Below are 144,179 nucleotides of genomic sequence, written 5' to 3'. Positions count from 1 at the left end.
AACTTATGAGTGGTGGCATGATTTTTATGCATCAACACCGGGAGATGCAACCTTTTTTTCTTCTCATCGTTATGCTGCTGTGCTTACGATTGCGGTGCCCTGCTCCAGATGCTTGCAAGCAGGCAAAGGCACTCCGAAAGGTTATTCTTTACCGTGTTCTGAGAAGCTGACCGCGGCATCAAGGATCGGTTCGGATGCTGGTTTGGGATCCTGGGAACGAACAAACTGAGCGCTTTTAGGATTGGGTACTGTGTGGTTTTTCCTGAATCTCTTATTTCTTTCAAAAAACAGTTCCATGATCTGGCTGGCAGACTTCTGGTCGGTGTTGGTGTTGTATGCTTCATTTGGCAAACATAAGTTTGCAGATAAATTGCGAGTGGAAAGTCCGGCTAAGCTGTAATGCTCATTGATGATGCTGCAGGAAGAACAAAGTAAACAAATAAATAAAATGATTTTTAATGTCCGTGAACGGTCTTGGTGTACCGGTTGGAGGTTTGCCAACCATGCGAACCATGATTGTACAATGTGACTGATCATACTTTTGTGAAATATTAATCATATTTTGAGGTTTGTTTTTCTTAAACGGCTTTGTTAGATATTCAATAACAGTTATGTTTATTTTACTTTTTTAAAGACTTATTTTTTTAATTTTTTATCATTATTCAATTTTATGGATTTCTCTAATTTTTGTTTGCATTTATCGCTTTTCATATGATGTGATGCTTGATTGATTTTTTGCTTTTAAATTGCTCTCTTACTACTTACTTAAATTATCTTTTAATTTAATCTTCTTCTTGTGTTAATATGGATTCTCACAGTTTAATTCGTTTACTTTATCGTTAACTTTTTCGTTTAGAAGCTATTACTTTCACCATTCCATTCATTCGCTTTATTTCATTGAATCGTTGAAATTAAGGACATTGAAAAAGAAGCACATAGAAGGAAACATTGTTACACGTTGTTCTGCTCGCTGTATTGCAATCACAATTTGCTTTCATTTGCGTAATATCAAGGAAATGGTATAATTTCTAATTCTGTTGCTTCCTAGAACTCATGCTTCAAATGATGTTCTGCCGTTTGTTCTTGGTCATAAAACATCGTAAAGTGCCTGTTTGTCTAGGAACGCTTACCAACCAAACAAAAACAACCGCAGCGAATAGAGCAAACCGGAACTAACCGGTGGATCGTTTGATGTTCATCAAGTACTGGTCAAGTGTGCTGCAATTTCGTACTCAAAAATACGTGCAACAAATTCCACTTTTGTACAAAATTGTACGTTCTGCATGCAGCCACCACAAAGGTTGTATACTTTTTCGGTATATTTCTAGGAAGGAAAAAAACGGGCAAATTTACCAGTAGCCTAAGTGGCCGAACCTTTCCACGAAGTGTAGCAGAAAATTATACAACCTTAGTGGCAAAGTACGGGTATCCATCTCATTAGTGTGTTCAAACATTTGCGTACCACCTGTTGACGCTGCGGCTGCCGTTTACAGAGGATGTTACAACGCGAGTATACACGTCACGAAGGTCAGGACAACTCCTCCCCAGTGAATGGTAAGGAAAAGTCAAGAAGATGGTCATCGTGTATCGTGTCATGAGGAAGCAAAAAAACTCACACACAGAAAACGCAAACATACCTAAACCCACATTTACGCACACATGCCTATGGAAGCAAAAATAGTCTCCGTGTGGACTGTAGCATGGACGACCTATAGTCGAGCAAATGATGTGGCGTTATCGTCGCTGTATCATTATCGAGCGGGAGGATGGGGAAAAAAACTTCCCGCCTAGTAGTAGCGTTCTGGCGACCGCTTTATCATCCAGTGGCGCAATGAAGTAATGCAAGCAGCCCCTAACGCATCAGTGAAACCAGTGGAAGAGAGTCAGCAAAAACTACAACGCGACAACAGGCACCAGCAAGCAGCAGCAGCAGCAAAAAAAACCCCTCCTCCAAACGCACAGATGAATCTATGATTAAGATGATGTCATACGAAATGGATGGCGTCTGGGTAATGTTTACGTCTCTTTTGGCTTCCAAATCGCGACGCAAATCGCTTCAATGCGGCTCGGTATGGGTATAACTAAAAAAAGAGCACGTTCAGTAGCACGAGCTGCAGAAAAAAAAACAAACATCGAACAGAAGAGGAGGAAGAAGTAATAACAAAAAAAAAAACTACGCCGATAGATCCACTTACAGGGCCGTAAAAGGAATTAACATTCCATGCTGCTGCTGCTGCTGCTCTGAGTGATGTTTGCGATGCTTTGCGCAAAATGCCATTATCGCACACAGAACGGAACCAAGTTCAGTGAGAGGGAGTGCGTTTAAAAATAAATACAAAGTGGGCTCGTACTTTGTAACGGGTTTTAAAGTAGATTGAAATTGAAAAAATGAATTTGCGTTACAAAACCTGACAAAATGAATGCAAAATAATCTTAATGATATTGTTCGTAATATTTAATAAAACATTAATTATGTTTTTCTGTTTGCTCATTTAAAAATATTATTTTAGTATTGTTTTTCAGTAAAGCTTTGATAAAATTGATTTTTGTCCATACCATTTTCTGAGTTTCGATTGTTAAAATGATATAAAATGATACTTTCTTTGGAAGTCTAGTGTATCTCTTGATCATTTTCATTATCTGTTTGTCGTTACCTGTATATTTGGTCGTAGTTTACTTCCATAATGTAATTTAATTATAAATTTTTATCATTTTTATTGTTTACCTCATCATTAATTATTTTGTAATTTTCTTTGCATTACGATTCGTTTTTACTTTATTAGCTATCTGTAGGTCACCTAAAACATCCTGATACTTATCCAACATTCGTGACTAAACTAAACCTATGTTTAATATTGATGACATATTGAAGCTCTACATTGAAGCATACGTACATTACTTTTCTTGGTTTTGCACACACACTTCAATTGCATGAATCATTCTGTATAGCGAAAACACTGTCTCTTTAAAAAGCATCCATATGTTTCGTTATTTATTGTATTCTCAATATTTTGATAGTCAAAAATGTACAACTATTTTACCGCAGGCTCGTTTTATTGGATTCTAATCATTGTATGGACTTTTTAAATCCTTTTTTCCACGGTCTGCTGAATCTTGATTTCAAATGTAATCAATGTCTGTGGATGTTTTCACATGAAAAAAATGTTATTCTTCTTGCTGAACGGGATTTATAGCACCGAAAACAAATTAAAAAACTATTATTCTATCATGCTATTCCTTTCGCAGAAGCTTGCGAACATAAATAGTAAATCATCTCGTTATCCTGCCTGATTGCATGAATACGCTTTATCCGATCGATGGCGAATTATGAAGGTCAAGAGTCGCGTCCTTTTACCCGGTATCATGTTGTTATTAGACTGTTCAATGGTTAGTAGAAAGGGGGTAAAACGATGTAGCAAAACCGGCTAAGCTAACTACCATTATGAGAATATCTCGATGCAAACTTTCGGTCCGTTGTATGGGCTAGCGGAAATAATGGAAAAAATGGAAACGAAATGCCCCGTTTTCATGATCATTTAGAGTGTGTGTTACTGTGGTTCAGTGTGTGTGTGGGGTTTTTATTTCCTTTTTGCAACGATCGCTGAAATACGGCAAGTAATTTCCTTCTCTCCGTAGCGGGATAAGCGAGCTTCACATTGGACGGTGCACAAGCATCCATATCCATTCTTCCATTGTTCGAAATTCGTTCGACCAATGATATGATTCCCTGACCAAAGGTCAATGCAATGCAATTCGATGGGACAGTGATCGATCGGAACCGGGAATAGTGGGAATTAAATAGGCGGAATTACAATATAACACTGATTACAGGGAAATGGAGAATGGGCCACATACTTTGTCACATGTTTGCGGGCTTGAGATGAGCATTATGAGACATTTATTGTGTTTCAAGAAAGTTTTCTGGTGAATATTCACTTCTCAGCTTCACATTACGTGTTATAGACATTATTAATATTGTGTTTTTTATTCGTTGGTTTTATTTGATATTCTTACCTTATCATTTAATTACTTACTTACTTACTTCTTCCTTTTCTTCTTTCAGTTTTTTTTCACTGAGCTAATATTTCTGCTCTGCTTTATTATGTCTTATTAATTTGAACTAATTTTATTTCATATTTAAGACCAGTTTTATCTTTTTTTCTATTTTTGTTTTATTGCGGATGTTTTACATTTATTGTGCAATTTTGTTTCAATTTTGTTTTTAATGGGTATTTTATATTAATTTTTACATGAACCTTTCTTTATGTTACAATTTTTTGTGCTGCGTGATTTGTTACCTATTTTGTCTTGTTATTTCTTACTTAGTTGTTACTATTATTTGCAACCATTATATTTTAAAATCATCTTCCCTCTGCAATAATCGATCGGCAATGGTGTCTGTTTGCGGTGCAGATTCGATGCGCCGCTGTTCGTTTAGGACACTTTTGCAGCCTCCCAAGAGCCTGGCATGGGTAATGCTTAAGAAAAGGCTTGCAACATTGTAACAAGCGAAGCGAAATTCGTCCTCACTAACACACGGACGCTTCCTATCGCCGGCCGGCTGCTGTGGAGCAAAAATTCGTTTCGCACCGCCTCTTGGTCGTAATCTTGGACGACATTCGCGTTTGCAATAAACGCGTCATTTTTTTTCTTCTTCTTGCTCTCGCTCTCATTGTGCCCTTTTGTCGCACAAGGGTAAGCATTCCGGCGGCAACCAATTTCCCAGCGCGGTAGTTAGCGTGGTTTGCGCTTACGCCCCTGGCTCCGTACGTAATGCGGTCGCAAACGGGGGTCAACAGGGATCGAAGAATACGTACAACTTGCTCTCTCATATTAAAAATCTACCAGCCGCGCTGGATGAGGAAAAAGGGGAAGCTAAAGACCCCCCAAAAGAAGCAAAGTGGGACCACAAGTTGCCAGCGAGCGATGCGCTCTTGTCGTCCAAAATATGGACACGATCAGGGACACGCTGCGGATGGTGAGATGGCGCAATGTCCGCTCCCGCGCGCAGCGAAAAAACAGCGGGAAGAATGCTGTGCGAGTTAAAAGCGCCGAATGGAATGAGATTCTTTTCGTGTTTTGCTTTTTTGTTGTTGTTGTGGTGGTTGTCGGTCCCTGATGGCCCTTCTTATGGGTCGTATTTGACGGCTTTGCATTACATCTCCGTCGATGATGTGCCGGAACACTGAAGAACACGTCGCTCCCCGGCCGGACTTCAAGACGAAGCATCTTTCTTCGCCGTCGTCTCCGTCACCGCAAATGAAAAGTGGAAGTGAACGGGTTAAACCCCGACGAGGAGCGATTGAGATTGGGTCAAACGAAAGGGAGAAAGGGATGAGCATGTTGGTTTTTTTTCGTCTCAGAGTTTGGGGAGAAATACATTTAAAAACACCCGAAACCCGAGCCTCCCGCTCTACTGAAAAGGGATGTCTGCCGATGATGGTGGGCAAGAGACAAAAAACTGGACCCTTTTTTTTGTCGAAATATTTTAGCCCCGTTTTTTCTGGGTTTGGTACTATGATAGAACACAAAACTCTTCCGCGAGTAGGCGTGTGGAATGGTGGATTCCATTCTTGGAGACGAGGAAGCTGGTCTCAGGGCTGAGAAATTCTTCCCCCAAAACCAACTCACACCGCACATGCTGCAAGACGAAGATGAAACTTTTACCCACAGCCAGTGCATTCGATCCAATTATGGGGCAGCGTTCATACCGAAGGGACGCAAGAGCGTCTGTGTTTCTGGTTGACAAAGTTTATGTACGTTCGTCGTGATGCGATAGAGTTGACGATGCGGCTGCGGTGCCTGTTCCCCAAGCCTGTGGAGTAAAATCGATCACCCCACGCTGGGCGGCTTTCGGGTTGATTATGAGTTTCAATGCCGTCTGGATGTGGTGCTTCGGTGCAGACGGGAAGTTTTTTTTTGTCGAGGAATATGCAATCAATCAAAAGAGAAAATCGAAATCGAAAATGAAACAGAACAGACTTTTTCCAGCTCATTTGGAGTGTTCATTGATTGAAGAAAATAAAATTTCATACGTGATGCGTGAGTTAGTAGCAGTCTGGTAGTAATGTTGAAGTAAGTTCGAAAGGAAGTGGTCAGCTGTCTGGGATATATTGAGATTAGGATATGAAGGATCAATCATTTGCTTCTGAATTGTGTGATGGTAGTGATTTAGCCAATAAATCCTTCAGTATTACATTGGTTTGTGCCAATGTATGCAAGGTTTTCCTAGGTTTGCCGTGAAAAGCTGGATTGAAGACACATTAAGGCATTTACTACATTTATTATAGCAATTATAATCCTGCATGTCCTGCATATGTTTTTGTTTTATTGTTAATTTTGACAGAGCTTCACAACAAAACTGCCTTTATTTCACTTGGTTAACTGCCTTAACAAATACGAGGATTTGACATAAAATGACCAAACCGAGTTGACGGCGGAACTCGAGCCAGCCCACGCAAAGGAAAGGCCTTCAGTGTCCTAGGTTCCAACCTAAAACAAATTTATTGGAAAAGATGGGCTTCTGTCCGAAAGGAGTTATTATAATAAATTGTGCATTAAACTTTCCGCTAGTATTCACGGTTCGTGGGAATCTATGCTGCAAAAGTGGCTCAAGGCCAAGACGTTCAAAGAAAATCGAGACGTTCTCCGTTCAGGTTCTGAAATAGATCTAACGTTTATTTAACAAAAATTGGTTCTTATATACTAACATGGTTGATGGTGTTGAAATGTGTCCGTACACGTTGTTTGAATGTATTGGTGCCAGTGCGTGTGAAAATATTGTGCCTTTTTTCGGAAATCCATGTTCCTTATTCCATCTTATATTCCTTATGTTTTCGTATGCAGCTATGCTTATGCTTCAGTTCCACGCATTCTAGATTGATCCTAAACTAACTTGAAATGTTAGGACCTCCTCGCTTTGGATTGGTAACTGAAAGGATTCACCTGGTGCATATGCACGTTTCGTCCCGCATGCATTTTTTCCTAATTTCGTTCCACCCGCCGGATGTACCAGCTCTAAAAACATTTTTTATTACCCTACGCCTTGTCCGTGTTGCTTACGCTTATCGAAGAACTCAAGAACGGGCCGTTCCCAAAAATGTATGTTTATTTAGGCCAGCGATCTTGTTCTCATACGATAAGTTACAATAGTTTCAAATTCTACCCAAACTTAACCGTGGCAAATGAAACTTTTCGTTGCAATTTAAAATCGCCTCAAACCTACCCGTTGCTACCGCAACAGTAAGATAAGACAAAGGCATATACTATCTGAGGCATACGCTTTTGTTAGGCATAACAGTTGTTAGAATTCTCAGGAATCTCAGGAATACATCATACTTTGATAAAACAAATATTTCCATTTTAAGATAGAAACAACCTCTTCAAAGACTAAACTGATGAGGCAGCATATTTGCAGATGAATAAAATACCTATAAAAATCCATGTTACTCATGTGCTACTGCTTCCCAATCCAATCAGCCCAATCAGTAGGACAAACGTAAGAGGCATACGCTGCCACATAATCCAGCCCTTCTGTTCATCGATACGCTTGCATCAGCATCTGCACGGAACGAAAGCGAAAGATGCCGGAGCCTATCAAATTTGTAAAGAAACCGGTATTATTATTACATCCGTCCGACTAAAACCAAACCGGGAGTTACCTACCGGTGAGAGTGTGTGTGTAGGCCGAGAAACCAAACCAAGCGATTCGCATTCCTTTACCCTGATCGAATAATTCGTGCGAAATCAGGTCCGATCCGATGTGGTGCTGCTGCTTCTGCTGCCTATGGGAAGCAAATCAGTCCCCGTTATCGTTTGCCACCGGAGAGCGTTCTACGAATAGGATTGCACGCTCTTGCCCCACTAGGGCACATTGTTCCATGGTGTGAATGGGAACGTCCTTCGATGGGTAGTGTCTTAAATTGGCATTGGTTTTACGCTGGGGCTGGCTCGGGCGTTCGGGGTTTCGGGCGGACGTACTCTGTGGCAAACCGCAGCCATCTTCCGCAGCAACGTACAGAGGGCAGATAGTCAGATTCCCAGAGAGTAGTACGGGAACATGTCCTGATGTGCAGGTAGGAAAGCGAATGGGAATGAAGTTGGAGGTGTCGAAATTGAGATGTCGCTCGGAACAGGTTTCATTCTCGATACGAAAGCATTCCTCTCCTTTGCCGATCCTCAAAATATATGCCGGTGCATTTACGGTGAGTGATCGAGAATGGGAACAGGTAGGTGCTATTTAAATTGTTGCATCCATTTTACATGAAGGTGTGTTTTATTGCCGAACCAGAACGTATTAAACCCGAGTCCAGGCACGTCTTCAACCCTGGAGGTCAGGGGTTTATCGAACATCGATAACGAAGGTGAGTTTCATTGCCTGGTAGAACCACTTTTTTGTAGGTGTTTTCGAATAGTTTAACTTTGGGGATGGTGCAATGGTTCTCCCTTCCAACTCCTGTTTCCCTCTTCATCCAAACACCAAACACCCACCGATGGGTCGAGCTGTTCTTTAACTGCCTGTTTTTTGCTGGCTCAGGTGAATAAACACGTGCATCGAAAAACGTTTGGGTTGGTGCTCCAAACCGGTGGTGGGCGAAAGCAATGGGAAGCCAGGTATTGGCAATTGGTCAGTTTTTATAGCCAACGGTTGCAAAAATGTGCATCAACCGGTCGACTACTCTGACCCAGGGCGAAGGGAATGCGATAATGTGCATCCATCACTGTGTGTTGTTGCTGCTGCTGTGTATGTGTATGTTTGGTGTGGTTTTATTCACTGCATCAACTACACCGACTGCCCCAGCCCATATGTGTGGTCATGTTGGGGAATGTTTCGTTTTGCCAGCTTTTTCTCTTCCTGCCCAGCTCTGGGTAAAATGAGGTTACTTTTGATGGGATAGCTTTTTGGCATTTTGATGTTTTTTTTTCTACTGCCACTGGCTGATAAATGTTTCAACAGTGAGATGCATCGAATTTAATTCAATTGATTTTTGTATTGCTTTTACTTTTTGGTTTTTTAACAAATGCACGAGATAGTGGCGTAGCTGGAGCCGAGTTAAAATGCAGTATGATGCGTTGTGGAATAAATTTAGAATTGAATCATTATTTAATAATAACTATGTTGTAATTCAATGTTTTCTTCAATGATGTACTAAAACATGGTTCATATTTCCTATAAATAAATCTTAAGTCCTATAAGTTCCTATAAAGAAAATCATTTATAGAATGTAAAAATTATTTAAAAACTGTTTCAATATTTAAAGCAAATGATATCAGTTTTTTATAAAGGTTTTTTTTTAACTTTTGAAAGAAATAAATATCGTTGAGCAAATGATTTTGAAAAGTCTTAGTGCGAATATTGAAAAAAAAATCAAATTAATCAGTCTATTTTAGACGGAATGATAACAGACTATTTTATGGAAAATTATAAATACCAGCAAATATGAAGATAATTCGACTTTTATTTTTTGTTTATTAAAAAAAGATCCAAAAATTAACAATCTGTTTTTCATTGATACTCTTCTAGTTGCTGCATTTTTTCGCATTGAGGCATAAAACATTAATTAAAACTAAATCTTCTCCTCGTTCGAGCTATTTTGTTTGGTATCTAAAAGGATCCCTGCAAGGCATGTCTCTAAGGTACCAAGTTTTTACAGTGTGTCAATTTTTTTTGCCTCTAAGGCATTATTTTTTCTGTAAGACAATTGTTTTGTTTAAATAATTTAAGCTAATGTTTGAAGCGTTAATTTAAGCGTTCTAGAATTATTGATTTTAAGATATGTGGTTAATAATTTAATTGACATATTTTTTAATTTAACAATTTTTATGCCATTGAGTGAAAAAAGTTGGCGAATTGTAATTGCAATTTCAGGCATAATCAAGGTCTTGATATTATGCTAAGTATCTTTATTGAAAAAAAAAAACTAACAATTCACAAAATTTTTGAAGTTTTTTGTAAAATTACTTTGTAAATAATTAAAATTATAAATTACAAATAGTTGTCATAAAACTCCTCAAATACCTTGCAAATTAATTTCTGTAAGAGTAAGAAATTATTACCTTACAGATAAAAATGTCGTTGAGTCAAAACTTGATGCGCACTGTAAAAATGTGATGCTTAAGAGCCAACATTTAGTGGCAAAATCAATACGTCGATAGGCATGAATATAGATCCAGTTCACCAAATCCTGCGTGTATGCTGCATATACTTTAAAACCCACATCACAACTTAAATTGAGCTATTGTCATTCGATTTTCGCCCCCGTACGCCCGTTCACCATAGCTTGCTGGTGGGTGGAACACGAACCATCACGAATCCTCCGCGCTGGTGCGATATCATACATGATAAAGCGCACGTTCCCACACCCGAGATAGATTCACTTGGCGCCAGTGGTGGATGATTTCATCAACCAGTCGGCGAATAAAGTGAACCTCTAAACCCACGCCGAAAGCCGTCAAAATTGCGCCGTTGGTGCCAAGCCGCAACAAAAGAGCAAACGAAACGAAACATAAACAACATTCGCCGCACACACTAGCGTGCACCGGGGGAGATACAAACACCAGCCAAACGTTTGACAATGCCGTCGGACACATTAAAATTGAAAATTGACGACAAACAAAGCGGGAACCGCGTCAGCAGCGGCGAAGTGAACATATAATTACCGCCGAAATGGCAAATGGTGCAAACGACCGTCAGCAGTTTGGCACCCAGTTTTGCTTGGAAGGAAGGGAGTCAGATCATAAGAAACAAAAATAAAGCAACACCACACCCGAATCCTAACCGTCTTAAACTGGGCAAAACTAAAGCATACAAACAAGCCGACAAAAAGAACAACCCTGTTGGTGTGTCGAAAAATGTTTCCATCCATCAGCAAATCTCACGCCAAACCCGATCGGCTCTGTCTTCGGGCATCGGGTTAGATTGCAAACGGCAGCATAAAGCATGCCTCGCTCGACGATCGGTTAACTGTAGCACGGAACGATGGGAGGGCGTTTGACAAGTCAGCACGTTTGACACCTTCCGTCGCGTGGTAGCTTCCTGGGTGTGTCCGTGTTTACTGTGGCGGAGCTCCCGCCGTCGAAACAACCCACGTGCGATGACCCGTCCCGAGCCCGATTAGCATAACCGATGGGTTCATCATAAAAGTCCATCAGAGGGCCGAGGGCGTGCTGTCGGCCCATTCCAGCCACCCACCACGAGCCACAGGCAGGCGTAACTAATCGTCGATTATGAGCTACACAGGCAGTAGATTAAAGTCGAATGCGAACGGCTGAAATATGTCAGCCAAGCTTTGGCGATGAGCTTTCAATAAGCAATCTCGGTGTGCAGCGTGAGTTTTCCTTAGCTTGCTCTCCTGTCCCGGCCGTTGCGATGCGATTTGTCATGGGAAGGAGCATCTTTATGGCCATTATCAACGCATCGTCATCCGGCTGTGGCTATGCTGTGGGTGGAACCGATTAGCTTTTAGACCTACTGGAATGGTTTCGTTCGTACGGTACGGGACGGGTTGATGAGCTTCCCGCGTTCGATTGGGACGGCGATGAGATGAAATAATTTTATTACCAATACCATAAATTACCATACAAGTCGGGGCAGCACTGTTACGTGTCGTTCACAGTGTTATTGCCACTCGGTTCCGTATTTATGGAGCTTTTACAGTGGGACTTGTGGGCTGGTTTAAGGCGGGTGAGATTTACGAACGGTTGGTTTTAACGATAAGAATAAAGCTTTTCTGGGGAATTTATTCTCGATTGATTGCAAATAAAATGGAAATGCCTTAAGCCTTGTTAATTAATTCCCGTGTTTACCAATGTTGTGGTGCCTTTACAACAAATCAATTGTTAGTTGTTAATTGAAATAAATTTCGTCTTTTTCAATTTGCTCCATTTTTCTTTTTTTTTTATAGCAATTTTGCATACTTCAAAACTAATCTATAATTTTTAACGTTTTTTTTTATTTTTCCACTTTTATAATTCTTAAATCGAAAACAAATTCCATAAGATGAACTTGCAATCATAACAAAAAATGTCAACACATCCTTAATAACGTAATAAATTACTAATATCGGCAAAATGTGTATCTTTCTAACTTGTGTAAATGATTATTTTGCAAATATAAAACATATTGGAAAAAGGTTTTCTGTAAATGATACTAAAACTACCATTTTTTTAAGGTATTTTGAATAGTATGGCAATGTTTCTCAACATTGGTTTTAACTCTAAAAAGTCGTGAAATCGACCAAACAAGCTAAGGACAATAATAATAATGTTCTGTGTTGGTCAAAGATTTCAAATTGGTATATAATTGTATGAATTAGTTAAAAAAAATAAAAATCCAGCTAGAGAATGCTTTTGATATTCTTCAAATGCTTTAGTGTATTCTATATTTAAAGTCAATAATAGTTAAAGTGGAACTGTATCACGTCTGAAAGCCATTTTAAAAAGATCCAAGATTGTAAGATTATAATCAAAGTCTCTTACTTATTTAGATTCACCAAAACCCTTCACCTTAAATCACATGTCCTGCTGATCGCATTGAAAACATGTCCCAACATGCAAACACATGCTGACCATGCAAAGCCTAACACCTTTCGGAAGATTTACTCTCCCAAAATGATGGAGATTTCCGTTTCATAATCCAAACCAACCACCCACCCAGCCAATGCATCCCGGGGGCGAGAACGGGGTCAGTACATCGTCCTACGCCGACCTTGGAGCTTAGAGCAGGCGAGCCCACATGTGCCTGCGCGGGCGGACGTGGGAGATGAAGACAGATGTGCCCACGGTGATGTTGCCCTGTGCTGTTGTTTTCATCATTCGCACCACACCGGAACGGGGCTAGACAACGGCGACGACAACGACGACATTTTCGGCGTGGGCTTTAATTACTCTATCCGCCTGCCTACGCGCCCAATAGTCCGGTGGGCTTGGTCACGTGCTCAGTCACAAGCGAGTACGATCCATTCGGATCCATTGCGGGCCGGAACTGCAGTTCCGCACCTTGCAACTGGATAAACCTGAAGCAGGAGGAATATTATTAGCTTGGTCTTATCTTACACTGGGGGATTGTTCTTTGTGTTGAAGCAAGCGAAGCAGGGAAATCCCTTCGGGACATGCTCCTCTTTCGAACACGCTTCCTAACACTGCACACACTCACAGGGAAAACCCGTGCGATGGCACGTGAAGCATGAAATACGAATCCAGCTCCAAAACCACGCTCGAACGGGAGCGTCCCGGAAAATGGAAAAACACACAAACGCAAACCAATTCCTCTAATGGGTGTGTGTGCGATTGGAGGGGTAAATATCCCGGGTAGGTTTATGTATTCCCACTGTGGGGGGAGGAAATTAAAGGCCCTCCCCTATCTGTACCAAGGGCGTGCCAGTGAATTGAGAAGTGGCAAAACAAAGGCGAAAACGTTCGGCAAACGCAAACGTTGAAAGTGAAGGAAAACCATTTTCCAACGAAGCAAACAAACAAAAAGGGGGAAGATCGCGACTTTAATAAACAAAATGCTGCAGAGAGAGATAAGGGAAGCTTAATTTGACTAATTGCATTACTGCAACCTGAAAGGGAAGGGAAAGAAATTACGTTAGAGGAGAACATTAAATTGACGATATTTTGTCAATAAAAAATCATTTTTACCTCCAAATACCTCTCTAACAGGTTGTTTAAATGATAAATCTATATGTATGTCCCAACAGCTGTGATGGGGTTCGTGCGTCTGCCAAAACACACCCGTAACATCAACTCTCTTGGCGGAACAGTGGGTGAAGTTTATTTGTTTTCCTTCTCCATGCACACGATAATCCGATTTTGATTATAATAAGCCCTGGGCTGGACCTGGTCAGCGCGCATTCAGCGTTTAATGGTTGCGCGTTCATGGTGCAAGATCTTCGATACGTAAATCCTGCGGCTCGCTCCGCGCATCTGCCATAAGCTGGAAGTTAATTTTTATGAGCTTTTTTTGGAGGCTGGCGAGCTGAGTTGTTGTTTGATAGATAAGCGGATAGGATGGCCATTTAAGTAAGCCCAATTTTATAAACGGGTCTTTTATTGATAACGTTGTAGCGCTTTTGTACATAAAAAAGCTGTGTTTGTGTGCGATTGAATATAGCTAAAGCAGCACAGTTAACTAATGGTTCCCATTCGGAATGCTCATAATGCTTTCCGATTAGCTTGTAAGCTGTTCTTCCCAAATCTTCCCGCTTTGATTACTACTTTCCCCTCCCCTGCCCAGGCCTTATAAAGCTACTCCGCCACGCTGCCCTATAAAGCACCGAAATTGGCTCATTTTGTCCGATTTTGCAACACCGACCGGAGGGGGGAAACAATTTGCACGAAAATCGCCGCACACCGGCTCCAGCCGATGGTGCGCTGGAGTGAATCGGACGCACAGTGACGCACCGAAAAGCGCAAAAGATGATTGGCAATCATCAGGCGGTGTGGCGTGGTCCGGGTGAAATTGTTTTGCGGTAGTTCATGCGCCATTAATCCAGCGTCAATCTAAATTGGAACATTATGTCAAAGGCATGCGAACGGTGCGATGCGTTGCTCTGCTTGCTGCTTGGTGGTTCCCTTCATCGCATGCCATCGGTGCCCGGAACGGCCCAGGCAGTTAATGCGTGGCAGTGACATCGTTTCATGTTTTTGTTGTCATTTTTATGTTGCTTCTCTTCTCTGTCCATTGCCTTTCTTTCTGCACGCAAAGATCAGAGCAGCAGCAGCCGGTTTCGGCGATGATGTGATGAGGGAGTTGCCAGTGCGGCCAAGTGCAGCGAGCTGCGCTGCTTATGCACATGCGACGGGGGTGACTGCACATATGCGCACTTGTTGTGGAAAGATGTTTTATAATATGCCACGCAATGCACGTCGCCGTGTGTTGGTGTGTTGGTTTGTTACTGCCTTCCCTGTCTGTTTATCCCCAACGGGCTTCTATCGGTCGGGTAGAATGGCTTCTAGAATGATGGTATATGAGCTTCAACGCACACATACACACAGACGCATATGTGCACCATACCCGGTTTAGAGAAAACATAAATACCACAGCACACTCGGGAGACCCGGTATTTTCCACGCCGTTTACGCACGCAACCATCTCAAACAGAGGTGGATAGTGGGAAGGAAAAGAAAGAGAGAGACAATTTTTATTTCTGTCCCCGCTCTGTTGTCATCGTCGTCGTCGTCAGACGAATCGGACAGAAACCGGAAACACCGGTGGATAAATTTGTTGAACGCAGTAGAGCACACGATGAAGCCGGCATCATTATAAACTTATCATGAAAATCTGTCCAGCCCGGCTGATGGGATCATATTTTCATTGCAATACACAGCGGCAAAGTCAAGCCCGGCATATGAAGCAGCTACGAGCGAATAATAATTTTCAATTTAAAATAATTACGAGCGAAGTTGAATGTGAAAGCCGGTTTGATTCGTAAAGCTCGGTGAATTATCAAAAGCATTGGAAAAAGTGTTCAATTGTTCATATAAATCAACAAAAACGTAAGCTTAAGATGATTGTAACATTATTTAAAGGCTGTGTAAAAACTGTGTAAATCCCATTTACCAATACCAAAAGAGAAGAACAAACTGTTAAACAAAAGCAAATAATCAAAAAATAAAATAGAGAAAACAGTGTTGAAAAGAGTCTCGTCTTGTGTAAATAAAAAGAATTTTTTTTGAAAATTATGAAAGCCAATTAAAGTGAATGAACTATAAGACAAATCTATCAGACATTAAATTAAATTCGATTCATTCAAAACAAAAAAACAATAACTGCAATAATTTCATAAAAAAAAGAAAACGAAACTGAGAAAAGTGGACAAAGTAAAACTAAAATAAGTTAAAAATCTGCTGATTATTTTGGAATGAATAAAGGAATTCAAGAAATAATACTCTTAACCAAGTTTTTCAAGGTTTTTTTTAATCTGACTGACAACAAAGCTGCTCTAATTTTAATTCTAATTCTAATTCTAATTCTAATAACCTTCAAAAACACATTTCTTGTCCTATTGATGTTTAAGTAATTTTATAAGTGCAAAAAAAAGATGAAAACAAAACACAACAGACTAATAAAACAACAATCAAATTGCTTGAGTTTTTTTAGAAAAATTCACTCCAAAAAGTCATATGGAAAATATGTCCTGTACACGAAGCATAGTGCACCCCATATTCCAAAATCGATGAAACCGCACGCATGTTAGTCTGCCCGGTACAGACAGAGAGCGAGAGAGGGAGAGAAGCAATTAAACAATAAAAAATCGATGAAGAGAGAAGTGAAGAGCTGAGCAGTTTCTCTTGCACTCTTTCAGGTTCCCTTTGCATTCAACGCCTGCCCGTAAACGATCCATGCTCGGTAGCATATTTTTATGTTTAAGCCAGCAATGGAGAGAACGAGAAAGAGCGGAGAAGCAACATACAAACATTCCACAACGCTACGGCTACCGTAGCAAGCCTGCTGAGTCGAGGTGTGTGAGCGAAGAGCGAGCTCTTACTCGACAGAGAGAGCCGACTCGCAGGCGAGCAGCCGGGCCGGGGCTAAGCCTGCTTTTCCAGCTAAGCCATCCTCATTCCTCTTAAGTCGATCGAAGCGCGCTAACGTGCCCGCGTAGAGTCCGTGTATATGTGCGCGCGCGCGTTCAACTAAACGAACGATTTCAACGAGCAGCGACTACAAAAACCGTTTGTTTTGCTATTGAAACATTCTCGATTCTCGTGCGCGTTTGGTGTACAGTGCTGTGGATCATGTTTTGCTGCGGAAGTGTGCTGAATGGAGTGCTTTAATTGCATGCAAAGAAATAAGCAACACTATCAAGTCGCACCGCATTCGCGTTCCATTCTGATAGTAACGCGATAGTGACAGTGGGTGGCGCCTCCCTCTAAGTGTGTGCAACAATTGCACTGTATCGTCTGTGCCGGGCGCGCGCTGCACACTTTATCAGTTGCAGTTTATTTTCGCTCTGACCTTCCCGGTCGACTCCCGGAGCAATTGTGTGTCCAGTGTAAGGTTGTGCGGGGTGCAAGTTCTGCCGGTGGTTATTGAAAACGGAAAATAAAAGCCAACCAGTGTCCAAGAGCGATAAGGGTGAGCGAGCAACGGTGCTGCTGAGGCTGGCCCTTCGTTTCGGTGGCTGGTGTTTGCTGATGATCGGCGTTGTGCTCACCGATTCGGCGCCGGTCGCAGACCGGTCGAAAGCAAACTGACCACAAAAGGCAAGAAAACAGTGCAACATAGTGAGTGAAAATAAAAGTAGAAGGCACCAAAGCTCTATAACAGTTTGTTTTGCAGAGCTGTGCTCCGAAAACAAAGAAGGCAACGATTGTTGCGGTGACATCGCAGCAGAGTGAACAAGTGAAGTTACAAAAACGAATGGAAAGAATAAAAAAAAACATAGAAGTAAAACAAAAAGCACTGTTTGTACAGCAGATGTTGGTGAAAATCGGTATCGCCCCGCTAGTGGTTGGCTAGAAATAATAACATATTTGAAAGGAGCGTCCCTTTCGGGTGATGTGAGTGTTTGTGCATTTGTGCATTGTTTGTCCAAAACCAAAATCAAAGTGAAACATAACAATCAAACAGCAAGGGAGAGTTGGCAAACAGTTGGTTAAAAAAATCATTCCTCTAAAAAGAGAATCTAAAAAAAGCAATTGTGTCCAATCAACTCTAATCTAGCGATGTGTAGAAAGAAAGAAATCATATTACAACAATACACACACAGTAATACAAAAGTAACCATCCCAAAGTGAAGGTTATCAAAACGGATGTGCAAAATTTCCCTAATGTGAGTTACAGTTTGATTGTGGTGTGAAAAGTGTACAATAACATCAGCAAAGTGTTCTAAATTTGTGCTGATAAGAGAAGCAAAAGTGCACCACAACAAAAAAAGCCCAACATTCGCGATTTAAGTGCGCAAATTCAGTTCCAAATTGAAAAGAGAACAAATTGTTGAAAAATTACTTTCGTCGTGCGGCCACAGCTGTGTGCTATCAAAAAGCCGCAGTTTGTGATCCATCCGAAACATCCAGCAAAGCGAAGCGTAAAGTGGCTTTGAACGAAGCCGCCAATTAAACGGTTTCTATCACCAGACCCGAAGGAGCAGCACCAGCAGCAACACAACACACAAAGGTGAGTCATGCTGCCACGAACGATTGGCTGTTATGTTATTTGCGCCTTATTGGGACGGAAGCTGCGCGGAAGCTGAATCATGTCGCTATTTGCTGTCCGGCCGTGTCTGTCTGTCTGTCTGGCCTCTGTGAGTCTCGCACGCGCCACCGTGCAAAGTATGACGACACCTGCACATAGACGAGCCGCGAAGCAGACCCTGCCGATGGGTTGAGGCGCGAAGTTATGACATCGTGCGCCGGCTGCGGTTTTCGTGGTGGAATCTGTTTCTGTTAGTTCTGTTTTTCATTTTCTTACTCTTCTGAGACGCCCCGTCGCGTTGGTACCGCGTGAGCCGTGGTGGTTTCTTTCTCGATTGAAGACGCGAGCGTGGCAGCGGGTAGAGCACAAGCACCGAGAACTTAAGACAATGGACACACCATGGTCGGTGGTCGGTTGGAGGTGAACCTTTCCGCTCCGAAGGAATGTGTGTCCATGTCGTGTTTGGTGCGTAATTTATGGGTAATTTATGCGGGGCCAAAATTCCATCCCAGGCCCACAAGAACGCCGAGGTTCGTGTGCTCGAGGTTAGTGAGAGCGCGTAGAACTCACCTGCGGATGAGGTTTTTTTCGATGGTGCTGGGCAGTTTTCATTAGAAAATGAACGAACAAGTGGCCTCACCGGATGCAACGCGTGCTGTCTCACTCTTTTGGACACACACTCGCCCAGTGTGCGTCCCAGCCACCCGGTTGAAGTTGGTGAACCGTGGACGGAATGCAATAAAACACACGCCAATCTCTCCATCTGGATGGCGTGGCCTCTTTACGCCCGTTTGCGCGTGGTTCTAGTGCTCCAGGGCCGGGGAGGGGAGCGTTATGTGCTGGAGCATGTCGTGAAGAAAGACGCCGAAAAGTTGTCCGAAGGTGTCCGAGAGCCGTGGGCCCCACGAGCGCGTGGTGATTGAATAAATTACGGAACGTTATGGTCCAGTTTCGGACGCAAAGGAGGCCGCCCCCAAAGCCCTTCTTGATTGCTGTCGGCAGTACGACCCTGCTCATAATGGTCCTCAAAAACTTTTCTTCCCGACGAACGGACATTGAGATTGTTTAAAGAAAAAGTTGTTGGTAAATTGTTATTTAAACAGTGTCTTTGGTGTTTTCGCCCCCTGTTTTGGGCAATGTTTGTAAATCTTACCTCATATTTCAAAGACGCGGCCACTTCCCAGCGAACAAAAGAAAAGGAAGATCCATCAATCTATCCATTGCTCGAGGATCGGTAGCGTGGAAAATGGACGCCCGCAGCGTTCGCTGCTTCCAACATTCTCAAACATTCGGGGTGTAAATAAAGCCGTGGCCGTCTTTAATTGGGAGCTCGGGCAGAGTGTTGAGTGGTCGAGCGTTCACGCAACCCTTTGATCGGTACCCTTACGCTCAACTCCAGGTGTTACACATCCGTTCGAATTCTGAACAAACACGCACCGCCGTTCGTTCTCGATCTTGCCCTTCGACCGACAATGCGCTCGACCGGAGTGACGCAAGCAATCGAATGCAATCGACATTCGAGTTGACCTTCAACCTTTGTTTGTTGGTTTCCATTGAAGATCGCTCAGTGATGGCCACCCTTAGATGGTGGGCAAATTTTCGGAGGTCACTGGCACTGGAACTGCGGCAGTGCGTCGTTTGGACGTCGGAGATTCGGAGTTAAAGAGTGCACAAAACCGGTGATCTGCCGCCGAACGCACACCGCAAATGGACGCGAGCGCGCACAGTGGAATGTTGAAATTGGCCGCTGCGCGATCACCGTGTGCGAGTGTAATTACCAGCCTGCCTGCCTGCGGATCATTGAAAGGGGATGTGATGATCCGCATATATGTGCATATACGATTCACCAGAATTCTCTTCCGTACTCGCGCTCCACTCGCTTAATGGTTCGTCGGCCCGGCTAAACGATTCCATCGGTTACGATTTCTAATTTACATCTCTCAACATTTTGAAGATGTTTAAGGTTCTTCTTTTTCTGGGATCATTTTCTTTCGGATTGCTGGTAGGGTGGTTGCCCAAACGATCGATCGTCCGATCGGTCGGACCTCCTTTCCGGTCATTTGTTTTAACTTCTGACCTGGCGCTATTCTTTCTCTCCCTCTCTAGTGGCGCTGATGAGGCCTTCATGAGCTTCATGTAGTTGCTGCTGATGATGGTGATGATGATGATGGGTCAAAATGGGCATTGGAATGTGTTTTGTTGGGTAGAGGAGGCGAAGAAGCCGCCGACACAACTGTGCCGGCGATTTGATATATTGGATGCTGTACCCAGAGCCAGTCCTGGTGCAGGCTGTAAACCCAAAAGATCCCAAAACGCGCTGTTCGGTTCGCTTCAATTATCGATTCCAATTCCGGGGTTTTGTTGTGTTTTCCCTTCTTCTTCTTATTTTCTTTCAAGAACACTTTTGTTTCTTTCCGTGCTCTTCGGTTCTTCGTTTGCTTGGGAGAAAATTCGAAGGTAATTATTAAAAAATTCCTTCCCTTTAAGTGGCATGACTTTTCCAATCCTAGCGGCGTCTATGTTACGGTCGAGACGCTCGAGAGTCTTTAGGATTTAGGAGTCTTAGGATTTTAGAGCTCAGCAAGAGTCGAGGAAAATTGCGTACGAAGAAAAGTCACGGCCGGGAAGGGACTTGCCTTTTTCCCAATCCATCTTCCGGGATATGCACGTGTGCATATTTTTAGAATACGAAAAGCAGCCCCGTAATGACAACGATAAACGATCGTTAGATTTTACGGGAAAAGAAGGCAATCGTTCCGCTTCATTACGACGTCTTGTCGGGCGAAAGTGTTTGTGGTTGGAATGGCTCCATTGAGCAGCCTTCTTCTTGGGTGGCTAATGCTTACCCTACCTGGAAGTCTGAGTGTGAGTGGGCACATTTGGTTTTTTTTTTTTCTACAGCAATTATCATTACAAAAAGGGCAAATCACTTGCATTTTACCGATCTAAATGGAGCTCCGGCCGCTCTCCAAGCGCCGGACAATCGAAAGGAACAAAAACACTTGTCAGCAGGAGTGTCGGATTGCGAGCTTTTCCAGCCAATCGATTGTGCCATCCGGGTCCGCTTCCGGACAACCAGACAGCTCACGAGAACGCCCTGGGGTACTCGGGGTGACAAATAAAACAGCAAGAATGTGAAAATAAAAGAGTCCAACGAGACTGGAACGCCACCAGCGCACGGAAAGTCGTACGCGATGCGGCGAATGTCGCCTGCCCCGCCGGACGGTGCAGAGTGTAGAAATGTAAATTATAAATTGGAACTTCCTGTCAACCGTTCTTTCTTTCCTTCTTTTTTTATTATACGGATTTTCGTGTCACTCGTTCCATTCCGTTCCGTTGGCAAGGGCTCCGAAGCGACGACTTTGGTGACGATTGGGACAGAATTTCGACAAGGTTTTACCGTGAAATGCTCCCGGGCGCACGGACTTTCCCACCTTCTCGGGGCGGTCAGCAAGAAAAGGGTGGAATGACTGTTTTCGGGGGGTTTTCGTGTCCCCTCTGGGTTGAGTTTGAGATAGACGGGAAGGGGGAGTTTGCTGGAATTTCTTCCCAAAACCACACGAAAACGCGCCCCGTGCGTTTGCCTCGAGCGTTCCGGCGGGGTTATTGGAAATTTATCGATTTCGTTTCCGTCCCGCAGGAACGCGCGATCGACCTCATAAGACAATGAGAGAAAGAGTAGAAGAGAACAGAACAGAGAGAGAGAGAGAGCGAGAGTGAGAGAGATAGGGCGAACATTGGGTGGAATTTTGATATTAAACATCTTTACGATCATTCCCGGGGCCCGTTTTCCAATTTCTCATCCAAAGCGAGAAGCGCTTTTCGGGGCTCCTCCGTGTTCGTTTCGTTTCGGACTAGTGCTAGGCGGAAGTCGCAATAGAAAAACACTGTAGCTGAGTGAGGGCCTTTTAAAGCGAGTGAAAGAAAGAGCTAGAAGAACGGGGCACTGGAGATCACACAGACACACGCGCACTGCTGGAATGCTGGACAGAACGCACACACACATCACACAACAAAACCAGCCAAGAATCAGCTGCGGGAGGAAGCGGACAATTCCACTTGATTATGATCGCGAAGCACGGTAGAAAGCCGATGAAGATGACGATAATAATGATTGCCCCGCTCTCTCTCTCTCTCGCGTTGGTTCTCTTGGGGGAGGGAGGCGCTGGTACTTGCCATGGTCTGTATCCCACCGGCCAAATGAAGCCCGAATTTCTTCGTCCGCGATGGTGGATTATTAGAGCAAACGTTTCGGGCTTCACGGCGGAACGTTTTCGAACCAACACCGGGTAGAGAGTAGGGAATTATTCTAATGATCGGCTCCGTGATTTTGGTGCGTAAAGTTTTCATGTCCATATTCCACCTTGAGCCAAACCCTGCGAGAGGTCAAGGAACGAACTCGACGGGCGCCTTTTTGTGCCTGTGTGTGTATAAAGGGTACCCATTTTCCTCCCATTAGGCCAAGAAGCAGAAGTCCCGTTTTCAGGGGGGCCAAATTTAGCAACCGAATCCCAAAAATCTTCCACGCGATCAAGCCCCGTGAGAGGAAAATTAGCTTTCCTTCGTTAGTACGGTCCCTCGTCGTCTTCTGCACTGGGGTTAGATTTTTGAATTCATCTCGAGTGCGACAGGGAATACATGTGTGTGTGTGTTGATTTATGATCACTTCCCACGTGCCGCGCCTAATTTTGGCACCCTCTTTTCTTTACCTTCCCTCCCGAAAGTGACGCTCATTAGAAACAACTTCCAAAAGGGAGATAAATTTTGCAGTGCATCGCGCTTTTTCCCTTTCAAGGTTGATGGTTGGTTAGTTGGTTTGGTGTGGATTTTTCCACAATTCTTCTTTTTTTTCGCGATCAACTCATTTGGGCTGCAAACTTTCCACCACACTAAACGGTTTTGCAAACAAAGATTGGAAGTGCGCACAAAAGGGAAAATCGTTCCACTGCAAATGGAAAAACAAGAGTAGCGCACACACACTCATGCCACTTGCCGGATGGACGTGTGTCTCATTAAGGTCTGCACATTAATCACAATGTGGCAAGGGGAGGGGGGGGTGGAGGGGTGCGAATTTCAAGTGGCCAGTTGCTGCTAGACCATCAAAGCTCTCTCCGTAGGCCGTGGTGCTCTACTTGTGTTCTCAAGGTGTACGCTTTTTTGTCTATGTGTGTGTGTTTGGGCTCGCTTGGATGACTCTGACTACAGCTGTTTTCGCACATGCCAACATACACCAGAAAGAGCCGCCTGTGACGACGATTTATATTATGCTGAGGAACACAGTGGAGTTTGGTCTTCCTTTCTCTCCCCCTTAAACACACACATGATCACACAATTTCCCATAGCGTATGCTTTCCGGGGCGGGTCTTTTTTTTTGGTATCTTTCGGTATTTGCAGCATTGGCTCAAAAAAATGGCATAAAAGATAATCAGTGAGCAGCATTGTGGAAAGCGAGTAAAAAAAAGCACCCAAGAGCAACGTTACAAATGAGATGATGAAGGTACCATTTCCCCATTTTTGCTTCCCTCTCGTGACACACACCCAAGCTGGCTGGGGGGGTAATGTGTGCCGGAAATGTGTGGACAGCTAGTGCTGGCTGGCAGGGATTTATGTAGATGAACCAATACGAGAACGAGCGTGGAAGAGGAGCGTGTGTTTTTGGCCTGCAAAGAGAAATCAGGTATCGCACACACCCATAGAGACGCACCGCCGGAACCTTAATGGTTTTAATCCCGGACACATTTGTCGTGGCGCTGACTTGGGAGATGCCAACCAGTGCGCGAGTAACTTCCGTTCTGTGGACCAGCATTTTTTTGGTACCAAACCGTTGTGAGGCAGGAAGCGAGAGGGTCCCATTTCCGTCCCAGCTATTATCTGGAACTGAATGTGACACTCTCCAGTCCGGGGTTTACTGGGTGCCCTCTAGCAATCGGATCGGTGTCCTCATCATCATCATCATTATGATGATCTTCTTCGTGCGGTCTTTCACACCCTGTTCGAAGCGTCCCGGGACCTCCCGGGACTTCGGGCTAAAAGGAAACGCTTTGTTCCGAATCACCCTCTCCACGCCTCTACCTGTAACATGAAACCTTCCAAAACTGTATACAGCCACACAAATCCTGTAATTAACCGGAGGAACCAGTAGTGAAACCACCCGCAGGTTGCGCTCGCCTTCTGGGAGGTACGAGTCCCGCTTTTTCGGTTCCATTTTCTGTCACACGTCTGAGGGTATTTCTCAAAATTTAATCCTTTATTTTTGGCTCCTTTACTCCCAATGCTGGCATATGTTGCTCGGGTGTACATATGGCGTGTATTCTGTGCAATGTTCTAAATTTAACGCCCGCATTTGCATCCCGGGATGTTTGCTGAGCCACTCACATCACCCACAAGCCACCCAACAGACCACGTAAAGACAGGAAGTGTGAACAATTTAATTCCCTTTTCGGTGTGTGTACTTAAGGAGCGACAACAAAGCAAGCAGAGCAACAATACACCACCGATACACGTGCAAAACGGCTTTCCATGTTCCGTGTAGCATGCAAAAAGGCGCTCACCTCACATTGACTGACAGCTGATTGGGTTTTTGCATTGGCACTTGTCGCGGCGTCGCAGCACGGCTGCCGAAATGACGATAACGATCGATAAGCTCAACACAATGCCAGAGAAGCCGGGAAAGCGACAGCCGAAGTTAATTTGCGTCCCTTTCACCCTTTCCGTATTCGGGCGGGGACGGAGGAATGGTGCTATTTTTACATCGTTAATGTGTGATGGAGTAAATACTCTGTGCGTTTTTTTGGTTCCTTCGTTCCTTTTACAGCACCGTATGGTGTGCTTGTTGGGGAAGGCCCCCTAAAAGCCTTCCCGGTGGAACTTGGTGAATGGATCATTTCCATCGGGTGTGTGTGTGTGCGCCGTACAAAAGCTACGCGCCCGCGTGCACGCTTGTTGATCGATGTCATTTTCCGCCCATTTTCCTCGCATTTGTGGGGATTTTTTTTGGTGTTTGCGAATACAAGAGTACGCAAACACATACGCCACGAGGTTTTTGGAGTGCGTTGAAGCTCCATTTTTCCGCACATTTTCTCCAATTCTTTCCTTTTTTGCTTCCGATTCGGGAACGTAATTTGAATGGCATTTGTAACGCCGGGATCGGTCGCAAAAAGGAGTGTGTAAATGTGTATGTTGTGGAGGCTGAAAAGAGGCTACTTAATCTCGTGGAAGGTGAAAATTCGAACCTCAGCTCGTAGGGGCTTTGTTGGATGTCAGACGACATTCAATTCGCGGGTGTGTACTTTGGCGTAGTTTGAATTGAGGATGATTGGGCAGAAAAACGGGCAGACCAGACAGAGGCGAAATGTTTGTTCGTGGACTAAACTCAAGCAGCTTACTTTCACTCCAAGCTTTGATTAAAGTTAGAGAAAAGAAAGAAAAAAAGACGCACAAAGCGTCGATTCGCAATACACACCACGGGGCTAGTTTTGTCGTAATCAATTCACTTTGTTATTGTAACATTTTCATTTCATCCCCACCTTCAGACGCTGGCTAGCTTTGTGTTGCTTTCGCCATTCTCGCCAGCGACACCTTTAATTGAATGTATTTAGTTTTGCTGAATAAACATAACAATCTGTTATCTAAACAGTTCCAAAACCCCACACGGTTGCTGTTGCGTGATCAAAAAAATTAATGAAAATTAAATCATTTTCTTTAATACGTTTTCGACCTCTGACTTTGGCTTCGGTAAGTCGATGCAAACGAAGGCAACAAGCAGACGGATTGTCTGCTTTCTTCCTTTGCTTGCGCGATTGTCTCCATCCCAAGGTGCAGCTTCTTGATTATTTATACATGCCCTACCCCCATACAACTTAATTGTCGCTCAAACCGATGGAGATGTTGTACATCGCAGTGTCACTCCAATCAAGCTCACCAAAACCCTTCCCTGCCTTTCTTACCTTTTACATCCTTTTCGAGCTTCCCTGCAAAAAGGGGCTCGGGTTGATGGCACTCCCACCGTACGCTGTGTGCTTTGTGCCCGGCCAAATGCGTGTGTAGGTGCGTTGTTTTTGCCCTCCTGCTGCCGCCTTTGGCTTCCATCGTTTCTAGCGAGCAATACACCAAATCCTAACCCACCTCGAGCCCCGAGTGTGTGCAGTTGAGCGTGTAGAAATTACTTAAGAAAACAATAAGAAGCGGCTCAATAAGAGAAAAAAAAACCCAGCAGCGACAGCGTGCGCATATGCTTAGCATACCATTTGCATAGCATTCGGTGCAACATCACCACCACACGAGCACGGGGAGTTGGGTTACCGGATTGCGGATTGGGTCGATCGGTGGAGCCCTTTTTGCGAGTGTTGCACTCCCAAGCAGGGGCAGAAGAACCGGCACAAACACACACACTCAGCTGTGTGGATGGGGCAGGGTCATAAATCAAATCAATCGCCATAACGGCCCTCCACGGATGAACGTGTTTGTACAATGGGTGGTGCCCTCACTGGGCTCCCCGTCAACCCCTTGCCAATTGGACAGAGGAGCACGCGTTCAAGCCTGCAGGGGCAAAGAGTTTGTGAGTCCCTCTGTATGTGTGTATGGAAGGGCGATTTTTTTTTTCGTGTCCATCCATCCCCATTCTACGATGTTTGCATTCCCAAGCGAACTTTGTTTGCGCATGAAAAAACGCCACCTCGCGGTTGCATTCTAGGAAGGTTTCCACCGGTCAACAAGGAATTATGGTTTTCTTTTGCTTCCTCCTTAACCAATGGCATGTTTTAATTTTTTCACTGTTGCGCGGTTATGTTACGTCCCCGTGTGTTTGGCTAACGATCCCTCTCTGCTAAGCCCTTCCCGAAAATCGTACGGGCCGCCGCAAGGGAGGCATCGGATGACGGCGCGTTGCTTCTGTGGCCACTTTTGCGCAAAAGTATCAACTTTCGGTTTGTGTGTGTGTGTTTTTTTTTCTTCTTTCTTCTCGGTACGCTGCAGAAAAGGGAAGCAAAACTGGCGTGCAAATTGTGAGGGCCCAGAAACATTGTGCAAGAATTTAATGTTAAAAAAAGCGCTGGACGGCGTTAGTGGGTAGTCACCGCCGAAACGGTTTCGGGTTTTCGCGGTGACCTGCTTGATTTCAAATCTTGAACAACGTTCACCAGTACCCATAGGATACGCTCTGCTTGACGAGATGGGTTTTTTTTTGTTGCTGTTGTTAAAGTCATTCGTCTTTGATTGGGCACTTAAAAGCTGGGGGAACCCGCCAGACAGAACGGGTTGAGAAGGCTGTAAACGTATAAATCACCTCACCCAAACTTGCACCGATTTTAGGTTGAGCACAAACTCAACAGTTGAAGTAGCAATTTCAATGAGATCCCTCGGAAAGTTGTTTATCATTTTTTTTATCGTTTTTCTTGCTTGGTCGGCAACTCTCCAAGGAATAATGCATCCCAAGGTTGGCTGCCCGGTACACCTTCGAAAGCTGGTAAGACGGTGTAGCAGCTAAGATTTGGGTTAGCGGACTTAATCGTTTTGCAAACTCACCCGAGTGTGAATTGATTCGGTATTCCTTCGAGGTGCGTTTTGGAAGGATGAACCTCGGACAACGAACTTCCAACGCAAAGCGCATTGGATTGATGAACCTGCTGGAAGCAGAAAGGGAGGCCATTCGCATTATGGAGCAAGGTCGATGAGTTTTGAACGTTTCGAGAAGGTAGCACGCCTTAATGCCTTAATGTCTTTCTTATCGTTTACTGGAATGGTTTTGCACGGCGCAACTCCCTTGCGAATTCAATTCCAGCATTGGAGATCATTTATGTCTCCCAATTGCACGCAAAGAGCACACACATCGGGTGAACAAACATCAGGCTGCTTGCGTTTGTTGTGTGCAAAAGCCGGCGCAGGCTAAAAAGCAACAATGGCTTCTCAACACCTGCATTAATTTAAATTCTTTACTTGGTTCACCTACCTCTACCGCGTTGAGGTGATGCAATTTTCACCTTCCACCCTGCTGTCAAACAGCAAACCCTGAACCCTCCGTACCGTCCGTCCGTCCAGCCAACCGAAACCGGAGCTGAGCTCTAGCCCGACCACATTCCAAACCCGCTCTTTTGGCACTGTTAACATGAACTTCTTTTGTACGTGTATGCTCACCAATGCACTCTGACCCTTCCCCGTGGACCGTGTAGAGCATACGCATGGGAATTTCGTTTTTTTATGCTTGAATTTGTTTGTTTCTTTGCAAAAAAACGAAGCACTTTGCCGTGAGAGGGTGCGATGCACCAGCTGACACCCAAGCGCAGCCAGTTGGCGATGGCGAACTGTGAACAGGACACTTCAATTCGGAGCGTTTGGGACAACAGAAAGGGAACGGATGTGAAAGAGCATCCGGGACAGTGGAAAGACAGTTCTTTGGAATGTAATTTAAAATAGCTTTCCTATGTTTTGTTTCTTCTCTTTCTTACCGGTTGTACGGTTCAAGATGTCTCCTGAAGCTGCTTCTCGGTGGCATGTGTTTTTGGTGCTGACAGCATTGGAATTGCATGCTCAGCTTCTCCTTCAAGGCAGGCTCCAGATTCAGAATATCGATTGCATGTTAATTTGATCATTCCTATAGACACACACATACACGCTCCCGAGAGCTCCAGAACATCCAGAGTTCCTGGTCGATTCCATGGAGAGGCTTAAAGCCAAACCGTGCCTACGTCCACTATCGAACGAGCTATTCAAACTCCGTCAAGCGCAAATCCTCCCGTGCGAGAGGAAGTCCCAATCTAGCACCGATAGGGCGCCGGGCACCGGCAATGCCTTCGTAGGAGATTTAAAATACGATACTTCCGGCTTTTCAGGCTTTTGTTTAACGGGTACTTCCTCTCCCCAAATTCCGGTAGTGTTCTGAAGAACGAACACTATGGACTGAGCGACCGGCTCACTGTTTTACGCTTCTGTGCGTTTCAGCTTCTCAGTGCGTCCGGGCTGGTACGCTGGAAGCGCCCCGAAACATAAACAATGGCCTCATCAAAACGGTGTCTCGCGGTGGTGTGGCCTTCCGCCATTTCTGGACACAAACACGGACGCATCTGGCTTATGGATGAGTGGACGCCTTTTTTGGGGGTTTGGTGCAGTATCATAATTTCAATAAATCCCAAACAGTCGGGTTGGGCGCGTTCTATGTTCCTCGGCAAACCCATTCGGGCATGAAACTCGCCACCAACAACCACAACCAGGCAATGTTCCGTTCAGAACGTGCATGACGTTGATGATGAAAGTTCTATTGCCGTATCCGGTGTTGAGTTGCGAGCAGCCACAGTCTCGGCAGCAGCAACACTGCCCGAAAAGAACTTTGCAACGCCCCGGTACGGCTCTAACTGTGGCTGTGTAATGTTTCCGGTACGAGGGATGGCTTTCTTTTGGGACGGAAAGAAAGGGTAGAGAGGGAGAGAGAGAGAGAATGTATGGGGTGCGCATTACATTTTTATGTTAATTTAATTGTAAACAATCGCGTTCCATCAGTTCCGCTCAGTTCCGCAAAACACGCGCTGAAAGGGGACGCATTCCTTTGTGGCGTTTTGTTTCGCTTTAAATCCGCCCCAAACGCACGCATGTGTTTGTGTGTGTGTGGATGAAATGGAACTTTATTTCCAGCATGGAAAAGCGGGAGCTGTCCATCGGTTGTAAAGGGGGTAAAGCAACAGGAAGCATCAGAATTATGGCGAGGAAATCATAATTTTAAACCGGAAAGCCCTTTCCCTGTCCCAGTGAACGGAGTGAGCCGAAACGAGTTGTTGAAACAATCGCGCTTCTGAACGCAACCGGAGGATCAATGAAGCTCCTGAACCTGAACCGGAAGCTGTAATGTTGTCGTCGTACCACCCAACCCAGCCTACAGAGAGCTACACTCCGTCAATGGGCACTGTTGTACACTGAGAGCACTCCATTTCGTTGTCACCGTGTAGAACGGTAGCCGTGGTTGGTCGTCAATTCTGACTGCTACAAAGGGAGTGGTGCGCCCTCTTGGCACAAAGGCAAGCTGGCTCTTGATAGGCTCCGGAAGCTCTAGCAGCCTGCCTTTTTTATGAAGTGTTCAATGTGTTGGTCTGCTTATGACGTGAGCTAATTAAAAGAGGAAGAAGAGCAAAACAAAACAAAAAACACAACCCACGAGGCGGGAGTTTTCATGCCAGGCGGCAAACAACCCGAGGTTGTCATCTTTCGCTGATGGCATCCTTCCGGTTCTGCAAGGGCCTCAGTTCTGTATTCGCTGGAAGTGACACACACACACTCGATTGAGCGGCAATTATTTGCCGAGGGGTGCCGTATTACAAGCCGCCGGAGGAAGCTTTGGGACGTGGGCAACAAGTCGCAGCAAGAGTTCAAAAGTAAGGTCCCGTGAGGCCTACTCCTCGACTCGTTTAGCATGTGAGCTGTGTGATGTTTTTTTTTGCTTATTGCGAAACAAACACGACCTCTCTTTGCTTGGTGTACTCCAAGCAACGCTCACAGTAGCAACAGAGCCTGCGGAACGGATGCAAGCGATCGGTTTCATCCGCCCATCGACAAATCCGAACCCAACGGAGACGGGATTTTGAGTGCTACAATCCCAAGCTCATCATCATCATCATCATTGTCAGCCCTCAAGATCTTCGTCTGTGCAAGGTCGAACCCCTTTGGTAGGAATGTTCGCACCATAAAATCGGGATCTTTTCTTATTTGCGTCTTTGCGCAAAAAAAAAAACTTCATGCATCCGTGGAATTCTATCTCACCCTCGAGCTCGCTCACGATCTCCAGCGATCTTGTGAGGGTCGCAGAAAACGGGTTTATAAATTTATACATCCCATCCACACACATCCCTCGGCATTCTTCCATTCACTCTCCTCCAGTGGGACAGGAAGATGCACACTGGGGTGCCCTCTGCCATATCCCCCTTTCCATTCTTTGGTTGGAGTGAGAATGCATAATGCGAAGGGACAGTTAGCACGCACCTGATCGTCCGAGTGCGTCCGAGCGCGTTGAGATCTTCATTGGAGATTGGCTGGAAAGTAGGTTAACCAGCTTCCGCTCGTCGGAGAATGTGTGTATGTGTGTCTGTTGTGGTGTTTGTCGGTGTGTGTATGCGTGATTAGCGTTTGCATGAGTTATGCATCCTCCTGCCTCGGGTCAAATCGACGGCAGAAGGAACATTCCCCCGAGAGGGGGTTCATCGGTTCAAATAGTAGGTCTCCCTTGGCTCATTAAGCAGCCATTTGTCAAACATTCGTTGCATTGTGCCTTTTGGGATATTTTTAACGATTAAAAATATAACTCTTAGCTTCACCAATTCTTCGGTTCGGTATCTGTTCCGTTTAGCTGTCAGTTGCAATCCCATAGCGCATCTGCCAACTGTAATGAGCTTTCAGTAAAGAAGAGAAGAGTTTTATCATCAAAAAAAAAAAAAAAACTCAATCTATAGTCCACTATTCGCCTGTTCCTATTTACTCGTAAGGCAATTATTTTTCCACCATTTTTCATCATGTGACAAATTGTGTCCTTTTTACTGGGTCGTAAAACGCCCGATACAATGGCAATTATTCGATCGTCCGTGACCTCGACTTCCTGCCCCAAACGTTTCTCAAAGCCTTCCGTACCGATGGGACAAACAAATTGATTTGAAAGCAGTTGTAAAAAAATGAGAATGCAACCTGCATTGAATTGAACTGGATCGTGTTTTTTCCTTCTTCTCTGGGTATGAGGATCTACTATTGCAACATTCGCTTTTTATAGCTTTCCATTTGTTCCGTCTTCTTGTCTGCTGTTGTTGCTGTTGTCGTTGCTCCCTACGTTTATGCTTCGTTTTCGGTGTCTGTTGACGGGAAGGTAAACGGAAAGCGGATCACAGGGAAGCTGCACCAGCCATAATAGGAAGCGTATAAATTCGGTAAGGACACATTCACCGCCGGAAGTGCATAGGGCACCATTGTCCCGGGACGACAAAGAATGTCCGAGGAAGGGACCGCTTTCTGAGGGTGAACCAAGAAAACAAGCTGTGCAAACGTTGCAGCAAAGTACATACCCACGTTTCGGGTCATTCTGCCCTGTAAAGCTCGCTCATGCTCGAGCCGGGCGTGTGTGAGTGTTGGATTTGGATATAAAATATTTCCTCTTCCTGCTTCGTCTGTGCGGGTGCGGGCAGCATCATCTTGGCGAAGCATAAAAATCAATAGCAAACATTTGTTCGGAAGCGAAATTCGGCCCTCTATTGCCCACAGACGGGGTACGGCTAAAGCTATCATTTTGGAGTAGACGTAAGCGAGCTGAGTGGCGAGCGATGCATTTGCAAACGAATTGGCGCATAGCGCGGATGTTTGCTGAGAAGCATCAGAGGCAGAGCAGAGAGGCAGACAGATTGTAAAGCATATAACCCCGGAATTGGGCTATGATTGGAAGGCGCTGTGATGTGATGCCGATTGTGATGCTGGAGAAGCCGCGCCGAGCCGAACCGAGATGCGCACATCCGCATCAATATTGGACCTGGACCGTTCATTAGCCCGTTGCTGGAATGGTGGGTGACGTGGTCACTTTTCCTTTCTTGGGCGGTTTGCTTCTCACCATCGTCGCCACCATCCGGTCCCAGAAGCTTTTGTTTTGATGCATTGTTTAATTAGCCATCGCCGTTGCCCGGTAAAAGTGAGGCAGAGCGCGTTTTGCTTTTAAGATGCGTGGGAAAGCGTGTGATGTTTTGTCGGTGGAGGTGTTTAAAGTCCAGCCTGAAGATTTAATAGAAAGCTCGATTGGTGCGAATGATTGTTGGAATTCCACTACAAAGAAGGTTGTAATTAAATTATGTGAAATTGTTAATGAGTCAGGGAATGATAAAGTAAGGTGATTCAAATTTTACGACTTATTGAAGAATCTAATACAAGGCTGAGACGGCTTTTGGTTGTGGTTATTAAAAAGATATTTGTGTCCAATTTTTGCCTCGATCATTCTGGATGGATACGAAAAACAAAACGCTCCTTACACAGAACCATTCGAGAAATGATTAAAAATGTGCATCCATTCTTGCTGCCAGCTGTGTGCCCGCATCGGTAACGACCTCCGAAACATACAACCACCTAGATTACTGACTTCCATACAACAGCACCGTACAAAGATGCAGTTTTAATTGAAACGAACCTCGCCGTGCTGCGCAATCAAAAATGCATCATTTCCGGATGCACCGGAGATGAGCAACCAAACGAACGAACGAAGATCTCCGCACATGGTTCAAACGTGGTTGCATAAATGCGCAATCTACCTGTATGTGTACCGTATGAGTTTGGTTGGATGAGGAAGTAAAGCAATACTACTTACCCGGCATCACCATCCAGCGCCCATGGAGGGGGCCCCACGAAATGAGATCGTGGTGAAATTATTCTGTTTTCACTTTCACCCACAGCTTTCCAGCTTCCACTGCTAACGATCCACACTTGCACTGCAATTGAAGGCTCCCCCTGCATGCCACGGGGGGGCGCTGCTCTCTAATGAGAACCTGACCCCGCACAGGGCAGTAGTACATCACCGGCGGGCATGAATGATGGTTTCGCATTTTGCTGCGAAGAGGAAATTGGACACTAATTTCAATTCATCAGCAGCTCACTGGGGAGGGGGGTCATTTTGTGGCAGGGGAGGACACGCGATTTCGGGATGAAGTTATCAAGCGCAGTGGATTACCTTTTATGCTTCCGTTTTTGTGTGATTCGGTGAGAAAACGAGCCTGCGTCAATGCCGCGGACGGCCATTGGAAGACAATGTGACTTACCTGGGTTTGCATCATCATCAGCGGCTTCTCCGACGGCCGTGGCTTCCCAGGGAGCTGTCACCCCCGCAGGCAGAGAGGCGGCTGACGATGAAACAATAGCGTACAACCGTCGTCTTCGTCGTCCGCTTCCTCGATGAGCGCACCGCGTGAGCACTCCAAGGTTTTGCGTCCATCCGACGCGCCTGGTGACATAGCGGCACTGCCAAACAACGAAGCGCAACGATTGTGTGTATGCCCACCCAGTCGTGTTGGTTGGTTTGTCTTGCACATTTCTTGGCCGCAGTCTCCCACCCGTTTGGAGTTGTGGCCATTGTGTTGTACTCCGCTGTACGACAGCGGCTGCTGCGTGTTGCGTGTGCACGGTGTGTTGCGCGTTTCGGGAACCGGACAAAGGCAAATGGCAAAATCCGCCCGGCCCCAGTTTTCTCAGCGCTTCAGCTGTGATGGTGGCCTCCCTTTCCCCGGATGGCCTCCAAGGGGCCTCCACCGCTCACTGTTCTTTTGCAGAGGAAAAACCAGGCACACGGGATATTAATAAATGAGAAATAAGTTTAAAAAGGCGCACAATAAGCAATGAAGGGGCCCAAGCTTTGATGCCTTTATTTTCCCAGCGAACTGAGCAGGGAAACTGTACAGATTGCGTGTGTGTGAGTGTGTGTGTGGTGGGGTGGTAGGTGCTTTTGTTTATTTGTCACCATTCGGTGCACGCCTGGGAGAGCTGACGGTCCCGTCAGCCCCGGTGGCAGCCAAAAAGCAACTATAAAGCAATTTCTGTATTGTGAAAATGAGCATTGTGTGTGCGATCTAGAATGGGGTTGGTGTATGTGTTGAGTGGAGCTTTTTTGCTACCAGAGTACGTTTATAGCACTCGGCTACAGAGTTCAGTCGCACTAGCAACGCCGAACGAAATGCGAAATGAAATGAAATGCAATTTCAACTACCTGATGGTTGACAAATTTGTTCTTTTTTTTTTTTGTATGAGCATCGAAACGGCGAGCTGGATTTACCCCCCACGAGTGCCTGAGTGGGAGAAATGGCAATGTCAACGAAAGTGTCAGTTTCGATTTCGCCGTGTAGTGCATGCGGGAGCAGTGCTTTTGACAGTTGTATTTAATAGCCTCGTGCTAGCCTGACGCTTTCTGACAGCTAGTCGACGTTTGAGCGACCTTTGATGCCGCCCGGGAAAGGTTAATGCACATGAAAACGTATTCAATTTCTCACCTTAAGCCACCCATTACTAAAGTAACAAATCCTACTTCATCCCTTGAAACGTTAGCCGTTTTTTGTTATCAAAGATCCTAATTTTTAATCTCAAGCACGATGTTATCGCTGCCCATTAAAAGAGCCATCTTAGCGCTCTGCTGCAATGGTCGCAAGCTTTAGTGGGAGGGGGTTTTGTGTGTGTGTGTGTGTTGAGCTTATGAAGTGAAGCTCCTCCAATCCAATTCACGCTTCAGTGGCTCTCGAGCACGCGTTTGCAGGGCAGGCATCCCAAACAACGGAGGCAGAACTTCACACGATTGGGCTTCACACAAAACTCACGACGAAGAGAAAGAGAAGGAAAAGCAGTGACGAGTGGCTGAGCTGAAGGGTCTGAGGACGTTGAATGAATAATTATTGCCTGCTTAACAAGTCTCCCCATTGACCGAACCCCTTCGAAGGCTCTCGTTCTCTCTCTCTCCCTAGAACAAGTGGCCGGCAAAGAACACAAAAGCGGCAAGAATCATCCCAACATCTTCAAAAACTATTCTATTCGTAAAACACACATACACAAACCCTCACAGAACGGCGAATACTTCACCGCGAGAGCATTGGAGCAAAGGTTCTCCGTTGAAGGGTGGGTTGTTTTTTTTGTGTTCTTCTGTAGAATGACCGTAAATTAATTTAATTAAGTGAGATGCCTCTCCCCTTTGCGCCAGCAGCCCTTAGAACACAGCGCAACATTCCATTGTTAGAATTTCGCCCCCTTTTCGGCTAGACCTAAGCATGAACCTGGAGTTGATGATTCTGGCCCGAAACCGTTTGGAGAAGGCCTCTCTATCCGGTAATGGTACAGGCGTCCCCCGAGTTACGACCCCCTCGAGATACGACGATTCGCAGATACGACGATTTTGATTTTGACAGTTAATAGTTGTCATTGACAAGAAATTGATGTATTTTTTTGAATTTCTGGGCTGATAACCGTTATACACACATTTCCAAAGATTCCACAACTACCCTTTATTGAATATCTATGTTTTATACGGCTTTTAAAATATAATTATTGCATTATCGAACATTATTTTAAATAAAATACACGATATCATAGATTCCAACTTTTCAACTTCGGTTATAAACTTTATATTCATAGATATTCGACGTACGACTTTTTCGACTTACGCCTTGCTTTGGGACATTTTTTCGGTCCCAAATACAGTCGTATCTCGGGGGACACCTGTACATCCAATCCCTCCCAAACACACACAAATCGATTCCTTCTCGGCATTAGCCAAAACCGAAACGCCCGAACCTCCGTTCCCATGAAGCGATGGTTGGCGCGATCGTACCGCAAAACACGGCTTCCTGCTTTTTCGTTGCTTTCCCGTTCCGGATTCCTGGCATTCTCATTCTAGCTCCCACTCCCCACACACAACCGGAAAAACACAACAGCTTCCGTCCCGTGCGCCGTGTTCTATGCTTCCCGTTCCGCGTGGTCCATTCTTCCGGACGGTTCCGGCTGTTAATCAACCGATAACGCATCCGGTGTTCTATTGGAAAAGGTTTAATTTCACGATTTTCACCGCCCGCAGACTTCGAGGTCTGACGGCCTTTTAAGCTGGCATTGTTGTGAAATCCCGAAGCCCTCCCGAAGCCCACAAGTGGCCCCCGTTTTGTACCGGGGAGAGGGAGGGCAAACAAAACAAAAAACCGCACGCCGTTGTGGTTAGTTTGTTTGCCGTTGGGTTGTCCCTTTCTTCCTTCCCTCGATGTTTTGCGATCGATGCCGGCACGCATATTTACATATTTGTAAATTTTGGGAACCGAATATCCGAATAAGGTTCTGAAGGTTTCTGCGCTGTCGTCGGTGGGAAGTGGTCAGGTCCAAGGGTACAGTTGAAAGAGAGGGATCGGTTTTAAGTCAACCGGAAACCGGGTGAGCTGAGGGACGCAAAGCCACATTCTAGCCGGACGTGGTTGTATGACGTTGGGGAACGCAGCGTAGCAGGCAAAGCCTGCCACATTAAAGTAATTGAAACCGTGAACTGAATTCTGGACAAGTTGTTTCACAACAAAGAGGAAGTTCTGCGTTGTTGGAGTTCGGCCGAAGGTCAAAGGAAACCTTCTTTCAGCAACCCAGCTAGTAACTGGGTCATGTGGGATCGATTCCCCTGCATACACGGGACGCTGATAAACAAAATTCACCTGACCTGTTCGCTCGCCCAAAAGAGCCGAGAAAGCTGTCCGACATCCGTTCGCAAATCTGGCGAAATTTGCTGCCCGGAAATCTTAGCCAGATGATAGTGTGCGTCCCTTATGCGATGTTAAGTGTGATCCGAAAGACTTAAAAAAAACTTCGACTAAACTCAAGGGAGGATGAGAAAACTAAACACACGCACACGGGCGCAACAAAATCATCCCAAACGGTTGGACGATCCAATTCCTGGAATGCGTGTAAGGTCCACCGGCTGTGAACCATCGCAAGAATGTCGTAATCATGTAGAGCAGCGACGGACACACAACGGGATCGTTTCCCGTGCGCCATCCATGATCTTTCTCTTTGCTCGATCTCTCTTTCTCTCTCTCTCTCATTCACTACCACACGAACTACGGTCTCTGCTAGGCCCCTAATGAGGATTCCAGTGGTCCGAGATCGACGCATTCTTTCTAAGGTCGTTTCGTGGAGAGCCGCCATCGAGCTTGGGATCCACAAGACGCCAGTTTTTTTTGTTGGAAGACACGAAACGAAATCACCGAGGATCATCATCCGCCGAGAAAGATCATGTTATACTCCTATCGCTTGACTCTATTATTTTGTTTCCTCTTTTTGGGGGTCTCAGCCCGTCCTCTGCTATCTCTTGAACACTGGCATATCTATTTCCCTTGTGTCTCCTCGCTTTTTCAGACGTGCGTTGGACAGAGTTTATCTTTCTCTTTTTTTGCCTACATCTTTAGAGCCTCTGTTGGGGCTTGTCTAATTTGGTTGTTGCTGTTGGTGCTGCTGCTCGATGCTCGTCACCAAAACTGAGGAGGGAAGGCAAAAAAGGAAGCATTTTAATTAACGTAAATCGTCACGTAATGGGTGCCCGTGCGAGTTGCGCAACTAGCCCGGGAATAGGAAGTGTTGTACAGGCCGCAGACATGGTGGATTGTCCGGCCAGACCCACCACAGTGCCCTATTCGGGAGCGACGACTCGAGAGCGGTGATGATCTTCCGATGCCGATGATATCCCACACTCGGTGCTAACGGTGGCAACAAAGTTGTCAGTCGTCAGCCGTGTGAGAAGTGAAATTCTTGCGCGATTCGTCTCGGGATGGGACTTGGGTCTTTAATGTCTGTTTAACTTCCGCGCCCGCTATCAATCGATCGAAACGAACGATCGATCGATCGAGCTGTCTATGTGTGTGCTGCTTTCTATTGCGTACGGTTCTTCTGAATGATCTTGCATAACTCCTGCATCGGAGCTGCTCCGCTCGTCTATATTACTCTAACGGACAAAGAACGGGACACCGGGAGCTATCAGGCCACACAGTTTCTGCGATCTTTGTGTCTTGGATATTCGCACTCCAGAAGAAGTGTGCAGCACTAAAAACTCACAAACCGGGCCAAACGGTGAATGAACGTCGGAAACTGAGCGCACGCAGTGTCTCTTCGGTGACGTCCAATAATTGATCAATTAGCTTCCGACTCAAGCACACGCGGCCGCAGCTGTGTCCGGCCGGGTGCCCGGGTGCCTCAAAACGCACACACACCTGGCTGGATCGGTTTCGATCACGCATCACAGTACCTTGAGCGAAAATTATCCATCATTACCGCCGCACCAGTGTTCCAGTTCTTCCACAGCAGCCCACTAATCGCAAATCGAACGGCTTCCTTCTCTCTTCCACTCTTGCAGATGCTGAAGCACGTGCAGATCTCGCCGATGCGCAGCCGGGCCGACTCACTGTCCATGCGGTCGTCGACGTCCTGTGCGTCGTCGCTGTGCGGCAGCCCGGAGCCACCCGGGGGCGATCCGCTTCGCAGCCATTCGCGAGCGTCCAGCTACTCCAGCCTGAACGAAACCATTCCCCAGGTAAGTGGTCACTTCATTTATGCTACCGCCGCTCAAACTGTAATTCAATTAATCCCAATCGGACTCTCCGCTCACTTGACATGTTTGCGGGCCTGTGTACGACACGAAAAGCAAAAAAAAAACACTATGCGCGAACAGCATCTAATTGCGACAGCATAAAATGGCGCAAATACTTTCAACAATAGTGTGCCTGATTTGGGGCGCACACAAAAACACCCGCGCGAGCGAGCGAAATTTGCCGAAAACTTCATTATTTGCTCTTCTCATTCCCTGTCCCTTTGCCAATCTTTCAATAAGTTTAACGGGCAACGGGCGATGGCTGAGGGCGGTCTGCTACTACTGCTGATAATGATGAGGTGCTCATTAAGATGAAGTGGTTCGACACCCAATTTTTCGGGAGGCTTTGTCGACTGTTTGACGAAACCACGGCGCAAAGCTGCCGTTTCCGTGCACTTGTGGGAGAGCGTGTTTTTTGAGGGGGGAGTGGGAGAGTGGGACCATAATTATTGTCATTACTCCCTCCCTTCTCACAGAGCCGCGTGGTTGTAACATACTGCGTCCCAGCGCTAAGGTGGGTGGATGGGAAATATTCTGAACCACAAACAAACCACCCGCCGTGGGTGAAGGCGATGGTGGTTAGCAAATCATCTTCATTTTAATGAAGTATTGTGTTTGGGCTTATGCTAGCGGGCATACCGTGTGTACCGAACGCGTGTGCTGGAAGATTTCACTTGCTGTGGTGATGTCTCTTTCTCTCTCTCTCTATTTCATTCTATCTCTTTCCTAAGATTGTTCACACACTTCCCCCTCATACGAGCAGCGGTGTTGCACATGCTTTTCTCCCATAAGTCGCACGGTACCGTACGGTTGCTGCCTGTGTTATTTGTTGCAGCATCTGTTGGTGGGCCAGATATTCCGCGATACATATACAACGCAACGCAACCGCGAAACCGAAACTGCAACTAACGCCGTATTGGAGGTGAATTTTGCATGGTTTGTTTTAAAGGAGAGCGAAAAACAACGAAACCAAACAACGGGAACGCAAGGAACACCCTGATAGGAACGCACGCTGTTTGCAACCGGGCGGCGGGCTTGCAAAACCGTTCTAACTGTGTAGCGTTGTGTAGCGTTACGCCCCCGTAGGTGCAGGGCAAGCCACGGGCACGGGTTTAATTAAATTCTGTAACGCCACAACGCGGCGCCAACAACCTGCCGGGTTGAACCGTACCGTTGCTGCTGTTGGTATGCAAAACCCCCAGCCGCCGAGCCGTTTGTTGTGGGAGAGCAGAACTCGACTTGCACGTTGCGTGTGTTGCCGATGTGTGCACTATTGGGAATCACACAGTATACACGCATGCAGCAGCTGATGTGCTGGATTGGCATGCAATAGAGCACAGACGGTGATGGTGGGCAATTAAAGCTTCGACCTTTTTTTAAAGGTTGTAATGCATCAAGCACGGCGCTGACTGTTATGGATGCGATGATGTGATTTCCCTGCGAATATGTGTCATGGTTTGAGATGTTACTGTGAGCAGATTGGTGTGAAGGGCTTCAGTTCATTTTAGAAATTGAAAGTTTTTCCCTTTCGGGGGATGTAAAAGAACATTTTTCTTCCATTTAATCATAGAGAAGATTGATGTTTGATGTTGTTACCAGGAGACTGTTATGCTGAAGTGAACAACAATTTGAGGCTTTAGAGGCTTAATTTTGCTCCAAAAAAGCACGCAACGAAACGACTCATTGCTTCCCGAGCATACATTCTACCTATTTCTGGAAACATTTCATCGGAAGTCATTGTGCCCCTTATTCCTCCAGAGCCCCAGGCCGTCCTTTTTCGGAATTACTTCCTTTCGAGTGCGTCGCCGGGACCGGGTAACCCGAAACCCACCACCATATGACTCGCGTGCCCCGGAAGTACGCCCTTTGCCCAGCACACAGACACCTAAAATCTGCTTATGAGTCCACACACCCCACATGGAAACCTTCTAAGTGGCTTTTGCTCGGTGCCGGCGGAGCGAACTTTACGTTTGCTTCCGTTTTAATGCTGATTTCGCCCCCTTATTTCGCATGCTCCTTTTTTTTGGCTGGCAAAGGAGAGAGTGTTTCCAGTGGTGACGTAGAGCGATTACGCGGTTTTCTTGAATGGAAAATGTTTAACAAGCTTAAGATGCTCGGGCACAAAACCTCACTCGTGTGAACGGAAAGAGGTCCTACCGTGCGGGATAAGGTGAACTTGTTCTTTACCTTTCGCTCCGGTTGCTTACAGAAACAGTTTAAGGAGTGTTCTAGGTGATCTGGGTGCTTGTTGTTTCTTTCCGTTTTTGGCGTTGATTTTAGTGTGATTTTCCTTCTTTGTTCGAAAAAGGATGCGCCCCGAAAAGCAGAAGGTCCGCTCCGCTGCTCATTAAGCATTCTGAAGTGAGAAAGGAATGTCCCTCCACCGGACAGCACCGAAACCGAAAAGTGTACCGGTGGTCACCCAACAAAAAAAGGGACACAATACGATTTGCCACGGGATAAACATTACTTGTGGTTCATTATTTGCTCACTTGTGTTGCTTTTTTTTAGTTCTTTTAGCGGACGGTTTTAGTACCTTAATACAACCGTATTAGAGGCACACGCGGCTGCAGGATATGCTCAGCCTCTCCGGGTCAGACCGGTGTGGTTGGGCTCATTGCCGGGGTTTTATGTGTGCGCCCAGGAGAATTGTATTTAATTCCGACTTTTATCATAAACAGTTCCTTACAGCAGGAGCTACTTTCGGGAGGATGTAAAAGCGCTCTGCAATGCAAACAGAGCTTCATTAGACAACTATTTTAATCAACGCTTTACGTGGCCCAGCAGCCCACTTCATTTCGAGCGGGTAATTAGGGGCAAGAATAAAAAGCGAAAGGTGTCTTTTAACCACAAAATTGGTTCGAGGTTGTTTTTTTCTATGTAAAGCATTTTATTAACAAGACAGAGCAGGCCAAAAGAAGATGCTGTTTGTGTTTTACTAATTTTTGTACAAAAAACGCATGGTTGAAAGTTGCTTTAGGCGAGAGAAAAACGTTTGCCAATGTGCAGAGTCAGCTTGTTCTGTTTGTCCAAATGATGAGTTGCATGGTTTACCTGCCTTTTGTAGCCATTTATCATAGAGTTGGATTACTCCTAGAGAGTGATTTTTGCTGCTTTTTTATCTCAAATAGCAAGATAAAGCCTATTGACAACCCTTTTTTTTAATAAATATCGCTTTTACAGCAGTTTGTAACACATTTTATTCTGCATGTTTTCCATACCCTATTTACTCGCATAAAATGATTCCAAACTGTTGAAAAGAGAGTGACAACACAGCTCCCCTTTTTATTCCAACTTCAACAAATATCCCGCTTTTTTGGGGAAAGAAATTCGAAAGGCCTGGTAGCCCCACAAAAACCCCAATCGTCGCTATTTAAATTAGTTCGGAAATGTGCATTTTTTCGCATTCCATCGAGACAAAACGGTACCGATACCGGTATCCGCCCTTCGCGGGCCCGATCGACCCATCGTTGCTTTCCTCTCCGGTTCCTCGCGTTTGTTTTGATGCCGAGCTTCAGTTTCAATTTTCGATTTCGAGTGTATAGTGCCGGTTCACAAAATATGACCACCGGTGCTCATTAATTTTTTGGACCAGAGCTCGGGGCATGTGCGATGAACTCCTCTCCATCTAAAGCTTAAGCTTAGCACCGGAAATCGAACTGTTTTCTCTTCGTGCATCCGGCCCAAACGGGGCGGGCCCCGATCATCATCACTCTCACTATCACACACCCCTTTTCGGGGCCTTTTTGTTTAGGGTTTCTTGTGCCGGCGGCCATACCATCACCCCCAGAGCTCTGTTTCTAAAAATATTAATTTTGAAAGTTTTTAGTTTGATTTATATTAATTTCATTTTGCGCTTCATCATCAGATCAGCAACGATCCCGTTGCATTGTAAATGTCTTTAATGTTTTAAATCAACGTACCTGTTAATGTTACAAATAGTGCTAAAAAAGCTTCAAATCCACAACTTCAAAAGCTTCCATTTTTTCCACGTTTTGATACAATTGCAGTAGCTAAACATCCTGTGCTTGTGTCTGTGTGTGTTCACTTGTCAACTGTGCATAAAAGCGGGAAAAAACAGTGGCAAAGACAAACATAGATAACTGGACACGAAATGCGTGAAACTGAACTTACCCAACACCCAAAAAAGTGAAAAGCACTGCAAACAGAGAGACGCAACAGCAGCAGCAGCAGCTACAAAAACAGAAGCACGACGGTGCTTCCGAAAGCAAAAGAAAAACATCCTCCCCAACTGGGCGATTCAAATAAATTGCTGTTTGATAACAGGCGTTGTTTTAAGTTTAACTTTACTCGTTTTTCTCTCGCTCTCTCTCTGTCTGTGTGTTTTCTCTTTTTAGAGTCCAGTTGGTGGGGATGAGTGTATTGCAAAAAATAAAATAAAATGTAGGAAGTAAAAACATTTAAAAGCTGAATGAAGTATCTCAAAAAGTAGGTTCATTTCTATACAAAAGCTCAACTCTCTCACCCCCGTCGAACTCCCGAATTGACAGCTAGCATGGGGAGAAAACCGGTGGCACACGGTTACAGATTAGTTTTGTGACTTTGGGCACTTTTTCATTTGTCATCGTCCTTCGAATTGATCCTTTGGGTGTTGGGGAAAGCGTTTTCCACACACTATGTTCAGCGTTTTGTGTTACAGCGTACTGTTTGGCTCTATGTTACAGTTTCGTTTTGTCTAAAAAATGCTCCAAATTCAACTGGGAATTGCTGTTTGTTTTAATCATTCAAAGAAACTTTGCAAATAACAATTGGACAGTAAAACAATAAAACAGAAAAAAAAAATTACTTCACTCTCATTTTTTGTCATTTCAAAAAGGCAAAAGATCGAACACAATATTGGGCACCGCTTGACGTACCTTAAACGTGTCGTTTGTTTTTGCGCGCTTCGAAGCTTTTACAACTTTCCATCCCAGACAGCGATTTATTTTCATGCCGTTAGTGGGCTTAAATTTACGACGCAATATGTCTGCGCGTGGCGCGCGCAGAAGAGGAATCAAAACAAAAAGGTATAAACTTACAGCCACACCCGGGCAGGAGATTTATTTTTAACACCTTTAACCGTGCTGTGGTGACGGTTTGAAGAGACCTAAAACCAATCAATCAGATAGCTTCCAGACTCCAGAGGTTTTTGTTGTAGTTGCTGTTGAGCTTAAAGTACATCCTTGAACTTGCCACCACCGGGTTCGAAATGCTTTAAACGAGCTTTGGGCTGCGTGGAGGGTGCGAACGCCGATGATTGCATTGTGAGGTTTCAGCTTACCGCGACACGATGTCCTTTTTGCCAGACACATTCGTTTTGATAGGACGGGATTTTCCTGTAGCGGTTGGTGTGTATGTGTGTGTGTGTGCGTGGTTTGATAAGAGTTTATGTGGCTTATGGTTGCCTTCCCGAAGTACACACCGTGATGATTACAGGAGGAAAGTCACAACCAGTGGGTAAGGGTCGTTACGTTTTACTGCTTACACTGTAGTGTACTTGCTGGCACACTGTTTGACTGTTTTAGAAACAATTTCACCAATTTCATACAAAACGTACCGATTGCGACTGTCGTAAACGTAACTTCGAATCAGGTTTGAATTGCTTTCCACCAGTACGCGGGTTATCGCTATTACAGTACAGCGAAAAAACGGAAGACCATGAAACGGTTACAGGCACGCGATTCGCACTTTAAGAGCGTTCTGGTCGATGAGCTGACGGTACAGCATCTCCAAGACACATAAAGAATGAGCTCCCCCCAGAAAAAAACACATTTTCCTTCACCACAACACCTTCCTACAAACCTTGACAGACGATGATGCGCACCAGCTTGGAAAATGGAAATTAAATCGAAAAGGATGCGTGAACCATTTCCCTTGCCCATTTTTGACACCCAACACTCCTCCCCGAGAAGGTGCTTTGTTGTGGCTGTTTTTACCGCGTACTCCCCCTCTCTCTCTCTCCTCTTCCACCGACCAACCTGTTGCCTGGTCTGGATATTTTTGGAAATGGAAAATGCTCATTTTGTGTGTAGGAAAAGCGTTATCAGCAGCGCGACAGCAGCACGACGAACGGCAAAGATAGCAGCTTTTAGCGAGATTCGTTGTCAAAACTGGAAGCGAGAAATGGCTTTCAACCGTACGCAGCAAACCGTGTGGAAAATCATTTTCCACCGAAAAACGAACCACCGCGTTTCGCGCCGGTTTTGTGTGGCCAACAGTCAGGAGGGTTGGGCATATCGGTCTGTTGTCTGGCTGTCGGTTGCCGCCATCCTAATTGACGAGCCTCTTCGTCCCCACAACGGAACAACGGCACACGTTTGTGCCGACTTTAAGATTCGTGGAAAGGGGAGGGAACGTGCCTGCCTTCTTTGAACCACGCGCGGTACGCGTCCTGATGCATTGCTTCAGTTGATTTGGGCGACGGGTTGCGGGCGAGAAAAAAGCCTCCGCACGCGCTCTTCCAGTCGAACGATTAAGCGCGTTAGCGGGAGTGTGTTTTTGTTCCTGCGAGCGTACGCACCATCTGGAACGTATTCCCATGGTGTAGTACGCGGTGTGGCGATGGGTGCGAAAATTGAACGTAAGTGATGACGACTTCAGCCAACTCCATCCCCCATCTTAGCCGGAGTTGGGTTTGAGTGGATTTACAGCGACTGGGGAATGGGGTGACAGTTTTTATCTCCCCCCAAGTTGGCCTTGGAAGGGTGAAAGTGTTGAGTGTCGAGTATGTGACTCTTCGAGTAAAGGTCTCCAATGGCAACCAAAAGCTGGCTCGAAGCGTTGGAGACAATTATCTCATTCCATCCATCTGTCTCTCTCTCTATTTCTCTCCCGTTTGCTCATCCGATCTTAGCCACCGGGGAAATGTGTCTAATTAAGTTCGAGCATTTTCCCTTGCGGGCTCAGTCAACCTTCCATTTCCCAGTTGCTGCCTTTGGCTGCGGTTTTCTTCTATTGTTTTTCTTCTATATCACACGCAAACTTCGCTCGGTGGAACGCGCGTGGAATGTTTGACGGCACAGGGTGGGGTGCGATTATTGCGACAATAAATTACGGAATTGCATCCGACTCGACCCGACCGATGGGCAAAAATTCAAGGCACACAACCTTCCCTTTACCCCCGGTTTGGGTTTGGGAGCAAAATAGGAAAGAAACAAAAGGCTCTCTCACAGTCACAACAGTGCAGTGGGCGCATCACACAATCGCCTCCGCTTGCGCATGATCACGCGTACAGTTTGCGGCACGCGATTCCTTTCAGGTCGACGATCGTTCGTGTGCTGGTGGATTCGTTTCCCGCGCTTTCTCTTGGGGTCTGACAAGACGCACACCGGTCGATCATGATCGCGCTTCATCTTCGTCTCGCCGAGCGCCCCGGAACGGGCAATAAATGTGTGAAGATTTACGGGAGCGTGCAAGGCGTGTAACGCCTGGCCGCCCGGAACTGGCCAGCTTTCCGGGGCTTATCGGGCGGGCGTATAATTCACGCACCGCACCGTGGAAAGTTAAACTCGTGGTTTCAGTGCAAACAGTCGCTTGTTTTATTGTCTCCCCTTTTGTGTTTTGTTTGTCTGGGAGCTTCTCCGATAAGGCTCAGGTTGCAGTGTTATGGGAACCGCTTTCGCTGATTAGCCAGCTTGAACCTTAGCCAGGATATCATTTGAATGTGCGAGGAAAACATGGGAAATTCGTTTCATGGAAAAAACTGTGCGCCCAAGTTGAATGCATCATAAAACATTGGAGGTGGAAAATAAACAATCACTTAATATGTCTCTCAGCGACTGCCTGTTCAAAGGGAGACTTAACACTTCAACTTCCTATAAAAGCGAAGGTTCATGGCTGGAATGTTTTAATTAACAACATCCAATGAATGCAGAACTTTGTTAAGTGTCTTTTTTACTAACATCTGTCTGCAGTAATTCAGATTTGAAGAGGACATAACTCTTAAAAATCGAATAAATCTCAACATTTTAAATTTTATAGCAAACTCGCGTTTATAGCACTAACTTTGCTTACAATTGTATCGTCTTATCGACGGCTTCTTCTCTTCCACTCCACGACTACCTCCCCGGCTAACGATTTATTACAACGTTCCTTGGAAAAGGCCCGGCCCGGGGGAAAAAGGTTATCCTGTGCAAATTAAATCCATTCGGAACCCTCCAATCCCCCGAACCAATAATCGGATCGGAATTGTCTCGGAGCCGAATGTCGTAATGAAGGTGTACACGGCCGCACTAAAATACCCTAAGCTTGCCCCACTTTGATGTTACCCTTTTTTGCCCTTTTTGTGAACAGTTATTTGGTTGGCAGTGGGCGATGGGATTAGAGGTTCAGCGGGACAAAGGGGACTCCCTATCCAGCCTGAGCGTTACCTGCAAAAATCGAGATTAATGTCCTTTTCGGATTGGTCGCCCTTTTTACCCCAAAAAACCCGCCGGCAATAAACTGCTCTAAGCTGTCGATAACGGTACAGAAAATGGGGAAGCGAAGAGGTTCATTAGAACTGGGATGGGCTTACAAATTTTGGAGCGAAAAAACATACTGTGGTGGGAATTTGTTGCTTTGTTTTCAAAACATCTGTTTTGTTCGGGTGTGTTGGACGCACTTGAGCTGGTTTGTTTGATTCCTTTATCTGATCTGTTTTTTCTCTCGCTTTTGTCCTATCATCTCCAGACGACAATCAAAATCTACACGGCCTGTTTGCGGCAGGACATCGAGTACAAAACGTTGGGGATTTCGTATGATGCCACCAGCAAGAGCGTCGTCCAGCAGGTTCTGCGAAGGTAAGCATCGTACTGCCAGCGGGAGACAGCTTCAGGTTGTTGGAGGTCCTTCGGACTTATATTGATTTCGGACTCTCTTCTTCTCAGGTGCAAGATGCGCCATCGTGACCCGAGGCTCTTCTATCTCACGATGGAAGTCACCGTCCGTCGGCCGGGTGTCAAGTCCGTGCTGGAGCTCGATGACGAGGCACGGCCAGCGCTCCTACAAGCCTGCCACCCGAAAGGTGACTCCAGGTAAGTGTCACAAAGCGTTGGTGCAACAAATTAAGCACACTACTAAATGTCTCGTCCACTCCCACCCCTGTTCAGGTTTTGTCTTCAGCAAAAGCCCGGCGGTCTGATACGGGTTCACACGTCCGCGCTCCAGCCCAACTCCCAGTACAAGTCGCTGCTCATCTCCGAGGAAACAACGTCCGACGAGCTGCTGTCGCTGCTGCTCTCCTGCTACAACTCCATCGAGCCGGTGGAACAGTTCTCCCTCTACGAGGTCTGCCCCGGCCAGGAGTACCAGCGCAAACTGCACCCGGACGACCTGCCGCTCAAGACGCAACTCCAGCGCCAGCAGAAGGGCGAGATTATGCACTTTCTCGTACGGCGCAATCCCAACTACCCCCGGCGCCGGCAACTGCTAGCCACCATTGCCGAATCGAAACACTTTATCCTGAACACATCGCTCGACTCGTCGAACGCTTCCCACCCGGCCGCTCACCACCATCTGCATCTTCAGCAGCAGCAACAACAACATCACCATCATCACCTCCATCATCATCGGTTGTCGCTTCATTCGGGCAGCTTCTCGCTCGGACCGTCCGGTACGCCCACCAACACCTTCATCTCGGACATTGTCGATGGGCTCAGCTCGCTGAATGATCTGCCCGCCGAGGCGAAAAGCTTGCGGCTAAAGGAGACCAGCACCTTCTGCCCGGTCTCGCTGGACGATTCGGCCGCCTCGACCGACTCGAACGACTCGACCGAATCATCCTCGTCCTGCTCCTCCTTTTCCTCCCTCTCGTCCGACTCTTCCTTTGAGGAGCCGGAAAAGTCGAGCACGGCTGGCGTGAACGACACGCCCGTGCTGCCCCCACCGCCCGAGGTGAAGAGCAAAAACAGTGCCCAACATCAGCAGCCTCCGCCGCGGCCAGCCAAATCGTCGACCATGCTGGCGGCACTCGCACGTCCCACCTCGCTCCTGCCCGCCTCAACGCTGGCGGCCCCCTCGTACAATCCCGTGTACAACATACGGGAAATTCGCTCCATCAGTCAGTCGTTCGCGGCGCTCGCCATCGACAAGAAGCTGGCCGACAACATTCGGAGCAGTGCCGGCGGGGTGAAAGCGCCCAACACTGCCGAGAGTGGTCTCACGCGGGGCAGCAGCAGCAACGGCAGCAGCAGTAACAGTGCACTGCTGAAGGAGATCGTCAACACCGACCCGGCGAAAGGTGTCGGTAACTTTGTCTACATTTAGGCGCTTTGGCGTGTTGGCAATGTGGGGGGTGCAAACGAGTTAGTTTTTATTGCCGGCGCGTGTTTGCACGAGTGGGGTTTTGTTTTGTTTTTAAATGTTGCTATCATCCTAGTCTTAGCTGTAATCGTAAACAAACGAGCATCATCCGCACGGAATGGCTTCCCCGGACTCGGTTGAATGGAAGCATTAAAAGTGCGCCCGTTTCGTGCAAGCAATTGTATTGTATCTAGAAGCTGGCACAGGGCCGGAATCGAAACACCACTGTACAGAACTTACCACAGGTTGCGATAGGATAGGAAGAGAAGCTATAGGAAGCCAAATCAGGAGAAAAAAAAAGACAGAAAGGCGAACGCACGGTTCACGAAACAGGAGAAAGGTAAAGGGTTTTGTTGGGAAATGCGAGAAAGGCAGAAACAATCAATACAACCCAGGCAGGATGGTGAACCGGCGTGTTGTGCTGCATGCCAAAGAGTTTTTAACACTGTAAATGTATAAGAAATTATTGTAGGACACGACAGAGCCCACGTACGTACGTTTAGTTTTACAAATCATATGTGCACCATTAGCCAAAGCCAACGAAATCAAACGACGTGCGCACGGCACGGAACACAAAGCTGCGACCTATGCAGAGCGCCGGCACTGGACCGGGTTTCCGTTCGCCAGCCAGCAAAACTATAGAAATACCAAATGAATGTGTCCTGCGGCGAACGAACTCACAGTTTGCCTTCTATACGATTTTCTATTGTTTTTCTCCGCACACATCCACACTGTCCCTTTAATGCTGTCTCATGGAAAGTGCATGAAATTATTGTTTATTTTTTAATATACCCACTTGGTCAAAAGATCCCACTATGTATGGAGCTGTATTCGAGGAATTGTATTTGTTACATCTAGAACATTTAAAAAAAAACACTCTATCGCTTATCTCGTTCGAATGTATTTTATAAACACTTTGTCTCTATCTTTCCCTATGCAATGGAAGTGTCTATCAGATGTATTTTATTAACTCGTAAGTAAGTTATCAAACCTCAAATATAAAGTAAAGATATTATGAAAATGAAGCATTATTTTGGTTTCTACGTTTATTGTGTATTAGAAATGAAGGAAAGAAAATGCCACAGTTTGTCTAGTTTAAATGTTTGAAAATGATGGTTGAACACAATCCGTTTTTAAACAGTTCAGATGCATTTTTCAGTCTCTTGTGTTAAATGTTTTTGACTTTTATTTTTTTATGTTTGAGTTGCCTAGGGATGTACAACTCGTCAACAGGGGTTCTTAGACATTCATAAAAAATCATACAAATGTAATACTCAAACAAAGAAGGCCCCCATCACACGGATTATCGGGTCCGGCCGACTAAAACTAATTCTATAATACGACTCGATGATTCTTCAGCTGGGCCTACAATTCCTTAACGAAGTAGAAGCCCTGAGTAAGCTTGGCTCATCAATCTGTCTCCTGATCAAACCTGCCACATAGTAATGGTGGGAGTTTTTCGTCTTGTTGAGAGTTAGATCTCAGATTTAACAATAGTCATCGTCTGGAGTAATCCGGTATCATGGCACGGCATCACCAGGTCTTCATGGAATAATGAAAACCAATACAAAATCACGTTGCTTTAGAATGAAGGTGTCTGAAGAGCTTCAATATCCTGATGCTAAGTGACTCATAAATGTATTAGCGACTCTAAAAAGGATACAATTTGCTTGAAATATTAAGCCTGTCATGCGCGGCCAATCATGTTGCGATCAATGTTATTCTTTCGACTCTTCATTTAGGATTTCAAAGATGGCATATTACAGGCCTTGTACTGATTCTGCTATCAGTTGACGATTTTTTTTTATTATTGATGGGTAAAGGTTCACAGAAACTCTTGTTTGTAGCTTGAAATCTCTACGGTAACAATTATGTATTCAATCTAGTTCATATCTTTATTGCTGATCACCTTGAACTCCAGCAACACTAAAGCAACTTCTACCACTGGTGTATCCAAGACCATCTTAAGCTGTGTATCGACAAATGTCAGGTGATATCATTCAGCTCGATCTCGCGATGCCATTCACTACAACTATTACATTGACGGTATCTGTATTGAACGTGCAAACTATATTAAGGATCTTGGTGTTGTGTTGGATACAAAGCTAACCGTCACGCCGAAGAAGTCATCAACGCGGAAACCTACATCTTGGATTTGTTCTCCGTATGGCCAAAGACTTTAAGGACCCCATGTGTCTTAAGACTATCTACTGCAGCATCGTAAGACCAGTGCTCGAGTGTGCCAGCGTGGTCTGGAAGCCATAGACCCAGCGCCTATCAGACTCAGAATCTATGCAACGTAAACTCTCCCGTTAAGCAGCTTCACTACCACCATGGGAACCAGGCAGTCAGCATCCACCATATGAGGATCGTCTCATGCTCCTTTGCCTTCACCAGCTGAAGGATAGGCGCCAAATTGCAACTCAGAAACTATTCGTAGCAGGTCTGCTAGCTGGTAACATTGACAGTCCTATACTGCTTCAGCAACTCGACCTATATGCCCCAACAGTTCTACTACGCCCACGTCCACTGCTCGCGATCCCCCGTCGTCGCTCCAATTATGGATCAGGCGATCCTTTAACAGCCATGAGCAGATCGTTCATCCAGTTCCAGTATTATTGTTCTAGTTTGTAGTTTGTAGCTAGCACTAAAACTAGTTAATAATTGATTGAATCGCTTAGTCTGAAACTTTCCCAAAACTCTCAGAAATGAGCAATGTAAAAGCAAGTCGATAATAAGATAGTACAGCCGGCCAAAATGACTGGAACCAGATATTCCATTCTCGTCGCCAACTTCAACGTACAACGACCATTTGGGTTAACTTTTCAAATTCAAATGAATTGATTCAAACAACCGAAACCCACTCGACAAAAACATGTCACATTTCAAAGCGATGTTCAATATCAGTTGCTGCTATTTATCATCCTAATAGCTAAATAACAACAAACAACACATCCTTCCATCAGTCAGTGAAAAGTGTGCGGGTGACTGTTTCTAAAAACATGCACACAACCCCAAAAACCGCTGCGGCAACATGTGGCCAGACCGGGCGCAAAAAGGGTTCGGGTTGTTTCACTTTTCCGGCGACACTTGTCTCAATTTATGTCGATGAAAGCAAGGCAAACCGTTTGCGACCGTTTTCAAGTGGTGTAGCCATCCCGTGGCTACCAATTAGTCTACCCGGGCGTCTAACCAGAACAAGGGTTTCCGATCGTTACCGTTCGTACCCGTGCCAGTGTAGTTACCTCTTCAAACTAACAAACGATGGCGGAATTTCCCCGTGCTCGGGAAATCTCAAGAGCGCACGGGACCGCACTGGATGGAAAAAGGAATAATTATATTCAAATTTACACCATCCAACCGTGAAAGAAAACCTTCGAGTTTGGTGTTGGCCGGAGCTCCTTCGCGTCGGCTCCCCCAGCTTGTGCTGCAGTTGCTGCAAACATGTTAAGTTGCACAACCCACACCGCGGTACACCGCGGGTTGTTGACGCGATTGACGATCGCGTGTTGTGTGCCGCTGAACTCGGCTCCAAACTTTCGTCCGAGGCAGGATTTTGTCCACGAGCTTACGAACTTTGGTCCGGTGCATTCGCGCTTTGCTCATGGTAGCAGCTTAGCGAACTACGATCCTTCGATGGAAAGTGGAAACAGGCTTTTGGACATTGAATTTGCATTTGCACCCAACAACGGCTAGTGAGCATGGGGGGAGGAGAAACCATTGCCATAAGGCAGTTGAAACTTTTCCCATCCAATCCACAGTGTGGCGCAAAGTTCCCTGTACCGTTTTAATGCTCGGTGAAGGGGATACTGTTTAATGCAGCACAAGGAAGCCGGTATCGGCGTCTGTCGAGAGTGAATGTTTGTTTCTCGCTCGGTCGAAGCGTACCGATGCATGGAAGTTCCAACAGACGGAAAGGAAGTTCTCTAGTGGTCTGAGATTGTTCTGAGCTCGTGTTAAAGTAAATAATGAAATAAGGACGGTTGGTTGGAATCCTTGACGAACCCATGTGCACATGGGCTGCCTTGGGAATTGACGAGAGCCTTACGAATGTTTGCTTGCATATTGCTAGTATTGCCAGTTCTACGAAACATGGTAAATTCAATTACAAATATTATTAAAAGCACACTACAGAGACAAAAGATTTCATTTGAAAGTAGATTAAATAGTGATTAAAAGATGATTGATAGTTTCCTCGTATCTATTACTAATAACTTTACTGTCCTAAACCACGAACCGACGATACCGACGATATTAATATATTCTACAATTGTTAGGTGCTGGTTTTGGTATATGTTCTTTACAGGGAGCGGTCTAAGGACTAACTATCCGGTTGCGTTGTATTTAAGAAGTCTCGAAGGCCTGTAGTATAGACCGGTATGTCCGCTAGGACGTTAGGAGTTCTTTTCAGATCAATTGTGAATATTTCTTATAAGATCATTGTTAAAGTATCACATACAGATCATTCAGACGACAATGGCTTAGGAATATTTTAAAAAGTTTAGTAATATACTTCATTTGAATTATGTTTGTAACCTAGTCCAGGTGGGACTGAAGCATTTTTTGCGACTAATCGCCGTAATACCCCACCTGGATGAGGCTCGAAGAATTGTATGATACAACTGGTACTAAACCTCTAACTGCAATCGCCACTAATTGAAACTGAAACCTCTAACTGAAATGACCGAACGGTTCAAAGAATAAACCCAACAATCTGAGTTCCTTCTTCTAAGTTAACAAACGGCAAAGGCCCTACTATGTTTAAACCTAAAGGTAAAAGCTGAGCTGTCTCTTGACAAATTTGAACATAACGGTGAAAAGTGATGACACTAAATCTCGCAAACTCTTATCTATATATATAAATATATCTCTTATCTCTTATTTAAAAATTAAAATAAACAAATGTATTATTTATAATTATGTTTTTAACTTTTAGTTCTTGCAGTACTTTTTTTATTTTGGGTAAGATTGTTAGTGTATTTTGTTTGCTGTTTTTACAGTTAGTTCGTTTCATCAAATAAGTGTTCAAAAATAAATTACAAAAATACAACATTGTACTCAGTGTTATCACCAACTATGTTGCCTTTTATGGCATTCACAACACATTGTGATCTATTTACGATAGAAAAACTTAAAGGAATTTATATCTTAGGATTGAATTTCTTTTTAAACACACACTTCTTTGTGAGACATTTTTGAAATTTGAGTTGATTAATTCGTGATTTTTCACATACAGCATTTTTTTAATGAATGCTCCCTTGTCTTTAAAAGAATATGCGTATCTTTTCCTTGTGGAAATGTGGAAAAGCATATAAAAAGGTACAGATACATTGGATCAATGTTTGAATGTATATTAAATGTTTATTTTGTCAAATTACACAGACATTGATTAAACCTTATTGGGTTCTCTTAGCAACATTAATTAACGTTGTTTGTGTCATGAAATTCATTTTCATTCTGCTTTGAACGTTATTGAAACTTATTACGGGTATGGCATATTAAACCACACATTTACTAGTTAAATTTCTTAGCCAAAATTACCATTCCATTAACTGATATAGAACATGAACATATATGTGTTGCACAGATAATCTTTGGGGGATTTATTAAAGATTAATTCACTGACTACGTTTCTCTCGCACTACCTTTATCATAAATTCCTGACATTTCAGCAGAAAATGTAAAAAAACACACAACCACACTCATCCACAATGCTCATGTCCCGCAATAACGCTCACAATCGTCCATTGTAACGGCAGGCATCGCAGCATTAAAAATACAACGTTCTGTTGATTTCAAACAAACAACCAAACGTGCAGACCGCTCGCTCCTTACGCGTTCGTGTGTATGTAAACAAACAAATGCGCCGGTGATCCTTCCGAAGGTCGAGACCACCCGTGAAAGGATGCATTCGTGCGCGGGTCCGTGGTGGTACCGTGCCGGGACTTCATAAACACGATAATTTAATAACAAAACATTGAAATGTAAATCCTCCCCGTTGGTGCTGTGCATTCCGCGTTTGGAAATGAATGGAAGCGTAGGAAAAAAAGCGGAAAGGACGGAAACATAAAATCGTACAAACCACGCTCCGTCCACCCCATCGGGAGATAAACGCTTCCCAAACCGGAAATGGAAAATAAGGATTAAAAATGTATCACCTACACCGCCCGGTTCGGTGCTGTGTGCGCTCCTCGCAGTGAACTGGCTGCATTTCACGCCATGTTTGTAAGCAAAACGGGAGAATTATGTAAATCGGTCCCATAAAAGCAAATATAATTCCCGGCTTCCCGGGTGCACAATGCAGCCGCTCTGGTTCGCATACTGCACACAGCACTGTCGACCGTTTACCGCCGGCCGCTTAACTCCCGACTGTGAGCTTGGGAGTTTTGTTTGGTAATTAATTTTCCTCCAGCCCACCGACCAGGCCTGTACGATGCTGTACCGCCGGTTTGCGATGGATGGCAGCGTTTATCAGCGCTGACGGATGAGTCAGCCGATTTTTGTTGATACGATTGCTAGTTGTGGGAGATAGTGTGGAGCTAAATTTAGCTATCAATCTGTTTTTGGAACATCTCCTTTTATGGCAAGTTTCACCAGTTTCGCCAATATCTATCGATTGCAGCTTGTTAGGAAAGTTGGGACTGTAATTGCACAACATTATTCCGTCGAACACACCCCCTCTATTGGAGTCGGTGTGAGAGAGCTTAACAAATGTTGGAGAGTACATGTTCAATTGCGGATGTTTGTTTAGGGTGTTATGAATTGTTTCTATCGTGATTGTGATTCTTTTCAGTAATTGAGTATGTCCTTAAATCAACCAGCGTTGCAAATATAGTACAACTGTTTAACAGTAAGTGGTACATCACATTTTTTATTTGGGTCAACACAATTGCTGTAATGAAAAATGTCGGTCGACACTCCATGAAAAATAAAATAATGAGCAATTAAATAATCATTAGATAAGATAAACGTATAGTTATTGGAATAACAACGTGATCAAGAAATACAAAAATAACATGAATATAGATAAAAAAGTAGATTAATCAATAATAATAATGATACATAAACTCATAATTATTAAACTAAAAATTCGAGCAAGAAAACAAAATATGACACAAAAGATGAGAACATAAATATAAATTAGAAAGTGAGTTAATCAATACAGAAATAGATAGATAAATGAATAAATGTTGAAATATATGATGAAAGAAACAGGTAACTGTATTTCTCGATTTTTGATCTGTTTGGTTTGATCTGTATTATTTACATTTTGTTTTCAGTGATCTTCTTTTATTGTACTGTGCATTTTTTAATTATAAATTAGTAAGCTTAATTACCACTTCGGCGAATAAAATCTCGTCAACATAAAGCTCTTTAACTTTTCCATCAACCCATGCGTCAAACGCACCGATCGACCGCTGGTGTGGACCGAACACGCAGCGCTGAGATAAGATAAACCCAGACGCTCACATACGGGAATCTGAAGCTCTCAGCAACTCTCCCCCCAAAAATTCTCTCCCTATTTGCTCCCTTTCAACGCTCTCCAGTGCCAATACCATTACACTACCACATTCATCCCCTTATAAGGGGGAGAATTGGCGCTGGAACGCATACTCCAACCCGGCCTATTTAAGACCATTCACACGGCTGCTGATTGTGTCAATTCAATCATTAGCAGTGTCTCAAGTGCGTCAGTGCGGTTTGGTCTCCAGTGTAGCAGAACCCAGCAGCGATGGTCGACCGTAAGATAACGCCCATGTTCAACGACTACGTGTACGAGGCGATCCGCCGGATCGCGGTCGAGCAGGGCTTTACGCCGGATCTGTTTTCGGTCGACTTCGACGAGGAGACGCGCCTGGAGTGCGACGGGTACGTGAGCTTCGTCTTCAAGGCCATCATCAACGGGGACGATCGGGAGTTTACGCTGTGGTGTAAGGTGCCGCCGAACGGTGACGAACGTTCGCTCGAGCTGTTCAAGCGCGAGTGCTTCTTCTACCGCGAAACGCTGCACGGGTTCTACGAGTTCCAGGCGGAGAAGGGTCTGTCGGAGGAGTCGGGCGACGGGTTCTATGCGACGCCCAAGTGCTATCTGGCACACTGCAACACGGACGCGCCGGAGCCGGAAGCACTGATCATGCTGGAGTACAACGAAGCGTTCGAGAAGTGGGACTGGGACAAGCTGGAACCGATCAACGTGGAGCATACGCGGCTGGTGATGGAGCAGCTGGGCCGTCTGCATGCGCTCTCGTTTGCGATGAAGGAGCAGCAGCCGGAGCTGTTCGAGCAGTACAAGCGGGCCGGACAGCCGGACTCGGCGTTGATCACGCTGATGAAGGAATCGTTCGATCGAGCGTTGATCACGATGAGGACGCGCTTCGAGTCGGAACAGGAGCGTATCGTCGCCGTGAAGGATGCAGTGTTTGAGAGTTTGAAGAAGTGTTGCGATCCGACCACGGCAGAACCGTACTGTGTCGTCACGCACGGTGACTGCTGGATCAACAATCTCATCTACTCGCATAATGAGGTAAGTCACATCGGGAGAGCCCCGCTATGATTACCTTTCCTCTAATACGATAAAGTATCGTTCGCAGAACAACGTGGCAACGAGGGTTATCTTGACGGACTGGCAATCGTCCCGGTACGCTTCGCCCATCCTCGACCTGTGCTACTTCTTCTTCATCTCGGCCGGAGAACAGTTCCGGCGCGACAATATGGACAGCCTGCTGCACCACTACCACGGTGCGCTGGCGGACTTTCTGGCCAAACTTGGTGGAGATGCGGCGCGTCAGTTCCCGCTCACCACTCTGCTGAGGCTGATGAAGCCGTACCGTGATCTGCTCGGGAGCTAGTCGCATGCGTTTCCCGCGCATCGCGCACAGTGTCTGTGAAACGCGTTGTTTGCAACTGTGACCGCATCCGGAAGTGATCTTGGACCCCTTTGGTCGATCTGATGCGTGATGCGCGGGATTCCATCGTTAGGAAACAGTACGGTTCGATGGTGTGCTGCTGGCGTGGAGCACTTTACATGGTCTCTACGTACGAGACATACCCCCAAAAGGGGGTTCTCTGAGGGGTTGAATGCCCATAAATAAAGATCCAGAGATAAGATACTCGAGGCGTTGAATGATTGTTGTAGCACGTTGGACTGCTCACGATGACAAGCTGAAAACGTCGGGTTCTTCTTCAGCACAGTTGCGCGAAACACACAGTGCCAATCAATCTTGGGAATGATATGACTCTTGATTCATGATATCGAGGTGTCTCAGTTAGCAATAATATCGGGATCCATGGTTAAGTTTGAAAATATTGGAGATGCTGTGTAAAAATGTACAAAAACAAAGCAATGCACCTAAATCTTCTTCGGACTTATCTACACTTACTTTTGAAGATATTTGTGGGTCACTATTATTTTAAGTCACAACAGCGGTTACACAACAGGAGGATTAGCATGTATAGGCCCTAAACGGTCAGACTAATGTAGGGTTAGCTGAATTGTCCAATGGAAAGGTTGATTTAGCGATTCTCAACCGAATTGGTATGCAGATGAAAATTGTTTGTGAGATGGGGAAATAGGTTGTATTTTCAAGGGTCAAGGGTCGCCACCTCGAGGCCCTCAGACAGCGCTTAAAGTTGCGTACAGGTTGATGTTTGTGTCACTCAAATAATTTGGAAGTCGTTTTCACGGGTACTTTACGGCTCCCATTAAGGAAATAGATACTCTTTGGAAACATTCGATGAAGACCAATTCATCTTAATATTCTTACAATTCGTATTGTAAATAAGTGGTTTTGTAACTGATGAAAGCTGAGCTCAATGTCATCTGATGTAGCTGTCCATTAATTTGCAGAAATGTTACTTAATGGAATCCATTCCTTGATTAAGGACCTTTTACAACTATATATTTTAAACTGTCTTTCATCTGGTCAGTTCCAGAGTACAGTCGTTCAATCGTACGACCTAATATCATTCTCGCCATGCATCCAAATGTTGTTTGAACATTCCTTAAGTGTTATTTTTAATTATCAATCAATCCGGATATTACTCCGATAACTCACCAGACCAATAAGAGATCTATAGCTGAGTGGACAAGTCGTTGAATTAATTTCAATAATATGAAATGGCTGAAGACTTCGCCAAGTTAAGCCTGAATTGAGCAGTAAATACACTGAAATCATCAATTGTATATGGAATTCATGTAATGTAGAACATTACTTCCTCCATTCACGCCTCTGACAATGGTTCAATTTTGTGAGCTTTTTCTATCACAGTGTCCCGTGTGACACAAGCGAGACCTTAAAGACACGCTTTCCTCATTGGATAATGTTTCCTTTCTCAGACGATTCAAGCGATTGAAGCCTTTAAATGCAATACAAAAAAAAACTCTTGATGAGATGCACTGGCAGACACCCGATCTTTTTATATGAAAAAAGGAAGACATCTTTATTATCCTTGGTGTCGGATGAACACCACGAACGATTAAGCAGCAAATCGATGCCAACACGCGAGTGGGGAAAAAAAACTGTCGCAAACTACTTGGACAAGGACCTGAACAACTAGAAACATATCCGACAAAGCGCTTCCAAAAGAGCGTATGCAAAACCATTCCCTCAGTAGTGTTTTTGTGCACTAAATAACTACTTTCCAGACAAAACAAACCTTCCGTTTGCAATAGTCGGGCTGTTTTTCTTTTTCTACCGACGCTTCACGTCGCTGCAGTGATTTGTTGTTCAGCGTGAAGGATGAGCTCACAAGCTAGCTTCGTTGTGAGGCATGTTTTTGCCCTTCTGAAACACCTTCCAGAGTTCACTTGTTCTTCATTACAGACAATGCTTAACATTTTTTTAGCCTGCTGCCCCACCTGCCCAGCCCAGCGCCGTGCAGCATGTCGTGTTTTTGTAAAAGTGTTTTCTTGTTGCTTACAACTCGGATCCAGCCCCTCCCGGCTTCAACTACACAGCCCTTTGGTCCTAGTTTTTTACACCACCAATTCGAAAAGTTGAATGCAACAGCACAAATATGCAGATTAAGCATCCGGACCACTGCCATGCCCAGGTTGTTTGGGTTTCCCTCGCTTTAGTGCCCCTGGCCGGCTGCATAGTTTCCATAATCGTCGATTAAGTGCCAGACTCTGTTGTGTTTTTCAACTTGTGTGCGCTTGAGTTTGGAAGGAAGGAAACAAGAGGCAAGAGAAGCGGACGGATCCTTACTTCACTTGGAGGTATTCCAGGAACCGATTCCGTAACACGATGCTACTCGGTGCGTGAGCTGAGTTTTTACCCTTCGCTCGCTCTCTCCCTTTTTTCTCTCCTTCGCTTCCATGCTGTTATACAATCCTTCGCTTTATCCTTAGTTCTTTGGGACTTTCTTACATCGCACCACCGTGCCTTCGCTACGAGCACGTGCTCAGATGTCAGTATGCGTCTCGGTGCCATTTCGTTGGAACACTTCCTGTGCCAGCCCTGTCATGTGTTCTATGCTTTTGGACTCAGATTCAGAACGGGGTTGTGTTTTTTTCCTCTGTCTCTATCCTTTGCCAGCCCCATAATGTTAGTTTGATGTATTTAAGAAGCCGCCTTTCGGTGTCCCTGCGCCTGTCACTGTGCTGACAGGAAACGGCGTCACCGACAAAACCAAGAACAGTGCACTTTCTTTGTCTGTAATCTCGCTGACATCGTAGATGTTTTGAAAAGATCACAAGAGGATATCAAGCTCCAGATGGAAAGGAAAGGCTTCCTTATGGAAAGCAAACATTCAAGAACGGACCTCCAATCAAAACGTAAGCTCTCTTCTGGGTTGAAAGTAGAATTTTGGGTCAACAAACCGACCCGACTCGCCGATCGATTTCGTGTCAAGTGTCTATGGAACTGAAGACACGCAGGATGGGTCGAGATTATTATTCAGTAGCCGGCATTCCAGCCGGAAGCCACAGCATGCCGACCTCGAATAATAATGCCCGACCTTTGGCACATGTGTTGAATGTTGCTTTAAAGGGTAGAGGAAGAAAGGAAGAAAGGGTTCCAGTGCGAGATTTGATAGCTCGAATCCATTTCTCCGTCTTCGGAATCAAACATGAAAGGCAGTTTTGCTCTCTAAAAACTATTCCAAAACATGTTGTGGGCAGTTCTTTTGATGTGGATACGCTTGATTTGATTGCAGAAATGCCATCCTTTTGCATTAGCAAAACCACTCACCAAAACCACTCCGGTTCAGTTGACTACGATTTGTCATGAAAGTGTAATAACCCGTAAAGATTCTCTCTAATTTACATATTGATAAACTTGGCACCGGACAAAGCGGATCGTTGTAAGGGAACGCTACTCGCAGTTAGTTAAACTAATTAATTAAAACATATGTTTAGGCAAGGGACATTTAGGAACAGGGAAAGGTATCTTGGTATTCGAGTTTTTGTTGTTACGTTTTGATTAAACCTTCAACCAGCCCACCACAGCCCAACGAGTATTCCCTTGCTGTTGCTGTCTGTTTGCATCCTAACTATCAGCCAAACGTTTTGCAAACCTATTACCATGTTTAATGATGCATAGTCTCATATTACGCCCAAGCTGCAGAATGATGATGATGATGATGATCGACACGAGGCAAATTAATTTCATTTGTCAGCTGTTGGGGAACAGCGCACCGAGGATTAGATTGACTGTGCGGTATGAGTTATACACTGTGTGCTTTTCCTCTGCATGTAATGCGGTTTGCATACTGTTAGGCGGTGTTCAAGCTAAAGCGGATTAGAACGTTTACGCTTACAAAACCGGTTAACGTCGTGAAGTGAAAAAAGGAACAGTTGGAGTCTCTCTCGTTCTTTTCCTAAATGAACTCCAAAAGTGTATTCATAGATTCTTTTTTCTTTCCTTTCTTCGTCGTATTGTGATAGAAGCATACATTTAACTTCAGGCACCCTGGTTAAGAACATATCAATCATGCATACGGAAGTAAAAACTCAACCAAATGATTATACGAAGAGAAAATTCCCCTGCTTTAGACGTCACACACGTCACATAGCTTTCAAAACTGTCACACTTACTCAACACCAGGCGGCAGGAAAACAGTTTGACAAAATTAAACACCGGCAAAGGTGACACTCACAACTTCATTCACCTCATCTTCTGTGGCGACGGTTCAAGGCCCGAGACACCGCAGCCATGGCGGTTAGCTGAACCACTCACACGCAGTACGTGCTACATTAACCGGGAATTCCAGAGACACAATCAAGCGTCACCGATTCATCCACCTCACTCAAGCTAAATCGAGCAGAAGTTTGATTATTTTTAGCTTTGAGAAACAACACACTCTGCCACGAATTGTTAGCTTTTGGGTCGGATCTCTTCGCCTGCTTTGCTCGAGGAGGGTGCGCACCAAACTCTTTTCGTACCTACTTTCCACAAGTGTCTGCTTTTTGTTAGCTTTTGCTCTTCCTTCTATCGCCCGTTTACGCGCGAAAGGAAAATAAACGCTAAAATAGCTGAATTGGCCGAGACGGGGAGAAAATAACATCTTCCAACTTTGATCAAACTTCCTGCCCGCGTTGGAATCGGTTTGACGCGGTGCAAAAATATCTTTACCGAAAGCGGAGATTTTCTTTCAGCAAGATTTTTTGCTACCCACGGACGGAAGAACGGGGAACAGAATAAACCGAATAAATGAAAAAGATACACTCGCTATTCATCAATACCGCAAGGAAGGGGTGGTCTATGGGTTGAGGCGAAAGGGCGAAGCCAAATTTGATAAATTATAACGCAAGGTAACTTCAACTGAACGGTACGCGCGTATTGAAGTGCAACCCGGGGGTACTGTGTTGCGTGTTGTGTTGAAGTTTGGTACTCAATTTTCGCGCTTGACTCATCGCTTTATAACTTTTTCGCAATGGTAGGAAAGGATACAATAAACTACGCAGCTAGCGTGCCAATTAGGTGCTTGTTGTTTCAGCTTAAATGGGCTTTTTTAAAGGGTTGGCTTTTGTGCAGTGTGTTGATTGAGTTTTCTGAGCAATTAGCGAGGAAAGAGAATAAAAATCTATAAGGTTAGTTATTTATTGACAACGCCTAAAAGTATGCAATTTGTGTTATGTCTGTTATACTAAAGTTCTAAGACAGTTTTAAAAATGTTCTAAAATAAGTGCTCCACATAATTCACGATCGAGAGCGATTGAATTGAAATTAATAATAATTTCCTCTCAAGGATTGCACTATAAAAACAAATTGAAGTTTCAACAATCAGTAAAATTTAAAACCACGATTAAAACTGACAAGGATTATGATGTAATCGTACGAAACATTTCTGTCTTCACATTCCCAGGCATTGTGCCCCAACCTTGTTAACCGCAAGGGCAAACATCAACACTGCGCTAATCCGAACCCGAAAAGGTTAAACGAACGTCTAGACACCGTACCATCCTCAGGCCAACACGACCAACACGAACGCTAACCGCACCGTACACCAGCGAAGGCGATCTTAATTTTTCGCCCCAATGAACTCATCATTTATTACCAGCGGACCAGATCGCGCTGGTGCGTAGTGAAACGGCCTACCCGAGCATGCTGGCCCACCGCCGTGTCTCGCTTAATCGGTTACCCGGCGCATCCTTCCGACCAAGATCCCCATCGGCTATCGGCGGTGGCGTTGCTTGATCGATGAGACCATTATTCAGGGTGACATAGACGAACAACAGCGTAGCGCTGGTACCCGCAAAACCGCATCCACGCACTGGTTGGGAGGATTTTCCGCGTTTACTAGGTGAAAAGTGCGCGCGTGGTGGAACGAAGGTAAGAAAGAAATCGTTCTATAAATCACCTTCCGTGTGTTGGCAGGGGCCGACTATTTTGGGGCAGAGCTGTGCTAGCATAAGTCATACGCTGAAGCAACGGTTTGTATCCTTTTATGTTTTTTTTTATTTTTTTTAGGAAAAAAACTGTACAGTGCTAGGATCATGAACGGTTGGTTTCATTTGATGGGAAAAACTAATTCCAATTTCTTGTTATTGTTTTCTTTTATTCTCCTCAAAAAGCAATGTTTTTATTAATGGTATTACTTCATAAGCGACAACTCAATGCGACCAAAAATAGAATTGTAGTAAAATCATATACTGTTTTTCAAAACAAACTACACTGTATGCACTCATGTTATATTTACTACGAAATAAATTAAATTAAATAATGAAAAATGCTAGCAAATAATTAACGAAACAAAATATTTTAGTCGGAAAAATGTTGAAATGAATACTGAAAATTATACCTTAACATTCTATAGCTATACTACACGTTAGTTTAATCAGACTCCAAGTCTCAAATGTTCATGTTTTTTCATGATTTCAAATTTTCAGTTTCATGGCTCCTAGTCTCAAAGACTCATGTTTGAGCTTTCTATGATGTTTTATAGTGCATAGAATACAACATTGTTTTTGAAAGCTCCAACCATGGAAAATTATACTACAAATGATGTGATTTAGCAAAGATATCTGTTTCATTATTGACAAAGAGGATGCGTCCCGCCAAAAGCCAATCGTAGTCAAACTACGACGAGGATATTTAGATGTTTAAAATAAAAAGTTCATAATTTTATTGTATACAAATATTCATTTAATATATTCTTATCAAAACGAAATTTAAACATTTATCCTTTAGCTAAAGCTTAAGTCAAAATGACCCTCAACAACGTTATGTTCAGAGCAATGAGGCCTGGAAATCTATAAGATTGGATACTCCTTCACTAGCTGAAAGAACGACGAACTGTAAAAAAGTACTAAGAAACACATAAATGAAAATTTCCATCCCATCCATTGTAAAGCCCAGACGTAGCTCTTTCGGGTAACTGTCTGTTATGGTCAACAAAAATCTGGATCTGGTTCACCAGTACAAAAGTACGATTCTGTTTAACTACAGAACCTTTTTATGTTATTAAGATGAAAAAAATAGTTATTGACGAAGGAATATATTTTAAACTTTGCAATAATAGTTTTAATTCGAAAAAATCCCTTTCAAACGCTACGAAATGAATGGCATAAGTATTCTTTTTTTATGTAGTTTATTTTGACATTATTGAATATTTAATTAAATTATTTTAAAAAATATATATTTTACCATGTAAAGGAAATCGATACTACGATACTGTTTTTTAAGTTTTCTATCTAGAATCTGCAGCCCTTACTAAGTTTCTCAGTCTAGAACATCGCACCCCAAGACAGGTGTTTTATTCTATGCATCATGTAGCTCTTCCCGTAACATGATCTTGCGTTGCACGAGCCATTATTTTTTCTCCCCCCCAACATCGCCAACGCCCTGTAATTTCATTCGCGATCTGTATCCGTTTGCAGCATGTATAGCTACGTTACGAGGATGAATTTATTTCCAGAAGCCAAATTACAACCATCCCTTAGTGTTGTAACGCTCTCGACTACAGTGCCTGTCCTACAAGGCAACTTTACGGAGCTTTCTTTTTTGTGCGCCTTGTGCTATGCAATCCGCAAAACGCATGCACACGAAGGGAGTGCATTTTACCGATCATATCAATGCAAATGGGTTCAACTTTTGCCCGTACAGCAATCTACTTACATCGTGCAGGATGATGCTCGATTGTTCGTGTTAGTTGTTGGAGTTCTTTTTCTTCTTATTTTGCACACCATCCTAGCATTGCACACCGTATACCCAATTTCATCCACGAAGGCACAGGGCCAGCGCAAGAGGCGACTATATCAGGCCAAGATCAAATACTTCACATGCAAGTTCAGTTTTCAATAATGGTACAATGGAGTAGCGTTTCGCTTCACTTTGAATGTGCATATTGGAATCGTGAAGAAGTACCGCCACGTGGCACTGTTACGATGCCTCCTGGAATCGAAACGGTTTCATAAAACTGCTTTTCCACCCCTGCAAAGAGATAAAGTTTCACTGTTTCACTCAGCGTACAGCATCATCAAGCCGGCTGCTGCACCTTACGCGAGCGTCATATGAATGTCAAGTTCGCGATTACTCAACCCAAGTGCCTGTCGTTGGGGCTGATACTTTGCCGCACGGAGGAGAACGCTTCATGGCAACGATCAAATAGTTGTGGGAGTTCATAATTTCATCAAGCACTTTCTTTTATTTTGATTTTTGCCGCGGTACTGGATTTATATTCCACGAAATCGCTGTAGCCAGGGCCGCCTGGAGAAGTGTCTTCAACCCGCTGGGATAGAAGCGGGCCTCGAATGGCATTATTGCATAGAAGGAGAGGAAGAAAAAAACCCACCAAAGTATAGGTTGAATAAAAATGGATACGAACGATGCTTTTTTGACAGGACCATCAAGTGGTACATGCCCTACCCGAAAAAAAAACACACACACGCACACATAAAACAGCGAGTGCGGACGTACGTACCGGTGGTACAACAATTTATATGATAATTTTTGCAAACCCCTCTCTGTGTTTACCGGTGCTTCCCGACCTTTACACGGTCGGGTATGTTCAAGGTTAAGGATCCTTTCCTGGCAGGTCGCTCACATTTTTTTTCGACCGGTTAAAACCGCGGCGTGTAGAAAGAAAAACTGTCCATATTGTAATACGGTTCACCCGACGGTTTTAGGCTGGAAAATGTGAAGGCTTTCCCATCGTTTCATCGGGGTGGATGGTGGATTATTTTTAGATTTGGAAATCTGTTTCACGACCGATTTCCGGTCGCTATCCATTTGCTCACCTTTCTGGGATTTTGGAGAGATATTTGATGCCCCCGGAATCGAGTTTGATTAACAAGTGTAATAAAATGAACGCATCCCGGAGTGGTGTTTGGGTGAAAACATTCCATAAAAGGGTTACAGGAACGGTGATTGATTCGGGAGGGCTCGTCATTGTCGGCAGGAAGAATGAAGCGGTGAAAGATTTGGAAAAGAACAGCTTGAAGTGTTTTGTACTCGGAAAAGATTTAGACAGGCAAACAATGTAAAGGTATTGCTTTAGTGACGGTGGATCAATCACTCTAGTGGTTGTTGTAGCATAAATGATTCGTTGAAATTCAGTCAAAAAAAAAAAAAAAGGACGTTGCGATTCCGGACACATCTGTCATGCTCTCAGCCGGTTCGCTTGTCAATATGGCATAAATCTGCTTTTCATAAATTTGGACAAACTTTAGACCTAGCTGCTAACCATGGACCTCACAAGCCTCAAAGACGAACATAATACTAGCAAGCAGTCATGTCAAAAATTTACATAAAATAATATCATTAACAAAATACTATAACATAAAATCAATAAATAAGTAATTATTAAATAAATAAATAAATTCATAAATTAATTAATTAATAAATTAATAAATAAATAAATAAATAATTAAATAAATAAAAAAATAAATAAATAAACAAATAAATAAATGATTAAATTAATCAATTAATTGATTAATTAATACACAATTAAATAAATACATAATTAAAAAATTTAAAAAAAATATTAAATCAATATAATATAAGAAGTTAAACATAAAACAACGAATAAAAACTCTATCGACTTAAACTCTAAGATTTATAGTGATCGTTACCTTAATTTCCTGCCATATCACTCGGTATCGGGTGATAAATGAAATGAGTAAATTATTTCCTTGTTAATCGATGGCAAATGTTTGCTTATGGCTTCAAACATTGATTTCTTTTCTTTGAATTTTCCCAAAACTATAATTACTTAGTTACTTACTTTTTCACTTACTCAAGAACTGTTCTGGGAACCCTTAAATCTCGAAAAAAAAAGATTATTATGACATTAGAATAAATCATCATGTCACTATGAAAACAACCGATATTTTCTTGCAGCAAATATTTTACTAACATATTAAGCGGAACGATAGGTTTATAGCAACCAAACAACAGCAACAGCTAAAACATGGATAGCGAAAGTTTACTACTACTACAATTAAGCTATTCGAGTTCTGTACACTGTCTCCATCAAAGCTGTTGAGTGTTACGGCATTGTTAGTGCTTAAGGTATGATATTCCACACAGCTGTTCCGAACACTATTCCTTATGCTCACCAATGACAAGACTGGCAAAGAAGGAGAAGCTTGGAAAAACTTAAGCAACGGAAGTTCAACTTTAACAACCACCGTAAGCTTACCGCTATTACGTCAAGCAATGGTGCCGAGCGCTTTATTTGCATTTAATTTCCTCCCGGGGACGAGCAGCTTGATGATCGTTTACATAAAATCAATACCTTCTGCCATTCTGGCAGCTGAGAAATATGGCTCTCGCTGAAGTTTGGTGTAATATTTTCCATCGTCATAAGCAGTAAACACAATCACACACACACCCGAAGATGATTTCCTCCTGTTGCACTGGGATTTGACTCTATTAGCGAACCGGCAGCACTATTGACACACGGTGCGGGAAGGTGCTTGGCGCCAGAGGTTTAAGCACGGCAATGGCGTTGACATTCAAGTCGAAAACCTTGCCAAAGGGACATATGAAAATAATAATCAATAATTGTGCCACTATATGTGCCCATGCCCCGTGTCCTTCTGCGGGTAGTTAGCTTACGGTCGCGTATCAACAACATGGCGTGGTACGTTATCGTTTGCAGTGGTGTTTATGCAAATGGAGAAGCGATGGTATGTACCAAGATGGGCCGATAGGATCCTTAATTTCCTCATAAACAACCGTTCTGGAGTGCGTCTCGGTACGTGAACCCTCGTCACACGATGCGTGTGTGTGTGTGTGTAATGGGTGTAGAATGTGGATAAATATACCGATAACCTTTTATTGTTGGAATGAACTTCCATGCGTCTGTTTTATTGTGTGACCAACAATGAAAGGTGCTTAAGTAGGTGAAATTATCTGAAGCAACTGTTCAGCGTATATGGTTTTATGAGGATAAGCTGCAATACACTTAACGATTATTTGCTCCAATTCAAACACCAGTCTATTAGAGACCTTTTTTTCTAACAAAACCTTCCTTTTCCATATGGTTGGAAAAGCTCATTTTTGTATCTTTTTTCACCACTTTTAACTCACCACACAAAAGCACAAAATCCACAAAATGCTAGCCGGCTCTACCCGACAAATGCCCTCCCATTACGGCTCATATTTGATGCAGAAGCCATTGTAGAGGTAAATCCTGACGCCAGTTAGTCCCACCCCCATAAATGAAACATCAAGCCTTATCAGCGAAGCACAAATCATTACAAATTATGAATGACGGTTTTCGTACCTGTGACATAATAATCAGAAGAAAAGGAAAGAGATAGCATTCATTGCATTACACTGAATGACAATATCGAAAGCATTCATCATGCGGTAATGCAAAGCATTTGAAATATTTGTTAGCACACAATCAATTATCCATCAACATAAAATTAGCTTTGACATTTTGATACAGACAGATTGTAGTCGTTTGTTGGATGGTCTTTTTTGCTGCACTTTAATACTGCCTGTACAATGATGTAAACCTCTTACTGATTTTGCCTTCCTTCATTCATTCATTCAATCAATATATTTTCGTTCGATTTTCTTAGAATCCCAAAGAGCACTTTGCTGAGACCGGTTTGACGCGTACAGCTGTTCTAACTATAGCCAGACCGATGTTCGCGTTGGCAGGGCGTTAGAAGATGACCATGACCACACACCATTATAGTACGGCCGGCTCAGCCCATGCAAAACGTCACTGTAGCAGCAACACTAGCAGCGCTCGTTCTCATTCATGAAAAATCTTCCACAAAAGATCGTGGTCGTGAGTTGTGAGGCCATGTTTCGGGGTACACTTTGCGCACAACCACAAACAACGTACCGGGTCTTCAACGATAGTCGGATGAACTAATGCCACGAGCGCGACAGTAAGGGCGTCGTTGCACCGAGCGTTTGAATAGGTTTGCAAGTCCAATGGCGTGAGATTGTAATGATGCTGCCACCCCTTTCCTCGCCACACACTTGTCACTATCGGTACATCTTCTTCCCGGGGGTGCCGGTTTCAATGGTCGTTGGCCTTTTGGGGCACGTTTCCATCGCCATCTGCTACGGTGCCAAAGGTGTCGGAGATAATTAAACACAGTCGTTTCTTGGACACCTTCCCAGGCCGGTTCCGTCTCGAATGAGAATTGTAATCTTTTCTGGCTGGGGAAAACCCAGATGTTTTCGAACGAAACGAGCTACTCTTGTTGTGGTTGAAAGGTTTGAAAGATAATTTAAAAATAATAACCTTTAAACTACTAAGTTGCAAAGGACTGGATCAGCTTTGGTGAGTTCTTGGAAATATATCAATTGTGTTATAGAAAATTAAAAGTTATGAAAATAATCAACCGAAATCCCACTTTGTACAGATTTTCTCCCTCATCAATATCAAATTGAATAAACACGCGTTGCATGAACACAAGAAACATCTGCACCTTTCGGATGAATTTTGTCGCACAACGGAAGCTTTGGCTACAAAATGAACTGATACGAGCGCAGATTACAGATACATTGTCATTTGTAATTGTTGTCTGCCAAAGCCGTTAGAAACAAACACAATAGGAAAATATGTTTCTTTGGTAGAAAATAAGAGTTGCTTTGTGGTTTGAATTTTTCAGTAAAAAAATGACACATGAATGGTCTTGTTGTACAGTCTTCAAGTAGTATGCCTAAAAAACATGGCTGGCATGGGTTCAACTCTCATATGAACTGAGATTCACTTACTATCCTGCTGAGAGTAAATTCATAAGTCATAAAAAACAAGCTTATTTGCGCATGAGGCCATACCTAGACCAACAAAGATTACTTCATATAGGAAAGACCGGCTTTCGGCTGGTTCTTTTGAATAAAAATAAAACAAAATCAATTCAAAAATAGTCATAAATAACAATGACAAGTGCAAACGTCAATTTCAATATGCTAAAATTTTAAACTGCTCACTGCTGAGAGTCACTGTACGGATAAATACATTTTAATAAGATGTTTTCAACGAATAGAAGCTAAAACGATGAAAATTTGTTTGGATAATTCTTATCATCAACTGTTCAAACAGAGCGAAGATGCGTAGATTACATATACGAACTTTCAAAGCATTAGGTACATTGTCTAGTGCATTTAAATTAATAATTCTCATATAGTGATGTTTAAAATGATAATTTAAAAACAAACAAACTAAACCAAAATGTTATCAGATAAACTCACAAAACATATAAAATTAAGCAATTGAACGAAAATTGTAAGTATTAACACAACATTATTTTGTTCTATACAAGCTAATGTTCTTCACGCAGACTGATAGTATATCTTTTAATAAGTTTAATATGTTTAATATGTTGTTTTGGGGTGACATGTTTTGGGCAAACTCAGCATAAAAAGTGTTCTGCGATGAGCTTCTATGCTGAACCAATGGGGTTGGAGAATACGTTGAATACGATCTGCATACTTTGTGTATAACGTAGCTAGATTTTATCTTCTTCCATTTTGATTGGAGTAAAAGGTGGGTTGCAATGAATTATCTTATATTTTGTGTTTCAAATATGTATGTGATATAAAGGTCCAATTGAGTCTCTGTGAAAATTAAACTGCATCAGTACATCAAACCAACATCTAATGCCAGCACTGTACTGTTCATGCGCAACATTAATCCCGCACGCAACACATCCGAACGTAACACGTTGCACGACAACCGGCGGAGCAGGTTTCAGGCGAGAGTTCATGCCTGTGTCACGATTGTAACTGGCGCCTCCATCGCCGGGCCGGAGCACTGTCGCGAACAATTCCGCCGTCAAACGCGTACGGGCAAACATCGCGTCAAGGTGTACGGAGCGCGCGTTTCGGTACTGTGTCGGTACGCGGTATACCGTGTCGGTCTCGCGTTCGATAGGTTAAGGAAAAGCTTCCCTTTCCCGGCGAGTGCCATGTAAACCCGGGTTGTGATTTGCGTGATGAAATCGTGATTGGGCAATCGTGCTGCCGAGTGCACCAAAAAGTGCAGCAGCCGAGTGGTAAATGTGTGTGTGCTCATAAGTTTCCGATCAGTGCAGAGCGATTGGTAGAGGAAGTGTAAAATATTTTACCAGTTCAACAGTGGCAGCTTGAGTGTTATTTGAATTATGGTGTAAGGGTGTGTGTATTACGGTGAAGCGGGGAAAATAGGAAAATTGAGCGGGCCGACGAGTGCCAATTACATTAAATCAATTGCAAAGTGCCGAAAGTGTTACGAGGAAGGCGCATTAGCGCGTCCAGTGCTCGGTGTAGATGTAAGTGATGATGGTTCCAATCATTATCTTTCTCCCCTCTCAGTGGGTGGTCATCGTGAATGGAGGCGGATGTGTAAAGTAATATTGAGCACAAAAGTGAGCGTTTGGCAAAAAGTGGTAAAAAACGTACAGCAGCGAAAGAAAGACGTCCGGAAAGCGACCGAGATGAAACAAAGCAGACACAACGCATTGGCACAGCTGCAATAAGGATTGTATCTTTTGGGTGTGTGTTAACAAAAAAAAAACTCGTCACCCTCCCCGTTTGGAGCGTCACCACCACTACCGAGGCAAGTTCTCACGTCTGCCCTTGAAGCAGCAATTCATAAATCAACAGATTGATGGTACCGTTCGCGTCAGTTTCGGTGTCATCGTCACTCGCGGTCCCGCGGTGCGTTAAATTGGCTGCCCCGAAAGACGGTGCCCAATTGATCGGATTAATCCAAGGGGGGGGGGGGGCAGCAGCTCACACTCCCGTTCACGAAATCAATTCCGAAACGGTTGAACGAAACGAATCAATTGGGCCATCGAGTGAAAAGCAAACCAGGGGGCGACAAACTAAGCTACTGGGATTGATGGATTAAGCAGGCTTTGAAGGTGACAGCAATTTTGCAACTACAGAGCCGCTTCCGTGCCTTCCGTTTGTGGATCATCATCATCATCATCATCATTATGTGTCGTTGGTCGCTAGGTCTCGTGTCGTCATCGATGCTTCGGGATTTTGCGGCAAAGGGCGCCCGTTTTCGTACGCTTCAATTTAGCCTCCCCCCTTTCCAATGAATATATTTTTGGCAAGTGGACAGTTTGAAAAGGATGTCGCTTCAAAGCGGCTTTGATGAGGGTACCGCATGTCGCGTGGTCGTTGCTAGCTAGCCTGCTGGCCGGGACAGATTTGTTGTCGATTCGGTGGGGCTTTTCTTGTTTTTTTTTTTCGACGCTCTGCCTTTCTCAGTGCCGTTTCTAAGCCGCCCAGCTACTTTTAGTAAAAGATACATCCTTGTTTCATTGATTACTGTAAACGAGCGCACGATTGATGGGGAGCAAAAACTGCTTGTGAGTTGTTCTTTGTGTGTTTGTGTGTGTGAATGTCCTTTTTGATATTTTTAGAGCATGGTTGTTGTGGTTCAGTGGGATCGTTGATGACGTGGACAGAACTCAACTTCAATCTTGGGTGTTCTGGAAGCGCCAGGGTTGATTTTTAAGCCGCCGTTACAGCAAATGCCGTTCAATATCATAGGGGGGTGTGCGTTCTGGCAAGAGATTATAGATTTTTAATTTGTGTTTTCTGTTATATAAACGTCAAAAAGGAGGAGCTCTTCTATAGGGTATGTGTGCAATGGGGTAGCTGAAACTGATTCGTCGCTTTGAAGTATATCTGCACTAATGGGTGGGTGAGGCGACATGGATTAAAAGTCAGTGATTGCGTAGCGCCATGGTCAGTTTTACCAGGAAAAGATATTGTTGTGTAAAGCTTGTGAAACTTCGGAACACGTTAAGGGTGATTTATTTTAATAAAGAAGAACCTAACGCAAGCGTTACATAAACACCGTAAGTGCTAGACTTTTTTAAAATGCTTTATGACATAACAAAGGCCAGGTTATGTTACATGGATAAACCATTTTAATTGACACACATTTAACGGTCCTTTTGATAAATATTTTACGAGTTTTTCGGTAGTACAACAGTACTAGTGTACAATAGTTAGTGCAATAGAGTTTTATTTTAATATTTATTTTTATGTTTATTTTTTATTTTTCAAAAATATTTACTTTAATTTGTGAATAAATTTTAATATTTCATGTACTATATTCTTTGATCAATTGAGCTAATTGAAAGTTTGCTTGAAACCCTTGAAATTAATCAATTTTTTTAGGTTCAAATAATGCTTGGCTAGGGAAATTATTATCTCAATTTTTGATACATGACTGAGTTGTTTCATAGAAATTTGTAAAAAAATCTTAAGACTGTGTTACAACAGTAAGCAAATAACACATGTTTTTGGGTGAAAATTTTCATCCCAAACATAAAAAAAAACAGGACAAACTTTCATTCGAAGATTAAAAAAAAACTATCAAAAATCTAAAGCAGTAAGAGAAGAAGAATCTTTTAAGTATTTCATGTATGTATGTATGTATGTATTTATTTAATTATTTATTTATTTATTCATTTAATAATTTATGTATTTATTATTTATTTATTTATTCATTTATTTATTTATTTATTTATTTATTTATTTATTTATTTATTTATTTATTTAATTATTTTTTTAGTTCGATGTAACCTCGTTAAATTATTTTTTCTACAAAAAGCATAATGTTCATCTGACGTCAGGCCTGGCTAGGCATGAACATTCCTAAACAAAAATATGTTAAAAAAAAGAGGTAAACAACACTATTTTTTTACATTTTTGCCAGAAAAGCTAAAACACACATAATCGAATTGAGTTCATAGAATTGTGCAGTATTTAAAAATTAAATGCAATTTATCTTAACAGCAACTCATTCCCAACCAGTCGCAGGTGTTTGCGAAATCGATGTGTGGTACAAAGTTACAAAGTTAAACGCAAAGAAGACTTATCCGCAAGTTTAATTACATTTTCTCAGCCTCAGCCCAAGCTTCCTTTCAACACATCCCATATCATATCACATCACAGCATCTGCTGTGAGCGGCGTGATGCCACCTCTCTTTGCAAAATACTCCTAATTTGATTGACTCCAATGTCAGAGTCCCCAAGTCACGGGGTAAATAAAACGCAAGATAAATATAATCTGCACAACCGAATAAAAAAGTACAACAAACAAGCTAACCTACGCAGAGCGTACGAGCACGTGTGAGCATACGTTACGTTAGTAGAGTGGCTAAACCTGTGCCAAAGCCTACCTAGCGCAGCGAGCCTCGTGTCTCCCGTGAGCCCTCGAGGTGCGAGAAAAGGCGAGTCGAGGAAAAGGTTACTTTTAAGCCAAACGATTGCAGCTACTACAGCCCACACGCAACCGGTTCGATGGGAGTGAGGTAAGGTGAGGAGTAAAAAACACTTAAGCTTCAAATAAATCTCCCTTGACAGTTTGGTGCAAAAGAATGTGCGAAGGATGTTTGTTGGGCGCGCGCTACCCGAACGAAGCAAGCCAAACACGGCCGGCTCGGGCCCAGCGCAACGAGTGAGATTGATGGGTTGGCGAGATAATTTCCTTCTGTTTTTATTGTTCGGTGCTAGATGCGAATCAGTGCAAAAGCGAAAGGGTGTGTAATTAGGGCGCTCGTTTTAATAAGCAAAACTGTCCAGCGTCCGATGAAGATTAGATGCTTTTCGGGATGTTTTGCGTACTTACTTCACATTACGCTCTAAACCATTCAGTGCTTTATTACATTTTTATGGTGATTATAGTGACACCTAAATGCAGCGTAGGTTGTTCAGCGGGAAAGGGCATTAAACTAAACCAAAAGCGTAGTTTAAGTGTTCGTAAAGGTTTGGTCAAAACGAAGAGTGAAAAAATACGTAGAATGATCATACTTATGCGAAGAAAAGACGAACCGGTAATGACAAATTTCCCATGCGTCAAAGTTTTGATCTATTTTTGTAATTTGTACTAACAACTTTTTCGGATACTCCTTTTTGTTGAGAGTTAAGAGACAGCCGAGTAAGTCTTTTCTTTATTAATCGCATTTGAAAGTCTATTAACAGAGCATGAGTCTTTCACGTATCACTTCACTTACACCCATCGTGCTATTAATCTTCTTAATGTCATGGGAATGATCAATACGTTGATTTCACCTGGCATCAACTTATCAATAGCCCAAAACCCCATGTTTCGGTACCACCAGAATTAGAAAAGGCTATAAATTTTCTCCTCCGATAACACTCACAAAATTAAGCGATGACTGTATTTCTGATAGTATGCGTGTGTGCGTAGAAAGCCGGATTGAAACTTTTGCTCAGAAATCACATCAACCTGAAGCCTGAAGAATCGGAGGGGGGCCTGCTTAGCGCTCGCTACAATAAACAAAAACAAACCTCCCAATCTTCGGACCCGAAACTTTTCACCCATAAATATCAACAGCTTCTGCTTGGGTGTGTGTGGTTCTTTTGCTCCTGTTGCTTCGATTGTTCAGCTCTTCAGCTTCACTGCATCCCATCCGATAACGGATCCCGTATTGAATTCCGTTCATCCAGTGTAAATCCCTTATGCCTGTTATCGGGAAGGGAAAACATACACCCCTCTCTCTCGCTCTCTTTCTTTCTCGGAGCCATTGAACCTAGTCAGATTCGGTTGAAAAAGTGTGGAGAAGGGTATGTGTGTGTGTTTTTTTCTTCTGGCGCTCATAATAAATCCGATGGAGAAAGAGGGGTGAAGATATTATGAACGCTGTTTTGGTTTGGTTTGGTTCACCAGGGAAAGCATCCAGCGGCTACAAGAAGATAGCCGGAAACTCAGGATGGACAGCTGTTGGAAGCTGTGGGAGGATGAGGACAGCAAATATGATGTTGTCTTAAGAAAGAAAACATTCACAAAACAACAGGGGAAATGAAGCAATGGTTGGCTGTGGAGAGTGGAAATCGGTAGCAAAACATGTATTCCAACTGATAAGCACTCGAAAGCATTGATTTTCCAGCCGGTGGAGGAGTGTTGTTTGCGATGTTTGCGAAAATTCCAGTGCTGAATGTTGTTTCCATCCTAGGGCAGCGTGGATGGTAGGAATTTCAACAGTTTGAATAATTGTAAATATTTCAGATCCATACCACAATGTCTGGGGATGATTTTTTTTGGGCAAGAGGATTGTGTTGGATTAGCATTTTAATTCGTTGGGCTGAAATATTTTCACGACAAAAACAAAACACAATTTGGATGTAGTTCCATGGAATACAGTTTTTGGAATGCGTTTAATCCAGACGATGAGTTCTTCTGCTGTAAGATTGTTTGCGCCTGATTGACGGAATGGTATTTGAGCGTTAAATGTCGCATTTTTGGTAGCTCATACTTTGTTAATATTCAATATAATGCCAAATTCATAAATGTCAGCTATACAAAACCTTGAAAGCATTAAGTTTCAATGAATATTAATAGTTATTAAATAATTTTCTAAACAATTTGTCTATGACGTAGTTTAAGTTTTAAAAACAAACTTCTAGTATCGGTCCATTGAACTCTCTTTCTGCAGTTTATCACCACGTGGCATTCTTCGCCTCTGTAAGTCGCCTCTTCAGTGTACTTAAGTTTATATTGAGACAGACATTGCGTGGCATATACTTTTTAAGTTGTCTCGTCAAAGCCGGTACTGGGTTTTGTGTATCGTATTTTGTGCTTTAGCGAAAGTTCCCTGCTATCTAGATGTCTGATCAATTACTGTCACTGAGGTTCCCGGACTAGCAACAGTGGGACATCAGTGGTAGTACAATGTTAATAAACCTGGTATAAAGTTGCATTAAGTGTTTTCTTCGTCCGACTTCTTACGACACGAAACAGTATTGTTTTATTATAGCAATATACTTGCCCACATGTTGCCAAAGAGGACGTTTAACAAAAACGATAAAAACCCCGCTTCATTTTCAATATTAGTTCTAATGCTCTACTTCCTTGTTCAAATATGTTGAAGTGACTCAAAATCTGAAGTAGAGCCAAATAGAGCAAATATTTTGCTGGTTCAACTAGAGACGTAAATTAATTCGTTAAACATGTGTAACAATATTTTGACATTGGTATGAAGTTCCAGATTAAATCAGCAGTAAGATCAAATGATTTTTATTTCCCTTACTGCTACTTGACAAAACATGTTTTTATTATTTATTAACAGAAGTAAAACATAACACAATGAGCTAGCGTTGTTTTGATTTAAGTTTACCACAACCTTCTTAAATTTGTAGATTCTAAATTTATAGCCAAACAGATTTAAAACGTATTGAAAATAAATATAAAGAGTTTATTTTGTATATTTGACCGTAAAAGTTTTATTCATTCGAACCAACAACCAACGCCCTTTCTTAAACTTTAATAATATTATTAAAAAATAACAACCATTAAAGTCTTGTCTTTGTAGTGATACAAAGCCCTTTTTGAAACAAACTCTCTCCTCTTTCTTCACTGCATTGTGCTCTTTCACCAAATCTAATCTATTTGCTCTTTACGCCAATCCCCATGAACCAAACCGTGTAGCGTGTCCTTAAAGCAAACCAATTTGCTTACTTAATCGGTTTGCATCTCAACCATCTTGGCTTTTAGCCACTCACAGCAGCACAGCAAATTTTCCCAAAACCTTTTGTACACTTTTCCCGAAACTATTCTCGCTAAACCATGAGCTCCACGCCACACACACAAACACCCTTTTGCACGCGATCACGGATATTACGAGCTACCGTAAACACTCTTCGCGTAGCGTTAGACGAAAAAGGGCATAAAATGAATGTGACATCCTTTCGCCAGATGGTTTTTGGATGCGCACCACAACAACAACACAGCCCAGCCACAGCGCTCACCCTCGGACGGGGCCAGGTAAGCTTTAGCGATAAATATTTTCCCTATCTGCGCTCCCGGGAGGTACTTGGTGGTGAAAAGTTTTCGGTTTTTGCCATCCAACCGTCGGGCGTAATATTTAAGCCTGCAGCCGCGAACCGGTTGACCACCACACCAACCAGAATCACGCATATATAGCGCCGGTGCTGTATGAAAAAAAAAACACAAAAACTTTCCATTGCAACGATGGGATTTGATGGTGAAAACTTTGTCCTTTTCAAGCTTCAAAAAGGGCGAAGGAAAACTAAGCGCGTTGCGGTGTAAGGTATGCAAAGGGGTCGCTAACGTGGCTTACGAGCGGTTGCGCTTCTAAAAAGCCGTGGTCGGGATGGTTGCGATGTCGTGAAAATTAATGTACTATTGCTAACAAACAGCCCGTTGGGCGCTAGGAAGGTGCAAGCCATAATGCTTCTAGCATGTGGAAAAAAGGCACAGTTTCCGCCGAGGTCAGCATAACAAATATGGTATGATTATTGCTTTTACGGTTATTTTATGCAATGTGGCGGTGGTCCCAAGAGAGGCGCAGTTAAAGGTGAAATGGGAAAAACTGGATTTGAATTTCTTATGTTTTCTACTATCCTCTCGGCATATGCCTTCCTTTATTCCTCTCAGCCTGTGAGAGCTCATGGTGTTGAGGGAAAAGGAACAATCAAATCAATTTCCACTTTTATTGACAATATATTAGGCAGAGAATTACTAGCAACTGTTACACTCACAGCTGTTGATGTTGATGATGTGTTACGGTTAGTCGCAAGGAAGAAATGTGTGATTTATTCTTTTAGCTTAGCTTTCGCATGGTTCGGGATGTATATTAACAAGCTTTTCCTGATAAATGAGCAGCTTTTTATTATTTTTATTAGTACATTAAATCATGCAACATGCTGCGATAACAACTAAAAGTCATAAAATTGTAAAAATATCTAAAATTGCTAACTTCTGAAAATTACTTAGCAATATAAGTAATTGAATTTCGTTAAAATTAATAAGAAAAGAACAAATTTATATTAATTATCTAAAAATGGAAAATGTAATTATTTTAGTGAACAACATAATGAATAATGTAACTAAACTGGAGATACAGAGTACAGAGTATTTTCAAAAACTATTCTTCAAAAAAGATAACCTCAAACTTCAACCAGCAAACAGTGGAGTCGTTACTATGTTTTTCTTCTCCCAATTAATTCCAATCGCATGGACGGGACCGACACGATTGACTGCATCACTTTGCAATTCATCTTTGTTTTGGTCCCGATTCCCTTTTAATTAAAGTGTTTTGCATTGCGTCCGACCCGCAACTAGAGCGTGCAATTGATTCCGATTTGCTGTGCGATCGTTTGATTGCAGATGAGATTGCACCATCGGGCTGGCCGGACTGCTGCAAAAAATGACCCGGCCATACCATCGGGCAGCGAGCAAATGAATAATTCATCATACATCGTCATCGAGCTGTCGTAGCCGTCGAAGAGAGCCAGAGTTTTCCGGAAGCGATCGTTATTGAATAAATCAACATCGTTAAGCGCCGGGCAAGCTTTTCACCAACAATTAACACCGAACTGTGTCGATATTCAATGGAAAGCTGAAATCCAATCAACCGCACGTTGACAGCACTGCAGCCTGAGTCTGATTTATGGCTGCATGTTCGATTACTACTGTTTCCCTCGGGTGCATGGGCAAACTACTGCAACAAACTTCCCTTGAAAGGCTTGCAAATGCCTCACTCTCTCTCTCGCTGCTTCACTCTGTAAGCTGCTTACAGAACACACGCTTGCCACAAACCAACGATTGACGTAAATTAACTCGAAACCATCCGTGAACATCGGAGCTGCTCATTCGTAGCACATTGATCATTCGGATGGAACTGCACTGCCAGCTAATCGCGTGTCTCACAATCTCGGATGACGAGCTTCGCGTGTAGTAAATGACAACGTCTTACTATCGCAGCTCAGCATCAGCGCGGCAGTGCAGCGTACGCGGTGGAGACAGGGCAATAAAGATCATCGATTAACATCGAGAACCTTTCCAGAATGAAAGGAGATGAGAGGGCGGGCGCCGATCCTTCGATGTGGGGTGTAATTTTGCAGCTCGGTGTAATGATGTGCCACACACTGGATCGGCCACGCCTCTCCTCCAAACCGGTCGTTGTTCCAAGAAGCCCGCTAACATCCCTCGTCTCGTTTACCATGAATGATTAGAGCGATGGTGGTGGGCAGTCGCGGTGAGATGCAGCCCGTTGGGGTATGTTTTGGTTGCAATCTAATTATCTCATCGCAGCGCCTAGCGCCAATCTATCGCCGCGAGATTGATGCTCGGTTCAAGATGCATGACGCGAGATCCGACACTCTGGTGGCAAGTGATAGCCATTAGCATGAATTAATTCAATCTCCTATCAATAATTTACCGGCATTCGCGGGGAAGGTGATTGATCTGTCAGACCGGAGACTTTGTGTGGCTCAAGAATAGGGTGGGTGAGTTTTTTTTATTTATTTGTTGGTGTACGTGTGTGGTGGGTGGGCGAGAATGTGTTCGGGTACGCATCGTTGCATTACGTTGGATTGAATTAGCATACGAAAGAGCTTGACTTAAGTGCTGTTTGAATTAATGTAATAGTTGGGGTGCTTTAGTTAGGGTGATTTAATTTATAAGTGTTATACGGAATTCTAGAAACGAGTGTGTTAAGCATGTGGTATGTGTTTACATCCCATTAGATCGCATGTACTGTAATTTGTTGAGTTGCGGAAGCTTAATTGCAGTAAGCTTATTTGTAGCCTAGATAAGAGTTAAACATTCCCTCAATCCGTAAGCTAAAGATGACAATGTTTTCTTGAATCTGTTCCCGAAATGAATATTCATAATGAATAGACATTAGTGTAAAGTAATTCTTTCAAAAACTTGATTGCTTTGCACTAATTAATTGATAATTTAAAATCCCTCACACCGCATTTCGTTCTTGCTTTTTCGACCCGTTTCAATTGCTACCTTTCACGATCATTTTTCTCTTTTGCTTTGCACAATTTTGTAAATTATAAATAGGAATTGAAAATACTTTTAATCATTTACTAAGCACATCACACAACCAATAGCATCATCAGTCCTAAAATAAGGGTTATAGTGCTTTCTGATAATTGTGTATCTGAAAGCTCGTGTTTTTTTTGTATTAAATGTTTGGTTTGATTAAAAATCGGTTAACTAAATCCTTTGTTTGACCATATTCATTTAATAAATTCTCGGATTGGTTTGTTTATGTAACTGGTTTGTTATCACGATTTATTTAGCGTCACCCATCAATCGATTCAAACATTTAAGGGAAAAAGTAAATAAGTGAGATGAATCCAAAAAAATACGAGAACCTACCAATAAAACGTGGCAAACCCTGTGCCATCTATAAAAGGTCACGCACTGCCACCAGCTGTTACTTTGAAATGTTTCAAAACTGATTTTAAATGTGTTTATATCGAATGATGGCAGCTTTTTAGCATCTAGCAGGCCTTATGCTGTAAATGAGTTGCAGTTTAATCTGCCTTTAGGCATTACATCATGCTTTAGCATTACGCCCATATGCAACATTACTGAAAGACGTACCAGTTAGTGGAAAATGAACTCATGTTGAAACCATAATATCGCGTCTTCGAAGGAAAGCTGACCGAAAACCTACTTATCACAATTACCTCTAAGCTCTAACGAATATCGTGAGACAATTGTTATGGTTTTTCGAGGATAATTTGAGAATTCATCATATCCTATAATACGGTACGATACGTGATACGTTGACAACGCATTAAACAGCATTAAAGACGCATCAATCTAAAAGCAACTCAACGAGCTAGTGTGAATTGAGCGGCTTTAGAATGCTGATAAAATACAACATGGTGAAAAGGAAAAAGAGCAATGACTAACATTGAGTAGCAGAACATGATCCGGAATGAATTGAACGGCTTTTTACGCGAGTCCTGCATTCTAGTCAATATTTTGTTGTTGTTTATTGTACAATTTAGCTGCATTTCAGCCATAGAAATAAAACATTGAAATAAATTGGTTGTAAAAAAGTTGTTCCTAAAAATAGCCTACGATTAACAATATATTGTTCCAGGTGGTTGCTAAGTTGAGTCTTCTACTGGCTCAACCGTAAATTTTTAAAAAATGCGGTGAAATTCTAATTAAGTTTAGTAAAAAAAGGAGATTCCATGTAGCTTTCTTGGAAACCGATCGAGATTTTTATTTAATTTACCTCTTGTTACAAGATAGTAACATATTACCTTGTTATCCGAAGTACAATCTCACAACAATGACATTCACTTTCCTTTTTTATGACTACAATCTGTTTACTTTATTATTCAACGGCTCATTTGCTTATTGTAACATTGAGAGGGCGCATACATCGCACAATATTATACGTTTTTGCCTCCGTTTAAAGATTACATGACCATGGTTTTCTGGTAGCTGTTCTTCTTGCCTTTGTTCTCGTCGACGGCTGAGTACAATCTGAGTACCTTTACAGGCGATAGTCTCCAATGTTTTGGTATAGCATGAATCGTTTTCTCGAATAACATGCAAGATAGCCAAGCCTATCTTCTGGTTCAGGAGGCAAGAAACCTCACTATGCTTTTGGTGTTACAACGCAAGCAATGTTAAGTCTGGTTCATCTACATTTACCTGTACAACACCATCACGACATTAAACAGCACTTAGAGCTTTTGTATATAATTTGATTTCGTTCCTTACTCTTTCGTTTCTGATAATCTGAGACTATCAACCAACATATCTTAAGGTCAGTCCTTTGTCAGGCAATCTTCGTAATCCTTTGTTTAACACAATATGAATGCACAACTTATCCACTAACACAAAACAAACGAAAACATGTGACTTCTTATCTGCATCCAAAGCCACGCATGCAAGCTTTCAGTTTTGTGTTTCAAAATTCATAATTTTATGCAAACAAAATATCCCCCCCCCCCTCGCCTTTCTGACAGAACATCATCCTAAGTGATTGTGTTCCATTTTAGCGCCACCACACAACACATTACCATTTGTTTCACCATTTGCTGTAATGAGGATTCGCGGTAGCAATGTTACGTTTTGCCGCAAAAGATAATCTTCAGATTTCCCTCGAGCTTGCCCGTGGTGGTGCCTTTGGTTTGCGGTTTTGTCCTTCCGCGCAAGATGGGTAATGGAACACGTGCTTCCCGAGCACGCAGATCGAGTATGTGAAGTGCACTTTCGGTCGAAGGACTGACTAGAGAGTGCGAACAATCATCATACGTGGAATTGGTACGTTCACAACAACCGTTCGCGTCAACTCTTGCCAGTCGTTTGAAGAATTTTCCATTACGATATTGTGCCTGTTCCTTTGAAATCATTCCTTTGAGCGGGACAAATTGCCGCTTAAATGAAGCACCGCAGGGAGGCCGACTTCGTGCTTGGCAGGCAATGCTGTACTTCACAGTCTGTAAATTACGCGATTTTTTTTTTGTAACACCCATTTTGGTAAGCAAAAACGCCTTCCTTTATTTATTTTACAATGTACTCACTGTTTAAAGCATTTTGGAAGCATATTATCGATTGATTTACGGCATTTTGGTTTCACTGTACAAATACAACTTTATTACGGCGGTGGAGATGCTCCACCCAATATGACTCAGTGTTCGCTCCGTCTCGTTCATGATTTATGCGTTTCCGAATGAAAAGTCTGTAGCAGTGTTTGGACGGACACCTCATCGCCTCAGCTCATCTCATCATCCGGGGAAGGTGTGTATGTCTTTTCGAAAAAGAAAAACTGGCCCATAAAACATATTTACACGATACATTTACGGCTTGGCTTTCGTTTCCGATCGTAAAGCTCGTACGTTTTGCACCGATCGTGTACGGTGTGTGGCAAACCGTTCGATACATCGATCGTGTCAGCTCCCTTCAGCGTCTGTGTGCCCTGACACACTATGAGGTTTCACTGTTAATAAATAAGCAAAGTAATCTACTTGCAAGACTCTTCCTGTCTGTCAAAACACTGCCCCCGGAGTGATGATAATACGAGGTCGTACAAATCAATCCATCAGCCATCAGTGTTCGGGAGTGACGCAAACGTTGCTCGATGGATAATTCAACCATATTACGTTCCTACAACGTGGTGTATCGTGTGCACACGTGCCGTCCGGAATGTTTATGGGAACATATGGTTATTTCCTGGGTGACAAGCATGACATAAAGGCAACCATGTTCTGGTCATCACTGACCTCTACCTCCTACCGTCCTTTATTGGTAGTGCCGAGAAAATGGTGGCCTCAGATTGGAGAAGTCCGACTCCGTTGGTAGGCATGTCAGGACTGGAATTGGTTATAAACTCGTTCATTGTGAATAAACCAACAAAATTGAGCATATTTTATATCGGGCGACGTAACTATTTCCTCATAAAACTGAAAGAACACACTTCAAAAGAGGTCACACAATCTGCAATAGGTCACGATATTTAATTTCATGATTTTTTTTTAGCGAGTGCGTTTGCGACCAAATTACTTTCACCTCGTGAAAAGATCATTCAAATGTAAATGTCAAATATTGTGCGTGTATTGCACGTGTAGGTAGAGATGCGGGGAAAGGAGAGGGAGTGAGAAAATGCCTCCGCATAGTTGTACTTTATGCAAAAATGGTCACGCTTTTGGCATCTCGACCGAAACTCCAACGCTGGAAGCGAAAAGCCGAAGCACTCCATCCAACCGGCGTCCGTTCGATGGCTTCATCTTTGACCAGTCCCATGTTTGACGAAGGGTTCCGGCCGAATGCGAAATGAATATCTAAATCTCGTGCCTGCCGGTGGCCCCCCTGGGCCGTCTACAAACGTCATATACAATCTGTCAATCAACGCGCGCGAAGCTGAAGTGAAGTGGTGAAGATTTTCATTTTACGATTTTTCCACCACACCACACATGCATGCCAGTTGGCAGACAAAGGCCAAACACACACACACATAGGTAAAGGGAAGGAAAATTGAAATTTTCGGCAAAAAAAAAGCGCCACACATCAAGCACACAAAACCAGATGGAATCAGTCAACAATGTGGAAGCATTTCATTTCGGCATTTCACAACGGGCGGGATGTCCTTCGGGACAGCCGAGTGGAGATGCTTATCAATCACTATTTTCTTCCAGTTAGGAGGATAGCTGGTCGTCGCTTTTTTTTGTATTGTGCCGTTGTCTTCGTTCGTTGACACATGGGAGATTTTCTGTTACGTTCTTTTCGCTTTTTTGTGGCGTTGCTTTGGTTCACGTGCAACCTGTCAACGCAAGGCAACAGTGAAGCGGATTGAAAGTGGCGGCAACCGTAGTGGGTTGCTTGGGTGTGTGACCTAACTGAGTTAGACGTGGATGAATTCAGTGATTTTGCCGCTTTTCATGCCCAACCATCTTCCGTTGCTTCACTACTTCCACAGACAGTGGCTCAGCGCACATTTGCAGGCGATTCACTGTGGGTAGGACAATTCATAGTTCGGTCGTAATTCGTCCGCAATTTGCCAGCCCAGCCTTGCAACTAAATCCATCCAAACGCTTGCTGGAGACTTGAAAAAGTTGGGATGAAATTTAATGCCGTCCAATTTAATGCTGCACGCTTAATGCATGTCCGAGCAGGCGGCAGGAAGTAAAACGATATCAAAAGCAAGCTTAAACCTCCCGGCTGCATTTCGCTTAATCTGTGCGGCAAGATCACTTTACTCGCGGGATGAAATTTTATATTTCCCTCCTGCCACCGTTTTCCACCCACTGCGCAGGGATTAATTTGTATCGCTGTTTGTGTATAGTTTTTGCTGGGCATACAGTTGGCCTTCTAGCGATCGAGGCAGCAAGGTTGCGCCGTCTCAAGATGCGGATTTGCGTACGCGCGAATTTCAAGTGCATCACGGGGCGAACGTGCGGGATCTATTTTTACTTACTGACTTACGTTCGGTTTGAGCATCGCCGCCGAAACGGAGATAGTGCAGGCCAACTTATCAGGGACAAGTGGGGTATCGTTTGTTCGGGTGGTGGGTTTTTGCATTATATTTCGAGTGCATTCATGATCCGATTGCATTAGGTCTTGGTTTGTTTCTTTTTTTTGTAATTATTCATTGCACCGCAATTAGATTATTTCAAGTTTGATATTTTGAGACCGAGTTAGTCCTAAAGTAATGACTAACAAAGTTATGAGATTGCCGTTGTCATGCTGTGTCAATTACAGATACTACTGAAGAATTTAATTGTTTATTTGAAAATACTAATTCAGTATGAAAGTTCAAAAGCCGAATACAAATATTCAATCATGGATAAAGTCTGCCAATTTTGGTATTTTAGCGTGATGTTCTTCATTGTATCAATATATCTTCCTTTTGTTCTCATGCATTAATTTATAAAATTATAATTTCAAACCAAACACACACCTTTCTACGCTTTAGTTCCTCGCTCTAAGAGCTTAACTTACTGCACGAATAAAAACAAATGGCTCGTTGCAGCGGACCGACGACCAGTGAACATGACAAGCGTGTTAGCAAGCTAGCAAATTGTTTGACTTGGCTCCTTGCCCGCAAAATAAACCGATCTTGTTAAACGTCGGCTACGTTTCCTACATCTGGGAAGAACCCATTAATACAGCTGCTAGAATCTGCATAATACATGCCTTTGCTCACGCTTTCACCAAAACCAGGAAAGTTGATTAAAACATCAAGCGAAATTCCTCGCCACGATGGACTGTTGCTCGTTCCACCTCGCTCTTTGTTTTATTCTTGTAGGAAATTTATGTGACGAGTTGATGGAGCGATTTTGTACGTAAAGAAACCCCACACACACACAACTGTGTGCCAAAGTTGAAGAACGCACCCCGTCAAAGCATCGATCAATTCCAACGAACGCCTCGAGTGTGGTAGCAAACGATCCAGCACGACCGGCAACAGCTGACAGCGTGGCAGCGCCTTTAAACGTCGATCGTAACGTATCCTATAAATTTAAACATTGAGACACGAGGTTTTTTGTTGTGTTGTACCTTTTAGAACCGTTCGCTCTGACCTCACAACGGAAATCACAACAACAACAATAAGCTTCTACGGCCATCACGATCGCCAGACACAAACAGCCAAGCGCTCAAACGCGGGTTAAGAAATTGTAACTATAGAAAACACAAACATGCAACCGTGTTCCAGTACAACCCACCAAGGGGTGTTTCATTCATCGATCGTGCGAAACCTTCGCTTCGATTTTTATTTGCGATCGCGAGAGATACAGTAAACAGATCATTTTTGGTCGCACTTCACAGCGACGGCCCGCCCATTGGGAACGGGTGGGCCAATGTTTACGATTAAACACTCCGTGCTCAATGCTCGTGGACGGCTCCGGTGTGTTTGCTTCGGGCCCCAGTCTGCTGCACTTTAGAGCGGAAGTTTATTGGCCTCTAGTGCCTCGCTTCCAGCGCTTCATTCCCGTACCCCTTTCTACCGCGTTATTGCTAAAGGGATGATTTTACGATTGTAAAGCAATTTCACCAGCAACGCATTTGCATCCGTCGATTCGGTTCGCTGTAATAAAGAATTGCGAAAAAGCGATTATGTATTTTTGGAAGCGAATGGTTGTGTTTTCCTTTTTATAGACACTTAAAAGTGGAATTCAATTTAAGTTTTGTTTAAAATAAACAAATGCAAGGTTCAGCAGCACTGAGACTATATTGCTCTTTCAGTTTCCTTTGTCTTTTTTGGATTTTCTATTGAAAACATTAGCTCTAACTCTAATAATGTCATTTCCGGATTGTAGCTATATCAGTGAGATTTGCAAACCAGCGATTAGATCGGCTCAACGTGAAAGCCAATGTTTAACTCAGTTGCATATCTTTAGAAGTCAGTAATACAATTGGAGTCTCAAACTTGGATCTTTTTTCATTCTATAAATGGGAGTGACTAGGTGCTTAAAGTATCAAGGTCACAAACAATCACTTAATCAATTGATAAGGAAACAATTTTCCATAAAAAACGCGTTTAAGCTCCTGAATATATGGAATCTAATGTTCGAAAGATTCGATTGGTGTACCGGAATTTATCTTTGCTTGCCTTTTGATCCATTTATTAACTTATTTTTACGTTTTTGGATGTAATGTGATTCATAATACCTAACAACATTGTTGTACAAATTAAAACTGAGCAGGTATTTAGAGGATACGTCGGTTTGTATGAGCCAGTTCTGTTCATTTTACTTCGGGCCCACCTAATTTTATTTTATTTTATTTTATTTAGATATAAATATCTGCCTCAGAGGGCTAAATATAGGGAAACTTAATGACTAAAACTTAAAATTAATGATAACCACAAATACTTAAATCTAACTAGACGAACATATTCTAGGCAACAAGCAATTTGGAACACAGGCAACACAAGTAGAATGATAGAATTAGGATGGGGAAACGAAATGGAAGTCAAAGAACTGTATGAAAAGGGAGCGAAGGGATTGAGGGGGGATATGAAAATCAAACACACCAGAGGCACTGTTAAAGTGATGAAGGGATCGAAAAAACGGATCATTGGTGCCATAAAGCGTTCTTCTCGACGAAATTTCAAGGAAATCGCGGCGTCGAAGCAAGCGAGCAGGCGCGTACAGCGGTATTCTGTTAAGTAGTGAAGGAATATCAATTTCGTTCCAAGGCAAACCGCTGATAAGTAAAGCTTGAGAAGCAGAGCTTTGGTTGGTTGCTATTCGTAAAACAATAGAAATCACCTTAGTATTCCTGAAGCTTTTGATTAAACATTGGGAATTCTTTATGAATTACATGCATTGCTCTTCTTATATGCAGACAATTGCTATCTTTCCTTGTAAAGCTGTAAGCAGATATAAAGCTCATGCATTGCTAGAAAGAAATAATTAATGAATATTTGAAATTCTAATTAATTATGGTATTGTTATGATGAGGTGTAAATTGAATTTAAAGCTTTACTTCGTCTACTCCATGACCATCAAAATAAATTTAGAATTAGTGAATTGCTTTTTATGTATTTTAATACATTTTTTTGCATCTTATATCAGATTAACTGCCATTAGGAAATTATTAGTGAGCCTTTCTTGATTTTAACTTCAAAACAATTTTACACCATCTAGTGCAATAGTTAAAGGTTCATTGAAATATAACAATTTAAGATAAGGATGAGTTCACATTGAACACATTAACGTTATCTCTAACGTGGTCCCACTATTACACGTAATGATTGAAACTTCCATGAACAAAACGATCCCAATAGCACCTCTAAACCTCTAAACCAATCATCTCGGTAATGTTCGGAAAGTCGAAAACATCCCCAGCAAAGAATGCTTCCTCGCACAAACTCACCGTACGCAGAATACCAACAACTACCATTCTCTTACTCTTCCTCAAAACCCCATTCTTTCCAACATTAGCTTTCCATTCATCTGAGCCCCGACCTGCTCCAGAAACCCTAAAGAAACGGATGAAAAAAAAAAAACAAAATGCTGCACCGAACGGGTTGGTAAATTTAACGATCGATTTCACAACTTCGCATCGGGCACGGTCAGCAGAAAATGGATTGCCAAACCAGTGGAGCCGCATAGCAGCTGCCCCACCGAAAGGATGCAATTTGATGCTGAAATGAAGCGTAAAAGAGGGACACAACCGCAAATCGGTACGAAAATCGTTTGTCCACCGAGTGTGTACGCGCTCCTTGGAAAATGGATTAGAATCGTTTGTCTGTCACATTTGGGAGCATTTTTGGGGAGAGAGAGAGAGAGAGAAAGTGATAGCGAGAGCGAGAGCAAGACAGAACAACAAGATATAGGGAAAACTTTTGTCGTTTAATACCATTTTGTTTTAAATTGAAATGAAAACTGATCACTTCTAATGATACAGCAGCAGCAGCAGAAGCAGGACTAGCTGAAAGCTGTTAGATTTAGGCAAAAGGGAGGACCAACACACACACAAACTTGACCACCTTCTTTTTGCGGTTGTGCTGCGGAGGACAACGCCAACGATGAATTATAAAGAAATGCTCTAAAAATAAAACAGATCACTACAGCGGGAAAGTCGCCGGAATGATACATTGCTCAATGAAATGGCGGTAATGGATCGGTTGTTGTTTTATTTTCTTCTGTATCCTCCCACTCTACCATTAGCCCACGTAAGACTCGTCCCATGGCATTAATGATGTTGTGCTGCTCTTGTTGAATAACCGTAAAGGCAGAAGGCTGTCGGTTGGCAAAGTTTTCATCCCACAATTCACTCCCGTTTTACAGCTAAAAAGCCTGCACGAAGCGAAACACACAACATAAGACTAAAAAGATATCCTAATGGCGCTCGGGAACGGCATACGATCAACTTTCGCAACGGTGGTAAAACAACTTTTATGGACACAAAGTTACGAACGTTATCGCTATCGTTTTTAATGATGGATTTCTTAATGTCAAGGATGATCCCTGTTTATGGAATGGCTTCCAGAACTTGAGCCAGGTGTCCCTTTACGGTGCCGAACTACAAGCTTTACTGCGTGCTGTAATCGTGCACCAAATGTCAAATCAACGCTTCTAATGCTACACACACGCACACACTCTACAGCAAAGAACATTGCTGGAACGATGTGTTTCAGGATTATATACCGCTCTTGGTGGCACTTTGCTCCTTCCCATTTTAGCAGCATCACAACCAATTTCCACTCCCAATTTATCATCATCTTTCCCATTAAATCTCACGCAGTCGAAAACTACAGGCAGTGGGGCTGGGGCTTCCTTGATCTGTCACAAATCATTATCCAGAAGTAAAGCCCCTTCCCGTTTTCATAGTGTGGACTGGAGCGGGTTAGACCTCCATCTCACCGCTTCCCACCACCGAGGTCGGGTGCCATCTAAGACGATGAAATATTGGACGCCAGGGCACTTCATTTGGAGGCAGCACGGCGTGCCCATGCTCGTTGATCGTTAGTGCGGTTGTCGTTGCTCCACAACCACAACCCAGAAAACGCCCCACGATGCCTAAAGATAAATCATGCTCCAATTTCGGGTTCCGGTGAGCTTTTAGCTTTTGCTCCTATCTATCCCGGTCCCGTTCAAACCTATAAAAAAAAAAAACTCCCCCATTCAAGGACGCACTTGCGTACGCAAACATTTATTGGAGCAGAAAGCATACTATCATTGTGGCATGATATGCGTATCTAAATGATGGTACGCTTGCGAGAGCACTGAAACTGTTACACATTATTCGAACCAGTGTCATGCTACCAGTGTTGTTGCTTTTTTATGTGAGGTTTTGCTTACGCTTTGCGTTAGCGGAAGGGATGAAACTTCCCTTTGTTTGGTGCAAACCAAACCCACCCACTGCAGTGGTTTGAGGCGATTTCACCAGCGGCACTGATGCTTTTGACAGGTGGTACACAGGGATGAGGCATACTGCAATGCGTTAAAGCAGCAATAAGAAAACGGTCCCCAAAGAATAAAAGCAAAGAAAACCCGAAATTGTTCGTAACGAATTCAAATATTTTAATATCGTACGTAACTTTAACCGAGGTGGACATTCTAAAAATGCTTATAAAATAACATATTTCATTTGGCAAAGAAACAAAGAAAAGTTTCCGTTCCTCCGATAAAACAATGGTAAAGACACGTTACTACAGGGATGATCAACTCACATAATCGACATAATTCATGTATTTTGCTTTTAACATATTTTAAAAATTAAACAGAAATCAGTTTTATTGCAGGAAAAAACAGATAAAACTTCTATTTTAAACTCTCAGTAATCATACAAGTTTGATTGTTATTTTTGATAAGATATTCATGACATTATCGTATAGTGAAAAAAGACAAAATAATTTTAATAAACAAAACGTTGAAGATGTGTTGTGAGATTTTATTATTAATTAATTGTATGATTCGCTATAAGGCTCTTTGAAATTCTTTTCCAACATTTCTTTGGAGTCTATCAACGTCTATTCGTTTGCAGTCTATGTAAACGTTAGTAAATAAACTTCAAAAAAAACTAGCGAGAACCACTATAAATATATAACCAGATATAAATATATTACATGGGGTTATATATGACGGAGTCAAAAACGTTCATTGCATCTTACGATGAAGATTGAAATTCAGGTTTTTTTTAATTACTCTTCGCAATATTATATATGAGTTTCAAGTATTTTTCAATGTCATTAATAACTGATTCCATTACAGTTAAAAAAAGGGCGAATAAAATGCTTATAAATATTTCAGGTTTCGTACATTAATTGGTGAGATAATGAACAATTTTGGTGGTAATTAATCTACATACTTCATATTGCATACCATCAGGCGTTCACGAGGGTACGACGAACTATAGAGCACTGTTTGGTTTGCATATTCAGCATATTGCATATATTGTGTGCAAACAAAAATGCATTTAAAAATTGTTTTGTTTCTGTTGATCGGTTTGTAATGAGTTTTAATACTTTGTTGTATTTTAAAATATCGTTTAAAACATATTTACCCTTACTTGACGAAATATTTATGTTTCAAAATAAACATTGCACTTCTTTATGCGATAACCTGATCGATCCTATGACGATTTGGCGTTTGATTACATATTTTTCAAGCTAAAAAACTTAGGCTAGTTTAACGCGTGATTGTGTACATTCCGTTGACATTATTTCAGCCACCATCAGTCCAACTCCATATAAAACAGCTGGCTAGAATCGTAAAAATCCTCATAAGTAGTTTTTTGTTATCGTTAGAAGCAGCTAATGATTATTTTTTATCAGTGATGTTAATATAAATATTTATGATAACATATAAAGATAACATGTTGACATTACTACCTTCCCAACCAAAAATTGCAAGTCTCTTTGCTGCTAGATATTTTCTAAAATAGTCATATAATTTGCTACATTCAATCCTTTTTTGGTGATGATGATTATCCACTAAGTATAATCATTTTATCATTTTCGCTCCAAATGATTGTTTAACCCTGAGCAATGAGTTCACATTCTTTCTTTTCCCAAACATACAACACACATACACCGAAATAACGCCTGCGTGGAATCCATACAACGGTGGGAAACTTCAGATTGAAGTTTATGTTTCATATTTCCTACCAGGTCGGTTTTCCTTTCTTGCTGTTCTGTGTTGCTGTTGCTGTTTTCTTTTTGTTGTGTTCGTTTATTTCCGTACAATGATTTACTCGCCCCAAAAGCCGGTATCATTCTTTCCGCACACTCTTTGAGGATGGCTGGCAGGTGGCAGGGATGTTTTTCAGCCTAGTCCCCGCGCCGCTTCCCTCTGAGTGTATGTGGAAAGCAAGGAGTGGGGAGCGAGAAAGCGAACGAAAACACCCATCCCCATTCGGTTTCATTCATCGTGAGCTCAGCACCGGCACGAGAATAAAAAGGCAGCATAAAAATAAAACCGATACCGTAGTGCCTGCGAGCGGAGGTGAAATAATGAAATTAAATTTTCATTACCCGCCCCAGGCATTGTTATCATCATTATAAACGTCACCACATGCTCCACTGGCACAAACAGTTGCATGTTTCTCCGCGGTTGTTTTTTTTTTTACCCTCGCACATTTTCATTACCTTTTTGCTGCTTCGAACGAAGGTTAACCATGCGTCTCCATCAGCCGAGGGGCAACGGCACCATGCGTCTCCATCGCAGAAGGCGCTGACTTTACCACACCGATTGTTAATGTTTTCGTTCCGCCGAACTCATGTCTCTGTTTTTTTTTCCACCCGTTCCATCCACAGATAATCTACTCAATTATCGGTAATCCACCGGACGGAAGACAGCAATTAACCCATCACAGATGGTGTTTAAGTGAAGCGATGAAAAATCAATTCCCACACACGTGCTGCATACAGACTGCTGATTAAAAAGCCCTCTCCTTTCCCTCACCCTCTTGTCCCCCTTTTCCACCCATTCGCTCTTTCTCTCTTGCACACTCACACACAAGTGGCCGTACGGATGGAGGGCACTCTCTACTTACGAAAACCTATCAATCATCTACTTCCCCCGTGGTCCCAGTGGATGCAAGCGGTGTAAGTGAAACGTGAAACGTCCCACTGGGGGGAACAAAATCCAATCCACCAGGTCAACCCAGTGTGCCCAGTATTGGTGAAGGGGACTGAGCCGTTTCTGTGAAAACCATGCTAGACATTCCCAACGGGACCACTTCCACCACCGCAACCCACTATCCCGGTGTGATGAGTTTCCTTAACGCCGCCGGTGCAACCTTTCTCGATGGCCTCAGCGGCACAGCGGTCAGCAGTGGTGGAGCGTTGCTACCCGCGGGAAATTCTTCACCTACCCTCGGCGGAAGCGTGTCGCCACTGGTCAACTACTCGTCGGTGGTTAGTTCCTCGCCGTCACCGGCCACCATGCTGTCGAGCGGTTCGGCGAACGGTTCGATGGCACCGCTGCTTACGACGGCCCTGCTGAACGTGAACGGTACGGGGCTGGAGTACGGCGATACGGGCAGCAATCTGAGCCACTCGTTTACCAACTTCGTGCACAAGGAGTTTATCTTCGACCGGACGGATGTGCGTGTAATATTCATCACGCTCTACTCGCTGGTGTTTTGCTGCTGTTTCTTCGGTAAGTAGGGGGGGGGTGTTATTGGAATGCAGCTAACGATTTTAAAGGTTTATATTTGGTTCAATAGTAGCTTAACGAGTTATATTTGATTGTCCTATACAAACTCGTTCAACTATTTTCATGAGTTTGTGGAAGGATTTGCACGAACTGGTGCCCCATAACGTTGCCTGACACGAGTCATCATAATTCATGATGTAAATCTTATTCAGTTTTTCCGCCTATTGAGCAGAATTGGTTTCTATCGATCATTATTGCATTGCTTTATGGAATGTTTTTTGTTTATTTTTAAAACAGTCATTTAAATTTCAAGTTTCTTTTTTTAAATAAATTATTTCTGTAAAATAGTTAGGGAAGAAATTTAAAAATAGATAGGAAAATATTTCATTGCAATACAATCATCTTTAAGAGGAGGTGGCGGTAAGTGGTAAAAAAACTATATATTTTTATTTTACCTGTAAGCTTGAAAAACAGGTTGATGATATACACCGTATCTGTGTGCGTGTGTAGAATTAATTATTGATATTGATAAATAAATAAATAAAATAACGCAACTTGGGTGCGTATTATCAAAGCATCCGTAATCAAAACCCATTCCTAGGGCAATTCGATAAACGGTAGGGGCGGGTGGCTACTAAATAGGTAAGATAGTTCGGACGCCTCACTTCATCATTACTCATGGCAATATCCCGGAATAGCGCAGGCTTCCAATCAATGCTCGTTTTGTCCAAATATCTAACGCCTGCAACTCAAATTGGCTTGTTGGAGGAGTGTCATTACGGCATGAATTTTAGTTTGGCAGAAATTGAGGAACTTTCTTTGCATTTCGTGAAATTAACCATCTGGAACAAACATGAGTTATGGTTGAAAACCCGGAGTTGTGTTTGGTATTTAATTACCATACTTTGTCATCCGTGATCGTACTTTATCATCTGATGCGTTGTTATCTGTAGTCTAGGTCTTTAAAATCCTCGAATTTTTATGAAAAGTGTTAGAGCTGCTCAACGTAGCTCTTGAACGTTGAAAGAATAATAATAATTACTATTATTATTAGGTATTCTTCTAGCTTCGCTACACATAAAATTTCCTGCATTAACAATAAAATTTTTTTTGTGGGGATAGTTACGTATTATAGTCGTCGATCTGTACCGGAGTCGGATGGATGAAAATGTTGATATTTACCCAACACTACTTCTTGGTAGCAGCGGATTTCGCCGTAGGCGAGATAGGCGGTCGTCTAAGGCCCCGTCGATTTAGGGGACCCATAGATCAGTTGTCTATATCAGTTGTCTCCAGACTGTGGTCCGCGGACAACTAGTAGTTCATGACGTCAACATACGTGGTCCGCAAATAAATTTATTTTTGGAAAAGAAAAGCTTATTACTATACAAATCGTACATCTTTTTCCCTCACAATCATGATTTAATTTTCAACAGGTATGTTTAGAATAAGATTAAATTTTATTTTTGATCAAAAATTTTAACCTAGAATAAAAAAAAATATGTTCACAATGGATGTGGGCCGCTGCAGCCAAGTGTTCCGCGATCGTAAAATGATTGGAGAGCGCTGGTCTAAAATAAAATCACTTCAAGGTGTGTTATTTGAAACATTTTATATTTTATAGCATTAAAAGACTTACCTATAAAAAATAAGTCAAAATAATACAACAAAATAACTTTCTTTATGCTAACTTGTAAGTCATTCTTTTACTCAAAATTTGTTACAGACACTTAAGCTTTTTTAAAACTATATGTCGTGGTATGTTGGTTTGTAACATAATACAAAAAAACTAGAAGTGAAAATGCCTTGCAGTTGATTGATGTGACAAAATTTAACCTTTCTTCCTCCAAATCAAAATTGTCATGTCGTCGACCACTTCACATTGCAAATGACTTCGTTCAATCAAAACTACTAGCAACCATAGCGCAAATGCCCAGCTTCTCGAGAGCACATCACAATAATTTTCATGGAAAACCATACCCCGAGTAGTTGTGGGACACATCATTTGTTTGGCTTTCTTAACAACCAGCGGCGAGATGTTCCCCGTCCACGAAACAGAAATATCGCAAATACGTGAACACACTTTCCACAAATCAACAGTAACGATCGGAAGGTTTCTTCTGCTCTCGTTCCATCCATACACCATCGAGCCCGGTCCCCGGATGGTTTTATCCCATCGCTAGGAAACCACTTGAAAAACAACACTTCTTCATGCAACCTCCGCCAATGAGCTTTGCTCGGCTCGCAGCAACGCGAGCGTACCGCTGTTGATAGCAATCAGCTTCACAACAGTAAAGAAATTGTCCCGCAACGGCAAAGTCTCGGTTGAATTATTTATTACCATGGGCCCCTGTTCTCCTCCTTTCCTTAGGGTACTTTTTTTAATGTGAGAGGGAGAAGACGGTTTGTGTGTCCTGGATTTCATTTTTTTTGCCTTTTAGTCCCGGGGAAGCACCACAGGGACGGGGAAGTCATTCACCCAGAAATGTGTTTTCACGAGTTTTCAACTACGCACATCGCACAGCTATTGCAGTTGGGAATAACTTTCATCAGCTCAGGCGGGCGGTCATTGAAAGTTCTTGGAAAACACAATTCCACTTGGTCGCTTAATCAAGCAGTTACCAGGTCAAGTCCAGTTCGGGCCGGTTAACTCCTAACCGACGCCCTGTCGAGCTGACTCGTTCTGTTTGTTATTTTATTTATACCATGGTTTTCACCCGGGTTTATTTTTCCGAATCGATTCCATTTACTCCGATTGCCACTCGATAATCGAAACGGAAGGAGCTTCCAGCTTCTTTGCACACGCAGCAGCAAAAATCATTCACTTCCGCCAGGGCTGCACCGAGCGACCCTTCCCCAGATAAGCAGATTTATGGCGTGCCGGATTGCTGGTGGGTGTCGTCGATATGCTTCCGTGGTGGGGAGGCTGCCAATTATGTGCGTGCGTTTGGATTTGGTCTCCCTTTCCCCGCCACACGCGAGCTCATGAGCTTTTGCTTGAGCAAACAATAATTTCACGGTGACCAAATATGGTTTCGTGCTGATTTATGACCCAACAAACACTCGGAACACTCCCATGGCGAGATGCGATAAAACAATTACAAACCGCGCCGGTACCAAAGCGCCCGGGCATGATTTATTGCAACGAGTGGGGAAGTGAGCTTGAAAATTATTATTATACGTTCGCGTTTCGCGTGGAACGGTGCAAACGTGAACTTTTAATTACACCAAACACGGGATGCATGCGGTGTGCGGTTTGGAAACGGCCGTGATTGGATGCGTGGCTTGGGAGAGAAAGTATTTAATTGGTCATTTACTATTGAAGCATTTTTAATTAAACGATTATCCTCTTTTTGGTTTTTGTTGCATCCGAGATCATAATCGGATCATATGCGTGGGGCAATAATGAACGGGACAATAAATTAGATTATGATGAGTATATAATCCAGTGTGTTTTACAATATTGTTTGGCACAGATGAGTCGTGTTGGAATGACGCTTTTTTTGCATCAAGCGTAACAACTGGCAAGCTGTAATAATTGGAAATAGGATTTTTGTACATTGATGCGAACAGCAAATGATCATGCAATGTGTTATTAATAAAGCATATAATCATGGTTATATTTTAAATGTCCTGATTAAAATCCTTCGGCGTTTTTGCCATGAATCAATTCCATGTTCAAATACATTGAAAAATAAACTAGAACTAATCAGTCACTAATGAAATGTGTACTGACTTGGTTGATGTTGGAAATTCAACGAACATTGGCTGCCATTCAGCCATTCAGAGTATCAGTCATTTTAGTTGAAGACGCTCCATGAAAAATTGGATTCTGAACGGAAAGGATTCTAAGAATGTCTGATCTGTGATTACTGAGAAAAAAGTTGTTATGTCTTTAAGTACCTTTAAATGACATCAATTCATTCAGCGGGTTAATATAGTACTGTTCGGACAAACAGAGCTTTTAATGTAGATTTATTTAACCCTTTCACAATCATAAGATTTCCAAGACGAAAAATGACAATACCGTACAGACTTCCAAATGTGGCGAATGTAAAGTTGTTGCTAATAAGACCAGAAAGTTGTTTTATATCACTCGTTCAGAGCCACTTTTGACATATGTTTTATTTTAACATTATTTATATCGACTAAATTATAAAAAAACGAGCTTGCAAAACGTTTTAAGTGAAACTAGAGCAGTGTTTACGTTCATTGTGTAAACCAATATTGAAATCAATTTTTATTTTTGATTAGTTTTTTAATTAAGTTCTTAGTTAATAAGACTTTGCTTGAAATACGGTCGCTTTGTACCATCCTATCGTTAATAAATAAAATAAAAAAATACTCCAACTTCTACGTAAAACCAATAAATATTAGAACTCATGAAAAATTTATGAATTTTTTAACGATGATGAGTTTTTAATTCTATGATTCAAAAGATACGTAAATTCTTTTGAAAACTTAGAATAGCTCGTTTGATTTTTAAAAAATGCTAAAGGTCCTTAAAAAAAGTTAGTAAAAATGTGATCCTTACCTTAGCAAAATGTTGTAATTACATTTCTGAGTTCTACTTGTGAGGCTGTTAAACAAACATGAAGTTAATCGGTCTCCTGGTGCAGTCGTCAACTCAAATTTATATAAATAGAAAATTCAAAGAACTCAAGTAAAATAGCAAAACATTTTTAACCACTTTTCCATTCCTTTAAGAAAATATTTAAGTAAGCCCGTTAAATGAATATTATTCAAGGTATGCGTGTTATCAAGCAAAAACGGAAAACAATATCCATCCCTCAAGAGACTCAACTTTAATGTGGAATGATGGATTTTTGATGCATGATATGATTTACATCCTTTATATCCAACTCAGTCTTCTGGCATAAAGGGATATCCCTAAATTTACTGGAAAGATAAGAGAACATTCCCTTTCGTGGCAAAACCAGCACCATTTCCACAATCCGTTTCCCTCCAAAAACTAGTGTCTGTTGTCCCTGTTTACGCATCCCATCCACACATTATCAAACGAACCTCATCGCAGGACACAACACAATTTACGCATGCCTTGCATGCTTTAATGGTTGTACGTTTTTTGTGTGTTACTACTTTACTCGTTGCTTTACGCAACTCCGGGCCATTACTTCTGAACGACCCCAGCTATTGTGAACAGTGTCACTTGGGATGGCTTTTCGAAGGCATTCATTCGAGAAGGAAGGCAAAAGATAACTCTCCTTCACACACCGCCATCATCATTCACCCTAACCGTATAGCGCGCGCGCCCTCCAAATACCGATCCCCGAAAGGTCGATAAAGTTCCATTTTCAAGGATGATTTTCCAAGACACGAGAGCGGGGGAAGCATTCTTTCAGCAGTAAGGATAAGGATATATCCCCTCAGTCCCAAAGCTACTTCTTCAAAACGTCAGTGAACCCTTTTTCGTTCGGGTTAGCGGGCTGGTTAGCTTTCGGAGAACGTGTCAGTTGCAGCACCGGCGGGACACGTTCTCATCGGCATCCTCCGTTCACCTCCGTCAATCACCATCACCAGCGAAGTTTTGCTCTTATTGTTCCTCAACCAACCGCACACCAAAGGACGTCATCTTTATTTCTGTGTTTTCATGCACCATTCCTATCTCTCTCTTCCCTCCAGGAAACCTGCTCGTAATTCTCGTGGTGACACTCTCCAGAAGGTTGCGCTCGATAACCAACTTCTTCCTCGCGAACCTGGCCGTTGCTGACCTGTGCGTGGGGGTGTTTTGCGTGATGCAGAACCTCACCATCTACCTGATCGAAAGGTAAGACTCCCGGCGACGACGACGACGACTGTCCAAGACATTTTTGGACGATATAAAAATACCAACACCATCACTGCCAACGCCACCGCGCGCTCGGCAAACGTATTCTGGGAAGCTCACTGTTGGGAGATTTGATTTGGGACAATAATTGATTTTACATTCCACAACACCACACTCCACCTTCCGACGTTTAGCCCGAGATTTCGTCCCATCCATCCCCTTCACAATCCCCGTACCTAATCGATAGCAATTAACGAAGCGGAAAAGCTAAAACCAAACCAAAAATCACCGACCGCTGGACGCAAATTCCTGCGTCCCGAAATGGAACGGGGGAGCAAAGCGGCCGGAAAGAAATAGGGGGGAGGGGGGGGGATAGGAGAAGAAATAGCGAATCATTTCCCGATGCGGCTAATGGAGGGACATTAATTACAATTTTGGATGCCATTGATCGAGGGCGATGGCTACCGTTGCCTCAAAACTGCTGAATGGGCAGCTCATTTCATTTGCCTTTTTTGTGTGTGCGTCCCGTTCCCTTCGTGTTCCAATACAACCGATTGGATCGAGCGATTTTTATGCTGTCTTTTTTTTGTCAATTCCAATTCGTCTCAAATATCCCAAGGACATTTGCAATGAAGTGGAAAGCTACCATTACGAACGTCAATTATTAATCTTTAATGATGGTGCTGATTGTGCTTCGATGGTGAAGTTTGCAGCACAAGAAGAAAGAGGAAAAAAACCGTCAAGCAGCGTTTGTGCTGTTGGGAGTGAAATAAAAAACAACTTCTGGACAGCTTTTTAATTATTGATTCGCCGAGGTTCGCCTTTGCTTTTGGTCCAAAACTTCCCCCTCGGGGCAATCCGCTCGTGACAGGAATGATTTGTAAAGCAACCATTGTTCCCTTCGCCGCTTACCACAAAGCTTACGGGTGTGCCCTTCTTTAAGATCTACAGCACTAGAAGTGGCTTTATGAAATGTGGGAAAGCTTGAACTAAAATAGGATTTAAACACCACATCACATACTTAGCGCCACATGTCTCACAGCCCTCGTGACTTCTCCTAGCACACCGCAAACATAATCCTCCCTTTACCTAATTAGCGAGCATAATTAAAGTCCTCGTAAAGGGGTTAGTTGCCAGCTGCCAAGCCCCTTCTCCTGCACCAACAGAAACTCGATGTGTGGCATCCAATTTCCCGCACCCAAGATGGGGTTTCATGTTCGCACAAAGTTTATGCGCGTCTGCCACCAAAGTAGGCGCGCCCGCGCGCGTGTTCCATTTTTCGACAAAACTTGTCCCAAAGCGTAATACAATCCCACCAAATCCTGCCCCAAGTATGGATGGCATACTGCACTTGGTAGGGAAATTTTCGAGTGGAATCAAAACCCTCGCCTCTCAAAGTCTCCCTCGTTTGTCGTTGAATGGGCGGTTTGGGTGTGTCTCGGGATGAGTTTTGCAGTCGTACCGAGGCATCTGTATGGTCGTGCAGCAGCGCAAGAGCACCTCTTTGTGATAGCTTACGCTGCAGTGAAGGAAAATAATGATCGAGACGGTTCGTGCTGTCAATCTTGACGTACGAGCAACAGAGGTTTGAAGAGCGTTTCTCGGAAGTAGGGAAACGTGTGGTAAGAGGAACGTTTTGAGAAAGCAACAAAAGCTGCCACTTCTCTGTGGTCTTTAAGGAAGGGAAAATAAGATGCTTTTCCCAGTGGCATTGGAATGTTGCTTTGGCTTCTTAGTGTACCGAAAGGGAGGGAGAGAAGAAGAGCTCACACGATGCTGAGATGCATACTTTAAAAACTTTGAAATTTTAATTAACACATTCAGTCTTTTCCTCTGATTGGTAACTATCAATATAGTGCGCTTAAGGAAACTAGAGCCTGTTAATGATTTTTATATCTTCCCGTAAAGTTTAATGTCTAAAATATTGTTCTAATTCAGATTCAGGTACTTTTGGATCATATTATTTTCCAGTAAAATCCTTCATTTGAATTTCAGCATATCCTCAAAAATAATCTTAATAAACATTTAACACACGCTTACCATGTTAAAATGTTAAGTGCTTGTCTCTTGACTTCTAAGAACAAAATTTCGACCAAAAAGACCGTACTAACAATGTTTGAGGTTATGAAGAACACGAAAAGAATGTAAGTGAAAGCGAAAAGCGACGTTGAACACACAAACACTATAGGTAAAAACATACACAAGTTCAATGCCGAGTGATTTGAGCACCCCGCCTCACTGTTAATAAAAAAATGGGTTAAAAATCTTTCTAGAATCATAATTTCAAAATTAAAATAGTACAATTTTTAAGAAAAACTAAACAAGTAACATAACTGAAAACAAAAGGTTTTGTTTTAAACAAATTTGACTGATTTAAGTATCACTTGCTATACTTGTTGTCTAATATTAACTGTCTCCAACCCAATAAGCCGTAAATCCGATAAGAGAATATCAGAAAGCTGGTTAAAAAACATGAGGAAATGGCAAACATTCACTTAAAACCTTGCTCTAAAAAATCAAATGTCTTACACTCATTAGTTGACATGTTTAGCTAGACAGCGCTGTAACATAAACGATCTTTTCAACTTAAATCTGTTAACCTCCTTTTGAAAACTCACATAAATGCTTCAAAAGATACATTCAATTGACACAAACAATAAATTAATTTGAAACCAATAAAAATGCTTCATCTTCAACCTTGAAATCCATCGATGCTGTTGATTGTTTTTCCCTTTCCTTTGCGATGTTTATGGGAAAATGTTTACTCTAAGCCTCTAGCCGGATCGAACAATCTCGCTCTGAGAAGAAAAAAAAATACGTTTTATGTTCCCAGCACGTTATAAAATGCTGCCAGCAAACCATCGTTCAAATGAAAAACTGCCCCCTCCAAAACCAGCAGGATACACAATTGCAAACAAACACACACGCACTGCTGTTTTCCACAATATGCTTAAACTAATAAACACATGGTTGCCCTCGCCTTTGGTACAGAGCATTGGTATTGAGATGATTTGTTTTACCCAAACCGTACCATTACATGATAGTTAATAGAAAAGAAGTACATCACACAGCAATGTTGCGTCATGGAAAACGAGAAAAAAAGGAAAACCCGTCGATCGTCTACAACATCATGATTCAGTTCGTGAAGTTAAACTCCTTTCCTTAGCGCTCGATCTAATCGACCAAGACGACGGCAGTCTCGTTGTCATCCTCAGGCACGATAAAGTCCCCATTACCCCTATCGATCGGTATGTGTCGTGTGTCGTTTCACTTTTCCGCCAATGGCATCCGTTTCCACTGTCCCTTTCTGCTCTCCTGTCGAATCACACACATCACACACGTCTCACTTTCCGGTACGTGCCAACGTCGTTTGACGATCCGTCAATAACAGTACGTTTTCTTTACTCTCCTTCTATCTCTCTCTTCCCTGTCTTTTTCCTTTCAGCTGGGTGTTTGGAGACTTCCTGTGCAAGATGTACCAGTTTGTGCATTCGCTCAGCTACACCGCCTCGATATTCATCCTGGTCGTCATCTGCATGGAGCGCTACTTCGCCATCATCCATCCGATCACGTGCAAGCAGATCCTCACCTCGCGCCGCCTAAGGGTAAGTGTGCTGGGCGGCATGTCAAACATTCCGACGCCCATGATGTCTGTAACTCACACGGTAAATGTACACAGACGAGCGCGTGTGTGTGTGTTCGGTGCTCCGAGCTACGGCATGATTAATCACACCGTAGTGGATTTATCCCGAGGGGAAGCTGCAGCTCACCGGATAGTATGGCGTACCTGTCAAACATTTAGTTGAAGGCATCCATCGACAGCAGTTCTGTAATGGAACTGCAACATTGTAAAGCCGATGAAGTGGGTTTATCTTGTTGGTGTAATGTTTGATCTGAGATGTTTATCATTTCCTTTAAAAGATTTAGGGACTTTAGCATGTTTCAAAGATGATTAAATTACAAAGATCAATGTTGTTTGTTAAATTCCATTTTCCATGCTTTTTTTGTACACGAAAATTAACTTCAATATTTCAGCCTAATTCAATCGATTTCAATCTAAGCGCTATGAAAGCAACACACTCCACCGTAAAAGCACAGCCCTGTTGCCACGAAAAGACCATCCTGTCGAACGGTTCCCGATCGATTGCACTTTCTATTCAGTCTGTCGAGTGTATGCGATGCGACTTGAACCATTCCCTAATTACCCTTCGAAGAGCCACTCATGCACGACCCATTCAACTACCGCTAGACCAATAAGCAGTACCAAGGGCACCTCACACGCGCTCTCTCTCTCTCTCTCTCTCTTCGATACCGTGGTGTATCCACTCAGACGATTCAGCGGAATCGATATCGTGGCAAGAGGGACATTCAGTAGCAGCAGCAACAGCACTCTTTGTCCTTCCGAAACGATCGTTCCAACACACAAAAGGAAAACGTCATCGATGTCTTGAAGCGTACCGGGTCGTATGCTGCCTTTGTTCGTAGATCGATAAGCGGCGGAGCAAACAATATGGCTTCGGCGATGTTCCATTGGCGGAATGCTTTGCCCGCTTCTTGTATGCAGCAGCCAGATGCAGCTAACGGGCTTTTGTTTGCTTGCTGCCCCGGTACTCCTAGCCCGGTTTTACTCTCTCCGAAAGTTTAATCTCGCCAGCAAACAGTGTGCTTTTCTGTGCGGGTTTTCTTCGTCCTCGTCGCGTGCATGTTGAGCCCCGTACAAGCTAGGGGTAAATAATCCGCTTAACTAAACACTTGGCCAAAAAAACGAAAAATGAACGCCTCTCGCTTCCTTGGCTGCACTTTGCTATAGCGTGTGAGAGATGGCTCTGCAAGGGGAGACACTTTCACGCACAACAAACATGCAAGTACCTTCGCATAGGTGCACTTTGTGTACCGGCGGCCACCATTGAGGCGTAAGATAAGCGAACAGCGTTTTGCACAACACTGCAGCAATCCGTGGAACAGAGGGCAACAAGTGGCACCAAGCCTTTGGGCAAACATCCGTGCAAGCTGATTAGCGCTTGAAAGCTTGCTCGGAAGCTTTGTGTTGTTTTGATTTTGTTGAAACATTAAGGAGTTGTTTTATCAATTTGATGGGGCTTGATCTAGTTCAAGCCGAATGAAAACACATTTTGTAAAATTTGGTCTAAAAATGATGCAAATAAAACGTAAAGAAAATTAAAAAAAAATATGTCTACAACAAGTTGATCACGGGCCTCTGAAAAGCCATAGCAATAATCATAAACAGTGGTTTAACTTTTAGATTTCCCCTGAATTCAGGATCCACTAAGAGCATTAAAGGACATCTAATATTAAATAAAACATTCAATTGTGCTTTTCAAATGTCTGAATTGAATGCAAATAATAGCAGCTTTATTAATATTGCTCACATAAGAGTAAATATTATTTAGAAATGGATTACTTTGATAAGTTTGCCCTTTGCTCTAGCTTAAATAGTTTTTTTTTTATGAAAAACAGAAACAGGGTTTCACACGATTTATTGATCGGTTCCCATAATTTGTTGGGCTTGTCTCACGATTTATTCATCGTATGCTATAGATTTTTGGTTCGTTCTCATGTTTTTTTGGACTCGTCCGATTCAATATCAATACAATTAAACCAAAAAACTCTGGGAAACGCCCAACAAATCGTGGGAACACACCAAAAATATATGGGTGTAAAAATATTGTGTAAGCACTTGGTTAATGTTTTCACTTAAAAGCGCCCTTTTAATTGCTTCATCTTAAGTGTCCTAATATTATTTTTTACCCAATACATAATACCTTACCTAATATTAATTTTAAATCAAAAAGAATAAACCATTACCAAACATGCCCATAGAAGTAAGGCTCGAGCCGATTGTAATGGTGAATGATTGGATATGGTAAAATTACAACTCAGTTCTCAAGGACCTATATGGAGTTCCTCTAACATCTTTTTGATTTGTTTTCTTAGATGTAACTTCATATTTTTTCCGATTTTCTTTGATGTCAATTGCCATTTATGATCACAAAATGCTAGTTTATTTTGCAACCAGAAATGTTTATGGTATTTAAAGAAATATATGTTTGAGGCTCTTCTTTGACAATAAATAGCTGGGAGCACATAAAAGATGAAGTTTTAAAGAAAATTTAATATAAATTAATGACGTGCTGGATCATTTAAATGCCTTAATTTAAAATGGTCGAAGCTTTTCCAAAGTAGAATGGGAACTCAACAGTTGATTAAGACATAAATATGTAATTCTATGAGTTATTCAATAAAAGTTCTCGATATGAAAATTGAACAATAAAGTAAACAAAAATGACACAACAAAACGCAACAATAATGTAGAAACTAACACCATCATACTACCTTCATGTATGCCCTTCCCTCGCCAGCTCGTGATCGTTGCCGTTTGGATAACGTCCGCCGTCTACTCCATCCCGAAGTTTATCTTCGTGCGCACCATCACGAACAACCTCGGCGACGACCAGCTGGAAACGATCTGCATCGTCAACCGGAAAATGTTCAATTCCGAGCTGTTCGACATTATCAACTTTGCCCTGCTGTACCTGCTTCCGCTGCTGGTTATGACGGTAAGTGTCCATTACGAGCGTAGCAATGTTTCCCATTTTTTTTTTCTATTCTCTTTCTTCCTTTTCCTGTCCCACCGCTGCCATCATAACGTTTCCCTCTTTCCACAGGTCCTGTACAGCCGAATAGCGATAGCGCTGTGGAAAAGCTCACGGGGGCTGGAGCGGCACATCGCGCTGCAAAATACGACCTCGTCAAGCTACTCGAGCAATTTCCACCGGAAGCCGAGCAGCAAGTATGACAAGCGAACCACAGGTGTCACCGAAAGCCAGGTAAGTGTCCAACCGAAGCCTTCAATTGCCGCCGGGCATGGGGATGGGTGTCGCCACTTCCGTCTAAATGCCGGAAATACCTTAAATACAAACACACACTTCTAATACTAACCTTCTCATGAAAATGATTCTCGCCACCCAGGTGTCAGTGGAGTCGGACAAGGTGGTAGTAACAACGTGGCCGGCACAGAACAGCTTCCACCAACGGCACGGCACCCAGCTAACGCAGGTGTCCCACTCGTCCAACAACGTGCTACGGGCGCGCCGTGGCGTTATTCGCATGCTGATGGTGGTGGTGCTAACGTTTGCCCTCTGCAACCTACCGTTTCATGCCCGAAAGATGTGGCAATATTGGTGAGTAGTGGTATCACTTGCTAGGATAGCGAGAGTGACTTCACATTTCATTTTTATCGACCATCGGTGCTCATCTTCTGACTCACTTTGACGTCAACGGAAAAGAACGTGGAAAGAACGCAGTAGCAGAACTGCGGTAGAATAATGATAAGCCTAAAAGTGTATCGTATCGAAGCGAGTCACACCACATTCACAGTTTGGTTTCACATACTAAGCAGCCTTGGAGAGTGGCAAAAGCTGCCAAGAAAATGACCTTATCATGAACATTTAATTGAAATATCACGCCAGCAAAGAAAGTCTAATGCTTGTCTTCCTCTGCAGCAGTAAACGCAACGCAAGTGTGAAGCTAGCAGGCTGCGTGGGATTCGATTTATATGAAACCTTCAAAGTGATTCCAGTGGATTGAATTACACTTTTAATGTGTGTTAAAGGTCACGCTTGATGGTAGCACAAGGGGCATACCGTGCCCAAAATTACGTCCCTGCTTTCGAAAATTGAAATTAGAGAATGTTATGAAAGCATTCGTAAGGTTCAGTTGCGTTATTCAATTAGTTGAAAAAGAAAATAATTCATCCTGAAGCAGCGTGTTCCCAAGGATTTTAAATTGTTTATTGTTGAGTCAATTGTATTGAATGGTAAACAGTACAAGAATAGCGCAAAGAATTCACATATGACAAGCAATTTACAATTTTTGGGAAACCCCTTATTGTTGAAAATGTTGTGAGGAATAAGATATGGTAAAGAATTACTAATTCGTGGTACTTGTTGGAGTAATCAGTAGCCATATTATCTTCCACTGTCTTGATTTATAATACTGGCGTCAAGTTTTGCAGCTTAACCATATGCCCATCGGTGGCTCAATTCTAGAATTAACCGAACTCTCCAAACCCAGGAATTGATTGGAGGAATATTGTGAGAACTAATTTAAAGTAAAGAATTCCCAATTTGTGGTTCTTGTTAGATTTAATAGTAGACATACCTTTTCTGATTACACTGTCCTATTTTATAATAGGCGTACGGCCTAGACACATGTTCATTACTGGTTCTATTCTAGACTGAATTGAACTCTCCATATCCAGGAATTAATTTTGGTTTAGTTCCATAAAACACAGTAAGGCCAACAGTGGCGGATTAAGGGTATCGGGGGCGGGCCCTAGGCGGTAAGAGGCCCCCTGTATTATAAACCCCTCGGGGTGGGGGGGGTGCAAATGAGTCGACAGCCTCGGAGCTCCAACGTTCCTCCTTCCGGCTCTTGTCGCTAGTACTCTGTCCATACGGCATACTATAAACTAGCGATCTACGGGGCCTCTAAGTCGGCGGGGCCCCAGGCGACCGCCTAGTCCGCCTACCGTTAGATCCGCCACTGAAGGCCAATAAATAGTAGAGGTGAAAACAGGACTTTGTCTGCGGGAAATAATGTAATTATACGGATGTAGAATTTTACTACATCAAACTTTCAAGACAACTTAGAGCTATAGGTGTATGACAAGATTATCATATGTTTTAGGAAAATTCACCATTGCTCGCTGCTAATGTAGATAAATTCCATCCTTTAAATTAATTTATTGTGTGTGAAGGTAGCTTTCCAAGTAGTTATTTGAAATTCCTATTAGACTTCTTCTGAACGCACAGCAGAACAGCATGTCCTACTGCTATAGTCTGCCTCTTCCTAGAAGGTAGCTTAAAGGAATTGAACAAATCATTTGTGTTCTGAGAAGTATTATTAATGAGTAATGATGTTTGGTCCTTATTATGCGTTACAACTACTATGCAGCCTTGACCTTCCAAAGAAGTGTCGTATCTGGCATTAAGTTGGACAAAACACACAAAGTAGGTTTTACCGATATTCAAGATCAGTTTATTCATTTAAAGTACCACCGCGCTAATTCCAGCATCAACCCATTAAAGAGGAACTTTCAGCATACAAAAGACACTCGTGTTCACACTGTCGTGCCTCTCGTGTTCGTAATTCCAGGTCCACCGACTACAAGGGTGATTCCAACTTCAACGCACTCTTCACACCGCTCACCTTCCTGGTGACGTACTTCAACTCCGGCGTCAACCCGCTGCTGTACGCCTTCCTGAGCCGCAACTTTCGCAAAGGCATGCGCGAGCTGTTGCTGTGTTCCTTCAAGAAGAACAAAAACAAATCGCTCAACCAGCGTATCCCGCTGCACGTAAGTAGCACCCAGCGAACCACGACTCGACTCCCTCCCTATCTCCCTCTTGTGCGCACACACAAACACGCACCTTTACAAGCTCCTTTTCGCATCCTTTATTTTTCTTAGAAAAGCGTTACATAGCGCTGTTTGCGTTAGCGTTCCGGCCTATACGGCCTTTTTATTCCGAGCGTTGCGAGTTTTGTTCTGAGTTACTGCTCTGTGCCTCTGCTGCATGTTTTGCTTTCTCACTTAACATCTTCTTTCATTCATCCCACAATCTTCCCTCCTCTCCATCTTCAAACCCCCACCTCACTGTCCTCGCGCTCTCCATCTCCACCGAAATGCTTAGCGACCACGATCCGTCCTAGTGCTGCTGCGACATGCCATGCTATGCTGGGGCACGGACAAACCGACCGTCTCCCTGGCGACGCATTGCCCTTCGCCGACTACCCGCTCGCTCGATGGCGTCGACGAGCGGATGCTGTGATGGGAGCACCGGTCAAAGATGAGACGAGTCGGCGAAACTGAATGTGTCAGGCCAAAGCCAGGACGCGGTTGGAGTAGGAATCGGCTCTGTCTCGGTTCGGTTGGTTCGTTGTCTTGCTCGCATAGAGGCATCACGCTCGAAAGTTGCTCGAACCGCTTGGTTAGGGTGTCTGATGCCGTGCTAAACCCATGAAAGAGACCGAGCTAAAAACAGAACGGGTAAATTGGTGTCAGTTAATAAAATGCATGCAAACGTACCTTTCGGAGGTCACCAGTAGCGATATCCATATCCTACCAGCACTAACCATATTAGCAGTCCCTCTTTAAACATCCTGTAAACTTCTTTTAAAGTCACTGTTTTCGTTACAACTTTTTATCAAGACTTTAATGCATTACTCGTTTTTTCTTTCGTTTTCTTGCCCTTTTTAATACTTCAGCTTGTGTTGTAGTTTTTTTTGTTGCATAATTCATTTATATATTCTGTTTTGTATTTTTATTCTCTGTGTTTCATGCTCTTGTTTTCAATATTGAGTCTCTATTCTACCCTTATTCGCTACTTTACTCTTTTATTCTAGTGCTTTTTTACTTATTTCATGGTTTTATTAACTTTATTGTAAACATTTTCTTTCACTTATAAACTTTCCTACTACTTCTCTTAAATGTTCTCTTTTACTTCGACTTTTACATCCTTATTGGCACAACTATGCGTCGTCCTTTATTGAAATGTGTTCCAATAATTGTACGCCTGAAGGTATGCAAAATTGTCGATAGTTCTAATTAGATAGAAGATTGTCAACTTTAATATGACATTTCAGACGATTTTTTCTTTTGTTTGCAAAATTTAAGTACAATTATTTGAAAACTGTTCCAGCTTGCATACCTTTAGTCATGAGTTAACCGTATCATAACACTTGCATAACTATAATTCTACTTTTTGAATGTCTTCTTTAAATTTTCTCCACTATATTACTTCCTCAATTTTCTTTATTTTGTTTATGTTTTTACATTCTCTTGTAAATAACCTACTAATAGACCTTCTCGGACGTAGTAAATACTGTTTAAACAAAACAATACTAATACGACACAAACAAAAGGCATTGCATAGCCACACCCTACCTCACTACCAACAACCTTTACCCTTCATCAACACTATCACCTTCCCATCCCCTACACTCATTTAGCATAGTATTTAGTGAGAAAACATTTAGAGCAATCAATTGGCCGCCTTAGTACTATATGCCAACCACTAACCAATATCGTATTATCCATTAAACCCTCTGTATGTATTCCCCGTTTAAATATATGTATGTGTGCGTTTGTGTTTGTTGATGTGTAAATTAGAATGGCTGACCAGTGGCGAGTGACAAAATTGATGCATTGATTGTAGCCGTTTTCTTTCCATCTGTTTTTTTCTTTCATTTCTTTCTGGTTCTGGTGTGTTTCATTGCTCGTACTCGTTTGTGTTGTTGCGATGCGATGCGTTACCCCGGGGGGGCATTCCCTTGGTTGTGGACTGCCGATGCGTGCCGATGCTAACTTCCCCCTCGGCCCCATTTTGCTGCTTCGTATGCGTATGTGCACGTGAATTTGAAATAATTACAAACAAAAAACAAAAAAAAACAACCAATCAAACAAACAAAATCGATCGACTGCCGATACCGGTACGCAACCTCAGAACCATTCCTTACCGACCGATTCGACCCATGTAGGATTTCCCCAATGATGCCACGACCTGATCGACCGCGGGTGCTGCAGTCGGTGCGTCGGCAGCGGCCGGGACACGGGTAGGGCCAGCCGCCTCCGCCGCCGCCGAGAGCACCGCTAACGCACCCGGCACCACTGGCACCCGGTCGCGGGTGCACCGTTTCCGTCAGCATCCACTCTTCCGGCGCAACGAGCTGCTGTTTCGCCGCACCAACGAGCTGGTAAGCAACTGCGACGAGGACGACGACGAGGACGATGAGGACGATCTGAACGAACCGGCCACGACGCTGTCCACCGCAACGATGGCTCCACCGCTGACGGTAAGCGTCATCGAGCTGGGCAGTGGACGGTAAAGGGGTTTGTCATCATCGCGACGTCCACGACTGTGTTACAAACAGTATTCTATTTTATTTCCCATCGACATCGAAAGCGAAGCGTTGCTCAAGCGTGGCGCACAACGAAAGCTTAACAATTAAAGAGATCCCAGAGTCAGATGAGTGTCAATCACTAGAGCAAGCGATTGAGTGCAAGGCAGAAGGCAAGCAGGCCAGGTTCAATTTCACACCACAACGAAACGTATGCCAATTTGTATAGCGTACCCGCGTCCAAAAGTTGTTTTTCCTCCCCAATCCTATTGGTTTGTGTGTGAGCGTGATTGGTTCCGAATGGAAACTTTTGGCCCAATTACGCCCATGATGACTGCTACTACATTTTGCTTATTTCCATCCTTATTTGCACTCTCTTCTTGCTACTCGCGTCGTGGAAAGGGAGTGCCTGTGTGCTAGTGTGAGACAACAAATGATGCCAAAATTGCAGACGAAAGAAATGGGGCAAAGAGAGCATTAAGTAGCTGCCCCCGAATACTGGAAGCTGTTAGCACTGACAATAGCAAGTTTCGCTTAATAGCAATGATGTACTACCGTTTCCTCCGGCTGCTAGCGAGATTTGCCGCCGAATGCTGAAAGTTTATTTTCCCCCACCATTTTTACCAAAGAACGTGTAGGGTTGAGCGAGTCACCATTTCAATACTATCACAGTAGATCTTCCTAGCAGAGCAGCATAGTGGTAAACATAGCTCCGCGGCGGCAGAATGAAATGCAGACAGAAACCAATTAGGAATCACGTACGGAACGGAACATATTTTTGTAAAGAAAGCAGAGCAATGTGTTGAGAACAGACTATTTGGTTCGCTTTTTTTTTAGATCAGTGAACTATTTTCTGCTGGGGTTTGAATATTTGACTTGTAAAACTCTTTGTACGCGACTACAGTAGCGACTGTGGAATTGAATGTTTGTGGAGCTGCTTAGTTAGGACGAGGAATTAAAATTTAAAAGCAAATATTGTGAGCCTAAATTTGGGAGCTATGTTTGAGTACAACTTGTAGCTTGTTTTTGGATAATTTTTACAATTAAGTTTAAGGTAATGCCACATAAGAAATCAAGCATATAAAATATAAAAGATGATAATGTTTTTTTTTAATTTTCTAAAAGTCTTTATTTTCGCTAAAGTTGTGAAAATAAGTTTCGCCATTTTATGTTTGTTCATGGAACCAATCATAAAAAAAACTATAATTACAAACATTTATTTGTTTTAACTTTATGGCACGTTGCCATTAGTCTGATCTGAATTAATCGAACTTCTTTTTACCAACATTTTGTCATTTTTAATTAAACTGTGCTGAAAACTTCACACGTTTTAGTACAATCTTTTTAATTACAGACAATAAAGAAAGCGGATATGATAACTATTTATATCCATGATTTTCAAATAACTTCCTCATGGTTAAGCCTCCTTTTGTTAATGTTTGATTTAGCAAACATTTAAGTAATCACAGAAACTAAATGTGCTACGCTCTACGTATATTTCATTTGCCCTCAAATTATTTCAAATAACGATACTGTGATAAAGTACTGAACAAACGATGGACGAAAGTGGCGCGGGAATGGAACGATGCTCTGGTATAAATGTATGAGAGAACCACTTGGCGACGCTGGTGAAACGGTTAAGCGATGAATCAATTACAGTTCGTTTTCGTATCGAATCGATTCCGATTTTGCGAGAGAGAGAGAGACATGCAAACAGCGTGCACTGTAAACTGTAGAAATACTGTAAATCAAAGCATATTTTAATCCAGTATCATCCGCATACGCATTAGGACGTACTTAAACTCGTACCGAGCACGTGGGGAACAAACGCCCAGCCACGGTACTAGAGAGCAGACGGATGGGAGTTTGCCAAACAGGTCGAATTGTTGAACAATGAACTCTTCTAACGGTAATGTTGTCGCTGAAGATAAAGGTTATATTTAATAAAAAGAAGTATATTTTTTCACACATTAACCATTACACCAGAGTTTGCTAATGCGTTAGATGAGATAAGTACATGAACGGGGAGAAAAGTGGGGAAAAGCATCGATTGTTTAACAAAATGTTCCGAGTCCTTAAGGAAAGAGACGAGAAAGAGTGTGGCGGGGACGAGAGATTTTATGAGAGATAGAAAAATTCGAATTTTAATTGTAGTTTCTACGATTGGAGGTGAGGCGCGAGTGAGGCTCAATGCAAAATCAAAACCAGAAAGAATTTATTGTATGCCCCAGGAATAAGAATAATAAAATTATAGTGCTAAAGTATATGTACATTGGTTTTCATGTTGTTTCAATCTTTCTTTTTTGTGATCCATATCATACAATAAACTTAAACACAACTTTGAAAGAAAAAGGAATATTCACCATTTACTAAATTAGTACTATTTTACCAAATTGTTTCAATTGTACAGCCCTTTCACCCGTCTGTTGGTTTCCTCCCTTGTCTTAGAAGTAACTAGGGATTATCTTCTTGATAGAGTTTTCCAATGGCTTATCGTTAGATGATCGTTTAGTGGATTTTGATGAACCATTGCAGTTGCTTAACATAAAAATGCATCCAAAAATATACTCTAAAAATGATAAACAAACACACGGCTGTACATTACCTCATACTTGCAAATATTTGCTGAATAATAGCCGTTTTAGGTACTGAACAGACTACATTCCAGGCCAGGACAATGATGAATAGACGAGAGAAGTTGTTCATTATGTGTAATGACCAAGCAAATGGCTGTTTAAAATAGATCTCTAAGATTTACAGCATACGCGATCAAACTGGTACACTAATAGTTTGTTAGATTTATTTTATCTCGCCATTGGATGCTTCTCCCCTGCTTCGTGGGGTTTGTATGGGAAAATTGATTTACGTCCTACTTTATTACGTCGCTGTCCTGGCTACGATTAGCTATCCATTAAACTGTGGTATTTTTTTTGCACGCTCATAGTTTGCATTGAAATACAACAATAAATTTAGTATAAACTTCCATGCGGCAAAACCATTCGACAGGCAACAAAGGCTGGTTAAAGCATTTAATAGACAGTAAATCCTGGACAAATAAGAATGCCAACACACGGTTTCGGTAAAAAGGGTTTGCTGTCTGTACCACTTTAAAGGGTCTTCCACGGACTTTTGGTAAGTATTTCGAATTGATTTAACAAGTTATTAAATGTATTTGAGGCAATAAGCTATCTAATCCATTGACCATGTGATCGGTCATGCGATCTTCGACAAGATTTTTATTAAAACTTTTTTTTAAATATCTTCATAACATTCCTAATAATAATCGAAATGATGATAATTTAATTGAATCTTATTTCCTCTATGACAACTTAGTAGGCTAAATCGGTCGACAACAACCGTTTGAATAGCAGCTTCTTCTATTTGGCGTAACGTCCTACGCGGTCATACCGGCCTATACAGGCTTTCGAGACTTAATTCATTACCACGCAGCTGGATAGTCATGTCCTTGATACAAGGAGACGGTCCATTTGGGGCTTAAACCCATGACGGGCATGTTATTGAGTTGGTCGAGTTGACGACTGTACCACGGGACCGCATAGCAGCTATCCAGCGTTAAAATGATGTTCTTCCAGCTACAATCCAAAAACTCCCAAATCTGTTTTTCTTTTCATCTAGTCCATTGCACTCTACTGTTAAGTAACTTCAAAGAATTGTAAAACATATTATGCGACAAAAGCGGACAAAGTTAAATTAATTTATACTATTCGATCGCTTTCGGTAAACTTTCTCCGCACTGTCCACAATGCCACCTGGAGCGATCTGCGGCACGGTTTTAGCACCTTGCTGCCCCGGCACTAGTTTTAAATTAATTTCATTGCTTCTCTTTGCCATCCGTTTTGGGTGAAAAGTTTTTGAAAGCTACCTGTTCGCAAACGGGGTACGCAAGCACCCGCAAGCTGCACATTCGGGGCGTGTAAAAACCAGCAAAGACAGCTTGTCCTTAATCTCTCAATTACTCACCTCAATTCGTGCGAACGTCAAACGAACGGATGGGGCGACAAAAGGGGCAAACTGGGAAGGTTTAAACCGAAGGAAACTTGTGCCGTTTCGTTGCTCACATTACACGAAAAGCCACTTGCCGCAACCTGTACCCGTGTTGCTAACTTTGTTACTTCGATTCCATCCCGGTGTAAATGAAATCTTTTTCTCGAATTAAATGGACCCTTGCGCTAAGTGCTAGTTTGGCAGTGAAATAGAACGGGTGGAGAGAAAAGAGTTTTCCTTGAAAATCGATCGCCTCTACCGAACTGCTCTGCTATGTGGTGGTCCCTTTATGATTTTTTCTTTTGATTCTACTACGCTCGTAACACGTAACGCCGAACAAAACGCACCGAAACTAGTGAAAACGGGCAAAATCAATTACAATCAACGTTTATCGCCAAACTTGTCGGGCGTCGGTTGAGCGTGCAATGTGGCAATGCGGCTTGCTGTAATAATTTCACCAATTGTGCACAACAATTGGCTTGGGTTGAAAAAGGGAACAAAATAAAAAAAAGAACAAGAACCAAGAAGAGACATTTTGTACCTTTTGTGGCGTTGGCTTTGTGGGGATACGGGCGAAGAAAGACTGAATGTAAAAAAATACTCTCAAGATACCACGTGCCAGCATCACTCACAAAAGTTCCAAAATTAATTACGAAGAAAGCGCGACTTTCCACAAACTCACCACGGCGACAGAGTAATGGATTCGGTGGAACCTAAAAAGAATCCTTCTGCAACGAGCTCATGTTTTGCCGTGCTTTTTCTCTCTCATCCTTTTTGCCATATTCTCATTAATTCCGATCGATTGCGTTGTTTTCGTTGCGTTTAAGCTGTGATTTATTGTGCATTAATAATTCATAATTATGCGTTATTCATAGCGTTGGTAATGAAATTCTTCATCTATTTGAGCTGTTCATTCTTCCAACTGATTTCGATCTGACTGTGGGCTCAATTAAATCCACGCAACCGACTGTGGCCCCAAAAGTCCAGCGTCGGCGCCTGAAAGTATGCAATTCTTAACGATGCTCCTAAATGTATGCAATTAGTAAGGCGTAACCTTCGTGCTCGAACAATGGAATTCGTTGTTTTTGAAGCGTTTCCTTTCCTTTCAAACATCAATTTCTAATCACGTTCTATGTTTGCGCATAAAATTTAAATCCTTTCGTTTGTTTTCCTTTTTTTTAAACAAAAATATCAATGTCTGTTCCCTACACGAAAATTATATGCAGTACTTATTCTGCATGCATTGTCAATGTCCAGCACATCCTTGTCCATTCTCTACCCTGCAAAACAAATCATTTCCAGCCAAACATTTCCGAGAAAACAACATTGGCCAGCGCCAAAAACATTCATATGTGCCCGCCAGTGTGTGTGTGCGTGTGTCGACATACCCAGTGACCGAGAAATGTCACCGTCACTTCCACAGTTTTTTTTCCACTGCTGCAGCCTTCGGGATCGTGTAGGAAAAATCGTTGCTCCTATTCAAGTGCTGATTGGCTTTCCATGGCGAACAATTGTTCGCCCTGGACGAACCCGAATGCGATGTTTCGGCCCGGGGAACGGAATCACCGAAGAAGACTGTCTGGCCTGTCACCAGCACGTCGGCAGCAGCTGTTGAGTTTCATATGGAATTTTTGGTACGGACCATGTGCGCCGCTGCTCTGCGATTTACCGAAACCGGCAATAATGGCAGCAAAAATCTTGCAGACATGTACCGCAAAATATGTTTGCTCTTTTTTTTTTTGGGGGGGGGAGGGGCTTTTTGTGTACAACAAATACATAATTTAATTCCGGCATGAATTGGATCATAATTCCCCATTCCAAGGTCAATCGTCAATCTGCCATGCAGTAAGGCTCAGTTCAATCAAAGAATAATGTTAAGATAAAACCTACCACAGATTCTCTTATGAATTGAGCTGAAATACAAACACCACCCAATGGAATGCAAACATATTCGGTCAATATGCTAATGCTCCAACAGGCCCTTTCCGTTCGATCCGAAGCATTCTTCACATGTCCTACCAAGTGGCCAATTTTATTGAATTATTTGTCGCTTTTTTCGGTATTCAAATTAACATGAACGAGCACACACACACAATCTTCCCCTTCACACATACCGTTTTTTCCGACAGCTCAAAGCTGCTTGCGTACATGCGACCATGTTTGCTAAAATCCCTCATGAATATGTCCAACACGCAAGATAGTGTGCGTGCGTGTAAAGATGCTGCTGGATGGGAAATTGGATTTCTTGATCGCTTCCTTTCGCACTCTCTCATACTGACAGTGCATTAAACTGTCTTTCGGAATATTTAAGGCTATATGCTCAACACTGCGATAAGAGCTTCAGTTTATCGTTCATCGTGGTCGATGGTGTATTTGCGTTGTTCCTTCGCTTCTACATGCTTTTCCCCTAACATGCTCGGAGGAAATAACAGTTCGTCTTACATACACTGCGGAATTTTGGGGAGTGATAAATTACAACATTGAATCGTTCGAATATATTAGCATTCCTCTTGGTGACGAAAACACAATATACAATATGATACAGCTACATACAAACAGTTACATAAATACAGATTCGCTTTCAGCATCTTTACAACCTCCCAGAGTCGTTTCGTTTGCTTCCGGGTTTGCTCCGGTCTCGTTTCGCTTCCTGTATGGCACAAGGATTCCTTGGTTTTTCTTTTCTTTTGCCCAGTTCCCTCCCTCCCTCCCTTGTTTCGTAGCTCGGCTACATCAGCCCCCGCTCTGCCTGCCGGCAATAGCCCGCCATCGCTCCATTCAGACGTAACTTTCCTGCCGGTTTTGATCCAGCACCATCACCGGCCCCGCTACCGGATCCCGGTGGATGGTAAGCCGGGTGATATGTGGCACCGTTGGGCGGCCCTCCTCACTGCCACTGCTTTTGCCCGGTCGCGTCGATACCGTTTCACTGCACCGCCGGCTAACGTGCGCCACGTCCTGATAGTGTTCGTTCGCCCCGTCCAGCGTGCGTTCGATGCGCGCCAGCACAGGCGCTACCGTCGTCTCGATCAGCTCGTGTGACGCGCCAGACGCGAGGCTGCCGCCGGACAGGAGCCGCGCGAGGACGTGTAGAATGTTGCGGATCGTTTTGCGCTGCGCCTCTGTCTCGACGCGGCTTGGTTGCTGCTGGTGGAACTTTTGCGCCAGCACCTGCACGAGGAAGGTGAGCAGTGGGCGGCTGGCGAGATGATGATGGCACTTCCAGTTGGTCGACATGTTGTAGAGCGTTGCGGTAAATTGTTCCTGGAAGAAGATGTGCAAAAAAAGAGAAACAGACGATTAGTATCTCAAAAGGGAAGGAAGCTTTCCCCTGCCCAAGGCGTGGAATTAATGTCATCTCATCAAAAACGAATCAATTCACAGCAATATGTATCCTTTCGTGTTGTTCGCTCGTTCGCTGTAGCGATCGGATCGGCGAGCTAGAGGCTGGCCAGAGCAACATCTAACACCACAACAAACGGCTCAGCGTGACGGTAATCCATCAATATGTGTCCTTCCGGTGCAGTCCAGCATGGCATGGCGGCAGCAATATTTCACCCACTGGCCCATAAATTGTAGCGCAAAATTGGAACAGCAACAAAAAAGCCACACCACATCGATTGATTGCCTCAATCAGCCACACAACAACGCTTCCGGGTTTTTTTGGTGTTGGTGCCTAAAGGAGCGATCATCCCTCTGTGACACCGTGACGTGTTACGCATCGCTGACGCGCTTTCTATTGCATTTAGTCACCTCAAGAGTGTGATATTGATGATGATAAACTAGATCCACTACTGCACGAACGATGGTACGATGGAGGCTAAACTCAATCCCCTATATTGCACCTTACCTCCCAGCCCCCAAATACTTACGTAGAGAAAGATGGATGCGCCCGGGCCGCGCTGCTCCGTCGCCTGCTGCAGCTTGTCCACGGTGTCCTGCGACATCACCGAGTAGACGGCGGTCGGTTCGATGCGCGTCATGTTGTTCAGGCTGGCGGTGCACAGCAGCAACGTTTGGCAGCAGCTGGTCTTTACGATGATCTCTGCATTTTTGCGCAACACAAGCACAAGCAGAAAGAGATTGAAAATAAAGGGAGAAAATAGTGGAAAAAGGAGCAATTAATACACTGTTCACTGGCACTCCCGAGCAGCTACGGCGACCGAAACCGCTGAGTACGCTGAGCTGTCAGTATCTCAGTCTTGTTAAGCGAACTTTTATCCCACCGCAATTACTTTGCCGCATAAGGCTTAATGCTTCTAATTACACATTTACGATACTATCGTCCTCTGCTCTGCGGGGATGAAGCAAAAGGGATCAGGTGATGGCCGCAAGCGTCAGCAACCTTGTTGTGATAGTTCTGAGGTTCTTTTAAGCGTACATACCCCAAAATTTACCCTTCTCTTGTACTGAACTAGTCGTGAGGGGTGCTTTAGCAGCAAATGAAATGCAAAATGGCCCCAATGGTGAAAGCTTTGCACATAAATCACATTTACTTCCCAGAAAGAGGGAGGCCTTGAAGTTGGAGGACTTAGTTGCTGAGAAGTTGCTATTAGTTTCAACATTGAAATTACAGGATATTATGTAGAATTTGGATTTTAGGCGGATGTTTTACATTGCTACAAAATGCACACGTCTTTCGATGTTCCAACGATTCAAAATGCTTTCAAAATTCCTCAAAAAAGCTCTCTCGCTCAACAGCGCCATCAGCAGGCGTCAAATTCCACATGCCACTCCAAAATATATCCAAGAAATAAAGCAAATTCTAGGAATTCGTAACGTTAACAATTCACCGGTGTCAGCTGCCAATGTCATCCACAAACACACCCATAACAAACCCCCCGAAGCATAACATTGCGTCCGAAAATAGTTCGCCACGTGTCCTGTCCAGACAGCGTCCCTTTAGCGAGCCCCCCAAATAAAAAAAAAAACCATTCCCTTACCGGTGATTGCCTCAACGATGCCGTGCACGTACTGCTTCAGCCCCTCGAGCCGATGGTCCTCCCCGTGCCAGGGGGCGGTAATTTGCGTCAGCACCGAGACAGCCTCCCGCAGCTCCGGCTCGGACCGGCCATCATCGCCATCCGCCACCGCTAGGATGTCGCGCAGCACCTCCAGCCCATCCGCTCGCTCCAGCTGGCGGATCGTTTCCGTCGTCGAGCAGACGGTTGCCAGCGCACGCAGCGCCAGCGCCCGGACGGACGAAAGCTTCGACTCGACGCAGACGAGCAGCAACACCCGCACCGTACCGTTCGCAATGAACGCGTCGTTCAGCGAGGCCAGCCCACCGTAGTCCAGGTTGGAGAGGCTCGCCACGTAGCTGAGGTTCGAGCGCAGCATCAGCTCGCAGCGGGCACCCTCGACAGCGTCCACGATCACGCGCACCAAATTCTTGAAGATCAACCGCACCGTGATGAGGAAGTAGCGCTTTACGATTTGAATTTCCTCCTCAACGGAGCGATAGTCGAAGGTGTCGCTGCTAGATGCGGCCGCCCGGAGATCTCCCAGCATGTCCGCCAGTGCCCTTGCATTCTCGGCAAACTTGCGCCGATCGTCTCGTTCCGATGCTTCTCGGCCGAAGTAGTCCGTCCCTTGCTGTTTGCGCACGAACGCATCGAGATCGGTCGCCAGCCCGTGCACAAACGGGGCCACCTTCTGGTAGATCTGCTTCTCGTCTTCCTCATCGTCTGACTCGTCTTCGGCCTTCTGCGCCGTGTGATACTTCCGGATGGCGGCGAACAGTTTCTCGACCCGCTCGAACTCACCCTGCAGCGTGGACACCTTCCCCTGGAGATGGCGCAATATCTTCACCGCCACCGTCGAAGTTAGCTTCAGCGATCGGCCCGCCTCCGTTGCGATCGATTTGGTCTGCAGTATCGACATCACCTCGTTCTGGCAGGAAAACCGCAACCCATCCAGCCAACCCTGCACCGCCGGTTGGTGCCCGTTCAGCAGCGGGTTGTCGTAGATCGTGTAGGATAGGGCGCGTTCGCTGCAGCTGCTCGAGGTGGTCGTATTGTTCGGTTCGTCGTAGTAGTTGTCCGTCCCCGAGGGTGCCACGACCGGACGGACCGGTGGCGGTGTCCGATGCGTCGGTGAGATTGGTAACGATCGGTACAGCTTCGACTGGCCTCGGATGGGCGTGGAAGTTCCTCGGGTCGGGTATAGTTCCGAATACGTTGGAAGCTCCACTGCCGTCGTCTCACCCTTGATTGCATTATTATTGGCATCCGCTTCTGGCACTGGTTCCGGTATCGCCTCCTCTTCCCCCTCCACCATCGTACGGTTCAGAATGTTGGACAGCTCACTGCTGTCCAGTGAGATCATCTCCTCGCTCGAGTTGCTTAACTGCTCGCTGAGATTGCGCTTCACGCGACTGTTCTTCGTAATGACGCGGCCACGCTTGAGTGACACATTGCGCGGACTTTCGGAACCGTTCGCATGCTCCGCGGGCTCACTGTACGATAGTCGACGACCGATAGTGACCGACTCACCTACCGGGCCGCCCGGTACAGGCCTCCGGATGACTGTTGGAGGTGTCGGCGCACTACTGTTGAGGGACGGTGACCGGGCAAACAGTTCCTCGTTGATGCTTCTCTTTGGTGTTAGCTTGTCGCTGGTTGTGCCCGCCGCAGACTGGACACTGTTGTTAATGTTTGCCCCCTGCCGCTTTGCCAGACTGCTGCCCGCGTGCAGGGACGTTTCCGTGTCCGAAAACCCCGAGTCCTGTGAGTGCACAAAAACAAAGATATGATAACCAAATAAACAAAAATGGCAAGAAAGGTAAAACACACGGCACTTACTTGACTTTTGTGACTGGCGGGACTGCCCTGGCGGTCCGTTTCGGCCCAGCTGGTCGCACCGGGCGAACCTTTCGCATTCGTCTGCTGCTCCTCGATCAGCTCGTCCTCCTCCTCGAGGTCGTGAAAGATCGGGTAGGTCGGCTGGGACATTGGGCCACTGTACGGGGCGTAGCCGCCGTACGGCCGGAAGCCACCGCCGTACGGGCCACCGTAGGGTTCGGGTTCATTGCCGAACCAAACTTTGCTTTGTGAGCGCGCAAAGTTGGAACGTGACATCTGTAACGAAATTGTACCAGCGAAAGAAGAAAAGCGAGAACCAACGTATTAGAACTAGGAAGTAAAGGCAACGGTAACTTGACGGCAAAAGGTGCAGCGTTCTCTTCTAGCTCTTCGAGCTCGCTCTCATCAATAATTACAACGGCAAACTGATCCAAGTAAGCAGTACAGCCCAGCAGTAGGTAAGATTAATTTAATTTCAATCCTTCAACCACTTTAAGCCGCTTCAGACGGCACTGTATCGTTAATCCAGCGGTATTCCGTAGTGCAAACAGATCAACGCCTCCCAGCAAACAACGGACGAAAACAGAATCGGAGGCACACCTTGGGATGGGCAAACATTGGGAAAGCAAACACAAATTCCGCGGTGTGCTAAAACACTCCAAAAACCCTCACCATCCGGGTGGCTCTCCGTGTGTGTGCGCGCGTGTGTGTGTGTTTACATTGCACTCCTCCGAGAACATGTCGAGTGTCGATCTTGCGGGAGCTCGCGCCACATGTTCGCGATGCAAGTCGTTGCTTGCAGTGGAAATAATTTATCCAGAACAACCACCACCACCGCGACTCTCAAAACGAACGCTCGACCGATGTAATCAACTCGGTCGCACAAGGAGCAGCAGCAGCAGTCCGCCCGTTTTGCAACGGCAAACATTCCAGCACTTGGACCACTTCCCTTAGGACTTTCCACGAACAAGCACACCATTTTTAGGGTTTAATTTTCAAACAGTATTTCACGTTTGCAGCGGATAAGATTATGCAAAGCAGCGTTAGGCGCATCTCGGAGCATTCTACTCCCACAAATTAGCATCACTTTTAGCACACGACACGCGCTCCCAGATCATGAATTTACCATCCAAGCAAACACTGACTAACCCTGTCGCGTATAAATTTCGCGTGAACGCATAATTTTGCGCCAAGAAACGACACCCAAACTGTACTAGCAAGCGGTTTACTTTGATTAGATTGTGGTTCACCTTTTTTGGATTATGTTTTTCCTGAAACAACACACACTCTCCCGCAAATTGTGCTTCCGTTTGGGACCGGTGAAAAATCGGGACTAAAATTTCACTGCTCAAACCTCTCGCCCACCGATGATGACGCTCCGGAGTGCAAATGCAAGCTGCCTGTGTGCGTCCTAACGGCCGACGCGCCCGAGACGAGCAGATGTTGCTGCAGCCCGCTTTCCCCCACTTTGACAAGGGATGGGCACAGGGACGAAATGCGTCCGTAGCGCAACTGCAAGGACATTATGGGTGTATGGGTGTGTGTGTATGTATGTGAACCAATGCTACTGATTGTAATGTATTTCCCATTTCGCTTGCGCAAGCACGCAACGCTCAAAGGGTCCTAGCCGCCGAAGGGTCTCACAACACAGCCGCGATTTAATTACGCAAGGGACGCAACAATACCAACCCATACAGTACTGGAAAACCAAGCATTTGTTCCCTTCGTATGTGTGAGTGTGTATTTGGGTTGGCAATGGTTCTCAAAACTCGATATTAATCTCGGTGCGTTTCGTGCTGCATGATTTCTTTCCTTCTCCGTTTCTCTCTCCCTCTCCTTCTCTTTAGTTTTAACGTATCCCTTTCTACCTTCCCTTCCCTTTCCATTTGGTGCAACGGTGGCATACGGGTTTGTGGCCAAACACAAAAGGTAGAGGGGTGGCGTTCTAGCTAACGACTTTTATACAATTCCCCGTCGCTCTCGGGCAGACATTGGCCAGGGGACCAGGTGAGCACACGATCCACCGATTCTGTAGCGGAAGTGAAGCCAGCAAGTCAGCCAAAGGATCGGGAAGGATCGGTTGGTTGGGAAAATAGCAGCTGATTTTTTTTTTCTGTTTTGACGCTATTCTTTGCAGCTTGTTTTTTCGACACAGTTGCGAATTTTGTTTGCATCTGGTGGAAAGGGCGGGACGACCTAGTTGACACGATCAATTTTGGGCGAAATTGGGTGAATTTATGGCAGATGTGTTCTTTAATTTTGAGGCCGGGGATGCCAAAATCGGGCGCGTTGTAGTTGGTGGCTCATGCGATAGCGATACAAATATGAAATTAATTGCACAAAGAAGTACACATAAGAAACTCATGTAAGTAAATCTAAACCTCTCCTATTTGAAATATATTTACTTTAAGAACGCTTCTTTGCTCAAAAAATGAACAGACACTTGTTTTAACAGGACTAAACAGTAAGCTTATCAACAAATATTCCTCAATATTCGTGTATTTTTCCCTACAGAGATAAAAAGTAGGAAATTCTTTAAGGATTATTACTAAACTAAATAATTTTTATAGTTATTATTTTCATGTATATGTCCCTACAGTTTTAAATCATTTCAAATTCAAAAAATTATTGACTATAAATGTATATTAAACTGCATTACAAGCTTGTGTTATTATACCTCCATACTTACTTTGCATGTTAATATACCAAGTTAAATTGTACTTGAAAGCTACACAAAATTTCTTAAACGACATTTTTTCTATTTACCTCAAAAAATTCATGAAAATATACCAATATCTGTAAGTTAACAGCAGTGTTTAGCAGTTCAGACAGTTTTAGCCCAATGTCTAGATACCTTGTGTTATATCATTATAATTCCAACAATAAACGAATCATAAATGTATCACTTAATGTCACACAGAGTGCATAAAGTATACCAGCTTCATAAGGTCATATGAAAAACCCTATAACCCAGGTAAACAAGAATACATGTTCAGGTTAATGAATAATCATCCTGATTTTCTTTATCACCAACCTGATCGTTCTAGTTTAGAAGAATTTAGCCAAAAAATGGAGAAACATTTGGAAAGAAGACCATATTTATACAAAAAAATCAACTATACACGATCCCTCAATAATGTCTCAATATTGTATTTTGGGAAAAGAATGTAAATTTTATTAAATTTATCAGTGTTTTGCTTGTAAAAAGTGATCATATTAGTATAATGTGTAGCTCAGTAACAACTAAAATACGTTAATGTACCCTAAAGAATGGCTTATAATGCTGCTTGTTCCTATTAAAAAAAAAGTGTCCGTATTGATTTATCTATATAATCGCAGTGTTTATTACACAAAATTTGCTTTACTGCACAACCCTTTAATAAAATTACCTTCCCAATTTTTTACCCACACCTCGACGGAATGCAAACGCTCAATCGATCGGCTTATAATTGAAGTATGCTTTTGATGCTCCATCCGTCGTTCCTGGGCTGGCTTTTAACCTTGAAGGCATTCCGGCAATGCCTCTCACTCCCTCCTGGACTGGAAAGTTGCAAATCACCAATTTCCGACACCACCGTAACGCTCCGTCAGCTCCACAAATGGGCTCAATAAACTTCCCATCATCACCTCCCAGGCGTGCCCGTTGGGATGCGCATCCATCGTACACCGCGGTGCGTACTCCCCGATGATCCCCGATTCCCCCAGTCCCCGGGGCGGGAGTGGCATTATCTGCTTTCTTCTGCTTCATTTCTTCAGTGCTACCTGAGTGGTGGACAGACTGGGGGGTGGGAGGGAAGGTGTTGAGTCACAACAAGCACAGGCACATTCTTGGCACAGTAGCGAAAGTGAAGCCCACCGTAGCACACACCGAACAGCGGCTACAACAGATCATACGGAAAGGCAATCGATTCTACGCTCCATCAGCTTCCGATGCGCTCCGGGTGTCACACAACCCAAGTGTGTGTGTGTACCGCCGGCTAGGAGAAGGAAGCTGTGCCAAGGCTTCAGGAATTTCAAAGTGTTTTCCGCCCCGACATTTGATCTGTTGCCGATGGGACGCAATCTACTTCGATACACTACTAGAGCAGGTTGAATTCTTTACAGCCGAGCGTGCCATTTGCCTTCTCGAAGGCGAGAACGGGTGAAAATGGTTGCATTCTTCGAGCGGTGATGGGGATATTCCTCTCAGGCGGTCCATTTTTTTCAACTTGATACGATGGAATGTGTTTGAGCACATTCTCCAGACAAACTCATACACTAGCCCTTAGAAGTGACTGAGGCGGGGAAGAAAGAACAATTCATTGGCAAAGGCGCAATGTTCAAACTGTATGACTCACTGTTGCTCATGATGATGATGATGATGACGAGGGTGAGCTGTCCTTTGAACAACCACTTACGGCGGTGCATTATGCAGCTGCGACAATTGTAGCCTCTTTGTCCCTTCAGGCACACACCATGGCTGCAAACCATTTCAAGCCACAGGAAAGTCGCTAAACGGAGAAGTTTCCTCCGACCAGACCAGAGCCATAGAAGTCTACCCCGCGACAAAGTTCCGACACGAGTTGTGAGTTGCACGTTTTACTGTATGCATTTTGTTTTCCCCCCTTTTGCTCTCCCTTCAGCTCCCATATCCCTCTCGCAAAGGGTTAGCTCAAGGGAACGGTGCTTCCAATCAACAATGCCAATCTCCAATGCGCTGCAGCGCCATTTACGGAAGCAACGTACTTAATCGTCATGCCGTACTGCGAATCGATTAATGACACTTTGCCGCTGCGGTAGTTACAGTCCTCCGGGTACAAATGGGTAAACAAAAACACTAGCAAACGCGAAGCGAGCAAAACCAGCACCAACTACCGTGCTGATCGTGAACATATGTACACCGTTCGGTCTGGGTACAAAGTTGTAAACGAATCGAGTTTTGCTTGATAAAACTGCTAAACTAAAGACAAAACCCACCCGCTGAGTCACAAAAGGCAGGTAAAAAGCGATACAGAGCGTGCTAGCAAAATGGTTTCCCAAACTAATGTCCAACCGAACTACAACAAAAAACGAAGTCCAAAAAACGGACCTAATAAAACCCAAAATTCTGAATCATAAACTTTTTACTTACTTTCGCCCGGTTACCCTTTTTGGTATATTTCGGGCTTTGGGTTTCGCAGGCTTTGGGTTTCGGAACTTTTCCCACTAACTGTCAAAACAATATTCTGTCACTCGATGCGGAGCTGGATGGCGAAAAGCTTGCTGCGAAACATTTTGAATATCAAAAACTGTGTCTGACAGGGCGCGCTGACAGGCGTGCTGCGAACGCAGCAAACTGGATACTAAATTGGGGTTTGTTTGGCCAGAAATGGCTAGAACTTTCCCCTCTGTGCGACCGCACACATTGCGTGAGAGTCTCAGCAATAGGCAACAGCATGCGCCTTCGGGTCCAAAAGCGTCCATTAACACGCCATTACCGATTATACCGGTTGCTGCCCAAGTCGAAACGCTATCGCTGTGGGACAATACTACACCACGCAACAATGTTTGGAGTTAGATACTTCTCCGTGAAAGCAAAACTTTTCTATCCATCCACCGAACGAGATCGCTTAATTACCCTCTCGGCCATTCACAATCGATCGATCGGGCTGAGGCAAACGGGGTTGGTTAATAGGATTAGGCGACACTTGAGGAGGCTCCTATGTTCTGCGCTACATACGCTGGGCCACAATTGAAAGTAGAGGAATGAAGTAGAAATTCCCCCTGGTACACGGGTACAAAGTTTGTGCTCACCAACTGAGGCATCGGTTGGGGATATTTTACACTTTTCACACAGCCTCTCTTTGCCATCCATCCGCCTTGTGGGTAGAACGTTCTCGACTTGACGCTCCAACCCCTGAAGTCTACAATTGCGTCCTCACTTCACTTCCAAAGCTTCCTCCGAATGAAGCCTCTTTATCATCATCATCATCATTATCAGCAGCATCTTCAATCGGTACACCGATTTGCTCAAAGCTTCCCATTTTCAATTTACCACCACTACCACCGGGAACACGGTGTGCAGATGTTCGTAAAGTTGTCCCGGAGCTCCTAATGCGTCCCGAGCGAACCCGAGCGCTTTTTGGGAGCCGTTCACGATCAAAAACTTTATCCTTTAAGACTCTCCAAACGGGCATCCCCCTCTTCCCAAGTCAGACCACAGGCATCTTTTACCTGTTACCGATGTGGTAATTAGTAATTAGAAATGTCATTACCATTAACCACACCGAACATCGAACACGGGAGCATATTCTAAATCACATTCCCTTGCCGAACGAACGGAAAGCCACCAATTAATTGAACAGTAGCGTCGTGTCGAAGCCGTGTTGTTCGGTTTCAGCCGGTTGTGGTTCACCCGCTAATGTACACTTGCGCCCTTCCTATTTGTTGGCAAACGATTCTACGGGGCCTGTTTCGGTGGGCCGCTGAAGTGCACCACCGAAGCAGTGTACGTGCTCAGAATGGAGTACAGTGGGTTCCATCATCAGTCGTGGAAAAAGGTTCATAGATCGACTAGGTTCTCTTTCATGGAAATGCCGGTCCAAGTGCGTCGTACAGAACAACCCGAATGCGAACCAGTGTCCATTTACGATTGAACCGAGTGCCGAGCGTCGAACCGATTGAGTTCGTTGCATCCCAAATCTGCAGCAGCGGGGCTATGAATATGAATAACATAAATATTCATTCCGTTTGCCCATTGCGAGCGTGAATATCAATGAGCACTGGACAACGGTGAAGGCAATGAATAACGATTGCCATAAATAATTTCTACCGGACGCTGCCTTTATGAAGCTTGCTGGGCCACCCGAAAAAGCCGAAACCCTCTGACTGTCTCTGATTTAAGCTCATCTTCATTAGCAAACGAATCTCCATCCATCAAGCTGCACACTGCTTTGCCCGACAGCCGGAAAGCCACGCGTGCGATGACGCGCCAATGATAGCCAACCTTCTCGAACGCACAACTGTTTAATTGCTCGGTGCCCCCGCCGTTGCAATTTGAAGCGCCAGCCAGTGTCCGGGTCAATAAAAACAAACCACCGTGCACTTCCTGCCACGCGAGGTGTGGCCCATTCATTACACTTCATTCGCTCCCTCTCTCGCGCTGCAGGTGAAAGTACTGCAGCGCGAGTGATCTGGACCACGGCTTCACCCGGCTCAAACCAAACCACCAATCATCATCATCATCCGCGCCCGGCCCGGGATGGTTTGAATCGCGCAATCGAAGTGAATGGTGCACAGGTTTATGCATATTTATCGCTTATCGTGTGCCGGCCGGTGCATCCGATCGCATTCGATCGCACGGGAAAAAGGGCGCATTGGCCCTTTTGCGATGCTTCTAACGCGCGTGGAGTGGAGTGAGCGAAATTCTCCCCGTACCTAACTGGGAGAAAGTATGTAAAGGCACGGAGCACAAAAGTCGGTCATCGAAAGGGTAGGTAGAATGTTTTGCCAACACACAATCTTGACTCACTTTGTATGGCAAGTGGGGGATGAGACAGATGTAGGACAGGACAGGGAAGTGCTAATAGAAGCAGAAAGTGTGGGAATAATTGTAGCTGCTCCAGTGAAACTTCTCACTTTGATCGATCGATTGGAGTGTATTTGAATAATTACTATTTATTTGACATTTTGAAGAAAAAAATATGTTTGCTGATTAAGCTCTACATCGTACACTGCAAATCAAAAGTAAATGTAAATTCAAATTAACAAAAGGACAAAATTATTAAAATTGCTTAATTAACATATTTGCTCAAACAGACTCATATTGAGTAAACAATGTAGATGAAAATTTTGTATAAGCTAAAAATAGAATGTAATTTTAAAAGAATAAAATAGCTAAGACCTATAAAATTGGAAATAAACTTGATAATATAATAATAATATAATTGTTCAGATATAAAAGACAAATTTCTATATGATAAATGCAAAAGGACTTAAAGGATATAAGAACAGAAAACATAAAAGGAAAAACAAAAGACATAAAAAATCAAAAGGAAAAAATTATACATAATACCCAACACATCGTATGAACAAACAAGTAAAAAGTAGGTAATAAGCAATAACAAAAAAATTACACAAAAAATTAAAATTAAAAAAGAAAACATTTACAAAATAAAAAAAAAACAAGAAAAAATAAGAAAATAAAAAATTATAAAACGGACATTTTACAAAAACACAAAGGAAAATAGTGTGTCAAATGAGACAGTAAATATAAAGACAGGCAAAATGAACAATAAAAGCTGAATGAAAAGTAAAAAAAGAATGAATTTAAACATTACAGCCAACTATTTTTTCGAAGAAATTTAATACAGACATAACAAATTTGAATCACATTCGCGAAACAAATATCCATCAACATCAATAATACTTCTCCCTAACTCCTCATTAATACTGGAATTTGTTCCGCGCTAGTATTACAGCTCGTCACTGGCATGGCAAAAGCCTTACCGCTCCTCCGCCCCGTTCCAACAGTGCATTCAGCTGCATTCCAAATCAGTACGAACTAATTAAAGCAAACATGTCACCTCAGAGCGCGTCTACCATAGAGCTGCGCTCTCCTCCTTCTCTCTGTCGCCTGAAGACAGGCACCAAAAGTGGCACCATCGCAGGAAGTAGAACTTCGCGGAACCAATTGGCAATTACCTTCACCTAAAAGGGCGCTCTCCCCACCCCCAAGCACCACGACAGCAATGCGACAAATTCCAACCTTTCGTCGGCAGCAATTAAGCCTTCAAGCGATCGTGTACCGTCGGGTCACTTGCCACCCGGCTGCTGGCCAAAACATTCTTCTTTTCACCGGGTGGTTTCCATGAAGGCTGCCGGGGTGTCCGGATTTCAGCCAAAGGGCCACGACTTTGATCTCGATCTATTAATTACCCTTCCGAGCGAGCTTTTTTTTAGCGTTTCCTCGCCCTATTTCGTCTCGCTAGCGACAACAGCGCTTGGCGTTCCTGGAAGGGCCACTTCACTCGGAAAGGCCGGCAAACGTGCCCGGCCCTCCCACCTGGCGTGGCCAACGATTCAATTCGGAATCAATCTAACTAATCCACGTCCCATGTCGGGAGGGTGGGGTGAGGTGTGGGCTTTCTTCTCCGCGACCCCGCCGACGGCCGTGGCACGGTGCGGAACGAGCTCCAAAACACGTCCGGAAAGAATTTAATGCTCACGATTTGTAGCGATTGAAATTGCTCTTTTAAAAGACCTGACCTACGCGCGAAGCTGGGCGGGAAGTGGGAGAGACACCCGAAACCCCACCACGGGTATGTCCCGAAGGGAGGGCTGAGAGCGCAAGTACAAAAGCATAGAGGAGGAGAAAGAAGGCAGACATCGTACTTCAGTCATTTCACGTGGCTTTCGGTGGAGCACACGAACATATTACAAACGACCGATTCTACCGATGAAGACTGTAGAAAGGAATTCTTGCTTTTTATTTGCTGTGTTGTTATGGGTCTCCATTCTCTCTCTCTTTCTCTCTAAACATGTCTGTAAAGCTTCCAGCAAAAAGAAGTAAAAAACCGTCCGACACGCTAATAGTCCCTTTAACCCCGTTTGGCGCTTGGTCCCTTGGTGTGTGTGTGTATGTGAGTGACGGTGTTATATCATTAGGCGCTATCACTCATCGGCGTCTTCCGTGTCGACACCGTAAACCACTTCCAATGCTGCCCGCGCGATCGCCCGCGAAAGTGCCGTTAGGTGGGCAAATTTTTGCAGAAAACCCAAACTCCTCCAAACTGTCCAGCAACTAATCACCATTGCCGGGGATGCCGCTGCCGGCATCTCGAGAAGAACGTCCGCGAAAAGCATACCCATCACACGGTAACGTTTGCCCGCGCGTTGTAATCCGTGCCCGTCAGCAAGTCCGTGCCGGCTCGTTACAGGCCAATCGACGGGGTACAGCGTTCCACGCTTCCTAACGACAGCATAAGTACCGATTGGGATGGGATAGAAACGGAGTACACCACCATAGGACACCAAGTCTGGCGGCGTTTTTTTGGAGAAATTGAACAGTTTTGTTCTTCGCAATGACGCTGCCATTGAGTGTGCCTTGGAGCTCCGAGCAGCCGCTATTCCTTGGCGGAAAGATGTCCCAAAAATGTTTTGCCACTGACACACAAACACCAGCTTAAAACAAACCCATTGGCTATAGCAGCGGTGTGTTATCCATCGCAAGCAACAGTTATCCATCATCAATCCGCCATCGGTTGATCGCCGCTTTCGCCTCCACATCATCTCATCCCCTCGCGCGAGGGTGTGCAACATCTCGAGAGCTCTTAAACGGTACTGGAGTGGAAAATAAAAGAACAAGAAAAATCCTACCCCCCCTTGAGCGGTGCGAACAAAAGCAACAACAAAATGCTGACTTCCCATCTCATCGGTGCTCTCCATTCTTCACCAGGTTTAGATCAGCATCCGATCTTACCGGGGGAGATCCGTCACTGCGAGAACGCTTTGGCAAACGGGGGGAACGGAATGCAACGCCCGCAAAACGGGTACTTCCATGCCCTCGCCCGCATTCGGAGCCTTTCCTTTCCGTTAATTGTTTAGTGTCGGCAGAAGAAACAGGGGGAAGCAACTTCAAACTGTGGAGCTGGAGGATGGTTTTGTAAAAGCAAATGCAGCACACAGCACATTCCACCGCAGCACCGCAGCGAGCTTGACTTGAAAGCGATTATTCTCATCCCAGAGCATCGTGTGTAGAATAGCTTATTGCGCTGTTTTTTTTTTATTCTTTCCACAACTCACAGCATAAACACACGCGCCGTAGTACCCCCGAACCCCGTTAGGAGAGCCTATCCCTGTGTGGGATGGCGTATGCAGATAGCGCAGGCCCTAGGCACAGACTACGATTAGCAACATTTACATACACACGTCGTATTTTCATGTCAATCAATATTTTAATAAAAGGGGAATTTTAAATAAAAGAAAAGGGAGCAGAGTGGAGCGATTGGGGTTACTGGAAGACGATGGGACGTGTAGTAAAGTGCAATGACTTCTTGGCTCATGCGGGGGAATGGTTCATTGTCTGGATTTGTTAGAATTGTTCAGCTATCTTGTGCTAGATCGTGTTGAGGAAGTAAAGATCACGCATTTAACATTAAAATTCTAAACGGACGTGATTAAACGATCGACACCTCACAAGCCGTTAAGCGAAATCTCCTCCGATCATATTGAATTACACACTAAAATTGGAGCAGCATCATTAACATCATTAGAAGAGTGCAATAAATTAATGCTCTTTATTCACTTTGCAAAAATGCCTTCCCATTTTAAACACCACTTATCACTCTTTGACTCCATAAAAACGACGCATTAAAAACGTTACCATTCGCTACGGCGCAGATGAAATTTAACCCCCAAGTGCCGTTTGGCGTTTTGCAAATAAACGCTCCGACCGAGCAAACCGAACAGCGTTCAGTCACGTTCATAGCTCACGCACTCTACCGCCCCCCCCCCCCCCCCCCCCCGAACTGGCAGGACTCGGACTCGGTTGGCGTTTAACAAATCGGCCAATTTCCTCACCCCTCATATTCTGCCTCTCCCGTTCGCGGGCTCAGAACGTTACCTAGTTAAATAACAGCGTAGAAGAAGAAAAAAACAGATCATAGCCTCATAATAAACACCACGGATGGGCTCTCCTCCCGTTGGGCCATTTGAAAAGCGGTTCTCCGGTCGTACTATAAACACCGAGCGAGCTGGCAGGGCACGCACGACGAGATGTTTAAAATTCTAAACCATTGGTTATAGACGAGAACTGCTTTGTGGATTCTCCCCCCGCACCCGGGGTACGTGATCGGATTGCGGCGTGCAGGCTCCATTCTCCGTTCCTAACACTTCCAACCACGATTCCGAACAGGCCCGATCGGGACAGACAGGCAGCGAAGCGAGAGGTCGGGTAGCTCACAAACACGACAAGTGATCAGCTAATTTTAATTCCCCACTGACAGATTATTCAAATTTTGTACACTCAGTTGAAATACGAGGGAGAGAGAGAGGATGGATGTTAGGAGAAAACTGAGGCGCTTGTTCCACATTTGCCTCGTCCAATGCCTCCTCCCCAAAAGCTCCAACCGCAAAAGTAAACACGACGACTTTAACAAACGCCCGCCTGTGACGCGATCTGTCAACCAGAAACCCGCGCCCAGTGTGTTCCCGCTGGTACTCTCAGACCCGGCTTTATTTGGGGGTGTGTGAAGATTGGCCATTTGGAATGACGAACGTCCGTGTGTTTGAGTGTAGGAAGACAAACTTTTCTGAAAGCAGCACGTCACACGGGTTCAACAGCTTCGTACCAGGTGACAATGATCTCTAGGGCGTCGACAAACGACTGGCATACTGCAAGAACCTTTCATTATCACAAGTTTACTCTTGGTCACTTCCTCGTACACCGTCTTGATAAGGAGACACTCACACATACGGAACTCTGGGCGTATTAAGGAACCTTTCCTTAAGGGCTCGCTTAAATCTTACGAGCTCCAAAAGTCGTTCTTAATAAGGCGCCCAAAAGGTGGCAGGCTTTATGGCATAACGTTCCAGGTGTTTGCTAAATAAAATATTGAAATTAACAATGTACAGTTACGCGGTGTCCCCGCGAGTTCCCGAGGCACAATAAAAGCGTTTCGATCGTCTCTTGGACATGTAATAAACATGTCGCCAACCCTGCGGCGATAGACGCGATGTCACCACGACGAACGACACTCGCCGAACTACGCGGCCACCGATCCCACCATGGAATGTCGCCCATCGATGTCGCTCATCCAGTAGCCGGCGGGTGGTAGCCCGGTTCCAGGCCTACGACCCAATATCTTCGCCTGCACCAATATCGGTTTGTCACTAACAGTCTAACAACAGTACGTTCACGGTTGGATCCACAGCCACGGTTATGCTGGTACGACTTTAGATTAGACAAGACGCATAGTCGCACATGAGGGAGGGCTAGGATTGTTTGTTTTGTCCACACGAACTCACTTAATATTCTTCCCGCGGCGTTCAGTGATCTTCTTCAACGCGCTTTGCTTCCTTTCAACATGGCATTCTAGCGATCGCGGCTTCGATCGATGTAATCATGCCGAGAGAGCGAGAGATAGAGAGAGAAGGAAAAGAAACTCTTTAATTATGCAACGCGGACACAAAACCTATCCCTTTGCAGCGTGCGTTCCGTTCGATTCGTAAAGCCTGCCCAATTTCCAAACTGCCCCGTCGCTTCTCGGCTTACGCGTCCCAGCGATCGGGTGATCGTGTGACCAAGGAACCGACGAAAGGAATGGGTTCCGTCCTTTCCCTTTGTGTGCAACAAACTCGAACATACACACACACACACACGCACACAAAACCATAACCATTTACTATCAGCATATTGATTGCAGGGGCAGCGAATCAAGATGAAAGCATCGCACCAAAAGCATACAACCTCGCCACAAAGTCTTCCACCTGGTCCGAGAAACAATTTACATACTAATGATACGTAATGAATTAAAAAAGTAAGAGCAAGATCTTCACGGTCGCATATGCTCGCTTTTGCCTGGAATCGGGTGAAAAGAAACCGCTAATCACGGGAAGTCGACGCATCGAAAGCGTCCCTCTGTTGTGCCAGGAGAAAGGGGGGCTCGTTCTGAGATGAAATTCTACAAATTTTGATCACGCCAGCTGGTGCAGAAGCGATAGTAGAGAAGCAAGGAGAAAGATTCCCAGCTTGCCCAGTCGAGAGTTTCATAATCGTTTGCCGTAATTAATTGAAGCGCATCGGAGGCGATAATTCTGATTATGAAAATTGGAAGGTCGTTAGAGATATCGAACGGGGATAGGGAGAGTGGGTTATTACATCATATAGGTGGAGAGGAGAAGAATGTTGGCCTTTATTTTGTTTCTGTGGGGACAGCGACAACGATTTGGAAAGTATTTCATTATCTTTACATCTACCAAACGGGTAAGAAGTAACACAAACTTTTTGGGACAGAAATTAAAGTTCAGTTATTTGGATGCTACAAACATTGAAAGCTCCTTAGGACTTACAGGCACATAGCGCAACATCAACACTCAATTCTCACTCAATCGTCAAATACGCTAATGTGATTATGAAGCAATGTCTTTATCGATTCATACTTTACATTTTATTAGACAACTTACAAGCCTGTGGGCTGCGACCATTCCAGCTACAACCTCAACGACACATTAGCGAGCGATTTAAAGAATTTATCACCAACTCCAATGCCTACCATCGCAATCGCAGTGCCTACAGTGCCTTACTCCAGACGTTCAAAATTATGATTATGATCTTGCGCTTTGTTGGACGTCACTCAATTATAAAGGCTTGGCCTCCCTATTTGGTATCCGCTGCATTGATAAGCGATCGGTCGATCGATCGCTGTGGCATTTTGATTAAACAACAGAAACAGAAACAACGAAGAGTTCCGAACGAATGGCAAAATGCAAATCAGACACGGTACGGTGGTGGGCATGGAAAGAAGTCGCTGCGTTGCGGGCTGCGTCGGTAATAACTAATCATTTGTCATTTAACCATATTTTACACGCCGAATCGCTGATTACCTTGAGGGAAAACGAGGCGTGCTATAAGACGAAGTTGGAGGATGTGTTATGGGAGGAGTTGAAGCAACAAAAAAATACAGAAGAATACAACAGTCACATCTTCCACCTTGACACAGTTCGGCTTGAGCGGGTTCGCGCCCTCCACCTGAAGAAGCATTCGAAACTCTGGCCCCAAAAAAAACGTTGTTTTGGGGGTTTGTTTATCGATAAGGTTTGTTTTACGGCACCCAACAGCCTTCGCCAACGGTAATTTGGGGTCAATAATTGTGACAAATGAACCTCTTTTGCGCGGCACACTTTTTGAGGGCGTAATGAACTTCAAGGTACGAGAGAAGACCGAAAACTCCATTTGCATGCCTTAAATTCATTAAAATAACAAGAAGAATGTGTAAAAGGGAGAATGAAAACTGAATGTTTCAAGAAACGGTTTTCCACCGAACGACGACAGCTGTACCATCACTCGATAGCGTGCGGCATCCCGCATCAAAAACCATAAAGTGCTGCGCAGTGGCGATGACATGCGCAGGATGCGTCGAGCATCCGCAAACGGTCATAAACGTGCACCCTCACTCCATCAGCAACCACCTACATAAACGCTCGAAAAAAAGCTATGATCACTCCATATGTGAGCGGTTCTAAAAATATCCCACTACACCCGCAAAGGACGACGGCTGGCAATACGGTAAGGAACAGGCACAACCGTTAAGGACTTTGCGCCGCACCCATATGGTCTATCGCGCACTATCGCTTGCTACAATCTCCCCTCCTCGGCAGGAAACGTGTAAGCGCGTATGGCACGCGCACGGGGACGCGCATCCCTCTCAACGTGGTCGTGTTTGGTTACATTTTTCCTGTGCGTAGCGAGGTGGGTCCGTGCTGCATTGCTCTAAAAAGGGGCAGATGTGCCCCGCTTGCCGCGCAAACACGGGCCCGATTACCTCGTCAAGAAGGTGACGGTTTTATTTTGTACGCATGGTTGTGTAGCTACCATGGTAACCACACAACAACAACAACAACAACAACAGCGTCAACGACGACGATCCTGCCACCTTGGAGAAGGGCAAAACAATTTAATTATAATGTAGCGAGTGAAGTGAATCCGCGTTTTGAAGATGGTTTGCCGAGAAGATGGTTGGAATGTACTTTCAGATTCCAACGCCAGCTCGCGCAGATCACACTCGCGCGGTAATATATATCATCATCACATCGCGCGCATCATTGCAGCTACGTCACGGAGCAAGGAGCAGCAAACACTCCGGGCACACTGAATTATGCATTGCAAAAGGCACGTGACGATGACCTCCGCTGTGTCCGCTGCGCTGCGTCGTGATTACTGTTTTCGGTCATCAGATAGATCGGCCATCGGCCCTCCGACCGGGCAATGCAACCTTGAGCGAGCCTTCTCCAGCTGCTGCCAGCAGCTGCCCTCTACTCGGCAGCCGGTTAAGGGCAAAAAAACACGGAGGTTACCATCGGCACCGCAACTGGCCAACTACTCGTTGCGCTGTTTATGGCATTGTTTAGTCGTTTAAGTTGTTTTTGTTGTTGTTGTGTTTTGCTTCCTTCCCTCCCAATGATGTGGGGTATTATCAACGCCAGCGTTGGTCGCCTTTGCCCAAGGGTGGTTATGACGCTGCGGAGATCCACAACCCGTCAATGTGTCTTCATCGGGGCGGCCCGTACAGAGGCGGTTCACCGTACCAAGGTACAAAAACCCTCCAGTGCAAACCCGTATCATTGACGCCTTTTTTGAGAGCCGACTTGTGTGTGCGTGTGTGTGCGTACACACGGGTTTGAGTGCGTATTACCCTGACACCAATAATTCCTTCAAAGTGCATTATCTTATCAAACCTCAAACAAGCGAAGGTTTTTTGCCCCTTTCTGGCTTAAAAAGTTTGAGGAGTTGCCCAAGGTAAGAGGGGGTTTTTATGTAAGGCTGAACAACGCCTCAAACGCCTTGTTTTTTGCAACCCCGATAAGCTCGTCAACCGTTTTGCGAGTGTAAAATCTCTTGATGCTTGCATGGTCCCACAGTTACAGTTACAACATCACCAATTGGATGCTACATTAAACCTGGGACAGGTGATAAGGTACACGCTGATACTGATAACCACACCTGTCTGTTGCTGATGGTGGAGCTGGTGGAGCAATGCCTTCGGTACGATCAGACCACCAATTCTGCCGAGACCATTATTCTGCCGAATTGCTCGAAACTGGGGCGCATTAATGCTGATTTAGCGGACATTTCCAATTTCCCGAGAAGCCCGACAGCTCCAAAAGCGTGTCAAACGCAATCTCAAACGCATGATTGTAAAGCGCCGGAAAAGGCCGATTTTCTGCTGACATCAGGTTTATTGAATTTATTGCTCGGGTTTGCATCGGTTGTCAGCAAACATCGAACAATATGAAGCAATAATTGCGTGTTTTCGCACCTCGGAAATATGCTACAACCGGTGGTGTAATGGAGCTAGCATATCAGCGTGTAGCGTACTGGTGAGTTAATTTTATGCTTCATTTAAATGTGTTATTTCCACAGGGGTTGAACCGTTTACTCTAAAAGAGGAAGGGTTCAGACGGGGGTTTATAATAGAGCGATGAGTAATGTGACAATCTTCAACAAGTGTTTTGGCACCATCCCCCTAATCTAACCCCCGTTGGAAATTCCCTGGAAACGCAGTACAGCTCACGCTCATCAAATAACGTAAACGTAGCCGCCAAATGCGTTGCATACCTGGGAGATGATGAAGGATGAATCACAAGACAACACTTGTGCGTTGAGCTTGGTATGAGCTCTGCTACCTGAAAGTGTATCTCATTCAACTGCTGAGCTTTGACAAGACGCGCGATGTACACGCGAGGTGGGACAAAAAGGCACCCCAAGAAGGCAACGAGCCAACGTACAAAGTGGTTAACAGCCTTACCCTTTTACAACCACTCACACACCCTGAACCTTCGAACATGAATCACACACTCACACACACGTATATCACGTGCGATACTAGCGCGGTTTTGCTTGCGTCTACCATATGAATTGCTAATTGTTCGCCATTAGCAAACCGCCCCTCAGTTCCAGTGCCAGCCGTTTCGGGACGGAAACAAATGCATACTTTAGCAGCCCGAGCAACAACACATCGAGCCAAAGGGACACACGGTCAAGGGCACACACACACGCGGGACGGAAACGAGTTCCTTTTGGCCGGTGAGGTGCGGCGGCGCATTAGCGGCCGGTGTCGGTGATGCTATGCTGACTCTAGCGGTACCACCGCGGCAACCACGATCGATAAATCACACACATCGCGATCTGCTTCCCGAGCTTTGCCTCACCCAGCTCTTGCTGCCCGGCGTTGGAAAACGGTAAAGCTTTATCAAGAAAACTGTGGCTGTAAGGTGGCAGGAAGTGAGTAAATTATGAACATGGAACCATCACAAGATGCGATAAGGCGGCGTACTGGAGCGCCTGATGGTGAGATATAATTAGAATCGTACAAGATCTACCGTGTCTTTCTCTCCTTCTCTATGCTACCTAGAAATGTAACCTCCGGATGGTTCTCCGATGGTAGATGGTTTCCGTATAAGCCTCTTCTTACCTTTAGTTTCGTTGTAGATGCTTGTCCCTTTTATATCCAAGCAGGTCGAAGGCAGCTTATTATGATCTTGTCTCGATGTTTCCGTGTCTTCCTTAAGCCTCCAGATGAGCTCCGACGATGGGATATGATTGCTGGCACCGGGGTTTAGAATGTGATCCGACTGTGCTAACCGATGGCACCCAGCATCACAGCCCCTCTCCGGTACCTGTGCTTCCCAAAAGTAACGTTATCTTCCCAGGTACCGTGTGCGTCCTGGGCCTTTTCGGCGATGGATTGCTTCCTCTCCGTATCGATGGAGCGCTTCCAATCTTGAGCTTTGCTATCGATTCTAACCTCTAACGTCGTTATGTCATAAAGCGCACGATCGCGTACGATTAGCAGGCCACAACAATAAAGGGCCTCATCACACACGCACCAGAAAAAAAAGCATAAACAAACACACAGGCACGCGGTGGTAAAGTAGCACAAACCGCTAGAAAAGCGCACAAAAGCAAAACGTGACCTGTGCCAAAATTCGCTAATAGCTGTCAAATTTGGGAAGGGGGAGAGCAGCTTCTTTTTTTTCGCAACACAAATTGACGCACTGTTTCACCGTTTTTCACCGTTGCGATTGCTGGGCCACTCGGGGCCTTCCGTTTTTGGACAACACTTTTTCCACTGACACACACACAAGCGGATTGGTAGCAGCATGCAAATGTGGGCCAACAAAAAAAGCCTGGAGATCACTGTATGAACAGGCCCGTCACATATCCGGGAGTCGCACCGACACACTAGCAAACACACATTCCTTCACGCGATCGGGCGCAATTTTTGCGATGACACATCGAATTTACAACTGCAAATCTTAATGCTTCCCGGTTGTGAAGCAAAGCTGCACCGCTCTTTCTGCCCGGAAATCACACTCTGTTCCACATCCACTTCCGGTTGGTTTTCAATTTTCGCACCTCGCAGATCAGATCTTATCACACTACTGCTTCCGATCAGTTAGCACCGTCCACTGCACAATAAGACCCCGCATCGAAACCACAAACACATTTCTGGTCTCACACACTGTACGCACGTAACGCTTCTGAGCGGCACCACGTTCCCGGTCGGCTACGGAAACACGAATAAACGGGAGGGTAAACACAGAAACGCAGAAACTACCCCTGCACACGCGGGCACCCGGCACGATCTAAACCGACGACGCATCGTTCGGCATCGTTCGCTTTGCTGATTCACGCGCCAAAGGGAGCGCGCGTACGTGCGAGACAGGGATGCCGGTACGGTATAGCAGCGGCCCCTGTCTGACACGCTTCATGCCAGCAAAGGCCCCGTGCCCGACGGGCCCTAAGCGATCGATCGGCTACCCGATGCTTCGATGTACAGCAGCAAAACAGCTGTGCTGGTAGAACAAATGCACCGAAAGCTTTAAACGCTTACGCCTTACCGTCATTTCCCTGTCTTGCCCTTCGCTTCTACTTTTGTAGGCGCTGCAGCCGGGCTGGCCAGACGATCGCGATGGTCCCACAGTTTACGGGGCAGGATCGTGCGATCATGCTGCGCGATCCTGCACGATGACGTCATGGCGCCACGCAGCACGCGCGTTTCGGAGTTATTGGAAGCGTGCTGCAGGCTCGGTGACGCAAATATTGTTGGGATTGAGCGCAGAGTTGTTGGGGTGGGACCGCTCCATCGCTGGATTCCTTTAATGATCCGATCAGTGAATCATCACCTATTTTAGGTCATTGATCTTCTAGTTAGTTGCATGCAAATACAATTATTTTATTTAAAAAACCTTAATATATGCAGCT

General features: G+C 43.8%; 4 protein-coding genes across 7 annotated transcripts; 3 read left to right on the top strand and 1 right to left on the bottom strand.

Moving 5' to 3' along the window:
* The first annotated feature begins 16,555 nt into the window (after positions 1-16,555).
* Positions 16,556-50,527, top strand: LOC120902670. Its single transcript, XM_040311630.1, has 5 exons — positions 16,556-18,121; positions 38,988-39,164; positions 47,892-48,001; positions 48,089-48,235; positions 48,311-50,527. Exons 2-5 carry the CDS (start codon positions 38,988-38,990, stop codon positions 49,464-49,466), a joined length of 1,590 nt encoding a protein of 529 aa, XP_040167564.1. The 5' UTR covers positions 16,556-18,121; the 3' UTR covers positions 49,467-50,527.
* Positions 50,528-57,137: 6,610 nt separating this feature from the next.
* On the top strand, positions 57,138-58,612 carry LOC120903844. The gene is made up of 2 exons (XM_040313498.1): positions 57,138-58,026; positions 58,094-58,612. Exons 1-2 carry the CDS (start codon positions 57,235-57,237, stop codon positions 58,349-58,351), a joined length of 1,050 nt encoding a protein of 349 aa, XP_040169432.1. The 5' UTR covers positions 57,138-57,234; the 3' UTR covers positions 58,352-58,612.
* A 36,268-nt stretch (positions 58,613-94,880) lies between these two features.
* On the top strand, positions 94,881-115,699 carry LOC120901971 (trissin receptor). Of its 4 annotated transcripts, none has more exons than XM_040310367.1 (9): positions 94,881-95,725; positions 101,366-101,510; positions 104,956-105,115; positions 107,891-108,088; positions 108,197-108,358; positions 108,501-108,712; positions 110,688-110,889; positions 111,224-111,579; positions 113,070-115,699. In XM_040310367.1, the coding sequence occupies exons 1-8, from the start codon at positions 95,278-95,280 to the stop codon at positions 111,359-111,361; spliced, it is 1,665 nt and encodes a 554-aa protein (XP_040166301.1). In that variant the 5' UTR covers positions 94,881-95,277; the 3' UTR covers positions 111,362-111,579; positions 113,070-115,699. The 4 variants fall into 4 exon arrangements, with proteins under 4 accessions (XP_040166301.1, XP_040166300.1, XP_040166303.1 ...); XM_040310366.1 differs by having other exon boundaries at positions 113,036-115,699; XM_040310369.1 differs by lacking the exon at positions 111,224-111,579.
* A 4,074-nt stretch (positions 115,700-119,773) lies between these two features.
* Positions 119,774-143,545, bottom strand: LOC120901497. The gene is made up of 5 exons (XM_040309488.1): positions 142,387-143,545; positions 124,238-124,513; positions 122,378-124,160; positions 121,307-121,479; positions 119,774-120,698 (listed from the first exon to the last, which is right to left on the bottom strand). Exons 2-5 carry the CDS (start codon positions 124,511-124,513, stop codon positions 120,213-120,215), a joined length of 2,718 nt encoding a protein of 905 aa, XP_040165422.1. The 5' UTR covers positions 142,387-143,545; the 3' UTR covers positions 119,774-120,212.
* Positions 143,546-144,179: the final 634 nt, after the last annotated feature.

This window comes from Anopheles arabiensis, chromosome 3 (assembly GCF_016920715.1).
Source record: "Anopheles arabiensis isolate DONGOLA chromosome 3, AaraD3, whole genome shotgun sequence".
NCBI classification, from domain to species: domain Eukaryota; kingdom Metazoa; phylum Arthropoda; class Insecta; order Diptera; family Culicidae; genus Anopheles; species Anopheles arabiensis.
Note: the sequence above shows the minus strand (reverse complement) of the source record. Positions and strands in the feature narration are given on the sequence as shown.

Coding starts and splice junctions, on each gene's coding strand:
- LOC120901971 (XM_040310367.1), top strand. CDS start 95,278: ATGCTAGACATTCCCAACGGGACCACTTCCACCACCGCAACCCACTAT. Junction 101,511..104,955: donor ACCATCTACCTGATCGAAAG/GTAAGACTCCCG, acceptor TTTTCCTTTCAG/CTGGGTGTTTGGAGACTTCC. Junction 108,359..108,500: donor CAGGTGTCACCGAAAGCCAG/GTAAGTGTCCAA, acceptor CTCGCCACCCAG/GTGTCAGTGGAGTCGGACAA.
- LOC120902670 (XM_040311630.1), top strand. CDS start 38,988: ATGCTGAAGCACGTGCAGATCTCGCCGATGCGCAGCCGGGCCGACTCA. Junction 39,165..47,891: donor TGAACGAAACCATTCCCCAG/GTAAGTGGTCAC, acceptor TATCATCTCCAG/ACGACAATCAAAATCTACAC. Junction 48,236..48,310: donor CACCCGAAAGGTGACTCCAG/GTAAGTGTCACA, acceptor ACCCCTGTTCAG/GTTTTGTCTTCAGCAAAAGC.
- LOC120903844 (XM_040313498.1), top strand. CDS start 57,235: ATGGTCGACCGTAAGATAACGCCCATGTTCAACGACTACGTGTACGAG. Junction 58,027..58,093: donor TCATCTACTCGCATAATGAG/GTAAGTCACATC, acceptor TATCGTTCGCAG/AACAACGTGGCAACGAGGGT.
- LOC120901497 (XM_040309488.1), bottom strand. CDS start 124,513: ATGTCACGTTCCAACTTTGCGCGCTCACAAAGCAAAGTTTGGTTCGGC. Junction 124,161..124,237: donor CCGCCAGTCACAAAAGTCAA/GTAAGTGCCGTG, acceptor GTGCACTCACAG/GACTCGGGGTTTTCGGACAC. Junction 120,699..121,306: donor GCGCATCCATCTTTCTCTAC/GTAAGTATTTGG, acceptor ATCTTCTTCCAG/GAACAATTTACCGCAACGCT.